This window comes from Sceloporus undulatus, chromosome 1 (genome assembly GCF_019175285.1).
Source record: "Sceloporus undulatus isolate JIND9_A2432 ecotype Alabama chromosome 1, SceUnd_v1.1, whole genome shotgun sequence".
NCBI lineage: Eukaryota > Metazoa > Chordata > Lepidosauria > Squamata > Phrynosomatidae > Sceloporus > Sceloporus undulatus.
In genome coordinates, this window is record NC_056522.1 from 318,815,164 (window position 1) to 318,959,342 (window position 144,179).

At 40.3% G+C, this 144,179-nt stretch overlaps 3 protein-coding genes across 3 annotated transcripts in view; all 3 read left to right on the plus strand.

Moving 5' to 3' along the window:
* Positions 1 to 24,924: 24,924 nt before the first annotated feature.
* On the plus strand, positions 24,925 to 75,653 carry LOC121926779 (cytosolic phospholipase A2 epsilon-like). The gene is made up of 21 exons (XM_042460054.1): positions 24,925 to 24,951; positions 27,623 to 27,709; positions 30,916 to 30,988; positions 48,872 to 49,008; positions 50,168 to 50,296; positions 51,892 to 51,932; positions 54,645 to 54,687; positions 57,068 to 57,143; positions 59,308 to 59,477; positions 59,599 to 59,694; positions 60,480 to 60,517; positions 61,684 to 61,819; positions 63,605 to 63,741; positions 63,899 to 64,124; positions 64,514 to 64,628; positions 66,550 to 66,687; positions 68,275 to 68,382; positions 70,939 to 71,115; positions 72,680 to 72,846; positions 73,654 to 73,840; positions 75,192 to 75,653. Exons 1-21 carry the CDS (start codon positions 24,925 to 24,927, stop codon positions 75,401 to 75,403), a joined length of 2,520 nt encoding a protein of 839 aa, XP_042315988.1. The 3' UTR covers positions 75,404 to 75,653.
* Positions 75,654 to 79,309: 3,656 nt separating this feature from the next.
* Positions 79,310 to 113,770, plus strand: EHD4 (EH domain containing 4). The gene is made up of 6 exons (XM_042445878.1): positions 79,310 to 79,833; positions 94,682 to 94,858; positions 99,745 to 99,842; positions 102,000 to 102,412; positions 107,110 to 107,274; positions 110,778 to 113,770. Exons 1-6 carry the CDS (start codon positions 79,598 to 79,600, stop codon positions 111,312 to 111,314), a joined length of 1,626 nt encoding a protein of 541 aa, XP_042301812.1. The 5' UTR covers positions 79,310 to 79,597; the 3' UTR covers positions 111,315 to 113,770.
* Positions 113,771 to 117,500: 3,730 nt separating this feature from the next.
* The window catches only part of SPTBN5 (spectrin beta, non-erythrocytic 5), a 163,205-nt gene continuing 136,526 nt past the window's right edge, over positions 117,501 to 144,179 (plus strand). Inside the window, exons 1-8 of the mRNA XM_042460065.1 lie at positions 117,501 to 117,716; positions 125,371 to 125,571; positions 126,454 to 126,621; positions 129,126 to 129,242; positions 131,668 to 131,825; positions 135,278 to 135,506; positions 140,672 to 141,306; positions 142,753 to 142,891. Of these exons, the coding sequence (XP_042315999.1) occupies positions 117,501 to 117,716; positions 125,371 to 125,571; positions 126,454 to 126,621; positions 129,126 to 129,242; positions 131,668 to 131,825; positions 135,278 to 135,506; positions 140,672 to 141,306; positions 142,753 to 142,891 (1,863 nt within the window). The remainder of the gene's footprint in view (positions 117,717 to 125,370; positions 125,572 to 126,453; positions 126,622 to 129,125; positions 129,243 to 131,667; positions 131,826 to 135,277; positions 135,507 to 140,671; positions 141,307 to 142,752; positions 142,892 to 144,179) is intronic.

Sequence of the window (144,179 nt, forward strand, 5' to 3'; positions counted from 1 at the left end):
ATCATCTGTGGCTGGCATCTAGATGCCAGCCACAGATGCTGGCGAAACATCAAGAAGAAACTTTTCTGGAACATGGCCACATAGCCCGAAAAACCCACAGAAAACTATGGATGCCGGCCATGAAAGCCTTCAACTTTAAATATTTGGATAAACTCCAATTGGACAAATTATACTTGCAACAAAACCAAAGTTTGAATGGGCCTGTGACAACTATGGAACGTATTAAAAACATTAAAAAGATTAAATCTAGAAAAACAGCAGGCCAAGATGTACTGTAGAATATTATACAAGAAATCTGAAGATGAGCTACATTAGCCATTAAAATGGTGTATATTGAGTAATTAGAAAAAGGTCAGAGGTCAGATTCATGGAGAAGTGTCTATATTACAGTGATTCATAAAGAAAATACAGATGAGATATTAACAAAGAATTACAGGACTATCTTACTGTTAAATAATGATTATAAGATATATACTACCATCGTGATTAGCAGATTACAAAAAATACTACTTTTCCCCCCAGAATATCCAGAATAAGAGTGGTTCTATGCCAAAAAGACAATTAAGGAAACCTGTAAGAACATTTCTTAATACAGTATTACTGAATTCTTTGGAAATCATAATGGCAAAAGGTTGTTCTGATCTTTTTAGATGCTGGGAAAGCATTTGATAATATTTCTTGAATTTACTTGTTTCAAGTATTGGAGAGAATGGACTTGGATAAAAAAAAATTAGTCAGGAAATAAAGACAATTTACTCAGTTCAAAAGGCCCAGATTTTAATAAATGGAAATGCAACAAGAGCAATTGAAATACAAATGGAGACTAGACAGGGTTGTCCCTTCCCATCTTTACTGTTTATTTTAACATTGGCTACCCGGATGAGAGATATTAGACAAAACAACAGGATTTAAGGGGTGAGTATTTAAAAAGAGAACTCTGTAAGCCTGTGATAATGGCTCCATCCACATGACAGAGGCCCTATACAGACTGGCACTTTGTGTTGGCCTGTGGGCGGAGTCAGGGCACAGCATCCTGACACTGGATGTCCTGCTGCTATGCACCATTCCGGATGGCACGCGGCATCAAGGTGCAACTCCAGCGTTGCATCCACATGATGCAGCACTGAAGGGAGCATCATAAAGTCGTACCACTGTGGCTATAGCATCCCTTGGAGAACGCAAAAAGGAGCTGCATTTTGCAGTTCCTTTTTGCACTCTCCAGAGGCCAGATTGGGGCCACGGTGTGAGGTTGCCACAGCCCTGATCCAACCAGGAAAGGGGAGGCCTCCTGTCACCCCTTAGGGACAATCTGTACAGCCCCAGAAATAACCTGGTTTGACACAGCTATAGAATTCTGGGAATTGGAGTTTATTGTGGCTCTGCTGTGCTCTGGGACCACAACACACACCAATTCCCAGAATTCCATAGCATTGAGCCAGGACAATTGAAGAAGTATCAAACTGGGTTATTTCTGTCATGTGGATGGAGCCAATGACATAAAATCCATTGCAGTCAATGAAGATTCTTCTGAAAAAAATTGAGGCAAAAAGGATGATTAAATGTTTGGGAGTTACAACCACAAAAAATAACAGTTTATTATTTCATAACAACTATGAAAACATTTGGAAAGATGTTAAAAAAGACTGAGAAAATGGGTAAAGTTAAATATATCCCCTTTGTGGTAAAATGGAAGTAAGCAAATCAAATGTATTAACAAGGCTTTTATTTCTTTTTCAAGCAATCCATTATAATAAACAGAATACCTTTTGTGCAATGGTAGAAAGGGAGTCCAGATTTATCTGGCAGACAAAAAAACCCAGAATAACACTTAAAACATCATCATCATTATTATTATTATTATTATTATTATTATTATTATTATGCTTTATTTATAGAGCACTGTAGATTTACATATTGTACAATGCTAAGGAAAGGGGCAGCTTAGGCATCCCTAATGTTAAATTGTATTATGAGGCCTATTGTTTTGTATAGTTGAAAGAATCAATATTACGTAGCGGTGCAAGGCTTGTGGAACTTGAAGGCCGTAATTTAAGATTTGGTTGACATGGTTACCTTTGACAAGATAAAGTTAAGGCACATGCTGAATTTAAAAATCATTGTATTAGAAAGGAAGATCTGGACCCCTCCATTCTGATGCCAAACAGCTGTTAGAAAAGCATCCCACTGAGCTTCCTGGCACATCCGCCACCGCTGCTAGTCGCTTGCTATGAGGTCAGAACAAGGCATACAGCTATATGAGCATTGCTGGGCACCTTATTTTGACCTCAGAGCACAGCTGCCCATGCTGGGCAATTCAGCGGGTCACGCATGTGGTCAGGTGCCTGGCATCAAAACAGAAGGCTTTGCAACAGGGGAAGGTCCAGACAGCTCCAGTTCAGGCAGTGCCCAAGTTTCTGGTCTATGTCACTTTTGTATGTGTTCACTCTAAAATTCCTCCATTTCCAAATTTATGTATGTGTGTATGTTGAATAATACAATAGGATTGTATTATTAGGATTGAGGAGTAAACACCCTTCATGAAAAATTGAGCAAAAAAGAATGGCTGTAAGGTTTTATGGTGATTTTTTTTATGCTGTGTGAATCCAAGACTATGATATCACTTTTCAGTGCTATTCCCAGTGGAAGTATGGCCTGATACAGACAGCCGGAAAGCAGCAATCTTGGGGCGATTTTAGGGCTCAGGATTGCAGAGCGAGCGCATGCTCCCAAGCCCTATCGTGTGGTGCCAGCGTGATGCAGCTCCATCCACATGGGGGCTGCCATGATGATGGAAGTGTGGCACAGTGTCTAAACATCACAGTGCTGCATGTGCGCCATCACTGCATGCGAGTGTGACATTGGCGCATTCATGGTGCGTGCAGCATAGACTAAAAAGAACCTGTTTTCAGCTGGTTCTTTTTAGTCCTGATGGAGGCCGCGGTGTTTGGTTGGTGCAGCTTCCGTCAAGAGTAAAAATGGGTGGCTCCAGCCCACCTTTTTGGGGTGGTCTGTCAAGCCCCTATAATACTGTATTTCAAAAATAAAAAAGGAAGTTTACAGTAATTGGCCCTTCTTCAGTGCAGCATTTCGACACACTGTGCTGAAGAATCAGTGAAAAGCCGCTGCTGCCACAGCTAGAGTAACTTTTCTCTACTTTCAGAAAGAGCGGTATTTTGCTGGCCCTTTTTGGGCTGGCAAAGCACCGGATTGGGCACACAATGTGCGGTTGCTACAGGCCTGATCCAGTGCTTCCAGGAGCAGTGTGTAGCCGCTCTGTCTGGGCAGCCTGTTTTGCCCCTAAATATTTTGGAAAGCCTTGGAACAATGACCCAAATCCAATTGGTAAATTCATCTAGATAGCATTTACACTGGCTGCTTAAACGGGGATCAGTCCAGACTATTAGGCCTTGGACTGACCATGCTAGTGATCTTAAACATCGGCATAAACCCAGTGTGATGCCATGTCATTGTATACATGGGCCAGCTGAGCCAATACCACATTGGCCCCATTGGCCCATTCATTTTTGGAGCTGCCACCACTGTTTCCTCGCAGGTAGGAGCTCCTTGTCAAGCCTGTCTAGTGTGCCACTTCTTCTGCTGAGGACAAAAACACCCAACCATACATGCGATTAACCAAGAGTCCAGGTGTCTGTTTCTGTCCTCAACAGAAGCAGCGGAATACCAGGCAGGGTTTTTTGTGGGTTTTTCGGGTTGTGTGGCCATGTTCTAGGAGAGTTTCTTCCTGACGTTTTGCCAGCACCTGTGGCTGGCATCTTGGAAGAGAAAACCATGGATGCCAGCCATGAAAGCCTTCAACACCAGGCAGGCTTTCCAAGGATATTCTGCCTATGTGAGTAAGCGGTGACAGCAGCCCCAAAAATAGGCCATCCCTTTCCCTGCTCAGTGTGGGACAGTGGGATGGTGTAGCTCTTGGCATGTAGACACCTGGATCAGGCTGAATCAGACCCAATCAGGGCCGGCTCGTCCATATAGGCAAGCTAGGCAGCTGCCTAGGGCGCCAAACTGTAGGGGGCACCAAAAAGAAAGAGAGAGAGAGAGAGTGGCTGGAGCCAGAGGGTCATAGAACCAGGCAAGCAGAGCAGCCAGCAACCAGCAGTGCTGCGAGTAGCAGGGAGAGAGAGCTTCTTGCTGAGGCTGGAAGGGGGGAAGAAGTTTGCTGCGCTCTGTAACTCCTGGGCTGCATTCACACTGGAGAATTAACCCATTTTGGCACTGCTTTAACTCTTTCTGGCTCAAGGCTATTGAATTTTGGGAGCTGGAGTTTGTTGTGGAGTCCAGAGCGCCTCCCTTCTCCTTCCTTCCTCCCTCCCTCCCTCTTTCTTTCCTCCTGTCCCTCCCTCCCTCCCTCCCTCTTCTTCTCTTCCTTCCTTCCTTCCTCTTTTCCTCTCTTCCTTGCCAAGAGAGAGACTTTCAGGGAAGGCTTGCCATGGCCTTCCCCTGAGGCTAAGAGAGTGTATCCCCCCAAAGTTACCCAGTGGTTTGCCATGGCCCCATTTCTCCCTCCCCCCATAACCCCTTCCTCCTTCCCAGACGTTGGCCCTATTCTTTCCCTATCCACCCACTTTTGCCTCCCTTCCCACTCACTCACCCTTTTCTCTGATTCCCAGACCCCCTTGTTGTTGTTGTTTGTTGTTGTGTTCAAGCCCTTTCTGACTCATGGCCTCCCTTTCATGGGGTTTCCTTGGCAAGTTTGTTCAGAGGAGGTTTGCCATGGCCTTCCTCTGAGGCTGAGAGAGTGTGATGCCCAGTGGGTTTCCATGGCCGAGGTGGGATTTGTACCCAGAGTCATAGTCCAATGCTCAAACAACTAGTCCACACTGGCTCCAACAATATGCTTTAAAAGCTTGGTCTTCTTCCCAAATGTCTTCACCGCAAAGGGAGGCACCACAAAATGGAAAACATTCAAGATAAAGGGAGGACAGGACTCAAGGAAAGCTTCAAACACTGCTAGAAATGTAAATGCATGCTTCTTAGTCATGCTCAAAATGGAGGATGTTTTAGAATACCTCCTGGACAGAAGGTTGGAATGGAGGACATGTCCTGGAAGAGGAGGAGGTCTGCCCTGCCCTGAGGCAAACCTGCCATGGGGTTTTCTTGGCAATATGAGTTCAGAGAAGCTTCCCTCTGAGACTGAGAGAGTGTGGGTTGCCCACTCTTGTCGTGCCTACTATGTGTCTTTTCTTTCTTGCCCTGGAGCCATTCCCATCCTTTTTTTATGGGCTGCATCTACACTGCCGAAATAATGCGATTTGACACCGCTTAACTGTCCTGGCTCCATGCTATGGAATCCTGGGATTTGGATTTTTGGAAAAGAATTCGCCTTCTCAGTCAGAGAGCAGTGGAGCCACAACAAACTACAAATCCCAGGGCTCCATAGCATGGAACCAGCAAGATGACCAGCTGTCCTCTTTTTCTGGGGTATATCTTACATTTCAGTCTTCTATCCAGGAGGAATTCCAAAAATTTCCTCCTTTTTGAGCATCACTAAGAAGCATGGATTTATATTTATATGAGGGGTTTCAGCTTTTATTTGGTCATGTCCTCCATTTTACTTGAAAGCCCTACATTTTGCGGTGCCCTTTCCTCCTTTGTGGTTAGGACAGCCGGTCATTGTGGGAGCCAAAGGCACCTAAAGTGGTGTCAAACTGCAGCCCTGGTCCTTTCACCTGGTGACTCCACTGGTTTTCTTCTCTTTCTTGTGACACCTTTTTCTGCCCCTTGGGTGAAGATTTTTAGTTTTAGGGGGTCATAGATGGACCACTACTACCCCATAAATTCATGGGGATGGGATCCAGATTTTTCCACATGATCAGAATGAATAATGCTTCCAGCGTGCAAAAGGAATATGTATGCATTAGTCTCCATTCCAAATATCACAGCAATAAAAAAGTCTTTAACCTGTAAAAATCTAATTGGCTTTTTGATTAATTCTCAATACCATGATGAAAGATTGGAACCTAAGTTTTGTGTCATGTTTATCATTAACAAACAAAACAGCAGGAATCAAGGAGCAAAAATAATTATGAAGGGCTACAGGGGTGCCAAAATATTTCTTGCCTAGGGTGGGAAAATACCTAGAGCCGGCCCTGGACCCAATCCAGCTGTTCATGTGTCAAAAGAACCTGGAGTCACTTTGGGATTTCTGGGATACACTGGGATTGTGGTGTTAAGGTGTTAAGGGCAGAAAAACATGCATTTCCCCCAAAAAGTAGCTGTATGTCATCAGGACTGCCAGTACTGACTTTAGGATGAATGCAGTGTTTTTCCAGAGTAGGGCCACTGAAGTAATAAAATGTAACTGTTGATTTCAACAGTTGGTTCAGTTAGTCTACTCTAGTTTTACTTTTTAAAATAGACTAAAGTATACTCACTGAATCAACTGCTGAATTGTTTAACTTTCCAATCAATGCTTATAGCTTGTCCTACTTCATAGGGTTGCAAGTGCAGACACACCAGTTTTTCACACTTAGGGAACAATTATTTTTGCTTTATGCTGCCTCCCGTAGGATTAATGTCTCCTTTTTAGAAGCCCTAGTCTTTGGTCTTCAGCAGGTAAAACCTCTCCTTCCTCTTATTGCCATACCAAAACAGTAACAGAAACCTGGTTAATTTCTTTGTCAGGCTGTTCTTCAAGATTACACAGAACCTGTTACATTAAAAAGATGCCAATGTTATGCATATCAGCCTTCCCATAATGCTTGGGGAAATCCCATGTAGTTCTCTGTAGTATGAGGCAAATGGCACATATGTACTTATTTAATCTCTGAGTAATACAGTTTCTTCATTTAAGATGTAATGACGAGGAACCCAAGCAGCTTCTTTCAACCCATGAAACCATTATCTGTCTTTAGTACTGTCAATAACAGAGATGGGACCCTTTGGTTCTCAAGATGTTTTGAGCTGCAACATCTACAATCCTTTACTATTTGCCATGTGGGGTGGGGTTGATAAGAGTTTGTAAGCCAAAAACATGTGGAGGGCCAAAAAGTCCCACACCCAGTTTACAATGAATGGCATTACCTGGAAATACCAGAAACTGTAGGCGAAGCTTATGTCCATTCATCCTTCCTTTTCACTTACTTATTTCACAATAGTATACGAGGCTAAATTAATTTTTAAAAGGTGCAATATGGGTGTGACATACCTAGGAGTGATATCAAAATATTACATGTCATTTCCTGACTTTAGGAAATCTGATGAATAGTGCCAGAAAGAAATGCCCAACCATCATGTTTTTTAGGACATGATTTAGAGCTGAGATATAATCCCAAACTTTTGAATGGATTAACATTAACATTCAAGTGACAACAAAATTGGCTTCAGAACTCAGAACACCAAAGGACCTGTAGCAAAAATTTGCATCGTGATTATCTGTCAACATTTCACAGATGAAAATCAGGAGCCATGTGGCCTAGCAACATCAAGATGACAAAGTTATTAATGAGGAAGAACACACTAGCTAGGAGAGGTTGAACAAGTCTATTATCCTTTCATCGCTATGATATATTTCTTCAGTGTATTGTTTTTATTGTCTTTTTATTTGTAATTAGTCATGTAATGTGTTCCCTTACTGGTCTCAGAGCACCTAAACTTAACATATCCTACCTGATCTTCAAAACTAAGCAGGGTCAGCCCTAGTCAATACTTGCATGGGAGACCACCAATGAATATGAGGGGCAAATCACCTCTGAGTATCCCTTGCCCAAGAAAATCCTATGAAATTCATGGGACCACCATAAATTTACAGGTGACTTGAGTGCACTTACACATAGAATACTGTGAAGACTCCAATTCTTTCTTTGAAAGTAAGGAGAAAGAAGGAACAGCGTTTGTCTGGCCAATGGCTGAGACAAGGTCTTTGAACCTGGAATCTAAATCTTAGAGGTAACAGTGTCTCTGGGACTGAGAAGGGGAGGAATTGAGAGAATCTTAAATAAATTTAAGGTGGGGAGCAGCCTTGAATTGAGTTGGAAGCTTGCACAAATACAGAAGGGAGGTAAGAAACAAGTCTTCCACTCACACCTTTCAGATTGACTTATGGTTCTATTTATCTAGCTTTATCCCTTAAATGACCTTGCACAGTCTGGTTTCCATATTTGCCTGGAGTAAATTCTTACAGTGAGAAATCCCCCACTGGCTTGGCCAATATCCTTCTGCATGAAATAAGAGGGGAAAGAGGTAAATTCAAAGCAGAAGGGTTAGAAAATGATTCTACGATTATAATTCCCATCATTCTATTCTAGTGTTGTAAAGCAGAGTTGGGAAGAATCTTGGGAGTTTATCACATTGGCTTTGTTCCTGTGATCGATGTGGGATGTAACTTTAAGAAAGATGTTATTGCATTTCCCCGTCACCGAGGAGTACACAACCCGTTTCATCCCGCATCTTTTCAAAAATGGGATTTTCATACTCTTGAAAAGATGTGGCAGAAGCCAGGGTTGCAAACAGGCTGCATGCTTCCCAGACATGGTGAAATGCAATAAGATCCACCTTCTTAAAGTTACATCTTGAGTCTATCAAGAGAGCAAAGCCAATGTGACAAACACCTTGCATTTGGTGTTGGAAACTCTTCTCCAGCACCACATCTCAAATGAATTGATTTTTTTCTTATCTGTTCTTTTTTACCATCGAGCTCTCACATCCATACATGGTGATGGGAATACTATGGCTTGGACAATTCTGACTTTGGTGCTTAATCGCATATCTTTACTGTTTAGAATTTATCTAGTTCTTTCATTCCTCCTGTTCCATTCCTAGTCCCTGTGCAGGCCAGCACTTTGGGCCGGCCTGGGGGTGGAGTCAGGGCTTAGCGTCTACACAATGCATGCCCCAGCTCCACCCCCAGGGCACCATGATGATGCACACCACACCACATGGTACATGGCATCATGGCGCTCCTCCAGCACTGCGTCCACACGACTTAGCACTGAAGGAGCACCTTTTGCCAACAGGGAAATAGTCTGTTTCTCCATAGTCTCTTCTAATGGTAGCTTTTTTTTTTCTAGGCATAGATTTCTCATCAGGACTATTAAATGTAGTAGCACTCCCATGACTTTTAGAACATCCATAATTTTTTGTGGTCTATACAGTAGACCCTCCGTATCTACAGACTTGCCATCTGCATATTCCAGTGTCTGTGGATGGCAAGCCGGGGGGGGGGGTAGCAGAGGAGGAGAAGGAAGAGAAAAAGGAAGAAAGAGGTGGCCATGATGGCAGTAAGGCAGAAGAGGAGGAGGAGGGCAGAAGAGGTGGTTGTGGTGGGGGGGGAGGAGGAGGGAGGAGGAAGAGGAGGAGGGGGAAGGAGGAGGCAGCCCCCTGCCAGGATGAGACTGGTGAGATGGACCTCAGGTGGCTGGGGGTGCAAAGTCCCATTGTCCCCAGTGTTGGTGCAGCCACATGGCCCCGTTACCCTTAAGGACAATGGGACTTGAGCATCTGCGGATTTTGGCATCTGCAGGAGGGTCCAAAATGGATCCCCTATGGATGCCAAGGGCTGACTGTACAATCAAATGCTTTGCTGTAGTCTATAAAGCACATGCTGATTTTTTTCCCTGGAATTCCTTTGTACAATTCATTAACCACTTGGATCTCTAGCATTTCTCTCTCCATGTATGACTGGACTCTGTGCTCAAAAATTTTGGCGTAAACAAAATGTATATTGGTCTCCAAAATAAAATTGGAAAGAACAAAAACAGAATCTGGTACTTTCTGGTCTTTTTAATTAGCCTGGATGTGCCCTTAGATACAATCCTTAATCTTTCAAAAATATTCATTTTCTTTCATGAAGAAAAAAAGTCAGAATGGAAGTACCCATTTCAGCATTTGCAATTCTATATACATTTGCTTGGGGTAATATATTTCTATTAATTCTTATATCCATAAGACTGAGCTCCAATAATGTTGGTGATCCTCTTATACAGTGCATGAATACTACATATGTGCATTCTAATATTAGAGTGGTATACTTCAGTATTCAAAGAACCTGCTTATAATAGTTTTTTGTTTATTTACAGAGCTTTTCTCAACAATTTTCTAAGGGGAATGTTGTAAAGGAATGCTATTATGAACTCTCTTTTTATATAAATCACAACACACCTACTAATGTAGTTCTATCATACCATTTTAATCAGCATTTTCCAGCTATGTTTTTTGTATATGCAGAAGAAAAAAACAGAGAAGTTACACAAATGAGAAACTATATATGAATTTAAGTCTAAAGGGATATGAGAAAGCATTCCATTCTGCAGTCATGAGTGAACAAAAAGAAGAAAAAAACACTTTGGATTGTATCATGGTGAAACTTTCAATATTACAACCACCACATTCAGATAAAGGTTTACAGAAGGAAGGACTAGTATTAAGCTATCTAACATGTGCTTTATTCACAGGTTTGTGGCCTGTAATTATAACACATTACTTACCATTTTGCAATAAAAATAATTGAGGTCAAGATTCAAGGTCTGATTGAATTCATTTCTCATCCACTCCCTATCTGAACTAGGGAAGACTGGAATTCTACTATAGGCAATTCTACTGTTGCTGTGTGTATCTGCCTATAACAGGCCAAGTTAAACTGCATCTGGAATCCCTTTCTGAGTATGCATGAACAACAAAACATAGAGAAAGTTGGAAGCAAGTTGAACTGTCTCACCAGTATCCCCCAGCATATTTAAAAAGCATTGATGTATAAGTTTGACCACCAGAATAGAAATCATAAAAAAGTGGGAAGTGGTGGTGGTGGGGGGGAAACCCCATCCCTCAATGCATTTTGGAAGAAGCCTTCAGCAACGATCTCTAGAAGGTTCAAAATGTTTGTTTACTTATCCAAGGCTTGCCTGGCTTGGTTGTTTCATATTGCATGTGTATATTGTTAGTTTTGAAGGTAAAGTTTGTTAAAACATGATCAGCTGCTCTTTATTTTGTGGTATAGGAACCTAACCCTATGCTGTGTGAAGTCAAAGGCTTCATGGCTGGCATCCCTAGTTTTTTGTGGGTCTTTTGGGCTATGTGGCCATGTTCTAGAAGAGTTTATTCCTGACATTTCACCAGCATCTGTGGCTGGCATCTTCAGGAATAAACTCTTCCAGAACCACATAGCCCAAAAAACCCACAAAAAAAACTATGCCTATGCCATCCAAATTTTCTGTTAAAGAATGCATCAACATCATTAACTAACCATACCTGTACTTTAGAAATCAGGATTTTTTGTTTTGTTTTAAGTTGCTAAGTTCTTGTTAATTGGTCTTAAATGCAGGAAGAGGAGAGCCTGTTAAAAAGAGAAGTCAACCTAACAAAAATTCAAACCTCATCTTTCTGACAAAACTGAAGAACAACTAAAAAAGAAGGAGATTTGTACTCCCCAAACCAGTGACTGGAGATGTAAAAACTGCCAAGGTATCTATTGCTATTCTTTTAAATATGCCAATAGTATCCTCATTCAAAACTGGACTGTAGAGAACAGAATTTCTACACTGAAAGATGCTGTCCTAAGTAACTGGGCAGGCATGGTATCACTGTAAAACACTGACAGAAAACTAGAATGAATGCACTGGAAGACTAGCCTTTATGTTCTGTAGGCAGAGTGCAACCCATGGGCCACATGTGGTCCAAGAAAGCCATTTTTTGTGATCCCTGGGGCCAAAATCTTTGTTGAAAATAAGCATTGGCTCCAAATGCCTTCAAATACCTTCTAGGGACCATGGGGGAGGGGCATTTTAACCACTTTGGGAGAAGACCATTTTAGGCTGGATAAACAGGAAGTGAACACAAAGAGACTTCCTCTCCTGCTGAAAAAATGGCCTGTCTGAGGCCTAAAATGCTCTGTGAGAGAAAAAACATGGCATACGTTCCTGCGTGTTCCTAGGGGGCATTTGAGGCATTTTTGTATCGTGTGCATGTGGCTCTTCATGGCCCTGTGCTCTCTAACAGATGGTCTTCTGCCTATAACATCCCAGCCACCATTGTAGATTCAAAATAATATCTTGCACTGAAGCATATCTCTCTGCTGTCACCCCATTGGCTAGTCAATATGAAAGAAAAGATGAGAGGAAAGAATTAAGAAGTGCCATTGGCTTTCATACATTTTCTAAGCAGTTTTTCCTTCTGCGTTTTGGTCTGGCTTTTTTTGTTTTGTCTTTTGTGTCCAAGTCAATCTCAAACTGCTGGCAGACATTTTGTTTCTAGATTTTTCTTTTTTTATTATTATTTTTTGAAAAGATTTAATGTATATACTCATGTATAAGTCTAGAAATTTAGGTCAAAAAATCAGCCCAAAAACCTGAGTTGACAGAATTGACATGGGTCAGTGCAAGTACTGTATCTTAACTCTTATTTAAAAGAAGAAACCATCTCCTGGTTAAAAGCAAGAGTATAATATGTGAGATATCAACGCTTCCCCCACCACTCTCTCATCCATCCAGTCTTAAGAGTAAGCACAAAGAGTTATGTCTGCTGGAATTTTGTAAGTTCTTTGACATTGTTTTGCTTTGCTTTATCCTTTAGATCCTTTGCTATATGCCTATAAATTTTACCCTCGACCTATGCACGGATCATAGCAAAATCCACAATTTTGGCCTCAAAACTTACCCTCAACTTGTACATGAGGTTGACTGTAGTCGAGTGTATACTGTAATATTTTTAAAGATTAAGATCAGATTTCACTACTTCACTTCATCCTCACTTTGCACTACTTTATTTTTATTTATATGTATCCTTTCTAGTATTTTCTTATATCTTATTGCCTTGTTTGTGGAAATGCTAATACATTCAAACACTAAGACCCTAGACTTATAACGGTTCTTAATAAAATGATGGTTTTTGTTTTTGACAGATCAGACTGGAGGTTTGGGGATGACTATGAGATGCAATGGGAATGCCACTATCCCGCCTGGAAGCACTGCACTGTATCTTTTTCTCCTTTTTGTTTTTCTTTTCTTTCTTCTTCCTTTATTTTGTTTTGGTTTTGTTGTTGTGCTCCCTTCTTTTCAACACAACTGTTACTTGTCAGCACATACGTCAAATATACATATGGGCAGGCTTTCCCTTCCTTTGTTAAGAATATTTTCTATAACATAACATGCCTGCAAATATTATTGCATGGAGGGTTAGAGGTCTAAAGATCCTTAATAAGAGAAATAGGGTCTCTGGTTCAGCCAAAGAAATTGAAAACTGATGTTGCTCTTTTGAAGGAGAATAATCCTTTAGTATCAAATAAATATCAACTTGCTCAATAATGATGTGGAAAGGTTGATATAGATTGCAATTCTACAAAAGCTAAAGATGCTGGATTCTCCTGATACCTTTGATGACTACCATGACTTTGACTACCATTTGACTACTATATATGTCTATATATGATAATTAGATGGAGAGGAGGATTTTAATTATATTCATGATCTAATTTTAAAGGGGAAACTTCCCCATGCAAACTAAATTGGTTGGTCTTAATGCTACAATTAAAGGTTATACATCTGAGCTAGGACTTGTAGATGTCTGGTGTTACATTTTTTTCTCATTTAGACATCAAAACTGTTTTTGCCTAGATCATTTTCTTCATTTTCCTTTCCACTAAGTTCAGTATGTGACTTTGTTTTAGACCACCACCCAACAAATTGTAGTTCCAGCTTAGCTGGCTTTGGCAAGCCCTCTTAAGTTGGGGGTTTGAATGTTTTGCTTCTCAGTAGTGAAAAGGAGGCCACCTATGCCTTTATCATGGCATTTATTTACTTTGAGAGTGCTATAGGAGCAGTAATATATTATTTGTGGAACAATTTCATTATCTCATTTCCATTTTTTTTTAAAAAAAAATCAGAAGCACATGCATCAGGGATACCACAGAAAAAGTCATCCATTCACTAAATATTGATTTAAAATATTAGCTGCAATACTCACTAATAAGTAATTACAATTTCTTCTATATGGTCATGCTGAACTATGGGATAATCCTAATCTGAATGTTTGTAAAACAATCTTTTTTATAGGAAAAAAATGGATTGATCATGAGAATTATATTTTGTAGCAATTGATAGATGCAGACCAAGGTTTCTTGCCCTTCTCAATATTGCAGTCTACTTTTCAGATATTTGCAGCTATCTACAGGTGCACTATCTCAGTATTTACAACTGCAGTGCCTTTTGTTGTCTTTATATGGATTATCACTTCTAAGTGCCTTAGTATTCTTCCTGTTGTGTCAAAAGAATTAATTGAAATCAGAAAATCTAGTTAATAAGTGTTTGTTGAACAGTGCTATCTTTTGTGTTAATTTAGAATTGAGTAGAATAAATAGTTAGATTGTCCTCTATAAATCAACCAGTAGAACACTGTTGTAGCTTTCAAACTTAAAAATATCTTCGGTTCAACAAGAACAACAAATTTTTTTTGAAAGTATATTGGACACCACTATTTCAACTAAATGTTCATGATGTAATAAAGATTATGCTTCCTTGTTGCATATAATATGAGTATGCTCAGTGGTGATTCATTCTTGTTAGAAGTAATACAGCATATGAATTTTGTAACAAGAAAAGCAGTCTTTTGTAGATGCACATAAACTTTTAAATTATATCCTGGTACCTGGTATTTACCTCTTGGTTAACATGATTGTATGCTTCAAATTTTTACAATGGCTAAAATATTTAAATTTCAAGGTTGGAAAGATAAATATTCCTCATTCAATATTTTACTAGTCCGAAGATCTTACTGTTTTAGCTACATATGAACATGCATGCTAAAGATATCAGCTCCAAGATAATAAAGATATGTTCAGGTTATATTAATATATATGCCTAGCTCATGTTCATAGCCTATTTTCTCCTTCTGTTTTGTTTCTGTTCTTTATATTCACTGCTTTTTTAATAAAAAAAAAATCACTGAAAAGGACTGGAAAAGGCTTTAAATTGGATCAGTCATTGTACATACAGTGTTTGCTACTTCATTGGCTCATCTAAATAAATAGATCAACACATCAGCAGGATATATACTTTTATTAGAACCAACCAAAATGTAACATAATAGTGAGCTTTGAAGACTCTCCTTGAGACTGGATATTATACTAGAATACTTTCAAAGTGTAACCTGTAGGTAGATAAAGTAATCCAGCTGCTTATTTAGACTTTGGAAAGGCTTTCCCTCATCACAAACTCTTGAATAAATTCAGACTTCCTGTGATAAGAACAGAAGAGGTTACAGACCACATGAGTGCAATTTCAGGATGCAGAGTTCATGTTATGCAGGAATATGAATTGTGGAAACATATCAGCATCCATACTAGAACTGCTACTTTTTAACTTTTCCATAAATTGTTTGGCATTAGATGTGAGCAGAAAGGTAAATAAGTTGCTGACAACAAAAATAGAATTGATAAAACAGTACAGGACAATAACAAACTCAGGAAGAATCTCTCCAAAGTGGGAGAATGAGCATCAAAACAGCAAATGAATGACATGCAAGCACATACAAAGCAGTGCACACAGAGGCAAAAAATCCAAACTTTACATATATATTAACACAGCCTGAACTGATAATGTGTTACCAGGAAAGGGTTCTTCAAGTTGCAACAGAATATCCTGACTGAAACATGACTTATTGTGTAATTGTTGTAAAAAGGGCAACTATTGTGTTAGAAATCCTTAGGAAAGGAACTGAAACAAAATTGTCAATATTAAACTCCAGGGTGAGGAAAATGCAGATGCCCAGCCCCATTTTTTAAGGCCTACAAGCACTTGTGTATACACACTTTCAGAAAAATGTCCAAGAAAGTTCACTTGCCACTCCTAAGAGTCCTGCAAGATTTGCACAAAATGCCAACCCACCCTCCAAATGTTTAGCCCACCCCCAAGCTCCTACCATATCTGGAAGCTGCAACCAGATGTAAGTTCTCCAAAACATACTCTCCAAGTGTCACAGTTTGACATGAGCAGTCCAATTAATTCTGCCATCTCATTTTTTTCAGCTAATTTTATGACTCCCAGTTTCTCTCTCCTTTTCCCATCCCCCCTTTTGTCCTCAATGTATTCCAGTCACTGCAAACTGAGGCCCCAAACACATGGGCAAACAAAAACAGCTTCTGACCATTTTGAGGGTATGATGTGCAGACGATGCATGCTTCTGGATCTGCTGTAAGCTGCACCAGGCCACCTAAAGCAGCTTTGGGCCACCTGAAAAAAGGAGCATGAAAAAAGCGCTCCTTGCCAGAGGCCCATTTTGGACCACACCAGTGGCCCACTTTCAGAGCAGGCCATCTGGTCACTGCAGTCCCACACCAATCAGAATGACCAGAGGTTACTCCAAGCCATCGGTCTGCTTCACCACTGAGTTCAAAGTGCGAAAAGCCATTTTCAATCAATTAACTCAGCAAGAAGGAAGAGGAGAGATGGGGCAGGTTCTTAGGACCTTATCACATAAGGCACTTATCGCGCTGGAATTGTGACCCTCATGCTTCAGAAGCGCAGAGGTGAGATTGCACTTCTGAAGCATCACTGAAGCATATTCCACTCTTCTCCCATCGACAAATAATTTATGGAGCAGCCATTTCTGTAACAATGGGATCTTACATTATGCAAAAAATGGCTACTCTGTGAATGCTTTGACAATGGAAGATCAGTGAAATTCCTCAATGATGTTTGAGAAGCATGACTAGTGATCCCACCTCCGTCCTTCTGAAGTGTTTGGGCCACAATTCCAGCATGGTGAGTGCCTCGTGTGATAAAGACCCTACTCTTCCCAGGAGATTTAGCCAACAGCAAACCATTCTTTGCTTGTTTGTTCTTCCTCATTGATAAGTTTTGCCATCTTGACCACATTCTGATGTTGCTTGGCCACATGCATCTTGGTTTTCATGTATAAAAAGTTGAAGGGCCTAAATTTAGTACCACATGATACAGTGATAGTTACCAGCTTGAGAGACTAGGCACACTCATAGAACACAAGGCACTCAGTGACTATGAGTCATTATTTCACCTCTAATATCACCTCCCTGTCAATATTAATTGATAAAGAACAAGAGGATACTATTGCTCTCCTATCTTGCTTGTGAATTTTGCATATGCTGGACACTCTTAGAAAAGATGCTGGAAGAGAAAGACTTTTGGAATGATCCATGAAACTTATATTCTTATGCTTTTTCAAACTGAAGTTATTATGAAGAAGATGTCCAGCTGCCCTTGAAGAGAGGGCCAATCTGCAGCACTTCTTCTTTGCTCATCTCTATTAACACAATTCAGTTCAACATGTAGCTTGAATGAGAGGAACACCATAGTCAATTCATTTGTGTTTGGGAGTGGGGTGTCAACCATCACTGAGCAAGTCTGACCTGTTTTAGCCTTATTCCAATTTTGTGAAAGAGCAATCTGACACATAGTCAAACCGCACAGTCCAATTAAGGAGCTTCAGATTCCAATTAAATACCAGGTTCCAATTAAGAAGCTTTATTAAGGTAAGTGATATGGGAAAAATCAGATAGGCAGCATTGAAAAAGAAGAATGTAGTTTTCTCTCTAACCTGCACATGACAAGTTTAGAAAGAATCAGTATGCTTTCTGATATATGTGTCTTCCAGTTTATTTAGTGGAGGAGGACAATAGATGTCCACAGAAATTTTAGGCACTCAGAAGCAGGAAAGAACCTCCTTAGAAAACGTTCAATTAATGATTTTACCAACTCAAAAATACAGAAGGAAACCATGGACAGTGAGAGGTTTTTTCCAACCATGTGGGTTAGGAAACCATGTGGTGTTAGGAAAATGTTTGAGATGTGACAACTGTAATGAAATCTGCATTCTTGGGGTGGGGTGGGGTGTCAAATGAGGATTTTTAAAATAGATTTGTCCCACCTCAGTTGCAGAATTTAATATTGGTTATAGATGATGCAGTCCTCCTTGGCTAACTCTGTGCTATAGAACTTCCTGCATTTTTCTATTTCTTTTACTTTTTTTTTACAATAGAAATCAAAGACATAGTTGTGTTAGTCTGGAAAATCCATATGCAAAGGGATCTTGTAGCACCTTTGAGACTAAGGATATGATCACATTGCCCTTGCTCCCGTGATTGACACAGGATGTAACTTTAAGAAGGGAGATCTTATCACATTTCCCCATTGCCGGGCAGTACTCAGCCAGTATGCAGCCTGGGCTGCTGCTGCAGCTTTTCAGCAATGGGAAAACCCCATTCTTGCAAAGATGCGAGAGAAGCCCGGAGAAGCCAAAGCTGCATATGGGCTGCATACTGCCTGGCAATGGGGAAATGCCATAAGATCTGCCTTCTTAAAGTTACATCCTGCATCTATCTCGGGAGCGGAGGCAATGCAATAATCTCCTAAATAAAAGAAAGAAGCTGATAGCATGAGCTTGCATAGACCTGAGCCTGCTTCCTCAGATGTATGCATTTGATAATGTAGGTTCAAGTCTACAAGAGCTCATGCTACCAGCTTCTTTCTTTCAGAGGTTCTACAGAATCCCTTTCCATATTTACAGTAGAAAATACATTATGTATTTTATGCTATATTATACTGGGAACCCACTATTGTAACAACACTAGTTCACGGGGTCTAAGAGAGAAGATAGACTCTTTAACTTTACATATTTGTTCCCATTTGTATTCTTTTTGTTGTTATTGCTTTACAGTTCTTAGAATCATACGTCAGGAGTAGCTTTATATGTGTTGAATAGCTTCATTGCATCTTTCTTATACTGCTTTATTTAATCATATTAAACTTGTGGATTTGGACTTCTCTTGGATCCAAGCAACTGTATAAATTCTGGATAATTTATTTGGAACTGCATGATTTAAAGTGTCCACAGTTCCTACTCATATCATTAGCACTGCAGCAGAAAGAAGTCCTGTTGCCCATAATATGGATAGGAAGGTATATTTGCAATTTCTTCAAATGTATATGTTTTCCCCAAGAAAGAAGCATTTACGTTTTTTAACCAAATAAATACAGTGGAACCTCGCCATACACGGGGGATCCGTTCTGGATCCCGCTGCGTATGGCAATTTCCGCCTATGCTCGAGCCCCATTGTAAACAATGGGGCTCGTGTGCGGCGGCACGGCGGCGCGTGCGGGGTGCAACGGGCGCGCGCACCCATTCAATTGAATGGGATGCGCCGCACCTTCCGCCCCACGCGCGCGCCGCAGCTTAAGCGCGTATGCTCAAGGCCGCGTATGGCGGGCGCGCATATGGCGAGGTTCCACTGTAATTATAAATATCTTGTTACCAACAATGACAGCAACTACAACATATGTCCATCATCAGAACTGTGACAAAAGAGCAACCAAGTTCAGTCCTTCCTCCATATCTGCAAGTTAGGGGAATGAGACTCCCGTGAATATGGAAAATCGTGAACAACCCCCCCCCCACTTAGAAGCCAGTTAAAGGGAAGGGTGAGTGGGGGAATAGGAGCATGGGTGCTGTCCTTTCCCCCACACACACCCTCCTGTCCCTTTAATTGGCTCCCTGCCCCTTCTCCTCCTCATCCTCTCCTTGGGCAGGGGGTGGGGAATAGAAGGCAAGATGTGCCTTGGCCCCTCTGAGATTGGGCAGCCCAAGGAGAGGATCGGGGAGGGGAGGGGTCTTCAGGGGGCCATGGTACTTCCTGCCTTCACCTCCCCAATCTCTCCCTGGGCTCAGGATCAGAAAAGATTGATCCCTGATCATGTGATGCACAGTAAAATGCTTCAGACTACATATCAAATGCTGGGAGATTCTCTTTGTTGCAGGTGCATCTGTTACCCACTCCACAGCCTGTGACTGAGGTGAATAGCAGGTGAAGCAGGCCTATATAAAGCCCACCTCAGGTTGAACAAGAGGAGGATCTTGTGGGTATCTAGAATTTTTGCAAAAGGTCCTTCTCTCACAATGCCTGAAGGACTTATATAGGTCTGTCTCTGGGTTTTCCACTCCAAACATGAATCTGAAGAAATAGGCTGAAGTCCACAAACTAACAACTTTTTTCTTTCTGTTAGTTTCAAAGGTGCAACAAGACCCCCTTGAAGACTTGAAGTAGGTTACCTAGAAGCTAAGATAACAGAAGACATTAGAGCCTGTACATACAGGCCAAAATAAAGTGCTTTGGGTCACTTTGAAGGTATGCTGTTTAAATGATGCATGTATCCTAAGAGGCCAGAAGCCACTCCAAAGCCATGCTCAAGTCCTAAGGACCGGAGCCCAGCTTTGGTGCAGCTTCTGACCTCTTAAGATGTGTGTGTCATTTAAACAGCATACCTCCAAAGTGACCCGAAGCAGCTTTATTTTGGCCTGTCTGTACGGGCCCATTACTCACTAGAAAAGACAATAATGCTTGGTAAGGTAGAAGGCAGTAGGAAAAGAGGAACACAACATTACAGATGGATTAACTCAATTAAGGATGGCATGGCCCTGAGTTTGCAAGACCTGAGCAGAGTTGTTCAGAACAGGGTGACTTGGGGTCTCTCATTTGTAGGGTCACCATTAGGTCAGATTTGACTTGACAAATTAACAACATTGTTGCATCATTGAAAACTGGGCATATAAACCAACTTATCTTGCCTCGAGATTACTTCAGATTGAGTATTCGAATCGTATTCGAATCATGGTTGTTGTTGCCATTACCATACGGACTCGGGTTTTATTAGCTCATGTTTCGTTCCCATTTACATTTCTCTGGTATATTTTGATGCATATTTATTTTGCTCCCCATTCCCTTTGTGTTTGTGGAACTGGCTTTTCCGGGTTTTTTTTTACTTTGAGCTTAGGTGATTAGACGTCATTGTGACGCCTATTTTTCCGGTGCATTTTGAGTGGACTATTTTTGTTCCCCATTCCCATTGCGTCTTAAAACCTGTTTTCTTGCTTTTGTTTTGGGTTGAGCAGTCAGTCAATTGCTTAGGCTAAATTATTTCCACACAAGCCGCCTAGGCACTCAATCACCAAAGAAAAAAATAGTTAAAAATGGTGTTCAATGGGTCTTCTCACACCCGATGTCTGTGCAGCAGGGGACAGTTATGCCGGGGGTGGAATATACTTACCGCGTTTTGAGCTCAGTGTAGCAAGTAGCTATGTTCGGAAACCCGACAGAGCACCTAGGCGATCGAAAGCTTAAATTTTTAAAAAAAAATTATTCGGCTACAGACACGATCACTTCCCATACCACTGAGGAAAGGCTATGCAAATGAGAAAATGGCACCTGGAATGCCAGGAAAGAGAACAAAGCGGGTGACACCCCCAGACCAGCCCCTTTAACATTGGCCCTCCCATCGCAAAATACCCAAATTGGACAGCCTTGACATTCCTATTAATTTACCCTGGAGCGGACATGGTCCATGGCAAAATAACTGCTGGAACAGTGGTGTCAGGATAACCTGAGTTAGACCACAGCTAATTCGGGGTATCGCTAGAGAATTGATCAAATGAGGATCGAATCTGAATTCTAATGGGAACAATTTCCCTGTAATGAGGATAAAATGCGCATTCAAACGGGAATGATATCCTATAATCCAATTCTTGATATCCTATAATCCGCTTTATAACCCAGTGGGAATGAGACCCATGAAAGGTAAATGAGCCCTCTCCCACTTTCACTCTAGCAATCCTAGGTCTGCTTCACATGGAGTGGCAAGTGGCAAGTTACCCTGGCAATAGAGACAACTGTACTGTTTTGATGTTTGACAAAACCTGGCAACTTTAGGTTGGTGCAATGAGTAAATGGGAGGAGGGGGCTGTACAGCTTACCAGGTGGGTTTTCAGGGGTAGATTTAGGCAACATAACAACAGAGCCTGTTTTTATTTTAAAAACATTACTACACCTCCACTGGCCATTCTGCCTGGGAGAATGTGGGAGTCTTGTCCAAAAAGCAGCTTTTTCAAATTCTGTGAAAGTGTAATTTTTGCATTTTCTGCATCAGTAACGTGACTCCGATTTTGGGAAGGGGACGTATTAAAAATGGTTTTCTTCCATTTCTGGTCTCATGTGTAATACTGGCTCATAAGAGGTTTCATTTTCACTTGTTTATTTGTTTTATATCTTACTGGGAGAATTGAAATACAAAGCACTTACCAGCATAATTTACAAACTTTCAGTATGAATGCAATAAATCATACATTTTACAATATTCTTCTTCTTCTTCTTCTTGGCTTTACTTCATGAACGAAGATTCAGGAAGGACTCATCCATGCTTTCTACAAGTGCGTTGATGACATTGAATGTATCCTTTGACCCTGTGCAATGGATTTTTCTGGTGGAGCGCAGCGTGCACAGAACTGGCTTCATCCTTTAAACCAGAGGTTCGTCTGCTGAGGCCTTCACAAGCATGGACAGTGGCAGTGAGGTCCTCGGGTCGTAGGTTTGATTAGAGTTTCCTTCTCTTAGATGGTTGACGAGCACCATCTGCCCGGGTTTGGGATTAGAGTTTTCCTTCTCCTAGGCTGGTTGCCATAAGGCTAGAGAGCCCATCCTGCCCTTTGGTGCTCTTGGTCAGACCTTTCGGTTGTGACCTGTCTGGCATGGGAGGCCCTATCGGTGGCTATTATACCACCGCCAGCATAGCTCACAACTTCATTAGGGTACGCAAGCCTCTCCCCCACACAGTCAGAGCATAGCTGGAAGGGAATAGGAGACTGGAAGATGACAGTTAAGGAGGGAGGAGCGTCTTTCTTCAAGGTATCCCTGGTGGAGCTGGGCCTGCCTGATCACTCCCTCTCAGGCCAGAAGATGACAGTTAAGGAGGGAGGAGTCTCTTCCTTCAGGCTAGCCCTGGTGGAGGCTATACAACAAAATTAATTATACTATTCAAAAGCCAATTTAAAATTCCATACTAACAATGAGTATTAAAATATTTAAATATCCAGCAAATCCATTAATACTTCTTGTAAAGGCTGATTGCTGAAATAGACAGGACTCCTCCTCCCCAACCTCCCTTGAAAAGGTGGGGATGGCAACTGATCGTCCCTTTACCTATTCATATAATATGCGAAAGCACTGGAAAAAAATAAAATGTGATTTTAACAGATACAATTTTCTTGTTCAAGACTGTAAATAATAACTTTCTTCTCCATATAATTCCAAAAAATATTGAATTGAATTTAATTGATGTTCCTACAGCATTAGTGACAAGAAGATGTTTTACCAGCTGTCAAACTGAAGAGATCCCCCTTAAGGACTTGGATGATCTGGGCTGGCACTAGAAACTTTCCTCTCACGGCCCCATAGCTCCTGCACCCTTTTTCTGCAGAATGAAGACAGACTGAGACTCATTTCTGACAGAAGACTCAACACCATCTGTTCCTGCCCTACATGTTTTGCCCTGCTACACTGAATGTTAATGTCTCTGTTCTAGATACGCTAAAGGCACCATATCCTGTTTAATCTTGGAACCTAAGAAGAATTTTGGTTAACACTTGGATGGGAGTCCAGGTGCTGTGGTAAACGTTTCAGAGGAAGGAACTGGCAAAACCACCTCTGATTACTTCTTGCCTAAGGAAACCTTATGAAATTCATGGGTTTGCCATAAACTGACAGGTGACTTGAAGGCACACACACACACCTGAGCAAGACCACCCACTACTGCTTGTTAAGGTTTGGGAATAGGCTGTCATTGCTGAAATAACTTGGCAATTTACTCCTGATTTTACTGCCTACAGCTTTCCTGAGATCCACTTCAAAGTGGTCCTAGACAATCTTCTTCCTTTTCTGTGGTGATTCAGACTGCAGGTCTTCCATCTAACAAAAACAGCTAGGAGCAATTGAGGGGGGAGGTTGGGAAAATAAACATTTAAACACTAGTCAACATGTCAGAGGAATTTAAAAAGAAAGATTCAGTAAGCTCAGCTCAGATGACAGTGAACAACCAACCATCTTCAGTGCAGTTCTTTTGCTGTTATTTTTAGTTTAGTCTATCAAATAAATAAACAGATGCCAGAGGTGATAATAATGATATAATTTCAATGAATTGACATAATCCCTCCCTAGAAGCACTGTGACTGGAGCGTGTTCGTGAGATTCTTCCTTGGACTGCACAACAGAAGAGTCAGTGTATCATGTCTTTTCCTGTTCTGCATGTCAGTATCTCAGCCTTTTCTTATACTTGTATAGCCATGTTGGAAGCACAACATCTGGCTTTTTTCTCTTTAGTTTTAATGTCAGACTATCAAAGTGGTTGGAATGTGTTGCTCCACTCTAATACCAGATTGGACCAATCTAATCCAATCCAGAGCTGGACCAAAGTGGTCCAAATTAGCCCCATTCACCTGGTAATTTTGGATGTTACTGAATCAACTGAACAGCCATAGAAGCAAGCATGAGTAGATAAGTAAGCAGGACAAAAAACATTTGGAAAGACACTGAAGCAGGAAAACTGAGGGTGAGAAATGAGTGAATTATCCATTCAGTCTCAATTATCCATTTCCTAAGCATCTTTTCTTCTCTTTGTTTTAACAAATGACTTCCTAGCTAATGTTTGCACATCACGTGGAACATTTGTGTGTCATATATAAAATTATACAGTATGCTGAAATTGTGAAAGTTGACACTTAAATCAATTTCTAACTACAATTTGCATTTATGATAATAAGACACAAGTGAATGCTAAGGTATTACTTTTAGTGGACGCACTTAAACTTATCCATCAATCTCTGCTGTGGAATCTATGCCATTCCTGCTCAATGGTCATCATATGGAGGATTATGAAAACACTTTCTTGCAACACACTTGCCTTTATCCTTGCAACAGACATGTCAGGGTGCAAGATAAGTAGGTGGGGATTCTTTCTGCTCCTGAAATCTCAAAAGAGGTGGGGCTCTGACTCAATGTGTTTATAACACCTGTTGAACAGCTTTTACCATCTCAAAGTGTGTAAATATCTTTCAGAACTAGAGCTACTGCTAAATTAAAAGTATTCTTATGAGCATGAAGCTGGAATCTGGTGCCATTTTACAATGGGATCACCTGCTACTTTGCCTAAGGTAAGGAACACAAAATGTAATGGTGGCTTTTTAGATCCTGAATGGGTTGCATTTATCAGCATGCCTGCTATTTTCTTTGTTTATCTAGAGGAGATGAACATGTGAGAAATTGGCCTGCTATTAGGAGAGACCTGTGAAACTGAAGCTTCAACCATGTCACACCTGGCTTTAAACAAACAACAAAGCCCTCTTTGGAAAGGATGACCTTTCTTTAATACTCCCAGCTCTTTTCCAAATACTGAAGACCTGTGGACTGAGAAGTGAGGACAAGGGAAATTTCCAAAATGCCAGTGAGTGGTGGCAGAATACCCATGCAATATCCCTTATAAAGAGGCATAGCTTGAGAGAGAGGCTGTGATTCAAAGGGATACAAAAGGTGGCATAGCCGGTCATTGAGTATGATAGGCTGCATGGGCTTCCTCACATCAGCTGAAACCTCTGCTCTAAGTATGTAGATAGAACAGTAAGTTTGGTAACAGCAAGCAGAAAAATCAAGCTGTAGGGGATGGGGAGCTGCAGTGGTATCAAGCAAGGCTCTGTAGCAAAGAAATAGATACCTCAGACATGGAGGAAAATCCATCACATAACTATCTTTGGCACTCTATTCTATGGTTTCCTTGTAGTTTGACATACTAAATTCTGGATCAGTTCTAATCCAAATTTTATTTACAGATCTTTTTCTCATCCTTTTCGCTCTTTCCCTCTCCATATGTTTAGAACCACTGAGACTACGTCTCAGTTTAAGCATTTGTTAAATACAAAAGTTGTTGTAATAATTTAATGAGTGCTAAAGTATAGCCTGTTATCAAGATAGTTAGGCTTGTGGAAAGTTTTTCTTTGGTGGGAACCATACTGTGGAATTCCCTGCATAGAAACTCCAGACTGGCCCCTATTCTGTTTTTAATAAGATTTCAATTTTAAATTAATATTGATTTTGTTTGTTTTAGGTATGTTTAAGGATGGCTGTGTTTCAGCTTTCAATGTGGGTGTTTCTTTTCCTATGAGATGGTTTTCCTGTTTGAATATTGCCTTTGAGGCAGAAATGTTACTGATAAATATTTCAGTTACTTCACCATCCCTTGCTTTTGACTGGCTCTCTCCATATTCATGGAGTCCTGAAGAATCTTACAATCCCCAATTCATTTGTTGATAAATGTATTGAGATATTTGTCTGACTTACAGTTGCCAAGTTAGAAGCACTGTAGGTCCTGAGATCGCAGGCCAAAACCAGAGACCTGAGGACACCCCCTGCTGACATCACTGTTTTCTAAGCTCTGTTCTGAACCCTTTCACAAAGCAATGCTTTTGACAACCAAGGAATCTTATCCAAAAGAAAGAAAGATAGAAAGAAAAAGAAAAAAGTTGCTCAAACACTGATTTCAGTAATTTGCTCCTGTGGCTTCACTAGCCATATTTCCCTTTTTGATTTATGTCAGGCTGTGGAAGGGTCTGTCATCCTCAAAGTAACTGTGAGAATAACCATAATAAGTCTACTAGTAATTATCAAAAATTTGGGGGATGATTATTATCATGATAATGATAGATTATGACAGACCTACAGAGCAAGAGAGGGCAATCATATCTATGTATATCTATTCAGAAACAAGTTCTACTGAGCTTAATGGGTCTTAACAGCTTTAAAATATTGACATATCACAATCACAGTTTCAAAGATTTTTTGGGGGGGTGGGCTGATGAGAATGAGAGGGATGATAAAAGAGGCAAATGTAGCCAGCAGAATTAAGTGGAAGGAAGGTGAAAGAATATGGAGGAATTAGGAAAGGAGGGAGAACAGAGTGCAACAGGGAGATATGGAAACCAATAAGAAGAGGGGAGGAAGATGAAAGCATTTAGCCAGAAATTGGATGAGGAGGGGAGAGGAAAAGGTCAAGAAAAAGAGAGGGACTTGAGAATGAGGAAGATGACTAATGGAAAGAGCTGCAGGGAGCAAGAAGGAAAAAAAGGAAAGGACAAAAGGAGAATATTTTCATTCAGAAGTCGCAGGTGGGAATAGAGAAGAGTGAAATCAAGAATTAAAAGAGAAAGGAATCAATGACCGAACCAGAGCTAAAGAAGAAAAAGATTCACACTCACTTTTTTTTTTTTTTTTGCTAACAATGGTGGCACCCATGTATGTCTCAGACCAAGAAGAGAAATTGTACAGTGGCTTCAACCATGTAGAGTTGGTGAGAAAGTGACAACAGAACTGGGGAAATTAACAATAAGATAGGAAAGACCACAAAACAGAAATCTTGTAGTATCATATTAAGAGACACTTGGATGAGGCAGTAGCTCAGTATTTCTATGTGCTGACTATTCCTTGCCCCTGAGAAACATTGAAAGAGGGGAAAGGAAGGAGAGCAGGTAGCAGTCAAAGATACCAGAGCATACAGTTTAAGAAAATATCTTTTCAGGCCAGCCCTCGCATCCTGAGATGTCACCTCCTAACCCTGAGGCCCGAAGAAGGGCCATGCCCTGAGATCTGGGCATGCTAGTTTTGCTGCTTATTTTTCATCAAACACTTTTTGGATATGCTGGTGGAGAAGCTGTCATCTGTAAATACTCCTGAAGGGCAGGATTACAGAAAATTGAGTTAATATTTAAAATGTGATAACAAAGTTAACAACTTTTCCCAGTATTTTTCAGGGTCTCCTCCCTCTTTTTTTGACAGGTTGTAAACAGCAAAACAAAGTCACTGGGAACCCTAGAAACACCATGGATGCACCAGCATGCTGTTCAGCATGATGCTGGCTGTAAGGTATGTTCACGAGGAAGAAAACAGAGAAGAGATGGGGCAAGGTAGTTGAATACGTCAAGAAACAGATGTTTGGGCATATTGGCTGTAAGCTGTAAACCCTTATTTAACAGCTGAAACAAACTGAAAGGTGAAATTTACTGAACATTTATGTCCAATGGATTATCTAGATCCATTTTAGTCTGTATGCTATTTGCCATAATAAGTGAAATGTAATGTAATTTCAATCTGGTTTCAGGCCTGGTTATGGGGCTTTGCTTGACTCAGTGGATGATCTATGCTGGGAAATAACAGGGAGAATGTTGGTTCTGCGGGAAATCTCAGTGGTTTTTGATACTATTGACTATGGTATTCTTCTGGGCCACCTTGCTGGGATTGCATTTACAGTGTCTTTGTTCCCTTCTGGAGGGGAAAACCCAGAAGGTGGTGTTGGAGGACTCCTATTTAACACCTTGGCTGTAGAGTCCCTCAGGGTTCAGTTCTATCCCTCATGCTGTTTAACAGATACATGAAATTACTGAGAGAGGTTGTCTGGAGTTTGGGAGTTTGATGCCATAAGTATGCAAATAGCACTCAGCCCTAGTTCTCCTTTCCACCACAATTCAAGGAAGCTGTTTCAGTCCTAAAGCAGTGCCTGTCTGGATGAGGGCGAACAAACCAACTAGGTACCTCATCGCATGCACTTTTGTTAGCATTCTGGGCATGGGCAGGCGATGCGCACAGCCAATGGAAAACAGATTTTATTGCACACTGCACTGTCCACAAGCCAGCCCCATTCCATCACCTGGTGCCAGACCATTCCCATTCAGTGCTGAGGTGCATCCTTTTGCTTGTCTGGAAAGCTTCTGTTGGAGCTAAAGGATGCGCCTCAGCACTTAATGGGAACAGCCTGGCATCGGGCAATGGAATGGGGCCGGCTTGAGGACAGTGTGGTGTGTAGTAAAATCAATTTTCCATTAGCCACAGACGTCCCCTGCCCGTTCCCAGAACACTAACAAAAGTGCGTGTGATAAAGTTCTTAATCCAGACAAGGCAACAGTGCTCCTGATCAGTCAAAAGCCAGATCAGGGTGCTGGATGGAATTATACTCACTTGGAGATGCAAGTTCATAGCTTGACTGTGCACCTGGGTTTGACCCTGAGCATTGAGATTCAGATTTCAGTGATAGCTAGGAATACATTTGCACATTTAAGACTTGTGTGCCAGTTGCACCCATTCCTTAAGACATCAGATGTGGTCACAGTAACAAATGCCTTAATTATATCCTGGTTGTATTAATGTGGCATGTTTTACATGAGGCTGCCATTGAAAAGTGTTCAGAGACTTCAGTTGGTCAAAGAGGTGCAGCCAGGTTGCAAACTACAACAATGCTATTTTTTGTGCAAAAGGGGGAAAAAGTGTGGATTTTGTGCAGAGTGAGTCCTGAAAGGTGAAGATTCTCATCAAGCTTGCTTCTATGTGACCAGGAGAACTGGGGTACAAGAGAAGGAGGATCTCTACAGGGACTCCTTTAGTTTCTAAAAGCTTACAAGTCATGTGTGTGTGTGCAAGCCCAGTCTCACGAATGAGGGCACATTTAGCAATTGTATGTCTATTTAGACATAAACCTCATTGCGCTGAACGGGAATTACAACTATTAAATTGCTCCCTCAGCTTGATAGATTTTACTTCTGTGTAAATTGTTTTGGAAGGCCTGTGGCCCACTTAGTTTAGATGTAATATTGGGACTTTAATTCTAGAGCATATGTCTGTGCTTCCTGTTTCAGTAGGACTGCAGCAACAAGATAATTGCCATGTTCTTAACAGACACATTATTTTTGCAATATTCATATGTCATGGTAATTGATGTTGTGGTCAGTTCCAACTTCACCACTAACTTGTTTTTATTTTATTTATTTATGGTGTACTGGTCTGAGCAATGCACTAGGATATTGGGAGATCAAGATTTGAATCCCCACTTGGCTAAGGAAACTCACTGGGCAACCTTGGGCAGGTCACACTCTCTTAGCCTCAGAAGGAGGCAAAGGCAACCCCCCCCCCCCGAACAAACCTTGCCAGAAAAGCATTTTAGCGTTGCCATAAGTTGGGAATGACTTAATGTACACAACACACACATACACACATATCCTGCAGTATATTTGAAAATAGCAAAGTACATTTCTATACTGCTTATCTGTGCACTTAAGCACTCCCTAAGTGGTTTCCAATATGTAAGCTAATTGCCCCAACAAGCTGAGTACTAATTTTAGTGAGCTAGGGAAGGATGCCAGACTGAGTCTTGTGGTTTGTCAGTAAGTGGCTGCAGTACAGGCATTTAACCGCTGCACCACCAGGGCTCATTAAAACAATAAATAATTTAAAACAATAAATGCTAACAATAATTTGAAAAGATTAAAAAATATAGTTTTTTGTGGGTTTTTCAGGCTATGTGGCCATGTTCTTGAAGAGTTTCTTCCTGGCGTTTCACCAGCATCTGTGGCTGGCATCTTCAGAGAATGCTAGCCACTGAAGATGCCAGCCATAGATGCTGGTGAAACGTCAGGAAGAAAATCTTCTAGAACATGGCCGCATAGCCCGAAAAACCCACAAAAAACTATGGATGCCAGCCATGAAAGCCTTTGACTTCTCATTAAAAATATATTAAATAGTTTTTCAGAAAATTTTCAAATAGGTTTTCAGAAAACCAAACTTCCTATTTCAGAATAGGAAACCTTCCCAGTGTACTTCTTTTTAGCCACAGTTGATCTCATATTTGCTCTTCTCCAAATTATAAAGCATCTTCTTCATGTCCCCCCCTCCCCTTTTGCCTCATTCAGGATGACAGCTTGCACTCTTAGACATTTAGCTCATTCTGCACTATGTGAAAATCCTACTATACTGTACATGGCTTTTATTACATGCAAAAATAGCCAAAACTGTGTATGATACACAAGAGCAAGACCAGATTAAGATGACTGGGGGCCTGGAACAGTTCCTAAAATCCATCTTTTAGGTGGATGTGCTAGCTATTGTAGAGGTGGTGGCATACAAATTAAACATGGCAAAAGACACCACTTAGTATCTGGAGAAATTACATCAATTGAACCATTGACAATCTGACCGTGTATAGGGATAGTAAAGAGGAATGCTTTACCGGCGGTTATCCTGGACATTGTACTTGAAGTATGTTCCGTACTTGAAAAGGTGATCTGTTTTGCCTTGTCTTGCAGAGTATAGAAGCACCATGCTGTTTGCTTACTGTAAGAATCATATGTATGCACAACCTCCACCAAGAAGATGTTTGTGAGTATTTTCATACTTCATTATGATTCCTTGTCTGGAAGTATTGAATATGCCTCAGTGATAATATTAAACAAGGCAATTTTAGTGCCATTTTATGGACACAGTAACGTTTTGAATTGTTACATGGCTTTCTACAGATGTTTATATACATTGAATGCTTTCTAGAAAATAAATTATTGCTAATCAATAGTCACAAAGTAATTATTTAACTAAAAATCATGCTGCTAGTGTAAGATTTTAAAAATACCAAGCAAAAATAAAATATAAAACAGATGAAACAAAATATAAGTTTAAAAGGCACTTAGTTTAAATTTCACACTTCCTGTGAACTCATGGGTGGCCTCAGTCACTGGGCACATTTGCATGTAACAGTAAACCATAAGTTAGGGTTGCATCAGCGAGTAGAAATGACACATATACTGCTTTGTCTGTCATGTGACTTGTAGGAAGAATAAACTATGGTTCCATGTTGATTTAATGGATTCTCAGTTTGGCATTATGTTCCAAACAGAAAGTCCTGTTGAACATAAACTCTAGTTTGCTCATTAAACCACACAAAAAAGTGCAAGCTTTGAAGGTGGTTTGTTTGGTAACTGATTGGTGTTCATCTTAAGCCTCAATTCCTGATCTAAACATAACAACAAACCAGAAAACTGCTTAAGTGGAACTAAGTTCTTATTTGTTCTTCCTCCTGGTAATGAAGGAGAAGGAGCAGAGGAAGTGTATCCAAGTACTTAGGAATGGGAATGTTCCTCCTCCCTTATGTAACCCTTGATTATGTTTCTCTCTTACATGTAAACTTATCCAGTGTCTCTCAGCCTCAGATCCCACTCTCCAAACAGGAGATAATAATACTAAATATATTTTACCAGACTGTCTTCCTGATGTTAGCTTTGGGTCTTTCTAGACTAGTCTAAAAGTCATGAGTTCTTGCAATATGGTTCCATGGGCTTTGCCAGGATAGGCTGGTTGTTGTCTCATCCACGTCTAGTCATTCCATTCCTTAGGGGGTTGGTTGTAGCCATTTCTTGCCCCAGCACAAGGGATCTTTCAAAGGTATCACCTGGTGAGGGGAGCTCTGGTGGCCAAAAGGGCATGCTTTACCTTCTCCTTTGCCATAGTGGCAGCCTCCCCCTCAGGAAGGAAGGAGTGGAGATAGAGAAGGCTGAAGCATGCCCTTCCACAGCAAAGGAGAAGGACAAGAGCATCCTTCTAGGCTTCACTACCACTGTAACTCCCTCCTCAGGAGGAGGCAACCATCCTGGCAAATCCTGGAAGGACACACTTACCACATATCACCCCCCCCCCCCCCCAGTGCAATGAGAGCCTGACTGGATGTCATGCCTCTTCTGGAGGATCACCCAGTGTGGGCTGCACCCTCCTAGTAACACCACTGCATGGTATGTTGAGATGGTCCAGTGGTTTGAAAGACAAGTGTTCTCCTTTCTATTTAATTTTTCCCCTTAGACTTAATTGTGTTATAATAAGTGCCATTTTTCTGCAGCACAATGCACTATAATAGTAAGGAAAAAGAAAAACAAGGATACCTTTTTGTTCCAATATGTGTCAGAATGAAAAAGGAACCCCCTTGAGAGTGGGGATACAATGTTGCAGTTGGCTTCAGGAATTGCTGGGGGGGGGAGTATTTCAATGTTGAAAAAAATCCTGAGAGCTAAAGCAACAAATACCACAGCCAATCTTAAGATCAATATTAATTGTAAGAATTATTTGATTAATTTACTTTGCTATAATAGCTGCTTAATTCATTTTAATCTCATTTTGTCCACACAACAAAGTGGAAGTAAAATTATACTCAAAGGTATAACATTTGGTAACCTCTTAAAAGTATCAAGCAAATATAGTTTTTGGCCAATTTTTCTTCTTGGAAATATGTATGCAAAGTGTGCAGTAACTTTAACTATGACAATAGCAGTGATTTTGATTTCACATCATGGTGGCCAGCTAACCTGTAAAAGTCTATGATGCTACAATCTACTAGCTATCATGGTATGTATTTTACTAGAGAAATATCTATTAGATGTAACTAACTCAGATGCAAAACATATGTTTTCTTCTGGGAAGAAGAGGAGGAGCTATTACATGTAATTGTAGCCATGCAGTAATAGTAACAATAATCCTATAGGGAAAAGTTAATTTATGAGTATATGAACATCTTCCCTTCACAGCCGTAAAGAACAGAAGTTTCTTGTCCAGGTTAATTACACATAAAAAACCTATGCACATCTCTAATAAAGGAGAACACAGGGAGGCATAGCTAGAAAGTCTACCTTGTTAATGATTTAATAAGCAATAAACCATTCATATGTGCTGGATGTCCATGAAATAAGTATTAATGCTGTGCATCACCCAATTTAACAATGGATGGTAAAAGTTGTAGCTACTCAGATTAGATCATCAAGGGGTAGTTTGTACTTCCCATCATTCAGAACTCTTTTGCTTTCACTTCTTGTCTGCTCAGTTCTCCTTTCTGTAGATGCAGTAGCCTCAGAGGAGGACACTGGATGCTGTCTTATACTGATTTGGACCATTGGTCCATCTGTATTATTTGTGCTGATCAGCATAATGGCTATCCTGGTTTCAGTCAAGAATATTTCCTAGCCCAGTTTAAAGATGCTAGGGTCTGAACCTGGAACCTTGCATGCAAAGATTGTGTCCAACACCAGCAAACAATGAGCCTGCTCTCGGCACAGCTGTGAGTCTAACTGTGATTTATTCAGAGCTTGGAATTAACATTATTATGTGTTGCTTATAATTGGTTCCGTCTTGGAATAACAAGCACTGAATGGTAAACACAACTTTTTAGTTCTTCGTTATTCAGGGGTGTGACTTCACTAACTGGTGGAAGCAGAGGAATTTCATAAGGTTCAGATACAAGCTTGCGCCACTTGTTCCAGGGTGAATCCATAATGAACCTGCTCCCTCTCTCCCTTTGACTCCATCCTCTAAGCCAGGGATTCCCAACCTGGGGTGCAAGATGGAATTTCAGGGGGTGCAACAAAGAGTGGCTTGTGTCCTTGAGTCACTAGCCATCACTCATTTTTTTTACTGAGTAAAATGTTTTTCTGAACAAAATAATAATAATAACCCTATAGGGAAAAGTTAATTTGTTATGAGTATATGAGCATCTTCTCATATTTACTCAATTTAGACTTGCCTTTTATGTGCTGAGTTCAAAGCTTATTTTGTTAAATTCAGTTTGTTCACCCTCAGTATTGCATGTTGTTCAATTTGTGGTTCAAAAATTAGAAATTAGATCTTGGATAAGATCACCTGAAATACTGTGTCCAGTTCTGGACACCACAGTTTAAAAAGGATGTTGACAAGTTGGAGCATGTCTAGAGGAAGGCCACCAAAATGGTGAAGGGTCTGAAAACCATGCCTTATGAGGAAACGCTTAGTGAGCTGGGTATGTTTAGCCTGGAGAAGAAACAGTTAATAGGTGATATGATAGCCCTGTTTAAGTATTTGAAGGAATGTTACATTGAGGATGGAGCAAGCTAGTTTTCTGCTGCTCCAGAGACTAGAACATGGAACAAGGGTGCAAGTGACAGGAAAAGAGATTCCACCTCAACATTAAGAGGAACTTCCTGACAGTAAGGACTGTTTGACAGTGGAACCCATTCTCTTGGAGTATGGTGGAGTCTCCTTCTTTGGAAACCTTTAAACAGAGGCTGGATGGTCATCTGTCAGGGATACTGTGATTTCCTGCATGGCAGGGGGTTGGACTGAATGGCCCTTGTGGTCTCTTCTAACTCTATGATTCTAAGTTCAATCCTTGACAGCAGTTTGCTCCTTGGAGCCTGTCAGGAGTGGTGGTAGCTGTACAAGCATTTATGCTTCCAATGCATTTTTTGCTGGCTTTGATAGAAATTCCTCTGATAGAGTGCCCTTATTGGTTACCATATTTCAAGGAGGAAATCTCATTGCCTACTCAACCAGCCTACTCTCAGATCCAGATATCCAGATATCACCTCTTTTTTTGGAACTGGCACAACCCCTTGCTCTTCCCTGCTGGCATCTTGAGTACCCCCAAATCATTGTGGCTAATTTATGTTGCACTATTTAATGTTGCTTCTTTACAATTCTTCATATTTCTTGTGTATGAGTCATACTATGTGTGTAATTAGAAGTATATAATAATAATAATAATAATAATAATAATAATAATAATAATACTTTGTTTCTATACCGCTCTTCCAAAATGATCAAAGCGATTCACAGATCCGTAAAAATTATACATCATAAAAGTACACATAAAAGTATACTTATATACTTAGCAGTAAGTATATATCAGAGTGTGGTGGAGTCTCCTTCTTCGGGGTGTATTAAACAGAGGCTGGAGAGCCATCTGTTGGGCGTGCTTTCATTGTGTCTTCCTGCATGGCAGCCAGTTGGACTGAATGGCCTGGGAGGCTCTTCCAACACTACATTTCTATGATTCTGTTCTTTTGTGATTGTGTGTAAGTCATGCTATGTGTGCAGGGTGAATTATTCACTATAAGAGAAAAGACATAATCTACTGACAGCAGCAGAAACAGAGTTGTGCATACAGCAACATTATGTTGCATTGTGATTGTACATGCACATAGTAGTAGTACATGCACACCAACACCACCAACAAAGATGTCATCAAAAAATAGAATCCACATCTTTTACCAGCAATGGATAAAGGCTTTTTAAAGCCTGCTTGCTTTACCCCAGCTGTTTTCAACCATTTTAATCTGGAGAAAGCCTTGAAATAAATTTCAGGTATCAGAGAACCTCTACGTAAAAATCACCATATCTACAGCTCAAAAAAGTGTTATTGTTTTCAATAACAATCTCTTGTGGAACTCATAGGCTGAATCTGCACTGAAGAAATAATCTCGTTTGACACCACTTTCATCGCCCAGTGCTATGGAATTTTGGGAACTGTAGTTTGTTGTGGCACCAGAGCTCTCTGACAGAGAAGGCTAATTTTCTCACAAAACTATAAACCCCAGAATTCCATGGTTCCATCGAACCATGACAGTTAAAGTGGTGTCAAACTGGATTATTTCTGCAGTGCAGATGAAGTAGACATAGGCGGGATAGAGACTGCCCAAAGCGGGTGGTCTCCCACCGCCCTAGTTTGCTCTGCAGGGAAGTCGCAGCCTCCAGACCGCGGGGCTTCCCCGCAGAGGAAAAAGAACCCTTAAAAATCGGGTTCTTTATGCGATGCCATTGTGATGCTGCAATGTGCCAATGGCACACTTGCGGTGTCACAATGGTGCTGGGACGTGCGGATGCTAAGCATCCACCACTACAAAATGGCGGCGTCCATGTGTACTGGGCACCGCCATTTTGATGTACAGATTACGTACTAGGGTTGCGTATATAAGAGCGCCCCGAGGCAATCCTAGTGCGTATGCAGGCCGGTGCTTTCATCGGTCTGTACAGCGTTTTAAATTCATAAATAAACACAAACCAGATCTTGGAGCAATAGTTTGAAAATTAATCAAAGAACGTTAAATGTTAGAAATTAGAAAAATGATTCACTAGCATACACAATAATAATTGTATTCATTTAATTTGAAGAGTTGTCACTGATTATCTCATTAAATAGACCATTAATGAGAGGCTATACTATGGAATTTACAGAGAATAGTGTGGAGGTTGTTACTGTTGACCTTAGAGAAGCACATTTTGTTACTGGCTCCTTCAAAAGGTTTGTTTTTGTCTTTTTAATGCTGCCTTCCTCTAGCCTGGATCCCCCCCCCCCCCCCCCCCCCCAAAAACCCTACAACAAATGTTGCTTGGGACATGTGGGACTCCAGCACATATCAGAATGTCAGGTTGAGGGAGGCTGTCCCAAAGAATATAATCTCATTTTAAAAGCTCTCAGACCAGTTGGCCACTTATTTGCATTTCTCTATCTTTTCCACCCACACTCATACATACATTTAATTCACTCTTCAACTGCCTTGTTTGTTAAAAGTTAATAAGCAGCCTCACTGCCTCAGGCATTGTGGAATATGGTACTATAGGGCCACTGCTTGGTAGCTTTTCCTATTTTATTCTTTACTTTCCTAGTTTTGTTTTCACCATCTTCTCCCTGCCTGACCAGGACAGGTTCCAGCTGAATGGAGGAGGGTGGATATTGTCCACATCTTCAAAAAGAAAGAGGGAAGAACTGGAGCAACTACTGATCACAAATTTGCAAGTGATTGGTCAGCTTGATTAGATGAACAGTTACCAGGAAAAGTTCTAGAACAAATAATTAAACAGTTGGTCTATGCACACATAGAAAGGACTACTGTGATTAGTAAAAGCCAGCAAGGGTTTCTTAAAACCTAATCATACTTCTATTCTGAGAGAGATACAAGCTTGGTAGATCAGAGGAATTTTGTGGGTATAGTGCGTTTTGATTTCTGTAAGGCTTTTAACAAAGTCACCATGAAATTCTCACAAATAAACTAGAAAAATATGGGCTAGACAATACTACTGTTAAGTTTGGCCCAATACAAATGGGCAACAAGCGCTGTCTTGGGGCTGAAATTAGGGCTCGGGAGTGTGGAGCGACTGCATGCTCCTGAGCCCTACTGCACCACAATAGTGTGCCCCATCTACACAGGGGCCGCCATGATGATGTATGTGTGGTGCATAGTCCAAATGGCACACTGCCATGTGGATGTCATCAGTGTGCATTAGGGCATCAATGATGCCACACATGCACCCTAAAAATAACCTTCTGGGAACTGGTTCTTTTTAGGGCTCCTGGAGGCCGTGGCGTTTGGTTGCTGCAGCTTCTGTGTGGGGCAGAAAGGGGCAGCATCTTGGCAGTCCTTTCTGCCCATCTGTATTGGGCCTTTATTTGCACTTGGTTGGTGGACCAAATACAAGGAATGCTTACCAATGATTCTTCATCATACTTCAGAGAAGTAACAAGTGAAGTGTCCCAGGGTTTTATTCAGGACTCACCTTTTTGAATATCTTTATAAACTAGTTGGTGGTGGAACAGAGGGTGTGGTTTTCAAATTTGCATAAAACACCAAATTAGGAAGGATAGCTAATACCCTAGAAGACAGACTTGGCATGCAAAATAATCTTAAAAGATTGGAAACATGAGCCAAAACTAATAAAATTAATTTCAACAAGGATAATGTAAGGCAGCAGATGTAGACAAAAACAAATAAAAATACAGGAAGAGTGTTATTCGGCTTGGCAACAGTCCATGTGAAAAAGATCTAGGGGTCTTAGTAGATCACAAGGTAAACATGAGTCAATGCAGTTCTATGCTTCACTAACAGGACTATAGTGGTCTCAAACAGACAGGTCAAAAGGGTGGCTGTCAGGCCGCATTGGGGGTGTGATGTCCTTTCAGATATTTAAAGATGGGTTCAATGTCAACTCTCAGTCTTCTCCTCTCCATGCTAAATGTATCCAGCTCCCTAAGTTGTTCCTCATAAGGCTTAGTTTGCAGAACTTTTACCATCTTGGTTGCCCTTCCCTGAATACATCCCAGGTTGTCAGTATCTTTCTTTAAATGTGGTACTGATGGATATGAACCAATGGATTCAACATGGAAGAAAATACATTTTTACCTAAACATTAGGACAATCTTCATGACAGTTAGAGCTGCTCAACAGTTGAATGGCCTGTATTTGAGTGTGGTATATTATCCTTCACTAGAGATCTTTAAATGAGGTTGGATGGCCATCATTCAAGAGTGCTTTAGTCATGTATTCCTCCATGGCAGGGGGTTGGACTAGGTGGGCCATGGGGTTCCTTCCAGATCTATGATTCTGTGATTCTAAATGGCTGAAGCCAAAATTTTCTTTCTTAGTTTGAGGTACATCTGAGATATACTATTGTTAGCAAAAGAATTTTGTACAAATGCCTTCAATTCTGGCAATAGGTTTTCAGAAAATTCAGCTACAGAGAGTTGACTTGAGAACCTTGGCACATTTTTGTGACGTTCTAATTCAGCAGGACCTTCTTTATGTTCATCAACCAGTTTTCCACCGCTTCCCTTGGTACACAACAACTTAAGATGGAAATAAGTTAATAAGTAACAAATAAAAACTGTGGAGACAGAAAGTCGGGGTTTAGTAGGGCAGCATGGACAGACTTCAGGGACAGAGCAGGGGAGCCTGAGAGTCCCACCCGAGGGAATAGTCGCTGCTAAGCCTCGGAGGAGGCGTGTGGTCGTAGTGGAGGACTCCTTGCTGAGGGGTACAGAAGCAGTGATATGCAGGCCTGACAAGATGTCTCGAGAGGTGTGTTGTCTTCCAGGTGCAAAGATCCGTGATGTGACAGAGAGGCTGACAAGACTGGTCAAGCCTACTGACAAATACCCCTTCCTTTTGGTCCACGTGGGAACTAATGATACTGCAAGACACAGCCTTCAGAACATCAAAAGGGATTACGAGGCGCTTGGTAGGAAGCTGAAAGGAATGGATGTACAGGTTGTCATCTCGTCTCTTCTGCCAGTTGAAGGGCATGGTCCAGGAAGGGAGAGGAAAATAGCAAGATGTGAACAACTGGCTTCGCAGATGGTGCCGCCGAGAAGGATTTGGATTCTTCGATCATGGGCTGCGGTTCCATGAGGAGGAACTTCTTGCAACAGACGAGTTGCATCTCATGCCAGTTGGAAGAAATGTTTTTGCCAACAGTCTCAAGAACTTGATCAGGAGGGCTTTAAACTGAGTTCCGAGGGGAAGGGAGACAATATTAAGGAAGGCGAAAGGGATGGCGAAAATAGTCAAACTGACATAGAGGAAACAAGGCAAACAGTGCAAGGACCCAACAGTGGGAGGCAAAAAAACTTGCACAGGCAGCAAGTAAAGGGGACCCATGGTCTGCGATGTCTCTACAATAATGCACAGAGCATGGGAAATAAGCAAGATGAACTCGAACTCCTAGTACAACAAAGCAAATATGATATAATAGGCATCACTGAAACCTGGTGGGATGAGTCTCATGATTGGAATGTGGAAATAGAGGGGTATAATCTTTTAAAGAGAAATAGGCCAAACAAGAAAGGAGGAGGAATAGCACTATATGTCAGAGATATTTACACCAGTGAAGAGATCCAGGACATCAATCATGGAAGCCAGGTGGAGAGCATCTGGGTAAAAATTAAAGGGGAGGGAAACAACAAGGATGTTACGGTGGGAGTCTACTACAGACCCCCAAGTCAGACTGAGGAATTGGATGATATCTTTCTAGAACAGATGACCACACAGTCAGAAAAGAGAGATGTAGTAGTGATGGGCGACTTCAACTATCCTGATATTTGTTGGAAGTCAAACTCAAAAAAATCCTCAAGGCCTAGCAAATTCCTCACTTGCCTGGAAGACAATTTCATGGTCCAAAAGGTGGAAGAGGCAACAAGGGGGTCAGCTATTTTAGATCTGATCCTAACCAACAAGGATGACTTGGTTAATGGGGTGCAAGTGGTGGGATCATTAGGTGGAAGTGACCATGTTCTCCTGGAGTTTGTAATACAGTGGAAAGGAGAAGCCAGGCATAGTCAGACACGCATCCTAGACATTAGGAGAGCGGATTTCAGTAAACTTAGAGAAGTATTGAGGGCAATTCCATGGTCAGAAATACTAAAAGATAAAGGAGTTCAGGACGGATGGGACTTTCTCAAAAGGGAGATACTGAAGGCACAATTTCAAACAGTTCCAGTGAGAAAGAAAAACGGGAGGTGTCTCAAGAAACCAGGATGGATGACTAAGGAACTTTCAACCGAGCTAAGTTTGAAACGGAACATGTATAAGAAATGGAAAAAGGGGGAAATCACAAAAAAGGAATTCAAAGAAATAGCAGGCATGTGTAGGGGTAAAGTCAGAAAAGCTAAAGCGCAGAATGAACTCAGGCTTGCTAGAGAGGTTAAGAACAATAAAAAGGGCTTTTTTGGATATGTCCGCAGCAAAAGGAAGAAGAAGGAAACGGTAGGGCCACTGCGTGGAGAAGATGGCAAAATGCTAACAGAAGACAGAGAAAAGGCAGAATTACTCAACACCTTCTTTGCCTCAGTCTTCTCAGAAAAGGCAAAGGGTGCTCAACCTGAGGATAATGGAGCAGAGGACAGGATAGGGGCATTTCAGTACAGAATAAGTAAAGAGATAGTAGAGGAACACCTTATTAATCTAAATGAATTTAAGTCTCCGGGACCAGATGAACTCCATCCAAGGGTATTAAAAGAACTGGCAAATGTAATATCGGAGCCATTGGCAATAATCTTTGAAAACTCCTGGAAAACAGGAGAGATCCCAGCAGACTGGCGGAGGGCAAACGTTGTCCCCATCTTCAAAAAGGGGAAAAAAGAGGATCCCAACAATTATCGTCCAGTTAGTCTGACATCAGTACTAGGAAAGATTCTGGAGCAGATAATTAAACAGAGAGTCTGTGAACATCTAGAAGGCAATGCCATAATCACAAAAAGTCAACATGGGTTTCAGAGAAACAAGTCATGCCAGACAAACCTGATCTCTTTCTTTGATAAAATTACCAGCTTGGTAGATGAAGGGAATGCTGTGGATATAGTATATCTTGATTTCAGTAAGGCCTTTGACAAAGTTCCCCATGACATTCTTGCAAACAAGCTTGTAAAATGTGGGCTAGACAAAGGAACTGTTAAATGGATCTGTAATTGGTTGACCGGCCAAACCCAAAGGGTGCTCAACAATGGCTCCTTTTCATCCTGGAGAGAAGTGACCAGTGGGGTCCCACAGGGCTCTGTTCTGGGCCCAGTGCTATTCAACATCTTTATCAATGACCTGGATGACAGAATTGGAAGCATACTTATCAAATTTGCAGATGATACCAAATTAGGGGGAATAGCTAATACCCCAGAGGACAGGATCAAGATTCAAAATGACCTGAATAGACTAGAAAGCTGGGCCAAAGCTAACAAAATGAAATTCAACACGGAGAAATGTAAGGTATTGCACTTAGGGCGGAAAAATAAAATGCACAGATATAGGATGGGTGACACCTGGCTGAATGAAACTACGTGTGAAAGGGATATAGGAGTCCAAGTAGACCACAAGTTGAACATGAGTGAACAGTGTGATGCGGCAGCTAAAAAGGCCAATGCTATTTTAGGCTGCATCAATAGAAGTATAGTGTCTAGATCAAGAGAAGTAATAGTGCCACTGTATTCTGCTCTGGTCAGGCCCCACCTAGAATATTGTGTCCAGTTCTGGGCGCCACAATTCAGAAAGGACATTGAGAAACTGGAGCGTGTCCAAAGGAGGGTGACAAAAATGGTGAAAGGTCTGGAAACCATGCCCTATGAGGAACGACTTAGGGAGCTGGGGATGTTTAGCCTGGAGAAAAGAAGGTTAAGAGGTGATATGATCGCCCTGTTTAAATATTTGAAGGGATGTCATATTGAAGAGGGAGCAAGCTTGTTTTCTGCTGCTCCAGAGAACAGGACCCGGAACAATGGATGCAAGCTGCAGGAAAAGAGATTCCACCTGAACATTAGGAGGAACTTCCTGACAGTTAGGGCTGTTCGACAATGGAATGCACTCCCTCGGAGGGTGATAGAGTCTCCTTCCTTGGAGGTCTTTAAACAGAGGCTGGATGGCCATCTGTCAGGGATGCTTTGATTTGGATTTCCTGCATGGCAGGGGGTTGGACTGGATGGCCCTAGTGGTCTCTTCCAAGTCTATGATTCTATGATTCTATGATTCTAAGAAGGATAGAGAAGAGGCTTCAGGCATTTGTTGGAACAGCTATGGATGAAGGAGGAGAAATAATGTTGCCTAGCCTCTGGCTTTGCTTCGTGAACAAAGATTCAGGAAGGACTCATCCTGCGCTTTGTACAAGCGCGTTGGTGACTAAAAAGGCCAATTAGGGATAAACAGGTCCGGTTGCAGAAAGCACAGCAGAAAGTCTCCTTGGGTGATGTTTCCAGGTTGCGGTTCTTTCTGCGTTGTCGTTTCTCTTTGAGGCTCGTTCGGTGTGAGCTTTCGAAGAAGGCTGCAGCGTCATGGATAGTGTGTCTCCATGCCTCCTGATGCAATGCCAGGGAGGACCATTTTTGGTGATCTATGTTGCCTAGCAAAAGAAAAATAAATCACCATGAACTGAAAGTGAGAAAAACCAGCCTGGTATTTGACTTTCTTCAGTGGCACTCAGCAGCCTTAAAGTGAGAATGAAAAGTGTAGATAGAAGAAGCAAGCCAGAACTGGAGGCTAAAAATAGTGATATGGATGGATTTTAATGATTAATAACCTCACAATAGATTTGTAGAAAATGGATACATAAAAGTAAGATTTTTGAGTTGAGGCCTTGTAAAGAAAGAGAATGCTGAAAAGGATTTGCAGTAGAATGTTTAGAGACAAGATGACCTTTGAAGGCTCATCAAGGTGCCTGGCCTACTCTGAAAGCCATAATAATCGAGGATAGCATCCTTGAAAGAGAAACTAATACATGGGTGATAAGGGCGATGGAATATTCCAAATGTGCCCTAAGTGTATTTTAATATATTCATGTATCTTTGCTTTGATTGCAAGAAAGTTTTGTACTTTTAAACTTTGAACCAGCCAATAGAATGTATGTTAGGGACCTCTTTGTTTGAATTACTATAAAGGTAGCCATTTTCTTTTATTCGGGGCCTCAGTTTGTTTTGGAATTTGAATTCCACTGAGATCTTTGCCGGCAAATAAATTTTTGAATTCTCAGCATCTCCTAGGTCCTTTTGTCAACTCTGTTCTGTCAAGCTGGTGGACTTAGTGAGAGAAAGTCCCCGCTTTTAAGATTCCCACAACAATAGAGAAATGTTGTTGTTGAGAATGCCCTTAAAATATTTGAAATTTGTTGGTCTCTGTAAACTAATTTCAGTATACCTGGAATAATTTCTCCTGTTTTTTTTCTCTGAAATTGCCAAGAGGCAGGATAGAAAAGTTGAAAAGAAGGTAGATATGTTTGGTTTTTGATCACATCAGTAAATGAAATGGAGTGCCAGGGGTTGCATATGCTTTTGTCTTGCCATAATGTAGTAGTGTGATGTGTAATAGTATTTTAAAGATGTTTGAGACCTGTGTTTTAATACTATGAGCTCAGTCCAGGTAGTGAGATAAGCCAGAAAATGAGGCAAATAGCTGAAGATCATTTATGGGAGAGAGCATCTGGCTGTAACAACAAAGGAAAGGGGTGATATGAGAAAAGCAGGAGAAATGTGTCTATTTTAATGAATTAGAATTAAGTCCCCCTGATGTTTTAATTATATATACAGTAGTTTCACTATGTGGTTGTAATGTTGGCTGGTCAGTTCTGACAATGAAAGTCACCAGACTGGCTCTATAAATTTTCTTAGGTGCATTACAGACCCAGAAGGGGCAGTCTCGTGACGATGCCGGTTGCTCCGCGAGGGAGCCGCAGCAGCCAAACCGCGCAGCTCCCTTGCAGAGCAAAAAGAAGCCTCAAAATGGTGCTTCTTCTTCCACCCCGGATGGGACGCCGCAAGGTGCTACTCGCGCACTCGCGGCATCACATCCGGGGTGCGACGTGCGGATGCTATGCATCCAGCACGTAAAGATGGTGGTGCCCGTGTGTATAGGGCACCGCCATCTTTACACATGCTAGGGGTGAGGCCGGTATGGACACTAGGTCCTCGGTCAACCCCTAGCAAGTGACGGGGGCACCGCAAAGGCCCGTCTGTAACGAGCCATAATAACATTGTTTTTACTACTGAGCCTGGGTTTTGGAACTTTGGTAGCCTGCTGGACATGAGACAAAACAGAATGAAGACATACAGAATGAACTCAGACACTTTTGAAATCATAATAGGGAGGAGCAATGGAATGCTTCTGGCAAGATTTAGCAAGAGGAAGGCAAACAGTGATAGCTGGAACAGGATGTGTAAGACACAGAGATGCTTCTAAATGGGAGGAAGCATAACAACAGAAGCAGTATTACAGAGGGAAGTGCTATTTTTCAGTATGAGTACTTCTACACATATACAGTAGGGTTGATAGGTGACATAAGGACTAAGGCTCAGGTACCTTTAATAGTTGTGTAGAAGAGGGAATTTCAGCAGGTTGAAATGTCCTCTTCTATAAAACCATTCAAGATATATGAGCCCTGTTCCTTATTTCATCTGGCAAGCCCAACTCACACCCCGTGTGTGAATGCCTCCTGGTCATCTGATAATAATAATAATTTGTTTTATTTATATACCGCTATTCCAAAGATCATAGCGGTGAACAGCAAGTAAGCTAATTAGCAAGTAAGCTAATTTGCCCCCAACAGTCTGGGTACTCATTTTAGCGACCTCGGAAGGATGCAAGCCTGAGTCGAGCTTGGGCCCTTTTGCTGGTCTTGAACTCGCAACCTTGTGGTTTCGAGTGAATGGCTGCAGTACAGGCATTTACCCACTGCGCCACTGTCCATGGAAGTATATAACATGGAAGTATATAACATAAGATTTTTGTTGTTTATATTTCAAATTGTCAGTGGATTTTGTTAAATTCTAGCCTGATTCTGATTTCTGCCTAGTAATGCCCTTGGCAATGGTTGAACCTAAAAAAGCCAAAGGCACCATACAAAATGGGCACCAAAAAGGTCATCCCATCCATGGCTTCTTTGGATACAAAATAGCCAAACCCAAGCAGCTGCCAGATCATGGAAAGTATAGCACACCCACTTGGTCTGGTGAAGAGCTGATAAGGCCAATGAAAAACTATATCCTTACTTCAAAGAAGCAGACTGATCTCCATAGGAGGCAGGTGGGTGTAAAAGTTGGAGGGCACTTAGTTGAATCATCCTTTGTTTCTTGCCTGACACAGAACTAGAAGGAGCTATCTATTCTGGCTAGTCCAGGGTTGAGGAATAGGCAGCCTGATGCCCTCTGCGTGGTTTGGACTAAAGTTCTGTAAACTGTAGCAAGCATGACCAGTGGACACGTATTACTGAAATACATGTGTTATGGAGACTGTATTTCAAAACATCAGATTTCCTGCCCTTTAATTTTTATTTTGAGAGGAAAGAATAAGATTTGGGAGTAAACTTTGGCTTGCTTCCATGTAAACATACATGGGGATGGGATGCAGAATGTAAACATTTATTTATGCTGTAGTCCCTGAAGCTTCATTCTGCAGCTGGATGTCAATTAAATGTAATTATTGTAGCACTGAGAAAAAGGATAGATGTTTAAAAGCAGGATCTCTGCCACACCATCCTTTTTTTGTATCTTCCCCAACAATTTTTCCTTTTTAATATGCTGTATTTGCCTTTCATCATAGTTATTTTTTTGCAAAATAGAACCACCCTGATGTGAATACAATGGCTGTGGTTTTGAGTATGGTTGTCAATATGTATGAGCTTTCATTGAAACTTTGTAACTTAAGCAACCATTTATATTATTATTAAAGCCATTGGAGTCAGAATGTCCACCAGAAAGAAAGAGGACAATTTCTTGTTAAAGTCATCTCTGATACTAGTTGGGTTATATCTAGGCTGACTACTCTTGGCATGAATATTAGGGAGAACAGAAGGATTAAGAGAAGCCAGCCAGCCTGGACAGTGGTTTTACCTGGAGCCCTTGGCCCTACCAAGAAACAGTGATGTTATTTAGGTAGTTTACAAATGAAGATACAGCTTTATTAACAGTACTGTGTGTTTATGAGGATTTCAGGTATATATGAGCTCCTTTGGGCTGATTACCAGATGAATAGCTGAGGGTATTTCTTTGTACAGTGGCTTCATGATTTGAATGAATAAATCTAGAATTTTGACTTGACACGTGCTTATTCCACTTAAAGGACATATTCTTACTTTTTAAGATTATTTGTTATATGTCTGTTGTTCCCACTTGAAACTGGTTCTAACACTACTGTGCTCAGTTTCAACTGATATGAAGTGAGGCAAATGCAAAAAAACTGCTCTTTCCTGACTCTAGTTTTTGGACGGTTCTTTTTAAATGACCTGATGTCAAATCGTGTCCAACCGTGCTTCTTATCAGTTGTGTTCTTTGTTAAAGTTAAAGAGTTTATGGCTGATTATTATCAACCGTGTTCTTTGTTAAAGTTAAAGAGTAAAGACCAAAAAAGTTTACAGTGCTCTACACAAGCAAAAGATGGTCCAAAAAATGTCAACTGAGGCTTTTCTCTCTTTGTTATTGTTGTGTGCCTTGAAGTTGTTTCTGACTTATGATGACTCTAATGCAAACCTACCGTAGGGGTTTCTTGGCAAGTTTCTTCAGAGGGGGTTTGCCATTGCTATGCTCTGAGGCGGAGAGAATGTGACTTGCCCAAGGTCACCAAGTGGTTTTTTACATGGCTGAGTGGCGATTCAGATGCTGGTCTCCAGAGTTGTAGTCCAGCGCTTAAACCACTAAACTACACTGAGTCTCCCTCCTCTCGATACCTCCTCTGAAAGAGATTCATAATGTGGTATCAAGAGAAAAGGCCTTTCCACCTGTGGCCCTAACCAACTGGAATGCAATACTCAGAAAAGTCCAACATTACCATCTTTTCAGTGTGAACTTAAGAAAAGTCTGTACTCCAAGGCATCTGGGTGGATATGACCGGCTGGTATTTAAATATGTTTCTTGGAGCAAATGAGTTCCTTATGTTTTATTTTTATTTTTATTTTTGCTGATTTATATTACATATTGCTTTTATTCATTTTAATTTGTATATTCTGTCTGTTAGACTCCTGGAGTATTTTTTTTTAAAAATATTTCCAAAAAATGGAAATAATACTAACTGAATATACTTTGTTATATAGTGCCGGCCCAAGCCTATATTATTCTTTTCCACAGAAAGCAGAGCCAACCTCTCATGAATCACATATGTTTTTTTTTCTTAGTTTTTGCTTCCGCCTCCCTTATGTCAGCACTAAATTGCTCCAGGAATACAGAAGAGTTGTTGCTATATAATTCTAAAAGGGGTGGGAGATTGTGCTTAGACTAATTCAAGGTCTACATAAGTTGTGCCACTAGAATCAATCTTAATATCAAAGCTGCAGTGTGTTATCCTGTTAACCACCTCTATGTCAGTGGTGCATTTAATCACAACTGGTTAGTGGTTTGAGCACTGGACTAAGACTCTGCAAACCAGGGTTCTAATCCCCCCTTGGCCATGGTAACTGACTGGGTTGGTCTTGGGCAAGTCATACACTCTCAGATTCAGAGGAAGACAAAGGCAAAATCCTTCTGAACAAATTTTTCCAAGAAAACCCCATGATTGCCTTAGCATTGCCATAAATCAGAAATGACTTGAAGGCACATAACAACAAAGTTAAAATTCAAAGATATCAATATCCATTCCCCACAAAATGAATGGGGAGGTACAATGCCCACAAACTTGGTAACTTTTAAAAATGTAAAGAAGGAATGATATGTGTATTTCAGTGGTGAACATTTCTTTACTCTAAATAACTGAAGATGGAGACATGGGCCTAAATTCTATTGTTAGTTCAAGCTAAAGTATACCCATTGAACCAGTGGAATTTAGTCACATTTTGATTTATTAAGTTTCAGTTTATTCAATGGATCTATTATAGTTGCGACTGACCAAAAAGATTCAGGAAATGTATAACAAACAGGAATAGGAATTGATCATTTGACCCAAGGTAATTTCCTGGACTCTCTTGGTTAGATATGTGGTCCAGTTTTAGTTTTTCCCTTTCCTGCAAGAAAAGTAAATTTGCTTCAGTTCTTTCCTCTAACCACTTCTTTCCCCTACCCATTTGCTATTTAAAAAATCCCTTTGAAATAGCTAAAGATGTGTATAATATAAAGATTAAGCTGTCATCTTGCAGTTCTGAAGAGATCAATAAAGTATGAAAATGTATTTGCTATCTTCATGGGATTAAACCAAATAATCAATCTCATCCACCATAAATAAATTACTAATTCTTCTGTACTTTTCTCCACAGTAAGTGAAACAGATTGCTATGTGAGCTTGTGGCTACCTACTGCCTCTTTTGAAAAGTTTCAGACAAAAACAGTTTCAAACTGCAAGGATCCAGTGTGGAATGAAATATTTTACTTCAGAATCCAGAGTCAGGTTAAGGTAAGATAAAAGTTGGTGTGCTAGAGCCCCTCTAGATGAGGCAGAATAACAATCTTCTTATCTTTACTGGTTGTTCCGCATTCATTGCTGTTTCTTATCAATCGTGTTCTTTGCCTCATCCACCCCAAATTCTGTTCCTAGGCAAACATTGCAATGACTGTAACAAATGCCATTTCAGACACTGTTAATGTTATGTGCCTGCAATTTCATTATAGATGCTGTAATGTTCAACCCACTTCTCCAGTGGTGAGAAATTCCAGGGGTGCGAGTGCTTATCCACGTTTGAAATGTAGTCACTACATTGGAGACGACTTCTTCTTCTTCTTCTTCTTCTTCTTCTTCTTCTTCTTCTTCTTCTTGGAAAGATTGCAGGAGATTTCTTTGTGTTTTGCAATATTTTTCTGTATTTTTAAATGTAAGAGTTCACAAAAGTGGAGCCACAGCTTAAAATTCCAACAAACTACCCCAGCTCCCTATTCATGGTGGAACCTAGAACCCAGAAAATGACTCTCTCTGTGATTCTGTGCTTTTCCCAAATTGCAGTTTTCTCATATGTAGATCCAGATAGCAACATGCTTTGTTGGAAACATGAAAGTGTGGTCCTCTTTTTGGATTGTTCAGAACTTCCCCAACTAATGGGCCTTTATCAAAAAGAAACTGGCTAACAATTTCATTCCCCTTGTAACATATTGCTTCCTCCATATGCCTAAACAAAACCAGAGAGTTCTGACATGTTTCCCCAATTTTAAACAGACTTCTCGCCTGTTTCCCACAATACAGGTTATAAGCTCTGCTAAACAGACTCCAGACATTTGGTGCATGTAATAAATGGGTGGGAAAGTGTGCCCACAAACCTCCTTCTGGTCCCTTAAAGCTTCTTGAACCCATCCACCCCATTTTTCAGGCTGGTTTTTTTTTCTGAAAAACAATCCAAAAGTGAAGAAAACTATTGAGCAACATGGCATTTCAGTTTTGCTACCCAGCCAGAACCTCCCCACCCTCTAAAATAACGAAATGACTCATTTCAAGTCAAAACTTGTCCAAAATGGGAACCACAGGTGGCAAAATATAACTTCCGTTGTACTAGAAAGTGCTGATGGAGCCCTGTAGTACTGTGCCCTCACAATTCATTTCTAGTTTTCTTTATTTCTGTTTCCAGAATGTCTTGGAATTGACTATATATGATGAAGATGTCTTGATAGATGACAAAAAGCGTGTAATTTTATTTGACATAGCTAAATTGCCTCTTGGAGAACCAGTGCTTATGAAATTTGAATTGAATTCCCAGGTAAGCGTGCAATTTTCCTCTTATGCAGCCTTCTCAGTGGCTGCTTTCACTATCTGGAATTCCCTTCCATGGAAGGCTATGCTAGCCCCCCCTTCGGCCCTCCTGTAGATGCAGGTGATGACCTTTTTCTTCAAATAGGCATTTGCTGATGACCTTGCAGGAAGCCTTTTTATGGCCTTGATCTCTCTCTCTCTCTCTCTCTCTCTCTCTCTTTTTTTTTGGTAGCGTTTTGGGTTTTTATTTTTTAACTAATGTTTTTAATGTGATGATTTTTTAATTGTGTTTTAATGCTGATTGTCAGGTTTTTATTTGGTTTTACTTTGTGAGCCACCTTAGAGTCCCACGTTGGGAGGAAGGGAATGGATGGATGTTAGCTTACAGTTGTAAACTGCTTAGACACTGCTTAGGCGGTATGAAGCGGTATATGAATGAAGCTTGTTTGGATGGATGGATGGAGATTTGGAATTATTATTATTATTATTATTATTAATGTATTTTTCTTATATGCCACCTTTCTCCCAATATAGGGACTCAAGGTGGTGAACAAGTATAAAGCAATACAATTTAAAAACAGTACAACAATATTAAAATATATAAATATAAAATTTATATAAAATATAAATATAAAATTTGTAAAAACAATTTAAAAATTGTAAGAGTTAAAACAGTTAAAAGTTAAAATATAACATGTTAAAAATACAAACCATTACCATTTATATAGCATAACATTAAAAACCAAGTCCTTATCAGCTTAAAAGGACTGACTGCACAAAAACATCTTTACCTGGCGTCGGAAGGACAGCAGGGATGCAGCCATGGGATATCTATGCATGGTTCATCTCTGATCCTGCCTTCCTACTAAAAGAATTACATATATTAAAAGAATTACATAATGTAATAATGAACAGGACAGGTTTTCATGTGTATTTTATCATTATTACATATAATTTTTTTAACTGGATGATGAAAATGAACCTCCATTACAGAGTTGAAAAACTAGTTCAGGAGCTAGCAGTGTGTATATTATAACACACTGTGACACCTTCATATATGATTAGTTTCATAATGCTGGCTCCATCTGTTCTAATCAGTGAATGTGTCCTAACTATTATGAAGGAAACATAATGTAATTGTTACATACGGTACTCAAAGACACCTGAATAGCTCTTTCAAGATGGAACTAAAAGTAACAACATAGTTGTTTTGAATTTTGAAAGTGGGAGTTACATTTAGAAGGCAAATAACACCCTCCCCAAAGGCTTTGTGATTTCTGATTTCTTGATTTGGGGGCATTTTTAAAGGTGTGAGGAATTAGAGAGGTGTTTAGCCCACAAAGACTGAAAGGAGAAAATTGTTCACGGACCTTTAGAAGTTGACGACCCTTATTTTAAGGTGAGGAAATCCCGTGGGCCTATACAAGTCAGGAGAGAGTATCATTCTAGCAACACCCTGTTTACATATAGCCTAAGCTTGAAAATCGTTTAAGTAGACCCAGAACTTCTATTCAGACCTTAGATTTACACTTTCGAAAGATGTCCTGTTCTGTCTCAAGTGTATCAATTCTACATTATTAGATAATACATTTTACTTTTCAGAAACATGAAGAATTGGAAGTTGAATTCACACTGGAGAATATGTGAGTAAAACAGACAGAAATCACTATTGAATTGCTGAGTGATAGGATCCATACCCAAATTTGGTAGAGACTGTCTCAAATAATCCAAATGCCCTGGTTTCTTTCTTTGGTGTTTATCACAAGGAGGTTTTTGCAGCTTTTTGCAGCTCAGTTCCAACATGATTGTGGGTCCAACGATGCGAATTCATGCTAAAACGTGATATGTTATCTCATGTGATTGCTTTCTATGGGGGGTTCTTATGAGGCGCTTCCACATTCAATCTGCACTGATTCCTCATTTTGGTGAATTCGGAAACAAGCAAATTCACCAAAATCTGCTTCTAAGCTCACTTCAATTTCACTTCGAATTGGTCTGGTGTGGAAGATCACTCCGATGTCATCCCCCCCTTGGCCCCCTGCGTCCTGCTCCTTCATCCACCTCCTCCTCCTTCACCCCATTTCATCCTCTCTGCCACCCTGCCACCTATTCCATCATCCCCTGCCTGCTCCTGCACCCTCATCTGCTCCCCTCCCCTCCTTCACCCTGCTGCTATCCCATCATCCCCTGCCTGCTCCTGCACCCCGATCCTGGCCCCAGTGACCCCTGAGACCTATTCCATCATCCCCTGACTGCTCTTTCACCCGGATCCTGGCCCCAATGACTCCCTGCGACCTATCCCATCATTCCCTGACTGCTCCTTTACCCCAATCCTGGCCCCAGTCACCCCTTGCAACCGATCCCTTCATTCCCTGACTGCTCCTTCACCCCGATGAAGGATGACAGCTAAGGGGGGGGGCAGGGAAGGAGGACAGCATCCAGAGCCCCATTGAGCATGCACAAGGGTGCCGATTCGAATTGTTGAACCCTCTGGTTTGGTAATACAATGTGCACTCACCATGCTTTGCTTGAATCCACATCATGTGACTTTTCTGGAATCGAACTGACTCCGCTTCCCCCTCGATTCGGAAGGGCAACAGAAAGGCAACCAGGAGTGATAAAACATCATGTTTTAATGTGAATTCGCATTGCTAGACAGGAGGGACTCCAGATCTGGTGTGAAAAAACATCACGTTTCACGTTGCTAGAACAGGATTGACTGCAGATCTGAGCTGCAAACCCGCCACATGTGATAAGGCCCTTTGTATTTTCTCATTTATCCTTGGCTTACTTCAGTTGGTGCAGACTGAATAAAAATGCAAACTTCTGCCATCTTTATCAATACCCTGATGTCCCACCTTTCATCTGTGAAATCATGAAGGGTATGAGGACCTGCAGCTCATAAAATAACCAATTAAAAACAAGCTCCCATTTCATTCACTTGCCATCCTTTGCATCAGACGATGATATACTTAAAATTAATCAACAGTAAGGGCACTTTGACATAATAAATGGAAAAATTTTAAAAGTATTTATAAGATAGAGTTTTTCTGCCTTCCAACACATGTTGAGCATTCAGCTCTAGCTTCACATGCTTTCAGATGTCAACTTTTCCAGTGGTGGCTCCCAGGAAAGCAGCAGGAACTACATCATACTGTTACATGATACTATAAGGAACTCTGTGAACATTATTATTGCATATGTTCGCCTTTTCCTGCTGATCCATTTTACCTAGCAAAGGCCAACAGTTTCTCCAGCAAAAGACACAGATAAACCCTAAATCCGTTGCTTTATGTTTGGTTTGCTGGTATCATCTGGTGTACTTCCATGCGTTTGTCCTGGTCTTTCACCAAGCCACTGTGATCGCAGGCCAAGCTGACATCAGGGCTTTACAAGAAATAATTATTGTAAGGATAACATCACAGTCATTGTAAGCACATTTGCATAGTAACCAGATTACTATTTACTTATTTGCTTACTTTTTCTATTTATATCTCACCTGATTCTTGGTTTGCCTTTTTTCCTCAAAAGAAAAAAATGGATTGAATATATATGTGTATGTGTGTGCGCGTATTAAAGCAATAGTATGTTTAAACAAGTATCTCCTAAAATGATTAAGCAGCTGACAGGAAAGTTAGGAATTGGTCACACTGCTCCAGGGGTCAGATCTTCTTTCTCCTAGAGGCTTTGTAAGAAGATACAAAATAATGTCACCAATGCATCTGAGGAAGTAGACTTAAGTCTACAAAAGCTCATGCTACCAATTTCTTTCTTTAGTTTGTCTCAACAGTGCGATCTCTCTTCATTCTACAGACTAACAGGGCTATATTGTTAAACAAAATAGAGTCACACTACAGTCAGAAGCAGGGAAACATGGTGGTATAAGAGTGGGGTAATTGTGATGATGAAGCAGACTTGAAAAAGACTCCAGTTCCTATTTTTCCAGCCTTCCTTGGCATCTACAGAGGTCTCACCCAAAAAATCCATGTAGCTTTTCACTTGTACCTTTCAGAAGCACTTTAAGTATTGGTGGGAATTAAACCTTTGCCATCCTGCAGTCTCAACTTTTGCAAGCAACATTTCTAAGACTTAATGAACAGCAAACAAAGAAACAAATCTAGTGTCCCACTTGACATTTTCACCTGGAAATGGCACTCAAGGCAGCTAATAGCAGTAAAACTGAAATAAAAACTAATGTGAGTAAAAACCAGTGTGAAGCATTAAAACAGATGAAAAGCTCAAGGAAAGTAAAGCAACATAAACTGTAAACAGTCATAACTCATGTTGAAGATTCTACTCTTTAAACTTTTCTTTAAATCATTCAAGTTGTAACATTATGTATCTCTGTTTCCTAGAGGAGGTCCTCCTGAAACAATAATTACTAATGGAGCAATTATGGTAATTTATTTATTTATTTATTTATTTACTGACATGATTATATTTTATTCGATTGGATATACAGTGATCCCACTGTATGCGTAGATTATGCATCCATGGATTGGAGCTCCTATGGATCATCATGCCCTATGTTAGCCAATGACAGCATACACCCATGGGCACATGTCAGCACCCACTGACAGATTATATTACCATACTATACTCTTATAGTGCTGCTAGTCCACTTTTACTACTCTGGCTGCCTCCTGTTGCATTCTGAGGTTTGCAGTTCAATGAGGCCTAAGTGCTCTCTGGCTGAGAATTCAAATCCCCCTCCTTAAACTGCAAATGCCAGAATGCAACAGGAGACAACCAGAGCAGTAAAAGTGGAATAGCAGCATTATAAGAGTGTAGTGCAATAATCTAGTAATATAGGCTTCAGCTCCTGCATTTTTTTCTACCTGCAGTGGGTGGTGGAACCAAACCCTTGCAGATGGGAAGGTACGTATGATGTTGCTGATGCTGTATGATGTTGCTAAGGCTGGGCCTTTCTTTTCACAGACAATTTTTGGGAAGAAACACCTAGGTTAGGATATATTATAAAGTGCCACAGAATTCTATAAGTGTCAGGGGTATATAATTTAATGCCCCTTCTAGTTCTCATTCCCATAATTTGCATAAACAGCAACTCAAATATTACCTCAGGGCCATGGCTGCTGCCAAAAATCAGTTTTCCATAACAGAATTAATGAAATTTCTAAATTATTGGAAAATAAAAGTATGGTGACATTCTGTTCTCTGAAATAAGTTCATTATTTCAAACTAGTTTTTCCTACATTATTTCCAGTCTTATTTATAATTTCTATCTCCAGGAGAAATAATAATAATAATAATAATAATAATAATAATAATAATTTATTTATAGCCCGCCCAATCACAAGGAATCCAGGCAGGTTACAACAGTAAAAATAAAGATAATAAAATAAAATACAATACAATAAATAAAATACAATAAAATTAAAGAGAGTGAAGTGAGTACATTCACAGTTAGGCCTGATGGAAGTTGGGCCTCTCTTTTTCACTCCCTCCCAGGTCTGATGATGATGTCATGAAGGGAGGGCTCTTCTTCTTGAGGGAAGGATTTTATTTTAATTAATTTTAATTTAATTCTTCTCATTAAATTTAAGAGAAGAATTGGTGGACAGAGTGACATAAGTCACAGTAAATGGGGAGTAGAACTAGGTAGGGAAGGCCTGCCGGAAGAGATCCGTCTTAAGAGCCTTCTTAAAGGCTGTAAGAGTAAAAATGTCATGGATCTCCTTTAGCAGGTCATTCCATAGCTTCGGAGCTGCGATAGAAAAGGCCCTCTGGGTGACTGAAGTTAGCCTAGATTTTATTGGCTGAAGTAGATTCTTCCCCGAGGACCTTAGAGTGCAGGACGGACAGTATGGAAGTAGGCGATCTCTTAAGTCTTCTGGACCCAAGCCATGTAGGGCTTTGAAGGTAATCACCAACACCTTGTACCTTGCCCGGAAACTAATTGGCAGCCAGTGAAGGGATTTCAAAACTGGTGTTATGCGATCGGTACAGCGAGTACCTGTAATTAACCTGGCTGCCATATTTTGTACAAGTTGAAGTTTCTGAACTTGGCACAAGGGTAGCCCCATGTAGAGCGCATTACAGAAGTCCAATCGAGAGGTGACCAGCGCATGTACAACTGTTTCAAGGTCTCTCTGCTCCAGGAAGGGGCGCAGCTGGCGTATCAGCCGAAGCTGATAACAAGTGCTCCTGACTGTCGCATCTACCTGAGCTGTCAGGTGAAGCAACGAGTCAAGGAGCACCCCTAAGCTGCGGAAATGTGATGAGCAGCTCATTAAAAATTTCATCTTTACCTTTTACTGTCACCAAGATTGTGAGCCCTTTCACACTTTACAGGTACAGTACTTTGATTCCACTTTAATTGCCATAACTGTATCCTATGGAACTCTGGTGCATGTAGTTTGGTGAAGCACTAGAGCTCTCACTGAGAATTCTACATACTGCCTCTCTGAACTGCAAATCCCATGATTCTATAGGATGTTGCAATGGCAGCTGAAGTGAAATTATTATGCTATAACTATGTAGTGTGAAAGAGTCCTAGGATATAACTAGTTTTTAAATATAAAATGCTGTTGTGTTGATATATTTCATAATTGCTGATAAATCATTTATAGACTTAGTAGGAGATGACTCTCCAGAGATCTGTACTATAATTAAGTTACACCATGCCAGAACAGAAGAGTATAAGGCATTTGGCCCAGGAAAAATAAAATTAGCTGCTTATAAAGGCTTCTCTGAATAAAATAAAAGATGCACTTAAATATTTTGTAAATCAATATTTTGTGGACTGTTTGTGTTGCAGTTTCGTGAATTATGCTGCTTTGAATTTTGGAGCACTCAGAAGAAAAGGAAGAAGAAAAAGAAAATACATTCTAAACGTGAGGTTATTGCTTCCTTAAATAATTATTCATAGTAGTTAGCAGCTTTTGATCAGATGATGGAGGCTTCAAGATTGGATCTACATTCCTGGCATTAGCTGACATGGGTTGTATTTTCCTTAAGACCTTATCGCATAGCTTAAATAACCTGGTTTACCTCTTCTAAACTCAAGTATAATTTGGGAAGCAGCTGGGTTCTATCGCAAGGATTTTGTCACTGAAGCGGCTGGGTGAGTCCCACCTGACTGCAGCCCGGGTCCATGGCATGCTTCAGCAGCCATTTTTTTTAAAGTCGGAAAGCTCCTGGTTTCAAAATAAGGCTGCTGAAATATGCCTGGGACCTGGGCTGCAGCCGGGCTGGACTTGCCCAGCAGCTTCAGCGGCAAAATCCTTGCAACAGGACCCTGCAGCCTCCCAAATTACACTTCAGTTTAGAAGAGGTAAGTCAGATTATTTAAGCAGTGTGATAAGGTCCTTAGAGTACTGCCGATTTTCCTTTGAGTACTGCTGAAGCTGTCAAGAGCCCAACAGAAAGAACTAGATGAATTTGACTGTCATCATTCTCTAGTTAAAATCAAGACTTGGATGTGACTTTTCACTTTTACATTCATGTTAATAATGATGGGTTATTTGGGTACCTGAGGAAGGCAGGAGAGAGAGGGATGGAGAGAAGGAGGGGGAGGGATGGAGAAGTAAAAATAAAATTTGATATGTAAAAAGATTTCATTAAATGAAGTTACTCAAAACACTATGTTTACATTATTCCAGGTGATATATCAGGCTGAGACCCAGTGTAAAAGCACTTAAGTTCACATCTAGGCACTAAATTTCACATTTACTTTGTGCTGATGCTGTGGAGTACAATCAGAACCATGGAAAGTGTCCCAGAAAGTGATAAGCATCTTTTGTCCCAAGGATGTCCCCCATGCTCTCCACATGAAAGTCTATTATGGTGGTGCAACAGAAGAGCTATGCCACACACAGTAAACTCAGAGTGAGTTTATTCCACCATTTGGAACAGCACTAAATGTAAATATCTTATTTAGGTTATTTATAGTTCCAACATTAAGACTTCTGATTAATATTTACATGAACCAACTACTTTTGTAGTTGATTCATGTAAATATTAATCAGAAGTCTTTATCAGAAGTGTATGGATGACTAAGGATACAAATTGGAGAAGTGGTAGACAAAGCTAGAAATGCTTTGGGTTTTTTTTTTGGGGGGGGGCAGTCTAGTGCTGAGATTGGACAGACTCCCCACACTCCTTTAAAGATTCTCTCAAGAATGTTTAGGGGGTAGAAATTTAGGGAATTCCTATGAGTGTTGCCTTCCACTCTTGTTTTCTAAGTCCAAATTATCTATAGTTTCCCATTCCAACACAACCCCAACTACAATTTCCAATAGGTGAGGCAGAGGAAAGAAGAGTTTCTTGCCCCTTCCAAAGTAAGTGACAGGGTAATGGACCGGGGGGGGGGGGAGGAGGGTATAATTTCACTGACAATTATATTTATGATTACAATTTATCATTGTCAGTTTATGTATGTGGACATTGCTGCTTTGTTGATTGTTTCTGTGACCCGACTGGAACACAATAATGAGCAGGTGCCAGATGAATAAATGTAATAACCATTGGTAGTGTGAGCTTTATAATCCTTCCCAATCCTGCCTTAGGTCAAAGTATATTATGTGTATTTTATAAACAATTTATGAAACTGAACTCAAACCATGGGCAGTTATGACGTCTTCAGCTCCTGGAATGGATATATCCAAATCAGCATGAGGTGTGTCACATGTTGTGACAATTTATGACTGATTATGTTTGTTCAAAGAGTTTTAATGGGAAACTGAGCATAAGCTTGAATTAAGTTCACCTTTCATACATAAGCCAGAGATGTATAAAATGCTATGTAAACAGATCTGTGAGTGGGAGCAGTGAACATAATTCTATAATGCAAATATGTTTAGGATTATATTTATTCACACACTTCCAAACTGCCTTTCCCAATAATTCTCAAAAAAGCTAAGAAGATCAACAAAACAATGTACATCACTATCTATGCATAGAGATTTCATGATATGAACAATCATTTATATTTGCCAGAGTTATGGTTTCTTTTTCTGAGAAGGCACTTCTTAAAAAACTATGTACTCTTTCTTTTAGAACAAGATATTACATGTACATTGAAAGGATCCTTTGAAGAAACTCAAAGCATTTCATTAGGCTGTGCCTCCAGCTTGCATTTCACTGAGCCTTCCCTCTTCCACTATGCCAAGTACAAGCAAGCAGAACTGGATGTTCTACTTCCAAGGAAGAAATCATTTCCCTCCTTTGTACGTCATAGTTGAGCATGGTAGTAGCCTAGTTAATCTCACAGAGCAATGATATTTTTTAAAAATGGGAGAGGCATTGAAAGTAATTCTGCTTTTTAAAGAAAACATTCTTTATTTTCAGTGCTCCTGTGTGTCATGTGGATCAGGTTTAAACAGGAAAAGGCACTGGACCTTGCCTGTAAATTCACTTCCCATTGATCAAGAAGTAATTAAAGAGGTAAATACATGAAAATGTTTGAAATGTTTGTTTATTCAAGGGTTTATATATAAGGTGGTGAGGAAGTAGTATCCCTGTTATCTCTGATAATTTTGGACTCCTGCAAGAACTTGATGAGAAGTCTTCAGTCCTTGTCCGCTCTCCCCAGTCAATTTAACTGTGTGCAAAGAAGTTATTTGAGTGTTACACCATGACTCTGGAGACCAGTGTTTGAATGCACTCTTGGCTATGGAACCCCACTGGGTATTTTGGGTAACATACTCTCAGCCTCAGAGAGAGGCAAAGGAAACCCCCTCTGAACAAATCTTGGCAAGAAAAGCCTGTGAAAGGTTAGACTTAGTATTGCCATAAGTCAGACATGACTTGAAGGCACACAACAAAAAATAGCTTTTTGGAACAACTAGTCAGTATACTTGCCTTCTTTTCCTGGTGCCCATAACATTTAGGTGTGCTCAGCTAATATTGATTTCCACTCCACTGCAGTTGTAAGTATTGTGGAATAGGTAAAGGAATATGCACATCATGGTGTCACAATGATAATGAGGAGAGAGGGGAAACTTGATGTAGAAATGCTGTTTTCTGTGTAATCTTATAATTAGAATTATATACATGTTGCTGTAAATTCCAAATACTGGGGATCATTATTTAGCAGAATGCTTACATAGTCAATGTCAAATTCTGACACATGACAAAGAACAAGTAGAATATTTTCTCTATCACAGAGGAAGATTAGGAAAAAGTAATGTGACTGGTGGCATTTAGTTACTTTTTCCCTTGATTTTCAGGAGAAAGAATTTAATTTACATTTCAAAGTAAAGGATTGGTAAGCACTATTTTCTTTTGTACGTATTTCTGGCCTCTTTGCATATATGCACTGAATGCCTGTTCCTAGAATCCAAGATGCACAAAACCATGTTGAATTCTAGAAACCAAATTTTGAAATGGAAATAATATAATTTTGACTTCATATATTTTTGGGGGGAGGGGGGTTAATATATAACATATGGCAAAAATTAAAATAGGATCATAGTGAAAATGTTTACATTTTCCCTTCAGCACTGACATTACTGTAGGCCTTTGGTATCCTCGGGTTTCATTCTAGAATCCCTATGATTACCAAAATCCCTGGATGCTCAAGTCCCATTATATACAATGGCATAGTAAAGTGGTGACCCTTGTATAAAATGGCAATATAAAGGTTTGCATTTTGGAATTTGTATATTTTTGAATATTTTCAAGCTCTGGCTGCTTGAATCCATGGATAAAGAACCCATGGATATGGAAGGCCAACTGTAATTCCTTTATGATGGATATGGAAGGCCAACTGTAATTCCTTTATGATGGATATGGAGAGCCAACTGTAATTCCTTTATGACTGGCATATTTATGCATCTGATGAATCTGACTGGAGTGCATGAAAGGTTATGCTAGAAATGTATTTTTCATTTAGTCTCAAAGGTGATGCAGAGTTCCTTTATTTATTTATTTATTTATTTTATGCTGAAGTTTATTAACACAGCAATGTCTCTGAGTCCTTTATTACTGGTTGTTTCCATTAACTTTACTCGGATTGACCCAGATTCACTGAATCAAAGATTATGTTCTACTTGCCATTCTAGAAGTAGCAAAAATGTTGTCTGCTACAGTACTCTTGGTTTCTGCAATATCATGAATCCGATCTGAATCATAATCTGCTCCAATTGTGTTATGTATCTTTTGAAATGTTACATTTATCTATTATTCTGACCTGACTTCAGTGTCAGTTACATTATGCCAAAGAGTGATGCAGCCACATAGGTAAGGCTTAAGTGAGCAATGTTTCAAACAAAAAAAAGCCCTTGGCTGCTTGCCTTACCAAGCTTAGTCACGCACCATGGGTCAAACCTGCTTTGTATCGTGCCAGAGAAGTAGGTACATCATCGTAAAGTTACAAATGACAGCCTGTGATACAGGATCTTGGCCATTGATTCAGTTATATCTCTGTTACAGTCCATCATACCCTGACGTACGCTTAGGATTTGATCTCTGTGCAGAAGAACAGGAATTTATGAAGAAACGGAAGAGGGTCGCAGCTGCTGCTTTTAAGCGGCTTCTTCAGCTTGAGGAAGATCTACAGGATGATGAGGTCAGGAGACAAGAATTTAATGTAGAAAAATGGATCTTCTTGTCCTGTGCCTTTTAATAAAATGAATATGACTTACTTGTTAACAAAATTAAAAATGAATTCAGTAATTTAAATGAATAACAGGACTTATTCAATTTTAATTAACAAGAACTAAGTAAACAAACAAATAGCCAAAAATCAACAAGGATATAACAGAGGGATATATGTTGAATATGTTTTGTTCCCACTTTACAATTATACATTTGAAATAAATCCATTAATAGCTTAAATATTTTCTTTATGATTTTTCATATTAAAGTTTGTATTTAATATTTTTGCCATAGTCTAAGAAAAGTCTTTGATATTACTGAATACATTTCGAATTCGAAAGGAAGTCATGCCATAGTCATGCGGTAGTTTAGTGACTAAGATGCCAGTTCTGATGATCAGAAGATCAGCAGATCAGCAGTTTGAGGTCCAAGCGCTGCATGATGGGGTGAGCGCCCGTCACTAGTCCCAACCTGACCTCTCTAGGGAGGGAGTTCCAGAGCCTGGGAGCAGCCACTGAGAAGGACCTCTTTCTTGTTCCCACCAAACAAGCCTGAGAGGGTGGTGAGACAGAAAAAAGGGCCACACTTGAGGATCTGAGTACCCTAAGTGGCTTGTAAAGAAAGATATGGCCCTTCAAATAATGTAGACTCAAGCCTTATAGGGCTTTATAGGTCAAAACCTGTACTTTGAATTGTGCCCAGAAATGGAATAGTAACCAGTGGAGCTGCTGCTGTAACAAAGACTTGCTTGTTCCTGTAGACAGCTCCATTTAATAGCCTGGCTGCAGATCTTTGGGCAAACTGAAGTTTCTGTGAACTTTTGAAAGGCAGCCCCACATACAGCACATTACAATAATTCAAATCAGATATAACCAAGGCATGTATGACCATGGCCAGATCTAATTTCTCTAGGAATGGGAGAAGTTGGTACCCCAGTTTTAACAATGCAAAATCACTCCTGATCACTGCTGATACCTGGGCCTCCTGGCTCAGAGCAGAATCCAGGAGTACCCCCAAACTACAAACCTGAATTTCTGGGGGGGGGGGGGGGGGGGTTGTAAATCCACCTAACACAGGTTGTATCCCTGTTCCCAGATCTGTCTTTCAATTGACCAGGAACACCACATTTACCAGTTTAAGACAGGAACAGCTCCTTGGAAACGGTGATAGAGCTGGGTATCATCAGCATATTAGTGACACATGACCCCAAAACTCTGGACAATCTCTCCCAGCAATTTCATGTAGATGTTAAAAAGCATAGGGGACAGGAGTTGAACAGGAACCCCCCCCCCCCAGCACCTTCTGAGAGCACTTCTCCCGGAAAGAACAGAGCTACTATAGAACGATACCTCCAAGCCCCATCCCAGAGAGGTGACTCAGAAGGATACCATGGTTGATGCTACCAAAAGCTGCTAAGAGGTCCAGGAGAATCAACAGAGAAACACTGTGTTAATTATAGTTTTATCTTAAGGCAGTGGCTATCTTTGTATATAGTTCTAAACAGCCACTGTAGAAATAATCCAGTTTGACATCACTTTAACTACCATGGATCAAAGCTATAGAATTCTGGGAACTGGAGTTTGTTGTAGCACCAGAACTCTCTGACAAAGAAGGCTAAATGTCTCATAAAACTACAGTTCCCAAAATTCCATAGCATTGAGCCAGGACAGTATCAAACTGGGATATTTCTGCAGCTCGGATGCAGGCCCAGTAAACTATCCTGATTAACGCTTTGCTTTTTGTGTTTGTTAAACAGGTACCAGTGGTGGCAATCATGACAACGGGTGGTGGATTCAGAGCTCTTACAGCATTGTATGTCCATCTTTTGATGATCCAGAGACTGGGTGTTTTGGACTGTGTTTCCTATCTCACTGGATTATCTGGAACAACATGGTAAGGAAATGTGAACAAGAATATGGACATTTTGAGAGCCAGGTTTTGTTGGGTAACAGGTTGGCTTTTTTAAAAAAAGATTTACTACTACTTCAAAGCACCTATATTTCATGTTGCTGAAGCCCAGCCACTTTGTCTTTGCTGTGTTTCCTTCCAGGACAATGTCACATTTGTATGAGGATCCTAACTGGTCATGTAGAAATTTAGAAGGGGCTCTCAGTGATATCCATAAACAAGTGAGAAAAAACAAGTTCTTAGCCAGTTTTGCACCAGAGCGCCTGAAATACTATGCAAAGGAGCTGTGGCAGCGACACCAAGAAGGGCATAGCATCTCTTTTACAGACCTCTGGGGACTCCTCATTGAATCTATGCTACGTGATGGGGTACTATACTGTTCTTCAAATTTCTTCTTTTTCAGTAGTGGTTAATTCTAATTAAAGTTACAATTCAGCAAAAGTGGACTATAAGTTCAAACCCTCTTGCTTCCAAAGCTAGGCAACTGTAGAATGGACATTGATCCAGAATTCTTCTCGATTGCAAACAGTAATGTATGTCACAGAACTGAAGTAGTTGCCAGTAGTAATATATGCTCCACAATAGTAATAAATAGTGAGGAATAAATAGCAGTACTCACAAGAACAGTAAAACCAAGATAGCAAAATCATGTTGTAGGGAGAAACTGTTTATTTAAAAATCATTTTGAAATTGCAGCGCAATTTATTATGTCATCTGTCACTATATTGTACTGTTTCCCTCCATCTTTCACTTACAGGAAAATCATCATAAACTCACAGATCAGCAGCAAGCACTGGCACATGGCCAGAACCCTCTGCCAATATACCTCTGTCTAAATGTGAAAGAGAAACAAAGTAATCATGGATTTAGAGGTAATTTTTATGTCCTAGTTTCAGGGATATTCTTCTGGAGTTCTTTGGGAACAAATGTAAATTTTCAGAAAATTTGAAAAATGCAATATGTCAGATTGAAAGTCACTGGAGGTTATTGCACACACTGTATCCTATCTTTCTCCCAACAGGATATATGCGTGTTTAAGTGTCAAAGATGGGTCTTACCGCATTCAGCCATAGCCAGAAGTATGGAGCCCATTTGCAGCCATATGCAAACCGGGCCTCTCCAGTGAATTTTCATACATGGGATTTTCCCATCTTTGAAAAGCTGCAGGACAGGCTGCATACACCTGGCCACAGGTGAAAGTGTTAAGACCTCTCTTTGACACTTAAACAGGTATGTATCCCATTGGGAGAAAGATGGGATACAGGATGTGCAATAATCTCTTTTGTTACTTCAGAAACATAAAGTGCAATGCATATAACTTTGTCATAAAATTATTATGTTTGATACAATGAAAATTACACCGCGCTGTACATACAGACAATAAAATTGATAAAAATGAATCCTGGCAATGGCGTACATTCTACAAAATACATATAAAACAATAAATAGTAATACAAGATAGAATTAGATAAAATAAGGAGGCAACAGATTTTAAAATTATGTGGTATAATTTTGCATAATATTTTACTGTATTGTAACAACAAGCTCATATAAACCATCCAATATGACAAGGAAGATCTTTGGAAGTGTTGGAGAGAACCCATTTGAACAATCTGAAGTGGGTGGGAGCCAAGAGTAAAATGGTACATGAACGGACAATTTTGAAACAATGCTAACTCATACCAAGCAGGGCAGGAATTGGGCTCTCCTGAATTCAGTTTCAACAAATGTTTGTTATTTTAATGGATCCTACACTCCATTTATATGAGATATTAATTCAAGATGTGAGGAAATTAAATACACATTACAAAGACTAGCGCAATGGATGGAATTGATCCTGGATTTTCTTAGGGGACTAAAGGGGCTTTGGGTCCAGTGGATCAAAATACACTTTTGCCTCACTCCTGTAATATCTTGGGGTCTATCACAACAGAAACACTACTAGTAGTAGATCATCACTTGGGGGCCTTTCTCAAGGCTTTTCTTTATCACTAAAGAGATGAATATGGTGGACTATTGTGCCTCTGAGTGTGGCAGAGTCTTTTTCTTTGAAGGTTTCTAAACAGAGGCTGGATGGCCATCTTTCAGGAGTGCTTTGATTGTGTGTTCCTACATGGAAGTCGTTGGACTGGATGGCCCTTGAGGTCTTCCAACTCTATGATTCTATGAAACCTTCCTCATGGGAAGAAGACTATTTGTCACCATTCCTGCCCCCAAGCATATCCCCTAAAGAAAAACTGGGGAAGTGGATTATGGAATATTTTCTATTAGGAAATAGAATGCTTAAGACACGGTGCACATATTGCCCCAAAATCATCTCTGAGAACTATGTAAGAGGAAGACTTTTATGTCATAGTTTCCCTTTCTCAGTTCTTGTTATGGGTATGAGTGAGTTATGTCTGCTTGACACTGTGGGAAACTAGTGGAGACAAAACAATTTTGTTTTACTGATGCTGATATTTTTCTTCAACCTTTCTCTCCTGCTCCCCTTTTGCATACTACTCAAACTGACAATACCAGACGTTCCTTATACAGTAGTTCACTGTTTCCCTACAGTTCAGGATCTTGTTTGTATTATCTGTACCCCCCCCCCCAAAAAAAAATTTGAAAAAAGTAATTTCAATTTGTAATTGTACTTTGAATAAACTGTAATCTACAGCGCTATATAAATAAAGTATAATAATAATAATAACAACAGCAGCAGCAGCAGCATCGTTTCTTTTCATCCTACTGACACTGCTGCAGCATTACTCTCTTCGCATGTTCTTTCTTTCTTTGGTTTTGTTTTTTTAGAATGGATGGAGTTTACTCCATATGAAATAGGATTCCAAAAATATGGAGCCTACATTCGTACTGAATATTTTGGCAGTAAATTCTTCATGGGTCATTTGATGGAGAAAATTCCTGAATCAAGGATCTGCTACTTGGAAGGTAATTTAATTTCTCATTAAATACTTATTATTGTGACTCATTAATAAAATGACACTAGTCTTGTGCCTGTACATTCCAATACCATAATTTGCCCTAAAGACCAGAACTCTGGGACAAATAGTTTCAGGTCCAAGTCTTTAGTACTTTTCATTTCAAGATGATTTGGATTTTTAAAAAAAAACATGGATGCATACAGCCCTGGTAGAATATAAATAACTATACAGTATATGCAATGGTTTAAATCTAAGGGGATTGCAGAGGCTTCTGCCTGGCCCCAAGGCACATTGACATTTTGGAGAACATTTTTTCAGATTGATGTTATTGTACACCTCCTTCCTTAGACCAGAGGCATCATGACCCAATCTTAGCCAGATCCATCCCCGATCTCTCCTAATCCTGTCCTTCACAGTGCCTCTGATCTAAGGATGGAGGTATGCAAAAACACCCAATCTGAAAAAAAAAAAAATACCAAAAAGTCAAGTGTGGTGTGGTGCCGGGCGGAAGCCTGTGCAATAATCTCTTAATGGTCTACTCTAGTTGGGACTAACAACTCAGCTTAACCTATGATTTTGTTATATTTAAACAATACATTAATCATTACTGTGATCGAAGTTCACCCAAAATATTTAGAATCTGTTTTCCTGTATTTTCCCGCACCTCAGGTGAGGCAAAAGCAATAGCCTAAACCTGTCTGGGACAGTCAAAGAATCTATCCCTTCTAAACATATTTAAACTAAGCTTGTGGTTAATTCAGACCCTTTGCAATTGGGCGTAAAAGTACATAACTATGAAGCCTATTGCATGCACTTTAAAACCGGCTCCAGCCTCCTGGGCTGGAGCTGGGATGCAGGATGGAGGCGGGGATTTTCACATGCTACATCGCTGCATAAGCACGCCCGCCATCAGTCAAGGTCCAAGCTGGGTCTCAACTGTGCTCTGCCAGCATTGGATGAGATTAGTTAGATGACAATTACAAATCAAGATGTATCCCAATTCAGTTCAGAGACTGATTTAGAAGCCGGAAGCGTTCCAGCTTCTTAAAAGTACTGGTGGAGCATGGCTTGGACCCAGGATGATGGCAGGCAGCTATTAGGTGGCAATTTAGCATGTGATAATTCCCACTTCCACTCTGTATATTGGCTGGTAACAAATTTGTAGGAGTCATTGTATTGAGTATTTTCTGGATGGTGGTAAGGAAATGTCTTCTAATAACTTCTTGGGGGCTCAACATGAGCAGTTTGTACTATGGGCTTTTGGTATCTGCTAAGGTTTGGTTCCAGGACCACCAGTGGATACCAAAATCTATGGATGCTCAAGTCCCATAGCTACAATGGGGCAGTAAAATGGTATCCTTTTATAAAATTGCAAAAATCAAGGTTTATTTTTTTGGGGAGGGGGGTATTTTTCCCATTTTTTAAATTATTATTTTCAGTCTGTGAATGGTTAAATGCAGAATCTGTGGGTATGGAGGGCCAGCTGTACCAAAAGAGAACTCAAAATAAGAAAATATTTTTTAAAAAATTTCATCTCAACAAGAATTCTTAAGGCTTCTTGAATGACTCTTATTTCTTTTCTCGCACCTCACAGGAATCTGGAGTAGTGTATTTTCATTGAATCTTATGGATGTCTGGTTTATGACAGTTAGTTCAGAGGATTTTTGGGAGATGTGGACACGAGACAGAGTAACTGACCTTGGCAAGTTAATGTTTATCCTGCTTTGCTTATTAGTTAAAATCAAGGATATCTGTATTCTCCCTCCATATGCCTGATAATATGAGTATTTTATAGTTTCTTTAAGGCATTTCTTCAATCCAGATTAATAATTTGAGCACCCTACAAAAAAATTCATTATTTTGATTTGTACTCCATCTTTCCTTGTAAGGGCACAGAGTGGCTAACATGCTAGCATAATACTTTATTATTTATTATTAAACCCACAGATTACTTAAAACACCTGAAATTGCAAATCTAAAAACCCCAGAATTGTGTGTCTAAATGGCAAATATCTAAAACCATAAATTACAAATATTTCTAAAATTTCATTAAAAAATAAAATAAAAAGAGCAGCAGTGACAGATGATTTAATCACTTGCATTTCTCCCTAGAAGCATGTGAATAGATTAAAAAAAAACGAGTGCCTGAAAGATAGAAGTGTAGAGGATAGCCAGACCTTTTGTGGGAGTTCCATAAACAGTGTGGAGGGAGTATACTATATGTCCTACGACCTTCTGAAATGCAGTTGATAGATATGAAGGACAGAGCATAAATGCAATTTTACTGATGTTATTTTGTGTTCTGTTGTTGTTATCATTATTATTTGACCTCCATGCCTTTTGGGGGGCTTTTTTTCCAGCTGAAAAGTGGCCTATAGTTATTTAAAATAACAAATAAAAACAAGTTCTTCTAAAATGAATTACATGGCAGCAAATCCAGATTTTCCATTAACTGTAAACTCAGCTGTAGTCAGTTCTAGCTCTTTCAATGCAAGTGTTTCCACAATATGTTTGTATTGTATCAATATAATACTTACATGTTTCCAATAAAATATTATGATTGCCCCTAAGAATCTAAGGCCCGTTATAGATGGGCCTGAAAATACGGACTGCGTCCGTATTAGGGTTAGAAAGGGGCATCACTTCCTGACGCCCCTAACCCTAATACGGACCCAGTCCATACAAAATGGCGGCAGCTGTTCCACACGGCCGCTGCCATCTTGAAGTAGCAGACGCACTGCGTCCGCACGTCATGCCCCAGAAATGACACAGCGAGTGCACGACTAGTGCCTCACGGCGTCACATCCGGGACCCAGGAAGGAGCACGATTTTCGCACTCCTTCTTTGCAGCGTCTGGGAACCGCGCTGTTTGGCTGCTGCGGTTCCCGGACACTGCAACTGGCAGCGGTGGCAGACCGCCACTATTCAGCAGTCTGTAACCCACCTAAGTCATGAAAGAGCCAATTTGTTGTTTTCTTTTTCATGGCCAGTTCTCATTCCCAAAAATTGCTGAATGTTTTCTTCCATTGTAAAATCTGAAATGGCAGTCTTGGCAAAAGGGACACAGATTCTTTGAAAAAAGAAAGAGTTTGTCTCAGCAGCACTATAGTATTCACACTCACTACAAGTGTGGCACACAGAGACTTCCATCTTACACAAACTGTCCTTTGGGGAGTAAGCTTCATTGAATCCAGTGAAAATTACTGCTGAGTAGACATGCATAGAATCACACTGCAAAAGAGTTTAAATGTAGGTATTGTTGCATGGCTACCTCCTGCACTGGTACGTGGTAGCACTTTTGTGAGTGAATACCTTTCTAATCAATATATTTGACATTTCTTTTACTGCCTTGATAAAAGTGGCACCAGAAATGCTGTACCTACACAGCAGTGGTAACTGTGTAATCCAGCCTGTAAACTCAGTTGCTCTGGGGGACATTTACTTCAACTGAACATGACTAGTCTGGCAAGTGTCACCCAGATGACACTTTTCATCAGCCACCCCAAGACTGTGGAATGACCTGCCAGGAGAGATTTGACAGTTAAACATGTTTCCTGAATTTAAAACTGAATTAAAGAGCTATCTCTTCTGGCAGGCCTGCCCAGTTGATTTTAAACTATGAATTTTAAATTGGTATATTTTTAATTTTAAAGTTGGATGATTTTAATGTGTCCTTTGACCTATGTGTTTAAATTGTTTTATGTGTTTTAATCTATCATGTATCCCACCTTGAGCCTTGGTGAGAGGCATGCAAGAAATAAAATGTATTGTTGTTGTCGTTGTTATCCCCCCTCCACAATTATAGCTGGGGGAATTATGAGGCATGTGGAATTTAATAAACTAAACAGAAACCCTATATCCCATCTTTTCCCTACCTGATGTTTTGAATTATGATATCCATACTCCCACAGCCAGCTATGTTGCTTGAGGAATTATGGGAGCTATAGTCCCAACACAGTAAGTAAGGCAACATCATTGAAGGCTGCTCAGCATAACACAGAAAAATTGCATGCTGCACAGTGGCAGCTATGGCATAAACAAACCATAAGGTGGAGTTTCCTTCCAGTTTCCTTCATATGAGGAATGTAATATGTCCAGACTATCTCTGAAAAAGTAATCTGAGGTTTTAACCATAAGAGAAACAAAAGTAAACTTATAGAAAGCATTGATGGAATGAGAAATGAATCACACAACTGTTACTATGAAGAACTAATATGAAAATATTATGCATTTACTGTGTTTCTTGTTTCTTCTGCAGATGTACCCACCGAAGCATATATTCTACCTACTCGTACAGAGTGTCCTCCAGAAAGCCTTGCCAGTATTTTTCAAGATATTATAATGTGGCGACCTGCCATTTCGGTTGTCCCTAATTTTTTAAGAGGCTGCTCAATGAATGACAAATACCTAGAGAGCAAATTTTCTAAGTGGAAAGGTATAGTGAAAACTTTATATTTAACAGAAGTTCCCTTTGAATAGTTTTTATCATCAATAGATGATGTCTTGATATGACAGTAAGTCTTTAGCACAGGGGTAGAGAAGTTTGATTTCAGTGCAACGGGACCCAACCAGTGGCCTAGATGGAATTAGGCATTGGGGCCCCACCCTTCAAAGAGAGAATGGAAGTAAAAGAGATTTACCCTGCTAACCTTTCCAGTCTGGAGGACAGGGGCAGGATCCTCATGGGTAGGATGTGGAATTCTCCTGCCCCTTTGCTTTGCTGAGGGACTTCTCCTGGATCTTTCATAGGATGACTTCCATCCAAATATCTGGAGGGCCACAAGTACCCCAACTGATGACCACTTTCTTTTCTTCATGGGCAAATAATTGTCAAGTGGCCTAGTATCTCTCCCCATCATTTTGAAGCCCCCCCCCCCCAATCCATGGCTCTTCTTCCAGATGGAAAGAAATTAAAAGAAACATCTATTTCCTCTTACCCAAAAAGATGGTGAGGAGATGTAGGTCCTCACCAACAGTGTCAGTATCTCCTTGGTGTATTTAAGAGGGGAATTATTATTTCAAAAGGATACCTGCAAGAGGTGGGTAACCTAAGGTAACAAAAGGAAGCCTGCAAGAGGTAGGTAACTTTCCACCTATATATACCAGTACAAACTGCAGAGAAACTCTGGTTTCGGTGAATAAAAGAGTTTTATTTAGAAATGTGCAAACATACAAATACAATACAACCTAAAAAGAACAATACAAGGCTAACAGAAATAAAGATGTGAAAGAATGGATAGTCAGAAATCGGGAATTAGAAGGGGTGATAATTACAGTCCTGAAGAGAGGGCTCCATGTAAGACAGAGAGTGGCTCAGACTGAGTGTGAAGACTATACAGAGTATAAAACTCTGATCTGGAGAACAGAACCTCAGTCTGTAGCAGAAAACTGGCCATGTGTGGGGTGCATATTTATATCCTGTTTTGCACCCTTGGAGGGTATTTGACGTTCCCACACAGAGTAAAAAAGACTTGATGGTCTTCCCATGGAATTGACAAAAGGACTGTAGAGCAACTGATGCATTTAACTCCAGAGTGACAAAACGTTGATTGGATTTGTGACAACTCTGGATAGTCAAGTAAGAAGAGTGAATACAGAAACAGCCCAGGATGAGGTGGAAGTATGATCTTTAACTGCTTTGGGACTACATAGTTTTCATCACGAGAGGATATACAGAGAGTCTGGAGGAGGCTGGAATAATCAGCAAACCCATTTAACTTTTATTATGGTACTATCTAGGTCTTCCACATGTCTTTGGGTCAGCATGCCTTTCCCACATGAAACTTCCTAATGTTCCAAAGATTATCATGACCTCTTAAAAACATGCCTGACTCTAAATGTCAAAATATGAAAATATTCAGTGAGAGGATACTTCCTGATCTGTTGGAATGTTACATGTATAGAAGGGAAATTGTATCTACATTGTGCTTTCTGTTTCTTTCTTCATTTCACAAAGAGGAAGCCTTGCCTGCTTTTGAGAATAAATTTATTTCTTTTAGACTGTGATCTTGACAATTTTCCAAATCAGTTGACGGGATCTGAAGACTACCTATATCTGGTAGATACTGCATTTTCCCTCGATACCAGCTATCCACCACTCATGAGGCCTGAGAGAAAAGTGGACTTAATGATACATTTAAATTACAGCTCAGGATCACAGTTATTGGTGAGAAGACTCAAAAAAAATTTATATAGCAATAACTGCATGACTAATGTGCTTCTGACTGTTACTCATTTACAAAGAGGAAGTTGTTTGTCTGAACCCACTGTCATCTCTTCTGTTGAAATCTTATTCTTGCAGCTGCTTCCTCCTCTGCTATCAGTAAATTCAGAGCTCTGAGAGGAGGAAAATGACAAATGCTGTTTGAATTGTTGACACTATTTCCCTTTCTGATGAGAGATAAAAACTGTTAAAACCTATGAAAGTGTGAAAAAAAAATAATATCCCACTATCTTTTTTTACAACTTCTAAAAACAGTTCCATTTAGATCTGTGTTATCTTACTGTACATTTGTATGGATATACCAAGTAGAGTTTGGCTGGAAGTGGTCTTTGGTGCTATTACATCCTGTCTACAAAAACAACACTAGTCTAGCCAAGCCAAGATCTGCTGTACAATGGAAATCTTTCTTGGCAGTCCTCTGTCCTACAAAGGAAAACAGCTTTGCTGCCACTGCCATTGGCATAATTACAGATTAAGTCCCATGGATTTGCAAATGCTCAGATAATGCTTCTGAAGCTAATGTTCTGTTACTGCTTCTTGCCCTTTCCCAGTTGCTCTCCCTCATTTAGTCATAACAGAAATGAATTTTCTAGAAATCAAATAAAGGCCAGAGGAAAAACAATATTCTAGGAGTCTGAAAAGTATGGGCTGAAAAGTAGGTGCAAGTGTGATTCTGCTCTCATTCCATTTATGGAAGGGTGTACTTCTAACATCTTGTTTTTATAATTTAACCCACCCCAACAAATATAGCCTCTGTTAAAAGCCTCAGATTATTTCTCAAAACAAGGAATTCCATTTCCCAAAAATGTTCCAAGAGATGAAACAGAAAAACATGTGAAGGAGTGCTACCTGTTGGGAGAACAAGAAGACCCTGAGACTCCTTTAGTGCTGCTTTTTCCATTGGTTTGTAACACCTTCAGAGAGTACAAAGCACCTGGTAAGTCTGCATGGGTGTTCTTTCTCATTTCATCATGACTGACTTAGTTCTCTGACAGACTGGGAGAGTTGGTTAAAAGAGAAACAAGGAAGGAACTCCAGTTGAGACATGTGGAACAAGGTTATTTGCATATGGGAATACCTAACAGAGGTTTAAATTAGACAAAATGCCTGATTTTGCAGAAGTGCTCCACCAAATGGTGCACAATGTCTTTTTGTCATAGCATACAATTTTCCTTACCTCAAAATGTTGAGTCTGGAAGAAGAAATAACTTGCTTCACAATCCAACTCAAATCTGTGCAATAGGTGGTTCTCTATATTTTGTTGGACAACACCCATCTGGCTATGCTGGATAGGCTGATAGGTGTTGCAGTCCAACAACATCTGGATGGCCACAGGTTGCCCATCCCTATCTTAAGTACAAGGTAGAGGTGGGACCTGAGTTTCAAAACATGAATCCAGTTGTTTGAACCCTTGGTTTTCTGTTGCAGCACACATTTCACAGCAGGCAAACCAATATGGGAGAGCCAGCATGGTGTAATGATTTGAGTATTGGACTATGGCTCTGGAGACCAGGGTTCAGATCCCCACTCAGCCACAGAAACCCACTGGGTGACCTTGGGCAAGTCATACACTCTCAGCCTCAGAGGATGGCAATCCCTCTCTAAAGAAACATGCCAAGAACATTCTATGAGAGGTTCGCCTTTAGAGTCGCCATAAATTAAAAATGACTTGAAGGCATAAAACAACAACAAGCTAATGTGGCTCTGAGATATATACCTTGAGCAAGAAATTTAGAATCATAGAATTGTAGAGTTGGAAGAGACCACAAGGCCCATCCAGTCCAACCCCATTCTGCCATGCAGGAAATTTCAATCAAAGCATCCCCGACAGATGGCCATCCAGCCTCTGTTTAAAGACCTCTAAGGAGGGAGACTCAACTACACTCTGAGGGAGTGTGTTCCACTGTCAAACAGCCCTCACTGTCAGGAAGTTCCTTCTAATGTTGAAATGGGATCTCTTTTCCTGTAGCTTGCATCCATTGCTCCAGGTCCTAGTCTCTGGAGCAGCAGAAAACAAGTTTGCTCCTTCCTCAATATGACATCCCTTCAAATATTTAATAGAAGAAAAATGGACAATTTGAGTTCCAGTTGCATATTATATAGTTGTGACCCCTCAAAGCCCAAGTATCCATTTCACAGAAAGCAAATTGATTATTATCTAAGAAATTATTTGGACATAGTTCTAAATTAATCTCTGGAGTGCTAATACCCACCATTATTATTTTCTGAGAATATATTATACCTCAGCTCTGTAATAAGACAATTTTTTTTCTTTTTTAAAATTACAGGGATAAAACGTAGTCCTGAGGAGATGAAAGAAGGTGACATTGATCTCACCAGTACACTTGGTCCTTATAATGTATATAATTTGCGATATCCTGAAGAAGACTTTGAAAAGTTAGTTAAACTAACTGAATACAACATCCTAAACAACACAGATATGTTAATTAAGGCTTTGCGTGTTGCTGTGGAACGGAAAAGGCAGCATAAGAAGAGATAGTTGTTAATCTACAGTGATAATCTACAACGATAATGTTTTGCACGTTATTCAGAAATACTACAGGATAATAGAAGTATCCAATTCCAAAAAGAAAGACTATAAAAGACACTGTGCAATCTTTAATCAAGGAAAATACTGGCTTCTAGAAAACAAACAAAAATAAAGGCTATTTCAAAGAATATATTTTATATATCGGCAACAGCCAAAGTGATAAAAAAATGGACACAAAATGCCCTACTCTGAAATTACTTGGAAGAACTCTGCACTTTTGAATACTATATACCCTGTGGTGTAACTACTTATGTTCAATATATTTCATGCACAAAGATATGAGATTTCACTCTGAAATATATAGATTTGATATGCTTATGTATTGTTTTATTGTTTCCATATAAATTATGCATGAACAACAGTTTTCCATAAAATTATTTTGGTGTGGTGTAACATAAATGATCAAAATGATTTTTAAAAGAAAATAAAACGAGTTCTTGTTGGATAAATAATGGTGTTAATCTAGACATGGATAATATAATCTAGTCCATATGTGGGAACAGGCTGTCTACATGCTTATGTATTTATATTCCCATTTGCTGGATCGAATTCGCCCTAACTAGTAATGGTAGTTATATTTTGAGAGAGAACATTTTGGGATCTGCATTTAGGTACAGACACTCTGCATTTTGGGAAGATGCATTTCTGTCCAGTAGAACTATTTCCTTGTGAGAGTGTGCCTGGATATTCCCAATTAATAACTCACTTTTGTGAAAAGTGAGTGTAAATATTCTGTTGTATTGCCTACATGTCCTGAAGGCACCAGATCCCATATAATCTTGGAAGCTAAGCAGAGACAGGCCTGGTTAGTACTTCAGTAGAGGACCACAAGGTATACCAGCTCCTGAAGATTAGATTTCAGAGGGAGGAAATGACAAAGAATCTCTGAATGTTCTTTGATTTAAAAAACCTTATGAAATTCATGGGGTCACCAGGCAACCTGAAAGCACACCTACACACACACATTCCAAATCTATTCCATTGTGCTTGTTATATCATACCACTTTAGTACTCAACTACCATAATATTTGATATGTATTTAATATTCTGTACCAAAGCAAAATACAGTGAACCCTTGATATCCATTGGGGTTTGGTTCCAGGAAGCCCCCCCCCCCCCCCACCATGGATACCAAATCCATGGATCTTCAAATTAGTATTAACCTTTATTTATATAGCGCTGTAAATTTACACAGCACTGTACATACAATCTTTTTATGGATAGTAAAATGATAACCCTTATATAAAATGGCAAAATCAAGGTTTGTGTTTTAGAATTTATGTATTTTTTTAAAAAAATTAAATCCATGGATAAAGAATCTGTGGATATGGAGGGCTGACTGTAGTCTAGCTGCCAAAGAAGTCTTAGACTGTAGTCTAGCTGTCAAAGAAGTGCATTGAGAGATAGGCTTCAATTTTAATACCCATTAGATACACTCAGGGAGCTAATATGCAGAATTAATATTGTATTTTTTAAAAGTTGTACGCCGCTTTGATTGTGGAAACAAAAAGTGGGATATAAATTAAAGTTTTATTATTTGTATTATTATATTATTATTAAACGCAGGTTCTGATCATAAAACCATTTGTATAGCTCTTTCAAGTGTACAATACACTTCAGGAGCACCCCCCCACACACACACATAATTTTACAACAACCCCATAGAGTGAGTGTGCAAAGGGATCTAATAGTACTTTTTGATACACAAGGAAGAAGCGGGTGTCGGAGGGAAAGGTGCCACTAGATTCCTTTGCATTCTGATTTTCCAAACATAGCTATATCTTTGCAGAGTGAGTAGTATTTGTGGCCACATGCCTTCACAGCAAAATCATTTGTGCTTCTCTGTCAAATCACTGTGCTGTGGAAATAGCCCTAAAAGCTTTTGAAGGCTTTGTCATCAGAGCACATACTCTGGCAGGATCAAGCTGTATGCTTGCCATCCACTAGCTAAATACAAACAGGTTGATCACCAAAAGGTTACCACTGGATAAAAAACTGGTAACACCACAGGCCCTTTCACACTACACAGTTCCAACACTGTGATTTCACTTTAACTGTCATGAAACCATGAGATTTCTAATCTAGAGAGGGCTATTTAGAAATCTCAGCAAGGGAGCGATAATGGCTCACTACATACCTCAATTCATAGTTTAAAATTGACTGGGCAGGACTGCTGGGAGAAATAGGCTTTTAATACTGTTTTTAAATTTTGATAGCACATTTAGCTCTCTAATTTCTCCCAGCATCAAGGAGCAGATGATGAAAATATCCTCTGAATGACAGTTGCCAGTCTTGTTCTGGCCAACTGATGTAAATATCCCCCAGAGGACCTGAACATATGGGGCAGATTATATGGGAGGAGGTGATCTGTAGATAACCTAGACCCAAACCATGTCAGGCTTTAAAGCTGATAAACATGCTGGGAAACTAACTGGCAGCTAGTGGGGTGTTTTTAATATTGGAGTAACACTGGTGTTGTGAGAAAGGGCCCTAGGCTGTTTTATAGCATAGCCAATGGTGAAGGATAACTGGAGCTGAACTTCCAATAAGATCTGAAGAACCATGTTTCCTATAAATTGTTAGGGACTTAATTCTGCCAACCCATATTCTTAGGCCCGTTACAGATGGGCACCCTAGTACGCGAGGACTACGTACTAGGGTTAGAAAAGGGCATCCTTTCCAGACGCCCCCAACCCTAATAGACGCTTGGTGTGTCCAAAATGGCGGTGCCCATTCTAGATGGGCACCGCCATTACATCATGAACGCACCGCCTCCAAACGGGATGGCGCGGATGTGACGTCTTTGCGCCGCACAAGGGTGCATAGAGCGCCCTTTCCGTGGCGCATGAAGGAGCTCCAAAACGGAGCTCCTTCCGCAATTTGCATCGCTGGTGCAGCCATTAGACGTCTGCACCAGCGACGCAAGGGAGAAAGGAGCTGAGCGGCCCCTTTCACCTCCTCCCCGCGGCCTGGAAAGCGGTGGATCGGGGCCTCGGAGGCTGCCGCTCTGGCAGCTGAGGCCCCGATACGGTGGGGAAAGTCTGTAATGTGCCTTTGTCTTCCACTCTTCCTTAGTCTTCCAATCTTGCTTAGGCTATTGGGATGCTTGTCCCCCACAAATTTTACTTATTAACAGAATATTATGCATACTTCAAGAATATCTCCCCAAGCTGTCAACACTCCTGCAAAGAAGATTGCATCCTTCTTCTGTCTCTTCAGGCAGCGTCCAGCCAGAAGGACCCAATCTGTGCTGTTCACTAATTTTGAAAAATAGTTTTCACGATTGTTGTGTGCCTTCAAGTCAGCGACCCTATCATTGAGTTTTCTTGGCAAGAAGGGGGTTGCTCTTGCATCTTCTGAGGCTGAGAAAGTGTGACATCTCCAAGGTCACCCAGTGGGTTTTCATGTTTGAGCAGACATTTGAACCCTGGTCTCCAGACTCTTAGTCCAACACTCAAACCACTACACCATGCACTTAAAAAAACACACACATTTATTCAGTGAAAAGCACAAATTTACATTTATATGAGAGCTGTTAGCTTCTATTTGGGCATGTCTTCCATTTTTCTTGAATGTCCTCTATTTTGACCAGGACTAAGAAGCATACATTTACATTTCTATGAATGTCTTTAGCTTCTATTTGGTCATGCCCTCAATTTTTCTTAAATGCCCTCCATTTTGAGCAGGACTAAGAAGCACGAATTCTTATTACTATGAGTGTTGTTTTTTTAAAGCTTTTTATTTGGTCACGTCCTCATTTTTTTCTGGCACTCCTTATCCTTCCCCTTCCTCTTCCTCTTTCCAAGTGCCTTGTCCTCCTTGGCGCTGAGGAGGGCCTATCTATCTGGTCACCAGTGGTCCTCAAACTGTGTGCCCTTTAAGAACATTCTGGACTACAATTCCCAGAATCCTCAGCCACGTTGGTCAATGGCCTGGGATTCTGGGAGCTGAAGTCCACAACCCTCTTGAAGGGCCCAGTTTCCCTCAGCTTGGCCTGCTGCCTCCCACCGCGCCTTGGGCGTCTCCTCCTCCGAGCGAGGAGTCAGTCAGAGTCAGTGAGTGAGGCGGAGGCCGAGCAGGAAGCACGGAAGGAAGGGCCGGCTGGGCCTTGGACTACTTTGGAGCCCTGCCTCGGCGTCGGGGATGTTCAGCTGGCTGGGGAAGGAGGGCCGGCGGGCCAGGGCCGGGGAGGGCGAGGACGTGGTGGAGACGGTCACCGGGGGCCTCAAGGAGCTCTACGCCAAGAAGCTGCTGCCTCTGGAGGAGCACTACCGCTTCCATGAGTTCCACTCGCCCGCCCTCGAGGACGCCGACTTCGACAACAAGCCCATGGTCCTCCTCGTCGGGCAGTACAGCACCGGGAAGACCACCTTCATCAGGTCAGGCCCAGGGAGGCGGCAGCAGCCTCCTCCTCCCCCAGCAGGAGCCAACGTGGGGAGTCGTTGGGGAATACTTGCCCCTTAGGGAGTCCCAAGAGAAGACTTGCCCATAGGGAATCATTGGGAAATGCTTGCCCTAAAGGATCATTGGGGAATACTTGCCTATAGAGAGACACAAATAAATACTTGCCCATAATGAAACCATACTTGCCCATAGAGCCATTGAGATACACGTTGGAGAATCATTGGGCAAGTATCTCCCTATGGACAAGTATGGTTTCTCTGTGAGCAAGTATTCCCCAGTGATTCCCTATGGGCAAGTATTCCCCAGTGATTCCCTATGGGCAAGTATTAAGTGATTTCCGCTGATTGGCAAGTATTTCCGCCAGTGATTCGGCCTATGGGCAAGTATTCCCAGTAGTGATTCCTGATGGGCAAGTAGTTCCCAGAATGATTCCGCTATGGGCAAGTATTCGCCCAGTGATTCCCTGATGGGCAAGTTATTCCCAGATGAGTGCCTATGGCAAGTATTGCCCCAGTGGATGCGCCTATGGGCAGTATTCACGCATGATGGATTCCCTATGGGGCAAGTAGGTTTTTCTCTGTGGCGTTTGCAGGTGATTCCCTATGGGAGTTATTCCAGTGAGTTCCCTTGATGGGCAAGTATTCCCATGATTCATATGGGAAGTATTAAGTGATTCCCTATGGGGCAAGTATTCCCAGATGATTCCTATGGGCAAGTATTCTCGCAGTGGTTCCGCTATTGGGGCAAGTTATTCCAGTGAGTCGATGGGCAAGATTAAATGATTCCCTAGTGGGCAAGTATTGTCCCAGTGATTCCTATGGGAAGTATTCACCAGGATGATTCGCGCTATGGGCAAGTAATTCTCCAGTGGATTCTCCTATGGGTGCGAAGTATTCAGGTGTGCCCTGTGGGGCAAGTATGTCCCCAGTGATTCGGCCGTGGTAGTTGGGCAAGGTATTCCTTGGGCGTTTCTCTCCTTATAGTGATTTCCGCTAAAAAAAAAAAATTTGGGCAAGTAGTGGGAAGTGTTTCCCTGTGGGCATAGTAATTCCTCAGTGGATTCCCTATGGCAAGTATTCCCAGATTCCCTATGGGCGAAGTACGGTATTCCTTCGTGAGCAAAGTAGTCCCCAGGGATTCCCTATGGGGAAGTATTCGCAGTATTCCCTATGGGCAAGTATTCCGCCAGTGATTCCCGTGGGCAAGTAGTCCCCAGTGATTCCCTATGGGCAATGTATTGCCCCAGTGATTTCCCTAGGGCAAGTAATTCGCCCAGTGATTCAGCTATGGGCAAGTATTCCTTCCCTCAGTGATTCCCTATGGGGCAAGTAATGCCCGCGAGTGAGTCCTATGGGCAGTATCGCCGTCCATGATATCCCGCGATGGGCTAGTATTCCCGGAGTGATTCCCTTTGGGGCAAGTATTCCCGATGTTGATTCCTGATGGGGCATAGTAATTCCCAGTGATTCCCTAGTGGGCAAGTATTCTCCAGTGATTCCGCTGATGGGCAAGTATATTCCCAGTGATTCGCCTGTGGGGCAAGGTATATCCAGTGATTCCCTTATGGGGCAAGATTCAGTGATTTCCGCATGTGGGCAAGTATTACCCAGGGTGATTCCCTATGGGCATAGAAGTATGTTTCCCCAGTGATTTCCGTGTGGGCAAGTATTCCGGCCAATGATTCCCTGATGGGCAGTATTCCCAGTGATTCCTTGTGGCGAAGTATTCTCAGTGATTCCCATGATGGGCAAGTAAGTTTCCTGTGGGTCAAGTATTAGTGGATTAGTATGTCGGCCCAAGATGTTCAGGATCTCTTGGTGGAGGCAAGTATTCCGGCAATTGATTGCGCTATGGGCAAGTGATTCTCGCCAGTGATTCCTTTGGCAAGTATTGTGATTATGGCAGAGTATTCCTCAGTGGATTCCGCTATGGGAAGTATGTCCCATGAGTGATTCTCTGTGGGCAAGTATGTCCCAGATGATTCCGCTATGAGGCATTAGTATCGTCCCAGTGATTCGGTATGGGCGAAGTATTGCGGGTTGTGATTCCTTAGTGGCAAGTATTGCCAGCTGGATTCCCTGTTCTATGGGGCAAGTATTCGCCAGATGATTCCCTATGGGCAAGTAGTCCCCATGATTCCCTGTGGGGCAAGTATTCCCCAGTGATTCCCTATGGGCAAGTATTCCCCAGTGATTCCCTATGGGCAAGTATCGGTTTCATCTGTGAAGCAAGTATCCGCAGTGATTCCCGTATGTAGTGTCAGTGATTCCTATGGCAAGTATCCCCAGTGATTCCCTATGGGCAAGTATTCCTCCCAGTGATTCCCTATGGGGCAAGTAGTTTCGCCATTCCCCAGTGATGCGCCTATGGGCAAGTTATTCCCCAGTGATTCCTTATGGGCAAGTATTCCCAGTGATTCCCGTATGGCAAGTATTCCTACCAGTGAGTCCTAGGGGGCAGTTATTCCCAGTGATTCCCTATGGGCAAGTATTCCCATGCAGTGAGTCCCTATGGGTCAAGTATCCCCAGTGATTCCCTATGGGCAAGGGTATTCCCAGGTGATTCCCTTGGGCAAGTATTCCCCAGTGATTCCCTTGGGCAAGTTTCCCCAGTGATTCCCTATGGGCAAGTAGTCCCGCGGTGATTCCCTGTGGGCGAAGTGATCCTTCGCAGTGATTCCCTATGGGCAAGTAAGTTTCCTGTGGGCAAGTATTCCCGCAGTGATTCCTATGGGCAAATGTATTCCCAGTGATTCTCCCGTGTGGGGGCAGTATTTCCCCAGATTGTTCCCTATGGGGCAGAAGTATGCTCCAGTGATTCCGCTTTGGGCAAGTATTCCTCAGTGATTCCTGGATGGGCAAGTATTCCTTAGTGAGTCCTATGGGCAAGTATTCGCCCGTGATTCCCTGTGGGCAAGTATTCCCAGATGATTCCCGTATGGGGGCAAGTATCTCCGCAGTGATTCCTATTGGGTGCGAAGTATTCCTCAGTGGATTCCTTTGATGGGCAAGTATTCCTCGCAAGTGATTCCGGCTATGGGATGTATTGGCCCGTGATTCCCTTATGGCAAGTATCGCTGCTCCGTGCATTCCGCTAGTGATTCTTGGGCGAAGTATTCCCGCTGTGATTCCCTGTGGGCAGAGTATTCGCCGAATGAATTCCCTATGGGGCATAGTATTCTTCCTAGTGAATTCGCTAAGTGGCAGTTAGTTCCCGTGATTCCGTGTGGGCAAGTATTCCGCCAATGATTTTTCCGCTTATGGGATAAGTATCGGTCCCAAGTTGATTTCCTATGGGCAAGTACAGTTTCCTGTTTTTGGGCAAGTATTCCTCCAGTAGAGATTCAACTATGGGCGGGTGTGTCCCTCGAAACTTTGGTCCTCCGGGTGTTTTGGATTTCTATTCCCAGAAGCCTTAGCCAGTTTGGCCAACAGTTAGGAATTCTGGAAGCTGAAGTCCAAAACATCTGGAGCACCAAAGTTTAGGAAATACAGAATAGAATAGTACAAATTTATATAAAGAGCACTAGGGTTTTACATTGCCATCCTCTGAGGCTGAGAGAGTGTGACTTGCCCAAGGGCACCCAGTAGGTTTTTATTCTCAAGTGGGGATTCAAACCCTGGTCTCCAAAGCCAGAGCCCAATGCTCAAACCGTTACACTGCTTTAGCAATACATTTAGCAGGTGTATCAGTGCCACCCCAGCTGGCCTTCAGTTATTAAACTGTTCCTTGTCAGGAATATACTTATATATATATATACTTAGGAATATAGGATCCTGATGGGTGGTGGAGGTAATAGCCCTCTCCACATTTCCCCCAGGTGATTAAATTCCTCCACCCCCACTCCTACCCAGTTTTTTAGAGTTCTTGGGCCCATAAGTAACTAGATAAGGTTGTTTGTCCTCATGCCTGTTTTGAAAGAGGTAAGAGAATGGCATAGATTGTGAAAAATACCCTATGAGATTTTATTAGGCAAAGATCCCTAAAAGCAACTTTAGAATGTCACTGGAAACCAGGTCTTTTTATTTATAAATTAATTTTCCCCTGCCTTTGAAATGTGCCCTTGTTGTGCCCTCTTTACCCAAAGCGTCACCACCTGCTTGTGATTCATCTCTTCTGAGCTCTACTAAACCTAATTATCTCCTGGAAAACTACTGTGTGGTTTCATGATAAGTAACGCATACCAAGTTTATTTACTTAACTAATAGCCCATCATATGCTAAAGCCTTGAAGAATTAAGAATGTTTTCAAAACTGATTCAAACACTAATTCAGACATGTTGACTTCCCTGGAGCAGCCAGTATGTGATAAGACATGAGGGTTGCCCATGGAGTTGGGCATACACACCCCTAATGTAGAAATTAATGTTTTATATACGAATTGCCAAGATCACCTTTGGAGAGCCAGTGTAGTGTAATGGTTTGACCGTTAGACTATGACTCTGGAGGCCAGGATTCAAATTCCTGTTCACCCATGGAAACCCACTGGGTGATCTTGGACAAGTCACACTCTCTCAGCCTCAGAGAGAGGCAAAGGCAAGCTCCCTCTGAGCATAGCTTGCCAAAAAAGCCTTCAGGCACACAACAAACAGCAAACCAGCTCTGCGTATTCCTTGCCTAAGAAAACCCTATGAAATTCATGGTGTCTCTATAAATTGACAGGAGACTTGAATGCACACAAACCCACTGTATGTACATACATACAAAAACAAGTGTGCTTCACTGAATTGCTTTTACAGTTGCCCTTCCTAAATAAGCTGGTAAAAAGTCAACCATGCAATGAATGGTGTCTATCATCATATTCACCTAAGCCTAACTCAAGACTGATGTCTGATGCATGCTGGTTGATGTGTGCAATTCTGAGGCCAGCCTTTATGCTTCATTACACAGAAATTATTACTGTGAGAACAAACGTTTGCTCACAGGATATAGAGGCTTGGTTAATTTCAGAGAGTTATCTTGTAATGGAGTCAGAGTTGAAGCGCAAGAGCTTTTTGATTAACAATAAGGATATACAAATGTGTCTCTGTTCCTTCTTCACTGTAATCAGCCATTTTGTTTATGCACCAGAATGGAGTCAGATCAGTGTGTATGTATGATGGATATGTACACAACCATGAATCTGCAAAAATATAATGTACATATATGGACGTGTGTGGGGGTATGCTCACTAATGATATGCCACTCCTTTATATTGTAATAGATCCCTCTCCTTGAAGAGAAGTACATTGTGAAGTGACTGTCTGATTTTTGCCTGGAAGGGGAGTTGCTGAGTAGCAAAACTGGGAGGGTTCTCCTCTGAAAGGCAGCTTTTTGACTTGCCCAGAATGCTCCTTGTCGGGACCATAAAGTAGCTGAAAGAAGTATTTCTATTTCTGTGTTTAGAAGCTTGTATTGTTTTCTCAGCTTTTACCCTAGCATAGGCATCCCCCGCCCCTCCCATTTCCATATTGTCTTGTCAGTATCTTTCTGAGGGAAGTGTATTTTCTTCTGCCAGCTCCCTCTCTCACTTCTCTTGCTCTCTCACTGGCATAAGTATCTTTCCTCCACATAAACTCGTGATATTCAGGAAGATGTACAGGAAAAGATAACATTGTGCTCCTGAGTTAGAACTGTGTGTAATGTTCTGACATCTGTCACTTTGTGAATAACTCTTGGCCAAACAGGTGGCTGTACACACCATTTACAGAATTGTTGCTTCAGTTGCATCCACAGACAACAGCATATCCATTCAGGAGATACAGTCCGCCCTTTCTTTACGTGGGGATCCGTCCCGGACCCCTCCCCCCATGTTAAAAAAACCATGTATGCTCGAGCCCCATTGAAACTGTCAAAACCCTAAAAACGCACAAAAAACTATGGATGCCAGCCATGAAAGCCTTCAACATTTGAGATCCATTACATCCCATTGGAGCCTGCATGGTGTAGTGGCTTGAATGTTGCATTAGGATACTGGGAGACCAAGGTTTGGATCCTCAACCTCAGAGAAGGGCAAAGATAACCCCCTTTAAACAAGTGATTCCAATAAAACCCCACAATAGGTTCACCTTAGGGTCACTATAACTCAGACATAACTTGAAGGCATGCAACAAGAACAACCTCTCATTACAGTGCCAGACACACATTCAATCCACTTGAGCAGTTTCCCTTATCGCCTGGTGTTTATTATAAATTTCAATACTTCTTTTATTTGTTGTCAGCTTGATTCCGCTTGTACAGAGTGGAACTGATCATTTTTGTATCATCTCTCTGATGAAATGTAAAAATACTTGAACCAAAATAGCCCTCACAGCTTGTGTAACAAATCTTTCACAATCCTTGAAGGTTTACAGCTAGAATGAACAACTCTGCACTTCCAGATGTTGAGAGATGCTAGGAACTATCACATGTTGCCTACACCCCACAGTCTCTGTTATCTATGTACATACATTAAAAATGCATGCTACTCCTGTTCAGGGCTGTCTTTTTGTCTGATAAATGTTAATTGAACATGTTCACAATCCAGTGTCTCATAAATACCTCAAATCATTAAATGTACCTCTTATAGCATTTTACCACACTGACATTGCAACCCACTGTCCAGTTATCTTGAATTTAATATACTTGCCTTCCCAGGTCAATATACACCCTATAGATAAATATCCCAACAAATATATACACTTTCAAGATAACACTAGTACACCTATTGACAAAACAAATGAGGAAAGATTGAAGGAGCTAGGTGTATTCAGATTGTTGAAGAGGAGATTGAGAGGTGACATGATTGTATTCTTAAATACCTCAAGAGCTGTCATAGGGAAGAGGGGACAGGCCTGTTCTCTGCTGTTCCAAAGGGTAGAACTAGGTCTAATGGTTTGAATTGCAAGAGAGTAGATTTCATTTGAACATTAGAAGGAACTTCTTGACAGTAAGAGTGGTTCAGCAATGAGACCAATTGCCTAGAGAGGTGATCAAGTCTTTTTCTTGGATATCTTCAAAAAGAGCCTGGACCTGCCTGGGGATTCTTTAACTGGAGATCCTGTGTTCAGCAAGTAGTTGAACTCCATGGCCCATTAAGCCCCTTCCATCTCTATAACTCTATGAGAGATTGTTAGAGCTGTTACAACAGCAATAACAAAGGGTTTTGTGCCACTGTAAAGACAAAGAAAAATACGACTAAGAAATAAAATGAACATTAGTCATGCCTCAATAAATGCATTTATTTTTATGGTGTAAAAAGATTACCGGTATTTGTTTTTTGTTTGTAAACATTTCAGGACAGTTCTGTCTCCTAGGCAAAGAGTTGTTACCAGAAAGTGCAGGGATATGAGTAGTTACAGTGACCTTGAGACTGATGTTGACTGAGCCAGGCTTGTTTCTACTATGAAGGACACAGTGGGGAATGCCCTATGTAGCAGAGGAGTGTGTATGGGTAAAATTAAGTAATACAGAGCTTTTCACAAAATTGTATGCATATAAAAGCTGGCTAAACCAACATTTCTGAACATTTGAGCGGCATCACAGTTGTAGTAGCGTTGCATTTCAGACTTAAAAGTTGGTTCCTCAAGTATAATTGTGCTAAATTGCTATGCCATTATTTATCTAGATATTTGGATATCCAAATTTATTTAGATTCAAAGTTTCATAACTAATTATTTTATAATAAAGTTAGAAAGAATTTAAAACCCTACAGAATTTATAATTTTGTTTAAAGAAAGCAGGGAAAGCATGCAATAGTGCAGGGGTTGGCAACTTCAGGAGGGCAGGGGTCCATTTTTCCTCCCAGTGCCTATCCAGCAGACTTCACCAGTAAATTTCATTGCATCTGAAGGGATGTGATGTCACTTCTGGCCACCATTCTGCCTGATTTTCAGCCAATTTTCTCTCTCTTTCCTCTCTCTTTCTTTTTTTCTTTTTCCTGTGTGTGTGTGTGTGTGTGTGTGTGTGTGTGTGTGTGTTTTGAGGAGGTTTGTGGGCTTTGCGGGCTTAGGTAAGAAAAATGCTACATTTTAAGGCAGTTTTGGCCTGTTTGGTGGCAAAATGTTGCCCGAACATTGGTGAGGCTGGAGAGTCTTCTGGGAGGTCTCATCCTCGTCGCCTAGGAATTGCAAGTGCCACATGCATCCCACAGCCTACACTTTGCCCACTCCTGGTGTAGTAGCTAGAATGTTAAATTAGGATTCTGGGAGACAAGGGTTTGAATCTTGGCTATGGAATGTCCCAGGGAATCTTGGGCAACTCATACACTCGCAGTCTTAGGCTTTGGCACGGCTTCCGTTCTCTTCGGACACATGCATCATTTAAACAGCATACTGTATATACTCATGTATAAGTCTAGAAATTTAGGTCAAAAAATTGACCCCAAAAAACTGACTCGACTTATCCATGGGTCAATGTAAGAAATGTGTCTTAACTCTTATTTAAAAGAAGGAACCATCTCCTGATGAAAAGCAAGAGTATAATATGTGAAGTACTGACTCCCTCTACGCTCTCATCCACCCAGCCTTAAGAGTAAGTCTAAAGAGTTATGTCTACTGGAATTTTATAAGTTCTTTGACATTGTTTTGCTTTGCTTCATCCTTTAGATTGTTTGCTATATGCCCCTAAATTCTACCCTCATCTTATCCATGGGTCATAGCAAAATCCATAATTTTGCCCCCAAAACTTGTCCTTGACTTATACATGAGGTCGACTTATCGTTGAATATATACGGTACATCCAAAGTGACCTGAAGCAGCTTTATTTTGGCCTGTCTGTATGGGGCCATAGTCTGCTAGGCGTTACTGATTGGAGTTTTGGACCATCAATGATTTGGATTCTATCCAAGAATCTAGAAATCAGTGAAGTATCACAGGATAATATGACATGTTCCAAACAGTGTTGCTTCTTCAAATTTTGATCTATCTATGGCAATTTGATTCTGATGTTTTGTTCATTTGGAATTGCTCCCTCACCACCAGTCACAACAGAAACCACAGTTGTTTTCCCAGAAAAAGAAAGCTTGGCAATCTTGGGGGACAGTAGAACCAGAGATAAAGGAAACAAAAAAACTATGAATTATTGCTGTTGTTGTTATTATTATTATTATTATTATTATTTCATTTATAACCCTCCTTTACCCCAATATTGGGACTCAGTGGCTTACAAAAATTACAGTGTGCCCCTTTTTTTACATGGGGGATCCATTCCGCCTCCCCCCCCCCCTAAAAAAAACCCATGTATGCTCGAGCCCCATTGAAAATAATGGGGCTTGTGCATGGCATGGTGCGCGGCGGTGCACACGCACCACAGGCACGTGCCCCATAACTCTTAATAGGACCAGCTGCCCCTTGCACCCCATGGGCTCCCACGGGCTCCCTGGCGGCTTTCAGCGTATGCTGAAAGCTGCGTATGGTGTGTCCACGTATGACATGGGCACATGGTATATTACTTGGATTCACAAAATTTTGTTTTATAGGCTCGGTAGAGACAGGCCTCGACGCATGTCTTGATGACGTGCTAGAATTGCCTCAGGGCGTTGCTTACAGCCACCCCACAACCCTAGCACATATTCCATACGTCAAAATGGTGGCGCCCTGTACAGATCGGCGCTGCCATTTTGACATGACGGACACTTAGTATCCGCACATCACAACGCGATACTGATGTTGTGAGTGCGCCATTGGCGCACTGCAGCGTCAGTATCGAACCGCAAAAAGAACGCACTTTTTGCAGGTTCTTTCTCTGCCAGTGGGACACCGCACGGTTTGTCCTCTACGTTCCCCCCCCCCCGGTGGAAAACTAGGCGCCGGCAGACTGCCCTTTTTGGGCGGTCTGTACCAGACCATAGTTTCCTTATGCAGTAAAGCCCCATGAAGCTGGAGGTGGAAGAGCTTACCTTGGGTCCCATCCTGGGAGAAAGGTGGCATATAAATAAAGTAAAAAATAATACTATAATAATAATAATTCTTCCACTCAACTGCAAGAATCTGTCAGGCTGTGGAAATGGTAGAAGTTCCAATGATATACCTCTGCCCAATGGAGGCTTGGCAAAGTCAGGATTGCTGTCTAGTATCATGCTGGAATATATAATTACCAAAAAAATTAAATAGAATAGAAGTTATAGTTATTACTTCTTGACTCCCTTCTCCTTCAGAAATGCTGTTGTGGGAATTAAATTACTTGACTACTGTCCCTTTACAAGTCATTTTCTTTCAGATTTCAAATAATCATCAGTCAAAGGCAGAAGTTTGAGGATGGAGAAAGATGCATTCAGTGTATAGCTTCTGTTACTTTAAAAAAATGTCTTTGAAGATTGAGGGGTTAATGTGGTGTTCCACAACCTGTATCTCTTCAAAAGAAAACCAGCATTTTTTTCAGCAGTCACAAACTTCTTAGGAGCCAACCTGCCATGTTAGAATCATTATGTTTGGCACCTGGTAAACTGAAAAAGATAAAACATTCCTTAGCTGAGTGGTAACACTTAAACCCCTCATCCACCCCCAAAAAACACCACTATCTGGTTGCCACCCACCTCTCTTTATTGGGTCAGCCTCTAAAAATAGCTTAATAACTGGGCAGATTTACATGAGACTAGGCAACCCTTTAAATATCATAAATGAACTGCCATCCAGTGAAGCTGTACTGGTGAGATACATTTCCTTGTATCCAGAAAGCATCTATACAGCTCTGTTTTATACCAGTTCACATTTCAGAAAAATCTTTAGTTTCAGAACTGCATAAATTATAAAATTACTAAATCTAATTAATCTGGATATTATCTGCTCATCAATAGTTGTGATGAAGACATGCTGTTCCAGAAAGGGTCATAGCTGACAAACCAGCCAAAGCTGGTTTATGTTATGCATAACTATTTCATTCACATACTCCTACTCATAACCTGCAGATCTTAGCTGTGAGGAGAGGACTAGGCAACATATTGGCCATGAACTGTGTGCACCTCCCTCATGCTGTTTTTGTAGTTCTTCTATTTCACCCTGTCAGTGCTGCTGTGATACTGCCAAAATGGTGGTGGTCTGTCAACAGAATTTGCTCCCACTCCCTGCTCTGTAAAAGCACTGGAAAAACAACACAGCTACCAAAATCTCATTTCTCCTTCTTTCTCTTTTTGCTTCGTTTCTGTTTTCTTGTGATACATTTATATTGTGGAGACCTGCTGCAATTTATACTGAAATTTAATTATAACTATAGTGGTGAGAGCAAACTCAGTGGCAGGGCAGCTTCTGATGAGTTTCTAACTCTGGGCAATTGCTTGCTCCTCTTTTGAGGTAGAACACTACTGACAAGAAGTGTGGGAACCTTTACTTCCGGGTCTGTGCCATCATCAGCCTTTCAATCTGTTTTACCTGGATGAAGCTTTTGTTTATTACCCTCATTTAGCCAATTATCATTTATAGGTACCTGTTCAGAAATGTTGAGAGTCACCTGTGTTTGAGGAAGGAAGTTGAATCTTACTACCTTGCTAATGATATCTTGCTCCACATCCCAGACAATCTCTTCCAGATGCTTCATGTTAAATAGTATGGAACAGGACATGAATTCAGAACAATGGCGGGTAATCTGTGACCCTCCAGATGTTGCATAGCCTGTTGTGAGACCTGATGGGAGTTGCAGCTTCTGGAGAGCCACAGTCTCTTGCATTGTATTCACACAGCATCAATGTGATGGACCTAGTCTCTCTTGAATTATATGCATACAGTATTAATCTGATGGACCATCATCTTATGGAAGAGATCAGCTAGGTGGCAGGTGCCCCGATGTTGGGTGGCCTAAGTCACAGCCTGAACACATGTCTCAGAAGAATACAATGGGTATCAACAGGTGGTCAGAGACCCAGGATAGTTAAAAGGGTTGTATTCCATCTTTGTTTTAGTCTAGATTGTGCAACAGGGCAGTGAGGGCTGTTTTAGTTTTAAAACTGGGTCAGAACCCAGATAATATGTCTGGATAATTGGTTTCATCCTGAGTTGAAAAACAACCACCCATGCAACTATCTCATTCAGGAAAGACTTTTGGGCACTCAGTGGTTGCTTAGATCTTTTAGAACCCAGAATCTTTGCACACTTTGAATATAAATCCACAAAGCTGCTATAAAAACAGATCTGCAGAGAGAAACACAAACAGTTGGGGTTGGGGGGAGAAAGGGTGGCAGAGTGAGATGAATATAGAGGCACTTCCATAAGTCTTATGTAACATTGGGAGTTTTGAAGTTTGCCCAACCTGCTCATTTAAACAGAGGCTGGATGGCCATCTGTTGGGGATGCTTTGGTTGCGGGGTTCCTGCATGGCAGGGGGTTGGACTGGATGGCCCTTGTGGTCTCTTCCAACTCTATGATTCTATGAAACAGTAGATTTTTCCCCATTGTGGCAACTACCATCTCTTTGCAAATGTCCACTGTGACTACTGGATGTAGCACCATCTGTTAATAGGTAGAAAACCCATCCCATCCTTTCCCAAATTAAGAAAATATGTGAAGGTAACACGATGATGTGTACTAGTCTCTGGGCAGATTTGAACATGTACACTTGACAGGCACATGATTGGGAGGAGAAATGTTACTGTGTGAACCAGACAATGCATTGAGTGAGCCAGTAGCCTTATTTTGATGCTTGAATGTAATTTTGACAGTAGCCATAGTTATGTAAGTGCTTGTCAGATTCTTGCACATACTGTCCAGTGCAGCTGTTTACTTGTGATATGGAGAAATTTGTTATTATGAACCAATCTTCTTAATTTTGAGGCAGCATAGTGGGTGTCAAATGCATGCACCACAACTGTCCACATTTGCAATGTTCTGCTGAGATTGCTTATCATTTTTAACCTCCTGGCTTTATAAGGATGGGGTTTCCTTCTTAGCAGTTCCAGATGTCATGAGTTTTGTTTCAGAGAGGATTCCCACTCCTCAGCAGACATCCTCTGTCCTGTTATGATTGTACAGAAAAATAGTTTTCATCCTGGTAATTGGGTGGAGTGCTCATGAAAGAGGAAAGACATCTTCCCTGTTTGTTCTCTATCAGATGAACAGAACAATTGCTTGGAGTAGTCTTACTTCATCTTCAAAGCCCCTTAGTTCAAGCCAGGAAAGTTTTTCCATGTTAAGGAAAATATATTTCAGATTGGTGATTTTTATGAATTGTATCTTAGTATGTCTGCCACTTAACCTCTGTGCATTAAATGTAATTGTTTATTTAGAGTCTAAAGTTTTTATTATTTACACATCCCACAAATATAGTACATTATAAGGCAATTAAGTTAAAAGTATAGTAATGCAACTTTGGACAGAGAATATCTAGGAAATGTTAAAGTAAAAAATATAAATTGTATGTTATGGACTGTAATTGTTTGGGTATATCTGTAGAGAGGAAATTGTAGTCTTATGGTCTGTACAGGTTGATTTGAGAGATGACCTGAAATGATGTTTGGCATGGCAACTAGTTAGGAATTACTCCAGTTTTTTTTTATTGCAGGTGTCAGACAGTGGAAATTTTGTTGGTGGCACTAAAATAAGTAGATAATTCAGTTGAAGACAAGATTAGCAAGCTAAGTTTGGGCAAAATAGACGCTTTAAGCTGCCCCTGAGAGAGCCAGATTGGGCCCACGGCAACTGCACATTGCAGCCCCAATCCAGCTTTTTGCCTGCCCCAAAAGAAGTGGCAAAATGTTGCTCCTTTTTGAGCTGGCAAAAAGCTGGCTTTCCCCTCCTTGCCACAGCTTTACGGCACTGCTATGGCATGCAGCGTGTAAACGCCGTGCCACCAGAGTGCCATGAAACCGGCCCGGGTGTTGTGCCACACCCTCAAGCCACCAGGAACCTGGTATTTCAAGCCACTTTTTTTCAGATCTTCCTTTAATAATATTCTTTAGGATTGTCATTCTGGCAACTAACTGGTCAAGCATCCTCAACTGGACCACCTGTTATTCCTCGATTCCAAGAATGCCAATGTGCAAGTAGTAACTTGCCTTTCAAAAATTTCATTATGGTGTCCTTTGTTTAGAAGGGAAGGGTAAGTGTTGCTTGTCCACTAGTTCTGCAGTCCTTGGAAGCAAAAGCTAGTAGCCTAGCAAAAACATTTGCTTCTGAAAAGCTTTTCATTCTGTTTCCCAATTTAAGACTGGAAAACAACAACATGTGGTTCAGCATTGAGATGAACAAGGGGAATAAGATGTTGGTGATTAATTTGATGACGCAGGTGAAGGTGACAAGTTTGTTCAAGCTGAGGAGGGAGAGGGACTGACCTGTATCCTGTTTGGCTCAACTGCTTTTAAAAAATGCTTTCCTAAGTTATATACATTTTTTATTTTTAAAACTTGGAATTCTTAGCTGACCCTGATGCTCCAGGATAAAAGCCAGAGAAGTGTGCAATGAATAGTACATGTTTATTTACACACATGGCATTTTTGAATAAAGCATTTGTAGTTAAAATAGTTTTTAAATTGTTTAACATTAGCTTATGTTTTTTAATAATTAGCATGAGTATTGAATTGGTTAATGATAGGACTTCATTTTGGTTCTAATAAAGTCAGTGTTTTTGGTAATTATTGCGCTTATATTTTCTTAGCCACTTGTCCAAATGTCTCTTGACTTTGCAGATCAATTGCAGAGTTTATCACTTCTGTGTACCTCCAAATATTAAAAATTGTTTTTATAACATGGTTATTGCAGTTCCTGCTAAACAAACAGAAGCAGGTGCACAGTAGGTGACTTTGTGATGGAGCTGCAGTTATGGATCCATAGTCAGAGGGTATGGCTAGCTGTCCCTCAGCTTCTCTTAAGAAAAGTTGCCTGTAACTGTTTTGCTTCTCCATTTGGTTTGTTTCAACTTTGTATTCTTATTTCATAATTAGGTATCTATTGGAACAGGACTTTCCAGGAATGAGGATTGGTCCAGAACCAACAACAGATTCTTTCATTGCTGTCATGTATGGAGACACTGAAGGGAGTACTCCAGGGAACGCTCTTGTCGTGGATCCCAAGAAGCCATTTCGTAAACTTGGCCGTTTTGGAAATGCATTCTTGAACAGGTAAATAAAGGCTACATACTATCTTTTTTAAGTGTGTAGAGTGAGGAGAAGTTGTCAGGCTGAAGTATTAAGGAAGGTGGGCATTCAGATTCCTTCTTAGCTATCAACACCGAACTGAGTTCCCTGTTTCTTGAGTGTACTATTTGCAGGGATATTGCCTGAAGGGTAGCACTAAAATTGTCCTCGGACTTTTTTTTTTAAAAGTTGTACTCATGATTTTGATGTTGTTGTCTCAGTTTATCTCTCTGGTTTATGTCTTTATGTGTAAACTCAATAAAAGTATTGGCAAAAAATAATAAAAAAAATAAAGACATTGTACTAATTGATAAATATAAAGCTTGGTTGATAAATACAAAATTGAACTTTGGTTTTTAATGTTCAGTTTGATATTGTTTATTCTCAGTCAGGAAAGGGCATTGTCCAATATATGGGCCATAATAAGGGCCACAGGAAACCTCTTTTGTAGCCCTTTATTTTTTTTATGGTTTCTTAGTTGAATTTACTGGAACAAGAATGGCTCCAGTTTAAATGGACACCCTATTACTTGTATAAGTTATGGTGATGTGGTTGTTTTGTTGCTTTTGTCAGGCCTATTTAAGTATCAAATTAGCCGTTATACACAACCTTCCAAGTAGTGATTTCTGTAAAAGATTGCAAGGTTCTTAAGGAGGATGACTCATTTTTTTCCATTTGCAGTTGAAAATTTCTGAACAATGAAATAACAAACTGCTTTTTAAGCAGGGAGGTATACCTGCTTATCTCCTGATTGCAGATGAGCTTTGCACTATACACTATGGAATGGAATGAGAAAATGTTAGACCATCTTCCATAGCAATGTCCTAGGTTTTGGTGGTATGTAGTTACAGGTGCTTAAAATGTCTTTTCCCCTTTTCTTTTCTTTTTCATTGTTCTTGTTCCTTACCTATGGATGGCCTGAGTGTATTACACAGTCTTACCTCCATGTATAACTCCAGTTCTTGTTTTTCCTCCATGTATAACTCCAGTTCTTGTTTTTCTGGAAAAACTTGCCAGTGCTTCTACGTCATTTGCAATCCGGAAAATTTATAACATTGTGCCATTGTTCAGCTGGAATAAAGGTCCCAGTCTTTTCCTTCAGTTCTTTAGTTGACACTTCTAAGCCAGAGGCATATATTTTACAAAAAACCCTGAAATGTATAAAATGTGAGTCTAAAGAGAATGTTTAAAAATATTTTTCAACTTAATAATTACCTGCCATTTTTATTTTTTTAAAATGATGTTTAAAACCCTCCAGTTTAAATCATACAAGACAGTAAAAATATTTTAAATGAAGATAGGGTGGATAATGTTAATGATGTATTGAAAGAAACAGAATAAACACATATGTGCATTGTAATTTTTTTTTGTTATGCTTTCTTAACCCTTTCATCAGATGGCAGACATGTTTACTTAATATTTGGCATAGAACCTTGCCAGTTCCCATGTATATCTTCAAACTATCTATCCACACATTTTTCTTTCAAAAATGGGCCAACTCCTTGACTGTTAATCTCTCTCACTATTTTCTGTAATACAGTGTTCCCCAACCTGGTGCCCTCCAGATGTAATGGGCTACAACTCTCTTCATCCCCAGCCAGCATGGTGAATAGTTGTGCAATCTAAATAAATAATAATAATAAATAAATAAAATTTTTATTTGTATCCCGCCCTTCCAAGCGATCAGGGCGGCTTACAGGGTGCACCAGTGTGCAAATAACATACAAGGTTAAAAACAGACACATACAACAAATCTTAAAAACAATAAAAAGCCCCTTAGCCCAACCTCACGGCCACGAGAGAGGAGGGAGGCCCACAGGATATTTAATCGGGGAATGCCTGATTGAATAGGAAGGTTTTGAGACCCTTCCTAAATTGGGCCAGGGTGGTAGATGAGCGGAGTTCCATGGGCAGCGTATTCCAAAGGGCTGGGGCAGCCGTGGAAAAGGTCCTTCTTGCAGTAGAAGCTAACCTGGCCCCAGGTACCTTCAGGAGTTGCTGCCCAGATGTTCTGAGGGTGCGAGGCGGAATGTACGGAGAGAGGCGGTCCTTCAGAAATCCTGGGCCCAAGCCATTTAGGGCTTTATAGGTAATAACCAACGCCTTATATTGAGCTCGGAAGCGGATGGGCAGCCAATGGAGATCTTTAAGCACAGGTGTTATGTGGCTGGCCCTGGGAGCGCCAGTGACCAGCCGAGCTGCCATGTTCTGCACCATTTGTAGCTTCCGAGTTTGGTATAAGGGTTGCCCCATGTAGAGTACATTGCAGAAATCCAGTCTCGAAGTTACCAGAGCATGTACAACAGTTTCTAGGTCCCTCTGGGCCAGGTATGGGCGCAGCTGGCGAATCAGCCGAAGCTGATAACAGGTACTCTTGACCGTCGCATTCACCTGAGCAGTCAGGTGAAGGGACGAGTCAAGAAGCACCCCCAGACTGCGCACGGAGTCCTTCACGGGGAGCGTGACCCCATTCAGAACAGGTGGAACCACCACCATTCCTGGACCAGGGGAACCTATCACTAGTACCTCCGTTTTCTCTGGATTTAGCTTGAGTCGGTTTTCCCTCATCCAGTCCATTACTGACTCTAGACAGGCCACGAGAGAAGAGACGCCATCCCCAGTCACTGCATCAGTCGGAGACATAGAGAAAATGATTTGGGTGTCATCAGCGTACTGATAACCCCGCGCCCCATGTCTCCGGATGATCTCTCCCAGCGGTTTCATGTAGATGTTAAATAGCATGGGAGATAGAATGGCTCCTTGAGGGACCCCGGTTTTAAGGGCCCGCTCACTGGAGCACACGTCTCCCAGCTGCACCATCTGGGACCTCCCAGAGAGGTAGGACCGGAACCACTGGAGCGCAGTGCCCCCGATTCCCACCTCTGCCAGGCGCCCCAGAAGGATACCATGGTCTATGGTATCGAAAGCCGCTGAGATGTCCAAGAGCACCAACAGGGACACGCTTTCCCTATCAATGCCCAGACGGAGATCATCGACCAGGGCGACCATGGCCGTCTCAACCCCGTAACCCGCCCGGAAGCCAGTTTGAAATGGGTCTAGATAATCCGTTTCATCCAAGACCGCCTGAAGCTGGATCGCAACCGCCCTCTCGATCACCTTTCCCAGAAATGGTAGCAGCGAAACAGGCCGATAATTATTATGAACCAGGGGGTCAAGGGAGGGCTTTTTTAGGATCGGTTTTACTATGGCTAATTTGAGATCCGAAGGAAATTGCCCATCCCTGAAAGATGTATTAATTATCCGGCGCAACAAAAGTGTTACCGCCGGTCCCCCCTGGGCTGCTAACCCCGAGGGACAGGGATCAAGAGAGCAGGTTGTTTTCCGAACACTTCCGAGGATCTTGTCCACATCCTCGGTACTAACCAACTCAAACTGATCCAGTGTAACATAGTCCACGGAGGCTCTGGACACTTCTACCCTAGGTTCTGCGATAATGTCGGCATTCAGACCTTCGCTTATACGAGAAGTTTTATCCACGAAAAAGTCGTTAAACAAGTCACATCTAGAAGCGTTTGGAGTTGTAGTTCAACACATCTTGATGGATCCAAGTTGAGAAATATATTTTTATATATGAAATAAAGTTTCAAAGCCAATTCAGCCATGAACAGGTCTGAATAATATTTTTGTTTTCAGCTGTAATCATACTCAATTTTATCGTGACATTAAACTGTCTTACCCAACCTAATGCTCTCAGTAGTGGGAATGATGAAAATGTACTTGTATTACATCAGGCTGAGGGGTCCTCAAAGTAGTCCAACATAGTTGGAAGGCACTAGAGTGAAGAAGGCTACATTAAATCATGACTCTGTGTTGGGGAAAATAAAGATACAGATGTTACAGATAGTGTCTTTACAGCATGGCCCTTGATACATCTATATAAATTACAGTATCTGTATTCTTGCTACCTAGCAGGGATGAGGAAAGTGTAGATGGAAGGTTTTCCGGAAGGGGACCAACCAATGCCACTCTTGTTCTTTCTGTTAGATTATATGACAGGAATGGTTTTCATCCAGCTGTACGTCTTAACTTGGGTGCAGAAGCAAGATTATACATGGTGGCCCTAGATATCATTGTATTATGAGCATGAGAAAGCAGCCAGCACAATCCTAATGCATGCACATTGAGCTTTTCCAAATGTCTGCCTTCATGTTGAGTGTGATGGAACTCCAAGCTGGCCCTGCAGTTCCAGTTCCTTTGGACTCCTGTCACTCACCTTGCTCTTTACCCTGGATCTGGTACTCAGGCCAGAAAGTGTCCACTATACTGGTCAAGCAGCTGTGTTGATTAGTACATCCCCTTTCAGTTCTTAAATGTAAAGTCAGGAACAGTTGTAGATAGGAAAAACCATAAATATATATTATATAACAAATAGGTTGCATGTGAAATCCCTGAATTCTTTTGACATTCCCAGCTCTCAGAGCCATATTCAGATCTTCACCCTGTCTCTGACTGCCCTAGCTAACTCTTTTACAGGCAAGCCTTAGGTTATATCCCCCAAAGCTCTCCCCGCCTTTCGCAGCATTGTGAAGGCTGTGATTAGCTGTCTCTAAGCAGGCTTGTCTGGCTTCTCTCTTCACATTGAAAGCCTTTTCTTTTCTTATATTCTTACCATACTGGTGGTTGTGGAAGTTCACAGGGTACACCGCAAACCCCTGCTATCTAACTCTAAAAGCTTGAATCCTTTTTCACAATTAGAAATTGCTCTAATGATATTATCATTTTCTATATGCTGGGAGAAAGGGCAAACAGTACTCTATTATTTGCTGTTAAGAAATAGCGTAGAGGTTTTCTCATTTGCACTGAAAAGAAGTTTGTTATAATAATGGAATATTTTTTCTTTTTCTTTGTAGGTTCATGTGTGCTCAGTTACCTAATCAGGTTCTGAAGAGTATTAGCATCATAGATAGCCCTGGTATTCTTTCAGGGGAAAAACAGAGACTCAGTAGAGGTGAGTTTGCTTTGTGATAAGATAATGTACTGTATTTTCCGGCGTATAAGATGACTGGCTGTATAAGACAACCCCCAACTTTTCCAGCTAAAATATAGAGTTTGGGATATACTCACCGTATAAGACTAACCCTCTTCCAACGCACACCAAATAAAATTTTAAAAAAATATCGGATTTGATTTCAATATGGTAATTTTAATTCAAATGACATGCAGGTACTTAGCAGGAAACCTTGTTGTATACAAAGCCTTCTTGGATTGGTCAGCTCTCCCTGCCTTCCCAGCCCTCCCTGTCTCCAGGACTATCAAAGCGGTAGCTACTTTCATACGATCGTTGCATATGGTGGGGATGCGGCCACGGCCGTTTTTGAGCTCCCCCCACCATATGCAGCGACGCAGATTCTCCATTCTGGCTCAGAAGTTTCAGCACCTGCCCTATAAGACAACATCCGGCGTATAAGATGACCCCCAACTTTTGAGAAGATTTTCCTGGGTTAAAAATTAGTCTTATACACCAGAAAATACAGTATATCCTCCTTTTTCCCCACTTCACACTTAACACCAAACAAACTAAGTGAAAGGATAAACAAAGGTTACAAAGAAGTAAAGTATTATAATTAAAACAATAGAGCAGACAGACACCATATCACAAAAGTATTTTTCTAAAATGTTTTTGATTCAAAGAATAAAATAAAATGCAGGTTGTAATGACCTGCTCTGATTGGGGAGGGGGGGGGACTAACAATTTAATCCTCTGTGTAGCTACTTGGATGTAAGCAATAATCCTTATTGCATTCAGAAGGACTTATTCCCAACTTAATCCTCATGAAAGTCTATTCCCCTTGCATGGTGACAACTTTCCGTGATGTCTCTGTCTGTTATTGTTTGGTTTAAAAAATTGATGTTTCATGCTCTCCTGTCTCTATGAGATGACATTTGTTTTGTAAACAAAAAAAAATCAACAACCCTCACTTATAGCTAGAGCACATTATTTGAAAGATATACCATAAGAGAAGCTGGAGGTAGAAAAATCAAAACAAATCCTGAGGAATTTTGCTTCTGTTAGGTGGCTGTCCAGATGTGGCAGTTTTCATCTTTCAGCTGAGGAAAAAAAATACGATAGAAAGATCTGGGATGTGAGGGAGTAGTTAGAAGTGGCCAGAATTCTGTATGATTTCCACCCTTGTTTTTAAAAGGATTATATATATTGTATTAATTATCATTTCTATTAATTGGGACCTTTAAACATAGGCTTATTCCTTTAATGGAAATATAATCCTCTGTCCATTACAGCTGTTTTGTTAATAGGGTGTTGAAGAGACTGGAGTCAAAGGAAGGGGCATGTTTGGTAATGTCCTCTAAATTTGGGGGTGAGCTCTTTGACAGAGCTTCATAGTATTCACTTACTTGTGAAATGTTGCCCCCCATTCTGAATTAACACTGTTTGCCCTTGTTGATGTCAATACTCGTTGCATATTGTAAGCCGCCCTGATCTTTTTGGAAGGGCGGGATATAAATAAAGATTTTATTATTATTATTAATACACAAATCTGATTGGTAGCCTGTGACCATGGAGGTATGTATGGTAGTCAGGATAGACAGTACTAGGCTAGATGGGTCAGTGGTTTGATTTAGTATAAGATACATTTATGTGACACTATGGCAAAAATATAATTGTTAGTGGTGGTTACATTAAACACATCGAATCAATGGGAATTTGATAAATGTTGACTTTGTTAAGTCAACACTTAATATAAGATCAATTAATTCATTGACCCTACTTTATTTGGGGCTGAGCATTGGATTTATGCATATATGTTTAGAGCATTGTGTTATTGTCAGTCTGTATTGTTCTACCCCTTGTGATTAAAAACAACCCTCTTTCTTTTCTTTAAAGCCAGTTTGAAATTACAGAAAGTTTCTCTGAGTGATACTCCATGCAAGTTTTTTGCACTGTTCACCCAGGGCATTTCTGTATGTCCAACTGCAGAATCTGAGCATGTTACTCTCCAAAGCATTGTTTGCATTATAAAATTATGTCCAAGCCTAAAAGACTGATGTTAGAGAATTACAGTGGCTTCTATATAATTCTGAAATTAGATAGAGTTCTAAGCATGGTCATATTTGATAATCTTTCATTATTTGCTGGCTTTTTCAGGGTATGATTTCTGTGAGGTCCTACGGTGGTTTGGTGAGCGAGTTGATCGCATTATCCTTTTATTTGATGCCCATAAACTTGATATTTCTGATGAGTTTTCAGAAGCAATCAAAGCATTCCGGGGTCAGGATGACAAAATCCGAGTGGTGTTGAATAAGGCTGACCAAGTAGACACCCAGCAATTAATGAGAGTCTACGGTGCGCTCATGTGGTCTTTGGGAAAAGTGATTAACACTCCAGAAGTATTACGTGTCTACATTGGTTCTTTTTGGGCCATGCCCCTGCAAAACACAGAGAACCGAAAGCTGTTTGAGGTGGAGGCACAGGATCTGTTCCGGGATATCCAGAACCTTCCCCAGAAGGCAACTGTGAGGAAACTGAATGACCTTATCAAGAGATCACGGCTTGCAAAGGTAAAATGTGTTCCCTTCTTCATATGCTATGTAGCAATGGATTATCTGCATAAATTTTGTTGACAATATAAAGGAATGTGATTATTGTTTAACAGATTAGCATACTGAACAATCAGGAGAATGAGAACACAGTAACATTCCTGTGAAAACGATCAAGTTCCTCCTAGAGTTTATTTTTAAAAATAATGTTCAATACTCATACCCCCGCCAGTTCTTTTTAAATATGATTGCACCTCCCAGTTACTTTAGGTGACATAGGAATGGAGACATCCTCTTTTGTTTGTTTGCACTGATGTAAAATTAAGAGGTTTAATTTAATCTTCCAGTGACAGAAGAGCCTGTTTATAGAAATGCTATCACCTGATTAGTTTAGTTTGCATCCCTACCAGCCACTGCCATATATATTGACCCAACTAGGCAACCCACTGCTGATTTCTTGCCAGCTTCAGCACTTGAGAAAGCAGGTGGTCGTGAAATGCTCTGCAGTGCATGCATGCCTTGTTGCTCATTTTGAGGAAGGGGTTCTCAATAGAGGGAAGCCTGATGGGTGAGGAAGCTCCAGAGAGCACTTATTTTGTCACTAGTTGATGGTGAATACTTTAAATTATAAAGATTACTATAAACAATATTTGCCATCCCTGTGAGTGGCAACACAGGAGCCCTTCAGCGCCACCTCAACTACAAGGCCTCACTAAAGAAGAACTCCTTCCTCACATTTCAAAACTGAGGGGTTTGACAGTCCCCAAAAGCCTGGAGTTAACCACACTGCTCTGATAGAACAGTAGCAAATAATTCTTTTTTAAAGAGGCAAACTGTGGGAATGCTGTTATTGTACACAGTTGAAAAGGTGCCACGTTTTGTACAAAGTACCCTGCCCACAAAGTAAATTTAGGTGGGTGGGGTGGGAGTGTGCTGCAGGTTAGTGAGAACAGGAGACTTTCTTTCCTGAAATTTTCTTAAATTGGCTTAGAATCCAAACCAAAAGTATTGGGAGTCAGCCAAAGAAGGAAGGAAGACCAACTTATTCCTAGGGAAAAAAAAAAGCAGGTACGTGGGTACTTAATTGGGCAAACCATAGGTTTAGTCCAAATTGAATTTAAACTTTGAAATAAGTTCATGGAGCTGATAATAAGTAAAATAATGCTTACATAATATTGTGTTTAAAAAGAAAGAAGATGACCTCATGATGTAGTTTCTTATTTTGCCCTTGCCTTCCCTTCCTAAGATGTTCTTGGAATTCCTCTCATGTCAAAATAATAAAGCAAGTTAATTGTCAGCTCCTTAGCAACCCCAGGGTCTTATCAGACCTTCTAACATTGCTCAGCTCCATGTAATCGGTTGAATGTTTTGAAGACTGGAAACAGTCCTATCTGTGAAAAGCATGTGAGGCATCCGAAGCAGCGTAATCAGCTGAGTGATGGAGAGGGGTGGGAGCACTAAGGAAGGCATTCCAACAATTGATGCATGCATTTTTAAACATCCTATCTTTGGTTGGTATTCATTATCCACTAAATTTTAATGTAAAAGATATGTGTTGAGCAGCAGAATGACTGCAAATTTTCTTCTGCCAAGGAAGTCTTTGATTTCGATATGTGAGTGATTTGTAGAAAGCATGTTTTCTTGATATGCACATGGAACAAAAAGCCATTTTTGTGGGGAATTTTCAACTTAGTGATAATTAGTCTAACAAAACAAGCACATCTTAAAGGATTAGTCATTAACCGGAGGCCTTTCACAAAGGCATGTTTACTTAATATTTGGCATAGAACTTTGCTAGCCCCCGTATATATTTTCAAACTATCCACATTTTATCCTTTCACAAATGGGCCAAGTCTTTTACTGTTAACCTGGTGCCCTCCAGATGTAATGGGCTACAACTCTCTTCATCCCCAGCCAGCATGGTGAATAGTTGTGCAATCTAGAGGCATTTGGAGTTGTAGTTCAACACATCTTGATAACACTATCTACATTAACTGCCATGGTTGCATCTTACATGATTTGGAGAGTTTTGCTCTCTGGCTGAGTACGCCTCTCTAAACTGCAAATTCCAGAATTGTTTAGGATTTGTCCATGACAGTTCAAAGTAGGAGCATACTGCTACAATTATGTAGTGTGAAAAATCTTTCACATTAGTAGGCTTAAGAATTGTGCTTAATCTCCTTAATGATTTACGTCCAAACATTTGGGTAGATGTGCGTGCATGTATGCATGGATAGTGTTTGTGTCATGCAAATCAAAGCTTTTGTATCATTAATTCTTGGTGGATAATTGTTTTCTGTAAACATACTAAATGTAATGATCCCATATTATCTTGAGAGGAAGACTTTTTGTTGATGAATTCTGGGATGGAGAGAGGCCACATGACGTGTTGCAAAGGCAAATGGAAACAACAGTTCCAACCTGATACCCTCTAGATGTGTATGGACAACATTTCCTATCATCCTCCAGCCAATATGGCTAGTGGGTTAGGAGAGTCATAGTCCAACACATCTTGTAAGTGTCAAGTTAATGAAAGTCTGGGATATGTTCCAAAGGGAGCAAAATAACATTTAGTGTTCTTAAATAATGTTACAGATTTGTACTGTACTACTATTTTGAAAAAAAAATAATTTAACTACGTGGCATGTATGTAGGATTCCCAGAATTCCTCATTTTTACCTTTACCAGTGATGACAATGTTGGGTTTTGGCAACAATCTATATCTTTTAACATCCACGCCAGATCCACCAGCCAGGCTTGATCCCAGGTCTCTCCCAGAATCAGTCTCAGTTCAACAAAACTGTTAGTGGAGAAGGCTGGAGACTTTATTATTGTGGCAATTCAGAGTATTAACTGCTAGAGGATTCAAAGGGGAGGGTCTTGGCAATAATCTGATATAGGATGCTTTCCGAATGTGGTGGGGCAGCATTTATGAGCACACACTTTTACTGCTTTAGTCAGAGAAGAATGCTTCTCATCTGGTATGAAAATTTTAAACTTCTAAACTTCTCTTACCTAAAGTTTTTCACAAACGGTGTATGTTCTTTAGTTTTATTTGACATAAAATAATTATTAAGGGGATGTTTTAAGTAAAAAAAAAAAATTCAGTGGGCCAAACTGATGTCCTTGATGAAGAAGCTGTTCAAAATACTGTACAGAACTAAAACGTTTCTCCCCTCTTCACTCCTATGCCTATGTCATTGGGATTGAATCTGAATCATTTTGCCACAGACAGACATAGTGTATTTTGTTGCTCATATTTCTTAATATTCAACTAATCAGACTGCCAGTATGCAGGTAATAACTTCTAACCAACATGTATGTCCATTACAAATGTGTTCAAATGGACTTTATCTATATAAGCCATGTAACGAGAATGGGATAAAATTTACATCTTTCCTTCCTTCCATTGAAATTTTCTGGTTTCATGTTACAGTACCCCATTTATGTTGATTTTTTTATTCCCTCAGTTTCCTCTCCTGCTGTCGTTGTCTCCCCCTCTCACTTACCTCCTATTTTTCCTCTTAGGATTTTTCCTCTAACACCTTTATCTATTTGTTTTTGTATAACATTGTCCAGTGTGCACAGACCACATCCAGCACTCATTTGCACACATGGATTCTGCATGCATGGCTCAGTTTAAATGGATCACCTGCAGAAAGTCTTGCCAAGAATCATTTCTTGAGCTACTTGAACTATAATGGCAATCTTTCTTTCTATTTTTGATCAGGGATCTTCATTAGCATCTGTTTGGGTCCTTACCTCCCTTACTCTGTGTGATTTTTTTCCTGGGTTCCCCCCCCCCCCCACTTACCTTTGTTCTATTACATGTATATTTATATCAGTATTTGGGGAGGTATGGTTAAGTGCTTGATATCATTGGTGTACTGAGTGATTGCTGAGAGGGAGCAGGCCTGGGATTTGTTCTTGTGATGGCAAAATTGAAAATTCAGTCAGTATAAAACGTATAAGTCAATAAGTCAGTTTCAGTAATTTTACACTATCTGCTAAATATAATACACAATTAATATTTTAATTTCTTCTGGACAGGAATTGCTTGACTTTTCTTCTTGAACTTCATAATGGCACTCACAGGTTCCTGTAATTACAGTGCACTGCTTACCCTGAAATCTCTTTATGGTTGTCTGTAGATGCAGAAGTTGTGGATCTTTTGCTACATAAATGCACACGCACACACTTATATAACATATTTGTTACAGTCCATCCAAATCATTGTCTCATCCCATCCCTCTTTTAACTAAGAGATTCTCTTATTTTTATGTCCAAAGAAAAAATGCATACCCTTTGTTGGGATTTTTAAAGGAAATAACATTATTTCCTCCAAGAAAGCCACAACTTTTGTGAGAAGAACCATTTGTTGTCAGCTAAACCCCCTTTGTCTTGCAAAGGCATGTTCTTGTGGTTTTCATGAATAGGAAGCAGCACTTCTGCCTAACTTGTTGCAAAATTCAGCCCTTATTGCTTTCACTTTGAGTAAGTGAATTTCATTTTTCTTGGGCAGATTAGCCCTCACAAAGCCAAAAGAAATGTATGAAGAGCATCTCAAACTTAATCTTAATATTCTTTTTCTCATTTTTATGCAATCTACCAAATATTTTTAAAATAAGTATATCTTGAGATGTTGTTATTGTTTACATTTAATAGGGCCTAGGAAAGACACAGATGACTCTAAACCCACACTGCTGTTCTGTTTTTAGGTGCATGCTTATATCATTAGCCAGCTGAAGAAGGAAATGCCTGCTGTATTTGGAAAAGAAAATAAGAAGAGGGAACTGATCAACAAACTACCTGAAATTTATCGTCAGTTACAACTAGAGCACCATATCTCACCAGGAGATTTCCCAGAAGTCAAGAAAATGCAGGTACAATGCATTTGTATATTTATCACTTTTCCAAGGTGGAATATATGGTTAACCACACATACTACGCACACAGAGAGAACAGTCTTAAGAAGTTCATAGTAGGAAATGCAGCTATTTCAGAGTGTGGCATCCCTCTGCTTGAAACACATGTCTCACCTGTCTAAGAGGTACAATGGCCTGAGAAGCAATAACCAGATTTACCCAGTGGACTTCATGGCTCAGTGGTGATTTGAACCTAGGTCTCCCCAGCCCTAAATCACTCTAATTGCTACATCTCAGATACTATAACCACTACATAATGCTACAAAAGAGGAAAAAGCAGCCTTATAAAACTGGCTTCCAAACGGATTGAACCATTTTTTAAATCTCTTAGAATGCGCTGAATTCCCACAGAATTAGACCCTAGCACTGCAAAAATCTCCAGAATTTCTTATCCAGTTAGACTGGATTCTGGTAGTGATGTGCATATGCTAAAACACTTCCAGGTCAGCATTCTCTGCAGATGTAAGGCACAGATATTAGTGAAATGTCAGGAATAAACTCTTCTAGAACATGGCCACACAGCCCGAAAACCCACAAAAAACCACTGTAAGATTACTTTTTAGATTCCAGTATCAGTCTTTATGTGCAAATTTTGTAGCAGTTCATTGTTTCTACTATCATCACTACTGGAAGTCCTTTCACAGAACAGAATTGATATACAGTCAGCCCTTCTTTTACACAGATTTTTTATACACTGATTCAAGTATCCACAGTTTGAAAATGTTCAAAAAAAGTATACATTTCAAATATCAAACCTTGATTTTCCATTTTTTATAAGGGACACCATTTTGCTATGTCATTATATTGAATGGGATTTGAGCATCCACTGATTTTGTTATCCACTGGGGATCTTGGAACCAAACCCCAACATATAATGAGGGTCCACTGTATTGTTCTGCAAAAGGGAGTAGAGGCAGAGGTGGATATTTACAGGACAGATGTGGGGGACACATTTAAATAGCATAGCAAAGTATGCTGTGTGTGTGTGTGTGTGTGTGTGTGTGTGTTTGTGTATATGTATCAGTACTTATATCACAGTATACATAATTGTGTACTCATTGAACAGTATACACACTTTGTTTCATGCACAAAATTATTAAAAATATAATGTACAAAATTACCTCGAGGCACTTCAGGTATAAGATATATGCCAAGCATAAATGAATTTCATGTTCAGACTTGGGTTTTATTTCCAAAATATCTCATTATGTATAAATCAAATGTTTTCAAGCATTTTGGGTAAGAGAGACTCAACTTGTGTGTGTGTGCATGTGTATGTGTCAGTCACAGTGTACTGTATATGGCATAGCCAGATTGGACACAGTTGGAGCATTGCACTACAACGCTGGAGAACAAGGTTTGAATCCCTGCTTGGCCCTAGAAACCAATTGGGTCATCTTGGGCAAGTCATACTCTCTCAGCCTCAGAGGAAGTCAAAGGCAACCCCACCCCCTTTGAACAAATTCTGCCAAGAAGATCCAGTGATAGGGGTCGGGTCTCCCTAGAGTCACTGTAAATCAGAAATGACTTGAAACCAAACAGCAACAGCAAAATAAAATTAGATTTTCTAACAACTGCTATTTAAAGTTTCATAAGCATTTCTGAGGGCCAAACTGCCTTTGATGGTGTGTAACAACCTGTCGGGAGAAGAATGGGAGCTTTTAAAACCATTTCCCCTCAAAGTCATTTTTGTGATATCTCAAGTGATTGGGGAAAATTACCTGTATCATTACTTGTGCCCAAGGTCAATGGCCAAGGGAGAACTTTGGGGAGAATTTTCAAGAACTACTGAAGCTAAAGAATCTCACATAGGTCAGATTGCAGCCTCTTTAGATGCATTTTAAGTTGGGAAGAAGAAGACTCCTGAGGGAAATCTACATGATTCATCATCATGTTTCGTAGTACCTAACAAGCCTTTATGGTTGTGAAAATATTTCTGGGGACAATGCTCTGTTTCTGTTTCTATTCCATTCTGCCAATACTCTTGTCAAATGGAGAACAGGTACAACAAAAGGGAAATGAGTGGTTAGTTAAATTGATGCATGACAAAATGAAGGAAAAACAGTAACATGCTTGGAGAAAAGAGGTATACTCCGGTGTTGTTATTTAAATTTAAAAAAACCATTTGTTAAGTGTTGTTTATAACAAGTGCTTATTTTATTCAGCCAACATGTTTCAAATGTGAACCTTTCTTCACAAGCTGTTGCTTCTTTGTATCACTTTCTTGTGTTGGAGCCAAGCTTTTGAGCATGCTTATTTATGATTACTTAATTAGGCACAAATAATTTATGATGGCTTCATTATGCAGAAATACCCCTGCCAGCCATTCAGTAAAAGAGTACTTACTGTCTTGAGCAGGGAAATATATTGGGCCACAGTAACACAGAACCATAGATGCCAGTCCAAAACACATTGTAGAAATAATCCAGTTTGAGACTGGAGACCAGAGCTTTCTGACAGGCTAAAGGTCTCACAAAACTACAGTTCCCAGAATTCCCTAGCAATGAGCCAGAACAGTTAACATGATCTCAAACTGGATTATTTCTACAGTGTATTTTGGACTTGCTGTTGGTTTATCAGTGGTGAAGACTCTCCTATACGCCATGCTCCCAATTCAAACGCTTTTGCTTTCTTTTGAAACTTCTCTGAAATATTTCATGGAATGCTACTGTATATGTGAATCATTTTTCTTGAAGCAGTTAAACATGTACCCTTCTTAAACTATTACTTTCTAAAGCATGATTAATCTAACTTTGGCAGGGTACAGGCCACCCAAAAAGGGCGGTCTGCCAGTGCCTTGTTTTACCACACGAAGAAGCCACAGCAGACAAACCGCGTGGCTTCCTCGTGGGGCAAAAAGAACCTGCAAAAAGCGGGTTCTTTCTGCAGCGCCCTTGTGACGTCGCATTGCTCCAATGGCGCACTCACGATGTCACAAGGAGGCGTGACATGCAGACGCTAAGCATCCGTCGCGTCAATATGGCGGCACCCGTGTGTACAGGGCGCCGCCATTTTGACGCCCTCATCACGTGCTAGTGGTGAGGCACATATGGGTGGTGTGCCCTCGGCCAACCCCTAGCAAGTGATGACAACGAGCCCTCCTCCAACCACCATCTTGAGGGGGAGAGAGGCCTGGCCTGGAAGACAACGAGCCCTCCTCCAACCACCATCTTGAGGGGGAGAGAGGCCAGGCCTGGAAGACAATGAGCCCTCCTCCAACCACCATCTTGAGGGGGAGAGAGGCCTTGCAATTTTTTTGTATTGTTTTGCAATTTTAATGTACACCGCTATGATCATTGCGGAATAGCGGTCTATAAATAAAAATTATTATTATTATTATTATTATAGGCCCATCTGTCCAGGGCCTTTGTTATCTGTATCAATCTCAGCAAAGACCTAAGAATTTCATCAAGGTGTTGTTGACAGGTATTCTGGCTTACTTTGTTTCTGTAATTTCACAGGAACTGCTGGAGAACTATGATTTTACTAAATTCCATTCCCTGAAGCCAAAGCTGATTGAAGCTGTGGATAACATGCTGGCCAGTAAAGTTGCATTCCTGATGACGCTGGTGACCCAAGAAGAACGTAACACGCCAAATCAAAAAGTGCACGGTGGTGCATTTGAAGGCACCACAGCAGGGCCATTTGACCATGGCTATGGGGAAGGTGCCAAAGAAGGAGCAGATGAAGAGGAATGGGTGGTGGCCAAAGATAAACCTGCATACGATGAAATCTTTTACACTCTCTCACCAGTCAATGGCAGAATCTCTGGAGCCAGTGCAAAGAAGGAAATGTTGACCTCCAAATTGCCAAACAGTGTCCTGGGGAAAATTTGGAAGCTTGCTGACTGTGACAATGATGGCATGTTGGATGAAGAAGAATTTGCATTAGCAAAACATCTCATCAAAATAAAATTGGAGGGATATGAACTGCCCACTAGTTTGCCTCTCCACTTGGTACCTCCTTCACATAGAAAATCTTTGTGTGGAGCAGAATGATTAGTGCATTGTGAAAACACTAACATTCAGAAAGATAGCATTCAGTTACCCTTTAAGCCACCTACAAGGGGTTTTTAAATACACTTTCAGAGTAAGATTATTGTCAAGTATGTTCAGGACAATAATATACAAATCACAATTGTTTAGAGGGAAAACATGAAAGCCATGAGTAACCAGACCCTGTTTCACTGAAAGTACATGTATTACGGAAAGGATTATTAGTGCAATCTCCTCATTGTGTGTCAAATGCATGCAATGTTTCATGTATGATCTGTGACAGGTAGCTGTTAACACTTCCTACAAGTAAATGCCTTTTGAATTTTGATGTGGCTCTGAGTTTCATGCTACAGTATATTCAGATCAGAGCAACCAGCAATGTAGCAAGGGGTTGAAATGGAAACTCCTCCTTTTAAAATGTGCTTGTTAAATGTGCCTTTTCAGTGACCTTCTGCAAGGTTGTTTTTGTTTGTTTGTTTAATTTTGGTGTCAAAAAGAAACTTGACATTTTTCCACATAATTACAATCAAACTACTGAAATAAGATGGGTTGGTGTAAAATAATGTTAACTTCTTCAAAAATTAATACTTTACTGTATAGTAAAATGGTAAATTCTCTTTAAATTGAAATATAACACTTTTAAAACTTCCCTCTTGGAGAAGACATTGTTTAATTCACTAATGATACAGTACTTGAAATATTTTCATGTTGTACTAGAATCCACCTGTAGTCCTGAAATTCATTTAGAGTTTATAAGGTTACACTTTGGTGCAGCTTTATTCTTTGAATCAAAAATTAAAAGCACACCTTGTACCAAACGTCTTTGCAAATTGAGATGCAGGAATCAGTAGTTGCCCTCCAGAAGTATTCTACCCAAAAAATATGTTTGGACTGAAACACCCAGCAACCCCAGCTAGCATAGTCAACAAAAGGAAAACCTTGGATTTGCAGTCCTGAAACATCTGGAGAGCTGCATGAATCCTATCACTGGTGTATGTAGCAAAAGCTCTTCTATGAATATAGAATTCAGTTCAGGAAATCAATCAGTTGGCGTAATGAATACTTTAAAATCTTGGAAACTTTAAAATCTTATAATAGTTCTGTAATTATTGTAGAAGTTACTCCCACTGGCTTTTTGTAATTATGCTTGATCAGAAATGTCCTGTTGCATTAGACCATGGGTCTGTCTAATCCACCCTTTCATTACTAACATAAATGTCTTCAGGAACCTCACAGGCAGGGTGTGAATGCAATATGATTGTCACATCATTTGATAGTTGAAGGCATACTATTTCTGATCATGGGAGTTCTATACCACATCATCTCTAGTAGCTATTGCTAAAGTATCTTTTGTCCTATTGACTTGTAAAGCTGTCTAGGATAATGACTATCACCAAATATTGTGTGTTTGAATTCCATGGGTTAATTTTAACTTGTAATACTGTGAAGCCTTTGTTTTGGGGTTGTTAAGTGGTGTATTTTGGGGGGGGGGGTTGTTTTTGTTTTTAAATGTATATGAAAATACTGAAGTTTCTTTTCCTCTGTAGTGGTCATTTGCACACAAAAAAATCTCTTTAATTCCAAAGTATGACTATAAAACACATCTACACATTTTATGTGGCTACCTTGTATCAGTTAAATGTATGCTGATTGAAACTACTTGATAGTATTTTGTATAACCCGAACTGTTGGCTTTAAAATGCACCTAGCAAGCTTACTTGCATCTTCTGGCCTTCTGTGCTTTCCTTTCAGCTCTTCAGTTTTGTGCATTCCTCTCAACCTTTGGGCAGCCTCAAGTGTATGGATGTCATATGAAGAAGAGAGATCAGTCAGTCCTGCTGGAAGATAGAACCTTTCCCACACAAGACAGCGTCTTTTTGAACTCTGCACCTCAGCTATTTTAATGTGGAGATGCTAGGGACTTGCCCATGGAAAGCATGTGCTCAGCCAGTGACATATGCCTTTGCTATTATTGAATCTTGATTGTAGTAGCTTTCTGGTACATTATTTCTTGGAATCAGTTCATTACCATATGGCAGTTGACAAACTGAGAAACTGAGACTATTATCTTAATGTATCTTTTAGTGCCAGAGAAATCAATTGACTAGCAGCCCAAGCACTGATTGTGCTACCAGGCTTGTGAAAAATAAGCTAAGTTAGTGGTATGATTTCTCTCTCTCTCTCTCTAGGATTCAGGGTTTTCTGAGAATCTGTGAAAACTTTCTGTCATCCCTTTTATCAAGAATGGTTATAACGTGGAAAGAATGTGGGGTTTTTTTCCTGTATTCTACAGGAGTTTCTGAAGTTTTATGATTAAAATGTTTCCAGAGGGAGGATACCAAAATGGTGAAGGGGCTGGAAACCATGTCTTATGAGGAAAGACTTAGGGAGCTGGGTACGTTTAGCTTGGAGAAGAGACTGTTAAGAGGTGGTATGATGGCCCTATTTAAGTATTTGAAAGGATGTCATATTGAGGATGAAGCAAGCTTGTTTTCTGCTGCTCCAGAGACTAGAACACATAACAGTGGATTCAAGCTACAGGAAAAAAGATTCCAATTCAACATCAGAAGGAATTTCCTGACAGTGGAACACACTCCCTCAGAGTGTGGTGGAGTCGCCTTCTTTGGAAGTCTTTAATCAGAGGCGGAATGGCCATCTGTCAGGAGTGCTTTAGTTGTGAATTCCTGCATGGCAGGGGGTTGGGCTGGATGGCCCTTGTGGTCTGTTCCAGCTATGATTCTAGAAACTTACTTTGGTTTCTTTTTCTTGTTTGTCAATTTAAAAATATGCTTATTTATATAGTGATTGAATTAGCAATGGTTTAAAAATAGCAGAACAATGGCTTTAAACAAAGTTGCACGAAAGATGAAACCAACTTTTTTTTTGGTTGCGGTCTTGTTATTTCAACAGCATAGGATTTCAGACATGATGGTACAAGATTATCTGAGTGTGTTGTGCAATTTGTTCCCTTGCACCTACCCGGCGTCTTGTTTGAAATGCTCCTTTGCACAACTTGTGTATGAGGAATACATATGCTGTGTCCACATTAGAAGTATTCACTCACTTTTTCATGGAGACACCAATGCTATTGCTGCATTCAAATCGTGGTTTACAAGGCATCGTAAATTGGGCTTGCATCATTGAAATGCATGTAAATAATTGGAATTCCATTACAGATGCCTTCCACTTCTTTGCTGAATCTACTTGAAGCGCTAAAGAAAGATATCATAGTGCAAGTAGAAGTCACCTCTGCTTACTACTGGGAGCCCTGCTGACACAGTGGTCAAATGCCAGTACTTCAGCTAAAATGCCAGTACTACAGTTTGACCCAGAGGGTTCCAGGTTGACTCAGTTTTCTATCCTTTCATAGGTCAGTAAAATGAGTACCCAGCTTGTTGGTGTCAATTGGCTTACAGATTGTAAACCGCTTAGAGAGTGCTTAGTTCACTATGAAGCAGTATAGAAATGTAAATCTATTGCTATTGCTACCTCAGCAATGAATAAAGTCTGCCCTCAGGGTTGTTTGAACCCCCTAGAGTATCATGGATCTCCTCTCCTTTTCTCTGGAAGCATCCAAGAATCACCTGTTTAATAGATTGCAGATCTCCTTGTGTTGTCTAAACATTTTAAAAATCAATTTTCCACGACCAGAAACCTCTGTGTTTTGTTTTGCTGCCAGTCCATACATTCCCCAGAGAGCCCCTGGGCAGATATTTGATAAGAGGATGCAAAGAAATTGCCCGCTCCTGTCCTCCTTAGCTTCCATGAAATTCCACACATCTGTGGTTTCCTAGGCTGTATGGCCAGTTTTCCAACTTGTATAAAATGCATACAAAAGAAATGGGAAATCTCCACTGCATGAACGGAATTCTTGTTTTCCTGACCAGTGGAACCTGTAAGAAGGTAAAACCTGAGGTCCCTGTAGATTTGGCGTTTGAGGAAGTTTGGGGTGGCATTCCAGAGCATAGGACTTGATGCTGAATTGGAAAGTTTTTGTTCACAAAAATAACACATGTTCACATTGTGGGCTACAAACCTGAACAAGTTGCTAAATCTGGGATGTTACCTCTCACCTTGATTCTTTTTTGTTTGTTTGTTGTTGAACTTTGTAAGCTCATGTCAAACTAAGTTAAGTTGTTATTGTCAACCTGAACTAATAAATTCAAAATTTGGTTTATCCTAGCTTAAGTGTGCCTCACTATAATTGTGGTCTTCCCATTCGAATGTAACCTTGGTGCCACCCCAACCCTATATTTATTAACTATGATTCCTAGCCAGCTAGCCAGTGTTATGGGGGTGATGGGAATTATAGCCCAAGGCAACTTGGGGGACATCCGGTTGTTGAAGGCCCATGTAATAGTTCTAAGTGTCATTAAAAACTTCCTTATTTAATCAAAGCTTTTGAAGCATTGTTTATATTTAATTACTGTTAACATCCTTAAAAGTGAAATCAGCTTTTCATAGATTGACTAGTCCTTGTGCCATGGTTGAATATTTCAGGTATAAACTCGAGATAAGATTTTGTTTTACTTTTTTCTTTAAGGCTCGAAATAACAAGGTTATTAAAAGTTTTAAATTTATTAGTGCTGCACTTTGATTATATGCACAAAACATTACAGAAACTGTAATATATTTTTGTATATGCTTCTTAATCAGTTTTTGATTTCTTTTGTAATGGTATTAGAAAAAAAAGATGTTCAATAAAATTAGAACAAATATTTGTGGTTTCTATATTTATTCACTCCTGTAAAGAGCTCCCACCTCGAGTCCAAACGGGAATATTGTAGCAGATGAATTTCCTACATACAGTATGTTAGAATTTATAGAAAATCTAGTACTGAAATTAGAAAATGGACATTATTGCATTTTAAATGTTAAGTGTACACTCATGTCTGAGTTGTGCTTTGCAAAAACTGAGTTTGTGCAATACTGTGCTTTGGCTTTGATACTTTGGGGTTCCTATGTCAAAATTTAAATATAAGGCATTTGCTCCCCATCCAGAAAATATTGTCTAAACTTAATTGATGCCATCCTGTATGTTTTTAAAGAGCTGAGGAAAAGGGGGCATGGCCTGGGCGGGACATTTAAACCCTCCCCAACCACTCCCCTCAGGAACAGCACAGCACAGAAGCCAAGCCAGAGCCAGCTTCCCCACACCATTGGGACCCTCTAGGCAGAGGTAAAGGCAGAAGCAGCTGGGCAAAAGCTCCTCTGAAGAACAAATGTGGGCAGAGTTTATAGCTGAACTATAATAACAAAATTGCAGCCCTAGTAAATGTAGGTGTGGGGATATTTGGCCTGGCATCTTGGAAAGTCAGATGGAATATAAGGGGAATGAGGTGGCCGAGGCAGGAACGGGAGTGGCAATTGAGGCTGTATGGGGCAAAGGAAGATATGGCGATAGCAGAGTGAAATTTTGTTACAAAAGAAGACAGGATTGATGTTTGAAAGCGATTCCGCCTTCAGTTCACTCTGTTACCCAAGATAGGATGGGGAGCTTATCCACACCACAGAACCTTACCTTTGTAATGCCAGGTCAATTAAGAATAATACCCATATTATCTATGACCTCCTCATGGATGAGAATGCCGACCTGGCTTGTTTCACAGAAACCTGCCTGGGAGAAGATAGAGTCATCACTTGGAATCAAGCTCTCCCAGCTGGGTATGCTATCATGGAGTAGGTAAAGGAAAGTGGGCGGGGAGCGGAGTGGCCCTGGTTTACAGAGACAATCTCACCTTGACCAGGATACCTGTCCGGAAGATGGACCGCTTCAAGTGTATGTACCTATGCCTGAAGACCAGGGATAGTATAGGGAATCTGTTGATGTACCGTCCACCCTGTTGCTTAACAGACTCCCTATCTGAGCTAACACAGCTGGTCTCGGAGTCGCTGTTGGAGTCATCCAGACTCTTAGTCCTGGGCGACTTCAACATCCCACTTGAGACCAGTCTAACACGTGCAGCTCGAGAGTTCATGGAATCCATGACAACCATGGGCCTTTCCCAATTGGTCATTGGGCCCACACATTGTGCGGGTCATACTCTCAATGTGGTCTTTAGTACGGAGCAAGCATATCCATGGGCGGAGGTAGTTAATACCTCCTCATTGTCATGGACAAATCATTTCCTGGTCAGGGCAGAACTAAGAGCCACTATTTGTCCCACCAGGAGTGGAGGACCCATTAGAATGGTCCGCCTTCAAAAGCTAATGGAACCGATTGGATTCCAGAAAGCTCTAGAGGGTTTGATGGTTGATAATGCCAATGATTCTGTTGAAGCCTTGGTGAATATGTGGAACACCGATCTTACTAAGGCCATCAACACAATCGCTCCTGAGCGTCCTTTCCGACCCGCCTCAAATCAGAAGCCCTGGTATACCGGAGAGCTGAAGAATATGAAGCGGGTGGGACAACGACTAGAGCATGATTGGAGGAAATCTGGACTCTTACCTGACAGAACTCACCATAGGAAATTCCTTTTTTCTTATGGAGAGGCAATTAAAGCAGCAAAGAGATCCTCCTCGTCTGCTTGTATTGCGTCTGCAAAGTCTCGTCCGGCAGAGCTGTTTAGGGTGGTGAGGGAACTGACGATGATGCCATCTACCCAGAACCCTCTGCTTAACCGAACAACAGCCTGCTGCGATGCTTTCAACAACTACTTTGCAGACAAAATCTCTCAGATAAGAGCCCATTTGGACGCCAATGTTGAAGCAAAATCGACCAATGAGGTGTCCAGTAAACCCGTTTATGAGATTAAACTGGATCAGTTTGAGCTAGTGAGTACTGATGATGTGGACAAGATCCTTGGAAAGATAAAAAAGACAACATGCCCTCAGACATATCATCAATGTTTCCCTTGGGGAGGGTCATATACCATCCTCTTTGAAAGAAGCAATTGTTAGACCGCTCTTGAAAAAATCCTCCCTGGACAAGAAAAATTATAGGCCTGTTTCCCATCTGCCATTTTTGAGCAAGGTGATTGAGAGAGCAGGTGCTCTTCAGCTCCAAGCGGTCTTGGATGAAGCCGATTTTCTTGATCCATTTCAAATAGGCTTCAGGACCGGGTATGGGGTGGAGACTGCCATGGTAGCTTTAACTGATGACCTTCATCTAGCCATCGGCAGAGGGAGTGTGACCCTGTTGGTGCTGCTAGACCTCTCAGTGGCATTCAATACAGTAGACCATGATATCCTTCTGGACACCTGAGAGAATTAGGAATTGGAGGCACTGCATTGCAGTGATTCCGCTCCTTCCTCTCGGGTAGATTCCAGAGGGTGATATAAATAAAATAAAATAAAATAAATAAATAAAACTTTTATTTATATCCCACTTTTCTTTTACAAGACCATCAAAGCGGCTCACAACATATTAAAATCCACATTTACAAAATTATGTCCAAAAGTGATGCTCAGGGACAGTCACTCTTCAAAAACAGAGCTTAATTGTGGTCTCCCTCAAGGCACCATCCTGTCCCTGATGCTATTCAACATCTAAGGCGGGTTACAGACCGCCCGTTTGGGGTGGCGTGCACCCGCCCCTTTCCCCACTGTATCGGGGCCTCAGCTGCCAGACCGGCAGCCTCCGAGGCCCCAATCCACTGCTTTCCAGGCTGCGGGGAAGCGGCAAAAGGCCGCTTCCCCACAGCCTGGAAAGGGGTGTCCTTGGGGCTTCAAGCCCCAAGGACACCTAGCGACGGCGGGGAGGAGGAGAAAGGGGCTCCTCTGCGTCGCTGGCGCAGCTGTCTGAAGGCTGCGCCCAGCGACACAAACCCAGAAGGAGCTCCGAAACGGAGTTCCTTCCGGGGTCACGGAAAGGGCGCCCTAAGCGCCCTGGCGCAGCCCCAATACATCACAACCGCGCCGCCTTGTTTGGAGGCGGCGCGGTCGTGACGTAGTGATGGCAACGGCCATGTGGAACGGCCGCTACCATTTTCTACGCGCAGAGCGCGTACTAGGTTTGGGGGATGCGGAAGCACCGCCCCTTCCTAACCCTAATACTTGCTCATCGCGTACTTTATGGCGGTCTGTAACCCGCCTATATGAAGCCGCTGGGAGAAATCATCTGTGGATATGGGGCTGGGTGTTATCAGTATGCTGGTGACACCCAAATATATTTCTCCATGTCCCGGTCATCAGCGACAACAACAGATGGCATCTCTCCCCTCAACCAGTGTCTTCAGATAGTAATGGATTGGATGAGGGAAAACAAGCTCAAGTTGAATGCAGACAAAACGAAGGTACTTACGGTAGGGGCCCCCAAACCAAGTATTGGGTTGCAACCTCCAGTCCTAGAGGGACTCGCACTCTCCTTGAAGGACTGTGTTTGCAGTCTGGGGGTGCTTCTTGACCCATCGCTTTAGATGAGGAATCAGGTGAATGTGATGGTCAAGAGCGCCCATTATCAGCTTCGGCTGATACGCTAGTTGCGCCTTTTCATGGAACAGGGTGACCTCAAAACTAGTACATGTGCCGGTAACTTCAAGACTTGATTTTTGCAATGCGCTCTACATAGGGCTACCCTTGTGCCTAGTCCAGAAACTACAGTTGGTACAGAATATGGCAGCCAGGTTGGTCACAGGAACAGCAAGGAGTGACCATATAACACCAATATTGAAGTCACTCCACTGGCTGCCTATCAGTTTCCGGGCACAGTACAAGGTGTTGGTTATCACCTTTAAAGCCCTACATGTCTTGGGCCCAACCTATCTAAGAGATCGCCTGCTTCCATACAATCTGCCCTGTACACTCAGGTCCTCTGGGAGGAATTTATTACAACCCTTGAAGACCAGGTTGGCGGCAACCTCCCAGAGGACATTTTCGGCAGCCACTCCCAATTTGTGGAATGGCCTTCCGGATGAGATCCGTCAAATTACCAATCTAGAGAGCTTTTAAAAAGCCATTAAGATGGATCTCTTCCGGCAGGCCTTCCCGGAATAAAATACTCGGCCACGAATAAGACTTCCCATCTAGTGAACTCTGCCCATGATGATGATTATTTTTTGGATTAGTTGGTTTTTTAATGTGTAATTTTTAATCTTATACTGTTTAATCTTGTTTTAAAGGGGGTACTATGTATATACGGTTGTATTTCAACTTGTTGTATGCCGCTTTGATTGCTTGGCAAAAAGTGGGAAAGAAATAAAAATGTTATTATTATTTATTATTTATTGCCTGTGGTATTCACAACTACACACATTCCACCATCATCTTCTTTCACCGGTCTTACAGATTTTAGCACACTTCACCTATCTGCAAAGCATGTTGGACCCAGTACAATACTTGGACTAACTGACTTTTGTTGACAGAGAAAGTTTATTTCTCTCCCATTTTTAAATTTGCAGAACATTTGAATATTCAGAAATGGGATTTTCATGGTGGTGCATATGTAGACCTACTGCAAATTTCTCAGAAAGGGGAGAGGATAGAGAACACTGTCCAGGATGGATGATTCATTCATTCTAGATCTGGGTGACTATTTTAAGAAGAATATATGCAAGTTGGTGCAAGTTCAGAGAAGGGCAACAAGGATGATAAGAGGTATGGAGAACAAAAATATGGCCCCATGAATCTGAGGAAGTAGACTCAAGTCTACAAAAGCTCATGCTACAAACTTCTCTCTTTCAGTTAGTCTCAAAGGTGCTACAAGATCCCTTTGCATACTGATTTTTCAGACTAACATGACTATGTCCTTGAATTATATGAGCAATAGTTGAATGAACATTAATTAAATAATGGGATTGTTCTGCCTGGTGAAGAGAAGACATGAGTACACTCCTTAAATACCTCAAGGTCTGTCACACAGAGGAGGGTGCAAGCTTGTTCTCTTCTGTCCCAGAAGATAGGACCAGCTCTAATGATTTTATTTTACACGAGTGTAGATTTTCATTGAATATTAACAGAAATGTCTTGAAGAGCAGTTTGGCAATGGAACCGATTGCCTTGAGAGCTGGTGGAATCTCATTCTCTGGACATCTTCAAAAAGAGGCTGGAGAGCTACCTGTTGCGGATACTGGAGCTGAAACTCCTGCACTGAGCACAGGTTTGGACTGAATGGCCCATGGGGCCCCTCCCAACTCTATGATTGTATGATCCTTTGATATCTCTTACTAGTTGTGTCTGCTAGTGCTGTCATCCTTTCATCATCTTTGTGGAGGCAGAGAAAAATGTATATTTTTAACTGAAGGCAAGTAACAAGACATTTGTTTCACATCCAGATCCATTTAACAGCTTATAGCCCATGTGTGATAGAAATTGTCGCAAACTATCTACAACTAGCATTACACGGAAATTGATTAAAAGTTTTCAGCATCGATAATTTCCCTTTAAGGAATGAGTCATTATTATTAAGTTTATTATGGATCTATAAACACATCTACTGTAGTACAGGGTACAAAAGATCACTGATGATATCACTCCATCTCCCAGAAACTGAGAGGCAGCCATTTCTCCAAATATCAATCTGTTTTGAATAAAGTTGAAAGTTAGGGTGGCTTAGGGGAAATAGGGCTCTAATTTATGTTGCCCTGAAAGAACAATGAAACATTATTTATTCTTGTTTGACTGGGGCACTGTCTTCTCCCCCAGTGTATCAACCCTTGGTCATTCATACACAACCCAAGTTACATAACTATTTAACATGTCAGTGATGCAGCAGCCTGGAGAGTGGGCAATCCTGTTTTGTTAGAGGTTATATCCAGTTGCTATGTGAGTTTTGGCATCACTGTTATGAATCTAAAGAGCTGGTATGATGCAGTTGAGTGTTTAATTTGGCTAAGACTTACATTTCAGTTTAGACCATAGATATTCAAAGCAGTGGGTTGTGGGCCAGTGGTGCTACTCAGGCCATTGGCTGCTGGCCTGCAGCAAGTCTCCTGAAAAGAAAGATATAGTTGTAGTCAGCAATTGTGGCAGCTGATTGCTCATGCCAGCCTTTTAGTTGGAATAGATGTTGGTAGTCAGTCACAGCCAAAAGCTCAGTACAGTCATCCCTCCTTATCCACAGATTTTTTATCCATGGATTCAACCATGCATGGCTTGAAAATATTCCAGAAATATATAAATTCAAAAAAGCTAGCCTCAGTTTTGCAGTACTCCATTGCATCTATTGGAATATGGGCATGCACAGATTTTGGTATACATGGATGGTCTTGGAATCAAACATCAGCAGATACCAAGGGCCCCACTATACTGTAAAATAGCTCAAAAATCCATCTTTTTAAAATTCCAGCTTTTGGCATTTCAAAAAACAAAAACGTATTCTATTTGAATGACTTTTGTCATTTACAACTTTGTACTATGAGTCTCGTGGTGTTTGGAGCTTCCCATTTCAGTTTGATGTAGGTGATGTATATCTTCTTTATTATGGTACTTGCCAGCATGGTTCTTGCCTATTATAGCGTATCAGCTTTTGAATGAATGTAGATATGTCATGCTGGTAAGAACCTTTAACCCCAATATTCTTATGAACTTTTTCCTTCCTGTTCAGGTGTGGAGTCAGTACATAGATTATAAATACTTTCTTGCTACTGCAGCATTCAAAGTTCACTCTGAGCATAAGCCCATAACTCTGGATCAAAAGCATTTCCACTGCTGTGGATTGTTGCCTTTTGAATTTAAAAGGGCATTTTTTACAAGACTGGGTAAGTTCAGATTTTCTAGGATGCCTTTGTTTTGAAAAGTTATTTTGCCTCCTCCTCCCTGGCCACTACTTAACATGGGAAATTAGGTTGGGTCCTACTAGTCTTTCTGCCACCTAGACAGGCTTATGCCATTAAAAATTGAGGGGGGTCCAACCAGTTACATGCTGGCTATATATTTTATTACTGAAATTTTAGGTAATGGTTTTAGTCAAGATTTTATTATTCATCTGTATTCTAAGAAAGCTAATTTACTGTGTCGTGAATGACTTGACAACCATGTTAAAAGGAAAATCTTTACCTTTACCTTATACTTTGATTACCTTTTTTGACAGAAAGACTGGGTATAAATTAATTCAGTAAATATATATGGGGCAAATAGGGGTATAGTGCTAATTATTCTCTGTACTGATAAAGGTGAAATATACATTTTAAATATTGGATGCTGTCCTTGCATGAGAAACGTTCTTACCAGTGAGAAGCAGGATTCTTTGGAAAGAAATGGATATAGCATACTATTGTGTGTTACTGAATGTGCAAGAAAGTTGGCTTTTTTCCATTGATAAAGGGGATGTGAACCATTGATAGTTGAGTGGAGATCATGGCTGGTTTTAGTGGTTTTGGGTCACTACATGCATGAAGAAAGAAAAACACAAGAAAAATTCATGTTGATTAGATTTACTTCAAGATGACAGTTCAGACCAGCAGCAAGATTCAGAGAAGCCAATATATTGTTTTGGAATACTGAATAATTAATAATAACCAAGAATTTAAGATACTTGAAAATACGTGAAGGTGTGATATATATATGGCTCAGAAGCTTGAGCCAGAAACTGGCCAATTTATTGAAAATGCAGCCAAATTGGAAGGAGGCAAGAAATCTCATAGAAATTATGATAATATATGTGGGCAGGATAAGAAGTGGTACAGAAATGGATAAAATGACAGGGAAACACACAACAGAAAAGAAGCAAAAGCTGTGCAAAAAAATAAGATCACATTGTTTAAACTGTTTGCAAAAATTGCTGATTTTTACAAAAGAAATGGGATTTGTTGCAATCATTACATGTCCTTGTGTGCATCGTATGAATAGTTTTTCCAAATGTGAATTCAGTAGCAACAAATCCTGAAAATTACAGCGTGTTTAGATCCACCTAGTCAACACCTAAGTCCCACTGATTTAATGGACCCATTCTAGAGGCTACTGACAATTAGATTTAGGGCTAGGCCATTGTTTTTAAATGCATTAGGAGACCTTCATATCAGGTCTGATTTGAGTTTACCCACTACATTCTCTAAATCAGTGGTTCCTAACCTGTGGTCTGCAAACTATCAGGGGGCTACCATGACAGAGTAAGTCTGTAAAGACTTGAAGGCTGCTCAGTCCACCTCTTCCCTGCAGCAGAGTGGCCACATGACAGGCTCCAAGACAAAGGCTGGCTAGATGGGCCTATGTGTTGCCATTCAGTATTCATTCAGCATGTTGCAGCTCCAAATTGAGAGAAAAGTCTTCCCTCCCTCTCCCGCACTTCTGAGGGATGGTGTAATTATTAATGATTCACTGTTCAGATAACGATAATGATAATGATAGGATTTGAGTTATGTCTTGGGAGCCCACAGCAACAAAAGATATTTAAAAGGGGTTCCCAGTAAAGAAAAGGTTAAGAATCACTACCCTAAAAGAACAGATCTGTCCTTGAGATCCTTCAAGGTCCTATATTTTGTGTACAACACAATTCCAACACAAGCTATTCAACATTCGTCATTCAGTGAAAGAGACGGAAAAGATCAACGTAAAGCATGTTTTACCATGGCCATTATTCTTGCTGCTATTTAAAAATCACAATTTCTTTTTAGCTCTTTATTATTTATTTCTCATGTTTCCACTGGTTTAAAGCTTGGTTGTTGAAGCTTATTCACTCTTTCATCCTTTCAAAACATATTCAACAATATAGTTGTTTGTTGTTATTGTTTTGTGCCTTCAAGTTTTTTCCAACTTATAGTGATGCTAAGGTGAACTTATCATGCAGTTTTCTTGGCATGATTTGTTCAGAGAAGGTTTGCTATTACCTTCCCCTAAACCTGAGAGCATGTGACCTGCCCAAGGTCACCCAGTGGATTTCATGGTCAAGCAGGGATTTGAACCCTGGTCTCTAGAGTCTTAGGCCAACATTCAAACTATGATACCACACTGGCTGTCACCTTTAGTTGACTGCCACCAGCTTAATCATAATCAATAAGCAGTAGCTATCACCAACTCTTTTATTAGCAGTAAGCAAGATACTGAATGTGTACAATCTGTTATGTCTACATTAGCAATAGCAATAGCATTTACATTTCTAAGTGAAAGGAAAGAATGTGTGCCATTAGATTTGAGGAAAAGTTTTTCTTGAATGTACTGGCATATTTTTCTCGATTTCAAGAGCACAGGAGAACTGGAAACACGTTGGGATAGGTGGTGTATGGTTACTTCTGAAGGTGTCATGTTTAAAGGATCTCCCTTTCAGGTTACCATGGAAGAAGAATATGTAGAAGGCCAGTTCAAAAAACTGCAAGAGCAACGTATGGCTATGCAGAAGAAAACATTCACCAACTGGATCAACAATGTTTTCTACAAACATGCTGTAAGTATTTTCCTCACAACCTTTAGGAATGAGCAGCTCTGTTAATTCCATATGACTCCCCATCCCATGTTAGTTCCATGCAGATTTTTAATAGAAAACATCTATTTGTATTTTTCATATGCATCCCTTTCAGCATTCCACATGAAAGGTTCTTAAAAATAAATAAACAGAGCATATTCCTCACTACTCCAAATGTGACCAATTTAAATTTTAAACACTTAATTAGTGGAGTCAGCATCTCCACTGCAAGTCCCCTAAAATTTGAGAAAGACTGTTTACTCTTGTTAATTTTGAAGCATAACATCAAACATAGTATTTTTAATTTCTGATACTTCTGAAGTTGCTTCATTCAGTATAGCTGCATAATAAGCAATGGATGGACAAAGCAGTACTGATGCATTTTAGTGTGAATTTATATAGTATTTGCATTTTAATATTTTCTAAGTGCAGTTTCATGCAACAGATGGAGCATTGCAATGCAAACAGAATTTTCTTCAAACACTATGTTTTTCCATAGAATCCTTCCACTATTTAGATGTGAAGTCCTGAAGTTGTGTGTGTGTGTCACTCAACTACCATTCCTTTGGTGCTTTATTACGAAACTATTTAAAACCTGTTTTGTCTGAGTTGCCAAGTTATGTTTTAATTTCAGCTTCCTTTATTGCTGCCCTCAATATATGTTGGATTACAGCTTCGATCAACCCCAGCCAGGATTCTCAAAGATTTGGAGGAGAATCTTGTCTAGGCTGTTTTAAATTCGGTTCAGAGAAGTTTCCAAACACCAGATTTAGCCCAAGATATTTAGTTGGTCCGGGTGTGACATCTGTTAAAAGTCAATAGCCATGGCTTTTTATCTTTAGTTTTGAACGTTTAATTTTGCAGGTGAACCATAGGATTCAAGATCTCTACACTGAACTGAAGGATGGCATTCATTTCTTACAGCTGCTAGAGCTGCTGTCTGCTGAGAAACTACCCAAGCCAAACAAGGGCAAGATGAGGGTTCATTTTCTGGAGAACAACAGCAAAGCCATCCAGTTCCTCAAATCCAAGGTGGGAAATATTTCTGGAGCGGATAGGGTGGGATGATATAAAGTTCCAGAACAGTGTGGTAATGCAGCAATGAGGTGGTTATTCATTCTGGCTTTATTGATTTTAGTTAATTTATTAAAATATTAATATGCTGCAGTATATATCACAAGTTCTCAGGACAGTTTACGAGTAAAATTAACATAAACAATTAACAACATAAATGATGGATAATGGAGCAAAACAGGGAATTAAAAAAAATCTGCATGTGCATTATTGACTACAGCAAAGCCTTTGACTGCATAGACCATGGGAAGCTATGGAATGCTCTCAGAGAAATGAGAGTGCCACTACTTTTGATTGTCCTGATGTGTAACCTCTGCTCAGGACAAGAGGCTGGTGTTGAAATTGAATATGGAGAAACACGACGGTTTCCAATTGGAAAAGGGATCAGGCAAGGCTGCATACTATCTCCCCACTTATTCAACCTATATAATGGGCCCTTGGTTTCTCCTGGGGTTTGGTTCCAAGAGTCCTTGTGGATACCAAAATCCATGGATGCTGGAGACCCATTATATACAATGGCATAGTTAAATGGTATCCCTTATATAAAATAGTAAAACCGAGGTTTGCTTTTTGGAAATTATATATATATATATATATATATATATATATATATATATATATAATATAAACATACATACATATATACACAAACACATTATTCATGCAATACTCATACAGACAAAAACAGAAATGATACTACGAACATATCACTAAAACATGACTTCCAAGTGTAATAGTTATTCCATATAAATGTTTTACAAATTGACTTTGAATGTTCACAAAATATATAAATTGTGAGTAGGTATATTAAAGATAGAATTCTTCTTTTTTTATGTTAAGATAGCACAGACCATTTATAAGGAAATATTTAGAATAACAAAATTAGGGCAGATAGAGTAAATGAATATTTTGTGAATATTCAAAGTCAATTTGGAATTTATATATTTTTAGAATATTTTTAAGCCATGGATAGTTGAATCCAAGGATATAAATATCTGTGGATAAGGAGGGCTGGCTGAATGTAGCAAACATTATATACAGAGCAAGGGTAGACTCAGAGGCAGGAGAAGTGAAGATCAGAGGAAAAACTTTAACCATCTAAGATAACGCAGATGACACAGTACTGAAGAATGAAATTGGCATGGTAGGTTTGATGTTGAATATTAAGGAAACAAAAATAAAGACCATGGAGGATTTACAAGAATTCATTCTAGATAATGAGAAAATTGAAATAATTAAAGAGTTACCATAATTTGGATCCAACATTGATCAGAATGGAGATTGCAATCAAGACATTAGGAAAAGGGTAGGATTCGGATGAGCAGCTATGAAAGAACAGGACAAGGCCCTAAAATTTAAAGATGTAACATGGAACACTAAAGTGAGGCTTGTCCAAGCAACTGTATTCCCCATCACCATGTATGGATGTGAAAGCTGGACAAAGAAAGCAGACAGAAAGAAAATCAACTCATTTGAGATGCAGTGCTGGAGAAGAGTGGTCAGAATACTGTGGATGGCCAAGAGGACAAGCAAATGATTCCTTGAACAGATCAAGGAGATTATCCCATTACAACAACAAAAAAGGCGACTTAGCCCTGCCATTTTCAAGTCGATTACAGGATGCAGTCAGGTATTATTGCAGGGAAAATGCCACTGATTCTGCTGCCTGACTGCATCCCGCATAAAACCTGGCTACAAGCCGCGCTCAGCTGGCCAATTTGCAAAGTTGGGAAGCTACCAACTTTGCATATTGGCCAGGTGAGTGCGGTTTGTAGCTAGGTTTTATGCAGGATGCAGTTGGGTGGCGGCATTAGTGGCATTTTCACTGTGATAGTACCTGACTGAATCCTGTAATCGACTTGAAAGCAGCAAAGGTAAGTCGCCTTTTTTGTTTTTTGTAACGGGATAATCTCCCAAGCCTGAACTCTCCCTGGAAGCCAGGATGCCACTATAGTTCATGACATAATCATTCTATCATTCACCCCTTTTGTGCCTTCCAAATTGCTACAATTCAGCTTAATTTGTTGTTACATTCCTTCAAGTAGTTTCAAAGTTATGGTGACCCTATGTCGACCCTATTACAGGATTTTTTTGGGCAAGATTTCTTCAGAGTGGGTTTGGCTTTGCCTTTCTCTGACGTTGAAAGAGTATGACTTGCCCAAGGTCACCCAGTGAACTTCAGTATCTGAACAGGGGTTTGAATTATGGTTTCCCAGATTCCTAGTCAAACTCAAACCACTAAACTACATTGGATCTCTCATCTCAAACTACAATATGTAAAAATGATGGCAAGTTGAAGGCAGGATATTGGTTTTAAAATATTAGAATTTATCTGCTCACACATTGTTTCACCACATACTCTTGAACTACACGCACTGCTTTATTTGTTAACTTCGGTGAATCCTATCAATAAAATAATAGTGAGATAAATCTCTGAAAGACATCTTTTATCCATTCAGCAGGTACATGTGAAGTTCATTGGCCCTGAAAACATTGTAGATGGAGACGGAACCCTTATCCTGGGATTAATATGGATAATTATTCTCAGGTTTCAAATTGAATTTATCCATCTTGATAAGGTAAAATGGCACTTTTATCCTTGTTGCTTCTGATGTTTAAGCATCTGTCTTCATGCATTGGCTAAAAACTTTTGCTCCCAGCCTTATGACAACAATTGACTCTAATTGATGCTGAACTGTATCTCCCAGCAGCCCTGGCAGTATAACATGTTGTGAGGAATGTAGACAGTTGTAGTTTATCAACATCTGGCGCCCTTTCACAATACACAGTTATAGCACTATGATTCGACTTTAAGTGCCATGGCAGCATCCTATGGAATCCTGGGATATGCAGTTTAAGGAGGGAAATTTTGAATTTACAGCCAGAGCACTCTAGTGCCTCATCACAGTGCAATCTCAGGATTTCTTAGGATACTACCATGGCAGTTAAAGTAGAATCATAGCGCTATATCTGTGTAGTGTGACATACCACCCAATATTCCACAGAGAAGATCAGTGACATGGGTGGCCAAGCAACATTAAAATGTGGTCAGGTTGGCAAAAGTTATTAATGAGGAAGAACACACAACCTCAGAGAGGTTGCTGTAATTTGCTTTTGCCTAAACCTACAGAGAAGGAAAAATTCTTCCTTTTCCTGTCTCTCTGCTGCAGCCTCTCCTAGATTGTGTGTTCTTCCTCAATAACTTTTGCTATCTTGACCATACTCTGATGTTGTTTGGTCACACATGTTCTGATTTCATCTGTAAAAAGTTGGCAGATATGATAACCACAGAGGAGCAAGCAGACAAAACTTCTCTGGTTGCCATTGTTTCTCTGATTCTGGCTGACATTTATTTAATAATCTGGATGGTGGTAAAGGACAGACAGAAGAGTCTATTGAAAGCCTCAGAAGGAAACAAAGGAAAAGGGTATTCTTGTTTATTAATTAAAATAAATGAACCAACAGTCATTACAAAACATACTCTATATTATGATTTAACTGAAACCACCTTTAATAAATTTAATCCACCCTTAAAACACTATTAAAATTTAATTAGCAGTAAAATATTATAAAAACTAATTAGAAGTTAATTAGAGTAGTTAAAAATGAGAGTGGCGGGTGAGATAAAGGCTTCTGGAAGATGGCAGATGTGGAGTGGTGTCCAAAAGGCAAAGCAATGGTTGTCTCCCAGGTCATGTAAGGATAAAAATACCTGGGATGTGATCAACACAAAATGAGTGGAACTGGTCCAAATGAAGAAAAGAGGATAATGCCAGAGCATTTGAATCTGGGAAAAGAAAAGAAAAACACTAGGGAAGATAGTTCAGAGCAAGGTACTGCACAGCTGACAAGGTAAGAGTCCTGCAGGATCAAATGCAAACAGTCCATCTAGTCCAGAATCCTTTTTCCAGAGCATCAAAAAGTTATTCTCATGGGGCACAACTCCCATAAGCTCCAGGCAGCATATCCTGTGGCTATGATCATTGGAAGTTTGGGGAGTTATAGTCCCCAAAAGAAACTTTTCTTAGTTCTGTTACTCACACTGACCAATCAGATGCCTTCAGGAAGTTCACATGCAGATGTGAAGATAATAGCTTCTCTATTAACAAGATTGTGATATTTACAAATTTACCCTTTAAAAGTACCCAGCTAATCTCTGTTAATCTCTGTTTTTATTTGGCCTTTTACAGATTATTTCTTATCCAGAAATCCAAAATCCAAAATACGCCAAAATCAAAATACATAGGTGGCTGAGATAGTGACACTTTTGCTTTCTGATGGTTCACTGTACACAAACTTCGCTTCGTGCAAAAATTGTTGAAAATATTGTGTATAAAATGACCTTCAGGCTATGTGTATAAGATGTATACAAACAGAAATGAATTTCATGTTTAGACATGGGTTCTATCTCAAAGAGATCTCATTATATATATGCAAATATACATAGTCTTTTTTAAAAAACGTAAGATATGGATATGACACCATTACTAAGGAAGGTCAAAGATGAAAATACAAAGGCAGGCCTAATGATGAACATAAAGAAAACAAAAATAATAACCATGGAGTACCTATATACATTCAACTCTAGACAATGAAGAAGTCAAAATTGTTAAAGAATTCCAATACCTAGGATCAAAGGTTGATCAGAATGGAGATTGCAGTCAAGAAACCAGAAGAAGACTAAGAATGGGAAGGGCAGGAGTGAAAGAACTGTATGAGATCCTAAAAAGTAAAGACATACAACTGGGCACCAAAATTAGAATCGTCAAAACCATAGTATTCACCATTACTGTGTATGGATATGAAAGGTGGACAGTGAAGAAAGCTGTTAAGAAAATAAACTCATTCGAAATGTAATGCTGGAGAAAAGTGCTACTGTGGAGAAGTTCAGATATGGGATACCTAATCTGTATTAGATTAAGAACTAATTTTATATATTTTTTCAGTTATATATTACCATTGCATTTGACTTTGTGTCCCCTTTTCCCCCTCTCTTCTTTCTAGGAAGAATTTGGTTCCAGAGCTGATGTCCTTTCTGCCAATGATGCTCTACTGATCTGGTGTCAGTGTAAGACTGCCAGCTACTCCAATGTCAATGTGAAAGATTTCTCCAATAGCTGGAGCGATGGGCTAGCCTTTAATGCACTCATTCATGCTCACAGGTAAATGAAAAGTTGAATATCCTGTGGGAGCAGCTCAAACATTTCAACCAATTCTAGTCAGGTGTGAGAATATGGAAGTGCAGAAAGGGGCAATAAAAGGCTCTTGAGAAACTTCTCTATCAAGGAAGATTGCAATATATGTGGGGAAAGGCAAAAGGGGCACAGAATGATTGTGGTTGATGAAATTTTGCATGATTGATATAAAGCAGATAGAGAGGTGCTTTTATGTTTCTTAATACTAGAATCCAGAGTTATCTTATAAAGATGAATTATGGGAAATTAACAGAGACCAAATGAAACAGTTTATTACCACACTGCATGCTTTGCATTAAGACTTTGCTTCCACAAGAAGCCATTGATTTGAATGACTTACAGAGGGAATTAGAAAAATTCATAAAGGATGAGGCTATCGGTGCGTTGTTGTTGTTGTTGTTGTTGTTGTTGTTGTTGTTGCTTGCCTTCGAGTCATTTCTGACTTATGGCTACCCTAAGGTGAACATATTATGGGGTTTTCTTGACAAGTTTCTCCAGTGGGGGTTTGCCACTGCCATCCTCTGAGGCTGAGAGAGTGTGAGTTGCGCAAGGTTGCCCAGTAGGTTTCCATGGCAGAGCCGGGATTCAAACCATGGTGTCCAGAGTTGTAGTCCAACACTCAAAGCACAACATCATGCTGGTACTAGTCCTGGATTTGAGCACATTACACCCCAGATCAGAGGTATCAGGTTGGTGAGGAACAACAAGAGGAGAGTGATATGGCTCTTTCTTATAGATTTCCCTCAGACATTTGTTTGGCCACTGTGGAAAACAAGATGCTGGATTAGGACCTGAGAGAACTTTGTTTTGATCCAGCATGACCCATTCTCTGTTCTTGCAAAAATTCTTCCATGTTGACTGAAAGAGAAGAGAGTGGGAAATGGGAGAGCCATGGCTTGAGCACATGCATTTGAGATGTGGAAGGAAGGTTTTTTCATAAAGTCTTGTTCACCTCTAGAACATTCCAAGTGACACTCTGCTGGCAAAGTACTCATAGGTGTACTCTGAGGGCACAATGAAGAAATAGAGTATTGGACTAGATAAGTCTCTGGGCTTTTCAGAAACACACTTCTTATACTCTTAAGATTATTTTATGGAAAATGTGATAGTATTTGAATACATGTGCAAGCAAAACATGGATTTTAAATAGACCACTCAAAAGTGTCCAGGTTCTCCTGCTAAACCCCAAGCATACATAAGCAGCTTCTTGCTTACCTAGTTCTCAGATTTAGCTGTCTGGTGCTACAGAATAATGGTCCTGCCATGCTGAATGCTTCCAATTAAGTATTTCTATATTAGCCGCTCTGAGAGCCATTAGGGCTGAAGGGCGGGGTATAAATAATGTAAATAAATAAAAAATAAATAAGCCTTTAAGTGATGTCCATGTATACAGCTGCTTCTTGGGTTGTTTGAAGAATATGTTTGCGATGAACAAACTGTTGGTCTCATAAAATTCAGTCAGTTGGTCTCTGGCTTCATTTCTTGATCCTAGGCCAATTTTTCCAAAATCTTTTATTCTGTTCTGTTTCCTATTTTTGCATTCCACTCACCTTTGATTAAGAAGAAGTTCTGTTTTGGTATATAATCAATTTCCCCCTGGACTCCAGCACAGAATCTTTCAACTTCTTCTTCTGCCTCTGTAGTTGGAGCATAAACTTGGGTTGAGCTTATATTGTTGAGTTTTCACTTAAGTCTTATTAGTATGATTTACTCAGACTTTGCATGACATCCTTTGGCTGCTTTTGCTACACCTGTCCTTGCTTTTCCTTAGATTTCCTAACTAAAAACTGTGTAATTTCCAACTTCCCCTGCCTCAGTAATGCATCTTACAAAATAGATTCTTGGTTTTGCATTTTTAAATAAAAGTAATAAAAACAAAGTAATGGTGAATATCAGTTTCCCTAGCTAATTGATACAGTTACTACATTTTTGAAGTCAATTGAAGAAAATTATGTTGTTTCATGTCAAACCACTAGAGGGTATCTGTGTGTCAAATCACTAGAGGTTACACTGTTTCTATATATAGCAGTATGGTATTCTTCAGATATCCTAAAATGGAGTTAATAAATGTATCCGCATGAGCATATTAAATCAGTTTTGAAAGTGTTGATTAGCTGTGAAAAAAATCTGCTTTATGATACATATGTACAACAGATGTACTACTCTCTTGGTTCTCTCCTTCCTGCCTCCAAATCTTGGAAATTACAGTTCTAAAGCATCCTGAAAATTTTCAGCTGAAAACTCCTCCTTCACAGATAGGTGTAAGGTTTGCATATATGCCTATATCTGTATGACAGATATATCAAGTTAATGAAGAGTCATACTGTATAACTTGTTTATAGGATTCCTGAATGAATGAACCTGATTAACACATACAAACATTTTTTGGGACCAGCATACTTCTCCCATCCCCAGTTTTTTGTTTTGGGTGTGTGTTTTTTTAACCATACAACCTGATGGTGAGTTCAAAAAGCTTGTTCATTTTGTGAATTACATTTTAATTTATAGTTTAGCCCACCTATGTATTTTCGACTCTGGTTTAATCTGCATGGCAAAAATAATGCAGTTTGACACCACCATAACTGCTATAGCTCAGTCCTATGGAATTATGGGATTTGTAGTTTCTTGTTGCACCCGGAGCTCTCTGACAAAGAAGGCTAAATAACTCACAGAACTCAAAATCCCAGAATTCTATAGCATTGAGCAATTGCAATTAAAGCGATGTCAAACTACATTATTTCTGTAGTGCAGGTTAGACCTTCATTACCGTATATTCCTGTAGCTCAACAATGATTCTTTTTTAAAAAATAAAAACACATGCACACACAACCAAGATCACTGCACTGAAAATAGTAAGGGAGGCAAGAATCTTCACAGCAACATATGGCTTACTCGATTAAATGCAGAGATCCTACCAGTGTAACTTATTTAAACATGAATCTTGCAAATCCAATAGGACATGACAGATTTTGCACTATTTACACTTCTTTGCCTCTTGTACCTGTACCCTCCAAGCACTCAATCTGGTTATGACAGAAGAAGGAATAGGGTTAATATACTGTCTCTGTTTAGTGCCTCTTTGAATGGCTTCTATTCCAGTGAGCCATTACATGAATTACTGTGTAATCTTGAGGATCTGTGCCCGAGTTTGCTCATTTTCCTGTTCTGCCTCGTTCCTTTTTCCTCATTATTAAATCCCTTATGTTGTATTTCTTCAGGCTAGGACTGCATTTTTTTATTTATTCAACATAGGCTGATTGGTATGGAGAGGGGGTAAAATGCATCTAATAAATGATGGAGAATAGTAAAGTACTGAAAGGCTATGCTTATTGAAGAGGCTGGACTGTAATGCGTGAAAGAGTTGGTATCCATTTTACTGCATTCTCTCAAATGTGTTTTCTTTTCTTCTGCCTTTCCAGACCTGACCTCATCCAGTACAGTTCTCTGAGACATGACCAGCCCATCAGCAACCTAAATAATGCCTTCACTGTGGCAGAGAAGCAGCTGGGAATCATAAAACTGCTGGATGCTGAGGATGTGGCAGTACCCTTTCCAGATGAGAGATCTATCATGACCTATGTGTCATTCTACTACCATTACTTTTCCAGGGCGAAACACAACCAGACAGTTCAGAAAAGGCTTGCTAAAGTCAGTACATTGCTATTCAGCAATTTTTCTCCCTATGTAAATTTTTTAAAAAAGGAGGGGGGTCCATTTTAATATACAGAATCAGTGGATAATATTTACAGCTTTTCATAGGAGGGATGAACAGCAATATATGTTTTTATATTTTGCCCAAAAAAAGAGGACTATGAGGACCTAATACAAAGGCCTAATACAAAGGTTTATTGAGGGAGAACATAACTGAAAGCACTCTCACAATTTTGCAGGGCTAATACTATTCTCCTTAGATTCCTCCCCTTCATTTTAATTTACCATGGCCATTGGTGGCTGGCATTTCCTTTGTCACTGAGGTGCCAAATCCATTACAAAAGCTATTAAGGTGCTTATTCTGGCTGCATCTACACTGCAGAAATAATCCAGTTTGACACCACTTTAACTGCCATAGCTCAAGGCTATAGAATTCTGGGAATTGGAGTTTGTTGTGGTTCCAGAGTGGATTATATCTGCAGTGCATATGCAGCCCCTGTCTGGGGAGTTATGGTTGAGCATATTGGCAGTTCCCTTTCAGGTTTGGACTAAAAGCTAGAATAGATTCACTATTCAACTGACATGGACTAGAAAGCCTTATAGGAGAAGCCAAGGCAGCTCTGGCTGAAAGAACTGTGTGCCCCTTTTCAGTGCTAAAGAGATTATAGCTAGCACAGTATTACACAATGGTCCAAAACACACTGCAGAAATAAGCCAGTTTGGGAATGTTTTAAGTGGCTTGGCTCCGTGCTAGGGAATCCTGGGAACTGACATTTATTGTGGCACCAGAGCTTTCTGACAGAAAAGGCTATATTTCTCACAAAACTACTGTTCCCAAAATTCCCTAGCATTAAGACAGGGGAATTAAAGCCATCTCAACCTGGATTATCTCTGCAATCTGTTTTGGAGCAATTTCTTCTCATCATAGCTATACTGACATTCTCTGGATATATTTTCCCATCACAGTAAGATATGGTTCTTTGCTCAACTCATGGGTTATTCTCCAGATGACCAAACAAACAATGCCTTGTCTTCCCCAATTCTGGTTTGTTTCTCTTTTACTCCTTTTTATCAGGTTTTGTTTCATGGTGAGTAGCTGGGAAAACAAGCCAGGGAAAAGCCACCATTGTGGGCATGGACATCATGATAAGCCATGGTTTAAACAAGCCAGATTTCATAAGCCAACAACAAGTCCTAAATTCAAATTGCAGTTTGTGCTGATTAATCAACCAAGGTGTATTAAGGGAAATGGTTGTTTGCATATCTGAACAAGACAGATTTCAACCAACCACATAGCATGAATTGTTGTGGCATGCAGACACATATATGTCTGTCAAAAAGGGCAGAAACTATATGGGAATTTTGCTGCAGTGCAGTAAGGGAGCCATAAGACTGCTGGATGTTATGTAAAGAGCTGTGGGAAGCTTAGATTTCTTTGAAAGGAAAGGTCATCCAGGGGCACAGAGGAGTCATCTCTGAAGTATCAGTGAACTGCTTATGTGCTGATGCAAGTTTTTCAAACACCAATTATATATTCACATATAAATGCAAGAACACTAAATGCATCAAGTCAGGGATAAATTGATATGTCTATTTCAGTATCTATTTTTTTTTTCCTTTCCTAAATTTGTTTCAACAGGTTTACACATCAATTCATGGATTTTGCATGCAAATTTGTAAGCATTACTCCTGATGTACAAACCTTTGTACACAATTTTGCCTAACAGCTGTAGTATATATAATGCCTTTTTATATGTTTTTTGTTTTTTGCGTTTGTTTGTTTGTTTGTTTGTTTTTGCCTGCAGATTTGTACAAACTTTCCCCAAAGATAAGCATTTTGGCATGCATTCTGTGATTGAAGAACTGCATTGCAAAATTCAAAGGTGGAATGCCAAAGGATAACTAAATTTCACTTTGCATTTTGGCCTGGGAAGTGAAAATTAGGGGGGATTATCTTAAAACGTGACTGCAACAAAATCCTCCCACATCCAACATGTGGTTCCAAGCCAAAAATGTCCTATCTCGTATCCTCATTGAAGCTACTTCTCACCCCTTGGGCTTCCCCTTTTACTCTTGTATGATCTCCACTGCAGTTCTCTTCCAGTATTCATTCTTGCACATGTTCTCTTCCTTTTCCCTATGTCTTCCTTCCTGCCTCCTTTGGAAGACATAAACAAACAAAGGGAGACATGGTAATCTCCTCATGACCTCAGTCACCCTTAATAGGCAGCTCTGAGTTCCATAATAGGATTGCCCCAGAGAAGCCTTCCTTGTGTCAAAGCAGCCTGAGCACTTAGACTTGTGGGTGAGCAGGAATGCAGAGGGAATCCATGCCGAGAGGTAAACCTCCCTTCCCCACCCACACCAATGACCATGCACTTACTGGGATCCTTCAGTGAGAACTGGGTGCGATGGCAGAACATACAGAAAGGAGCCTTAATGCCCCAGGCTGCTTTTCCTGCACTAAAGGTTGGTGCTGCTCTTTCATTCCTATTCACTTGCAGATGCTTCTCCTTTCTTTGCTGCATGTCCACTCAGGAAACAGAAAACTTCAGATTAGCCCATGCTCTTTTTTTGGTGTCAGCAACTTTGTTATTAACGTACCCATCTGCCGGCAGAAAGAAACAGTTGTGGGTTGAAACATAGGGAATAACTGATCCAGATAGTTGTTACTGTACCACTTGCTTATTCTGCACAGGAGATTTTCTGTGATCTTAGATGTTTCACTGATAGCTCTTTCAAATCTAGGATTAATCAGTAGAAACTAAAAAATAGCAAAGAAATGAGAGGAAAATAGGAGAAAGGGCATACATGCACATACATATTAATGGTTTTATGCCAAGAATAGGTCCATGGAGTTTATGCTGGGTGGTGAATTAGCATGTCTGATCTTCACAATACACCAGCAGAATCACATCTTGGCTGTGGAATACACCAAGCCCCGGGATAGATATATCTCCTCCTACTGTTCCCTGAACCATTTTCTCATTGGGGCGAAGAACATTAATTAAAGAAAGCAAGAACTAAGGATGGTTGAGCATTTCAGTTCAGGATAAGAGTTTTCAGAATTTACCAAAATTTGCAATAGTCCATCGTGGCAAAAAAGTGTAACTGATTAATTTGTCCATCCTATCAACACCCTAAAGTTTATCCTGAGTTTATGTTCAAAATTGTGGCACTGAATTCTCCTTTTAAATCGATTACTTAAGGATCTTTAGGAAAGCTGTGGCCTTTAAACACCAGTAGAAAACCACCAACTGTGGAACCTGAGTTTATTTGTACATCTTTTTTAAGTAGAAATACCTGAGCATAGCAGAAGGACATCATCAGGGTGTGGTAACCTTTCTTTGTTTGTTTGTTTGGGAAGAAGCTTGCAGATCACATTTCTAAATGCCAGAAATATAATGTGTTGCTGACAATTAATTTCTTTCAGAATAATTTTCACTACTTTACAATATGGCTGTAATGTGATGAGAGATGATTTCTCTTTTTCAGTTTAATTTTTAATTATTTAAATTGCTAATTATACTGAAATTATTCACTTTAACTATTAACTGTATTTGTTAATAGTAACAAGGAAGTGCATAGCCTTAGTGTTTAGGCTAGTAGCTTGTAGCATTTTTAAACCAATTAAAAGTAAAGAGTAATATCTTAGTTACTTGGGAATAATAAAAAAGTAAAGAAATCCTTTTCAAATTGCAAGATACCTGTAACTTGCTACTTGAGGAAAATTTTATTTGTAATTGTTGAGAAAAGTTGCGAAAAGCAACTTTCTAAGCTAGTTATGTCCTCGTTTCCTATTATATCTTAAAATATCAGCTTGTTTAAAGCAGAAGACATTAGCCATATATATACTTAAAACCTCTATATTTAAGCCAAGCTACCAGATTCAGAACTGATTGACACACAAGTATTTTGAAATGATTGAATTTTAGGTTGAAATATATTCAAGTTAAACAATTGTAAACTGATCTCTGGATGGCTCACTTGAGTATCTAGATTTCCAGATGTCCCCAATCTGTGTCATTCACACAACTTTTTGTATTATGAGTGGATTTCAGGATGGTCACCTATGAGATGACTAGCCTATCATGAACATAAGCTGCAAAGTTAATAATGAAAATGAAGGAAGAATGAAGATAACCATTTGGCACATGCGTCTGACTACTTAACATGCCAGTATAGTTCTGATATGTGGTAACAAAAGATGAGTTTTTGGTAATGTATCGATAAAAATATACGATCAAATGGAAGATAAAATGGTACTTTCTGCACAATGAAACAGATCATTGCAATCACTTCTTACTCCAGATAGGAACATTCACCTGGGGGCCTTTCCCACTAAGCAATTATAGCACTATAGACTTTATCACACAGAGAAAAACGGAGAAAAGAAGGATTTAAAGGGACATTATGCTGTGAAAATTGTGAGATTGCAGTGAAGACTTCCACATGATGTCGTGATTAAAGAGGGCTTATCCCAGCAATAACAAAGTTATAACCAGCAGCAAATAATTCACAGGGAAATCCTTGGTCCTTTGCATTGCCAGGACAAGTCCTCTTTAATCGCGACATCATGTAAAAATCTGCACCACGATTGCATGATTTTCATGGCATAATGTCCATTTAAATCCCCAATTTTCCCATGTGTGATTAAGTTCTAAGATTCCACTTTCAATATCATGTTTCCATGTCAGTTAAAGTTCCATGATACTTTTAATAAGTACTTTCTTGGTTCTGCACTATTTCAATTTGTCACTGTTCTAGATAAAACAATCTCTCTGTGATACTGTATTAGACTCAAAGATAAAATTTGCCTGTTTGATACGGCCAGGAAACTAACTCAACTAATGGATCTGAGAAAATTTGCCAGTTTTCTTCTTCATGACTAATACAAGATCTGGAGATCGGGCAGTTTGGTTCGGACCTATGGAGGAGAGGGGGGAAAATCTTCCTGTCTTCCTCTGCTGTGGCTCTAATACAAACCAGTGGGATGTAATGTCTCCTTTTGGGACAGGAAAATTGTGTTGAATTCACAGTCACACATGTAGATGTCATTTAAGCTTAAAACATCTTGTATGAAGCCTGATTTCACTGAAGTCAATAATAATAAATCTGCTGGATTATATGAAGGAAGGATTTCATTATTTCTGTTCCCACAGATTGTGTTCTTCCTGAAGGAGACAGATGACTTGAAGTCCCAGTATGAACAAATGGTCTCTGACCTCTTGAAATGGATAAAAATCAAAGTAAGGGAACTGGACGATCACTCATTTCCCAATTCCCTAGATGAAATGCGTCTTCTCATGGGCAACTTTAAGTTCTTCCGCACTGTGGAGAAGCCTCCCAAGTACCAGGAGAAGGGGATAATTGAAGCCAATTTCTTCCACATCAGAACCAAACAGAGAACCAGCAACCAGCGTGCTTATCTGCCCCCTGAAGGAAGGACACTAAGAGATCTGGAAAAGGAATGGATCATTTTGGAGAAGGCAGAGCACAACAGAGGAAAAGCAATACAGCAGGAGCTATTGAGACTTGAGAGGGTTGAACAACTAGTCCAGAGATTTCTGAAGAAAGCTGCCATTCGTGTGGCCTATTTGGAGGACATGAGGGGGATCATGAGGAAGCAAGAGGAATGCCGACCTGATAGTATGGAGGAACTTGAGGCAGCTACAAGGAGGCTTGAGGCCATTGCTGGAGACATGCTTTCCCGAAGCCAGCGCTTCAAAGCACTCTCTGAGATGGCATCAGAAATCAGACGGGAGAACTACCATGATAAGATCCAGATTTCAAAAATGTAAGTTTAAAAGTAATGCCTGATGTTGTTCCTGTGTCAGAATAAGAACACAGGCATACTATATCAGATAAGAACACCTGGGAAGCGTTTTATAAATATTAGTTATGCATTACAGGTTAAAAGGATTTAATGACTCACAAAAAGAGAGAAATCAAGTCAAATTTCATTAGCATCAAACCAAGGGTCATTGCAATTTATACAGAGGATGAACAACAGCCAGATAAAAATCCAACAACAACAAAGTTCCCAGCAAATTTCAAAGAAACTCCCCATTGAGAAAAATGCCTGCAGCTTCTTAATATAACTTGCCTAGTGCAGATTTTCTACTACAGTTCAATATGGTTTTTATTGGAGAATGTTGGGTGATGGCGGGGGGGGGGGGGGGGGGGCTTTAATAATCCCTACATTCATTGGGTGATAGATTTTCTACAATGTAACATTGATAGATTGTCAGTTTTTTTCATGTGCCCCCTGAAGGAGTCACAGAAAACTAGGGAATCTTTACTATTTCTTTAAAGGGAAGCAACAAGTAATTTTAGCAATTTTATTTCTGAAGCAACAAGTCACAAAAACAAGTTGTTTTCAACGCCTATTTACAGTTCAGGACATATTCTGTGCAAAATTCACACACTGATGTTTTGCACAGGAAACAGTATTTTCTGCACCGGACATAGCATTTTCTGTGTAAAAGAAATGATATTCTTGCATAAATATATTATTTTCTGTGCATAAAATCCTGATTCCTTCACAGAAAATGTTGCTTTCTAGGCAAATCACTTGTGTGAATGTTGTGAAGAATTCCCAAATGACAGCATTTGTAGCACAGGATCATATGTGAATTTTGTGCAGCAGCAGTACCAACTAGAAGTCCATTTTTGGCACAGGGTCAGCTTTTTTCTGGGCAAGAAATACTTCTTCATTGCAAATTGCAATGGCATGAAAACAATTACATGAAAATGCAACAATTCATATCAGTTAGGATTCTACTTGACACAGTTTTTTGACACTCAAAAACCATGGTTTTCAACAGTTTTCTGAAGTTTTGAATAGTCTTTCCATCCTTCTAAAGAACTCAAGGTAGCTGCTGAGACATGGATAAGCTATTTTTGAAACTTCCATAATATCCAGCCTTGTTCATGATTCCTATACATTTATGTACCTTTGCCAGTGTCAGCTAATGATATGCAACTTAGATTAGCTATTTTTGGACCCAAATTCCCAGAATCCCTATCTAGCATGCACACAGGCCATGTAGTCCAAAGATTACTTTCCTGAGCTCAGGTGCAGAGAACGTTTTATGGAAACATACATATTAATGATGTCTGGACATAGAGTAAATAGAACACTATAAAGCAAAGAGGTAACAAGGTATTACATTTTGGTTCTTTATGCATAACTCTGTTCAGTTTTACAGTATATCAGGTTTTTTCTTCTTTTTATGGACAGGCAAAAGGATATTGCACAGCAATGGCAAGATCTTTTGAACCAGCTCAAAAGACAGAGACACTTCATAGCAGACATGCAGGAAGTTCTGCTCCTCTTAGGAGACATTAATACCGTTATGGAGGAACTTAAAGGGTTGCAGGTATTTTACTTCATGCATTCTTCAAGTTAATGTTAGTAGACATGTTATTTTAGTGAAAATTAAGTACTGCCATTGATATCTTGCGGCAAGAAATTCTTGTGTTTGGGGGTCCAAAATAGCAATGTATGTTGGTGTATATGTAAAATCATTTGTACAAAGTTGATATTCTAGTGGCAAATAAAATAACATTTTTGACTTCTTCAGAGATACTGGTCACAAATGTACAGATTTAATTTAATGGGTTCTGTGGATCTCTACTGCCCAATCAGTTCAGTTTCTTTCAAGTTTTGTACACCAAGATTTGGTTGAAAGTTTTTTTTTCCTGTAAGTCACCAATGTGTAGTATGACAGGTATTATACAAACATAATTTTGTGTACATGTAGTGTAAAATAGTAAAGGTAAAGGTAGTCCCTTGGCATGAGTGTCTAATTGTAACCAACTGTAGGGGGCATTGCTCATCTCCATTACTAAGCCAAAGAGCCAGCGTTGTCCGAGGACTACTCTGGTGGTCCTGTGGCCAGCATTACTGCACTGTTACTTTCCCACCTAAGTGGTACTTATTTATCTACTTGCATTTGCATGCTTTTGAACTGCTAGGTTGGCACAAGCTAGGACTATTGACAGGAGCTCACCCCATCATGCAGCACTCAAGCCTCCAACTGCCAAACCTCTGATCTTCCGATTATCAGAACTGGTGGCTTAACCACTAAGCCACCGCATCCCAACATGTATGCCACTGCACGTAGTGTATGCAGGCTTAAGTGTACAATATTTAATTTTTCCAAGATTTAATACGTGGTAAAGATTTGCATGAGTTCTGATTATTCCACTTCCAGGAGAAGCTATGATAAAATTATTTATTTCCTTTACCACAGCACATTTGGTTCTACACTTATGGGATTTTATAGGAAGGGCATGATTTCTCAGCAGTCTAGAATCTGAATACACTATAACTGAAAAATTCACCCATGGGCTAATCACTATCAATAACTGTCCTGATTTGGCAGTGACAGTCTGGAGCAATCAATCCTCTGACATCCCAGTTTCTTTCTCCTCCTCCCGCTTTCCCCTTTTGTCCTCAGCTTACATCAATTGCTGCAAAATGAGTTCAAAGTGCAAAGTAATGTGAACTCAGTGAACTCAGCAGGGCGAAAAGGAAAATTGAGGATGAGAGAGGATGGCATCTTGCCCTTCCCAACAGGCTCAGGGAAAAGCCAACTCCTGCAGCCTCTCCTTGCCATGACAATAAACCAAAAAAAAAAAAAACCTCGATAATACAAAAGTTTA

Coding starts and splice junctions, on each gene's coding strand:
- LOC121926779 (XM_042460054.1), top strand. CDS start 24,925: ATGGGATCACCTGCTACTTTGCCTAAG. Junction 60,518..61,683: donor CATTTCAAAGTAAAGGATTG/GTAAGCACTATT, acceptor TCTCTGTTACAG/TCCATCATACCCTGACGTAC. Junction 64,629..66,549: donor AAGTAATCATGGATTTAGAG/GTAATTTTTATG, acceptor TTGTTTTTTTAG/AATGGATGGAGTTTACTCCA.
- EHD4 (XM_042445878.1), top strand. CDS start 79,598: ATGTTCAGCTGGCTGGGGAAGGAGGGCCGGCGGGCCAGGGCCGGGGAG. Junction 79,834..94,681: donor GGGAAGACCACCTTCATCAG/GTCAGGCCCAGG, acceptor TTTCATAATTAG/GTATCTATTGGAACAGGACT. Junction 102,413..107,109: donor AGAGATCACGGCTTGCAAAG/GTAAAATGTGTT, acceptor TTCTGTTTTTAG/GTGCATGCTTATATCATTAG.